This window comes from Nyctereutes procyonoides, unplaced genomic scaffold, assembly GCF_905146905.1.
Source record: "Nyctereutes procyonoides isolate TBG_1078 unplaced genomic scaffold, NYPRO_anot_genome, whole genome shotgun sequence".
In the NCBI taxonomy this organism is placed as follows: domain Eukaryota; kingdom Metazoa; phylum Chordata; class Mammalia; order Carnivora; family Canidae; genus Nyctereutes; species Nyctereutes procyonoides.
In genome coordinates, this window is record NW_026575133.1 from 47310630 (window position 1) to 47454808 (window position 144179).

Consider the following 144179-nt stretch of genomic DNA (forward strand, 5'->3'; position numbering starts at 1 on the left):
CAGAAGAGACAAATACCCACCATTTGCTTTTATGTGGATGGAACTGAAGGTTATTATGCTGAGTGAAATAAGTCAATCGGAGAAAGACAATTATCATATGGTTTCACTCATACGTGGAATATAAGAAATAGTGAAAGGGATGATAAGGGAAAGGAGAGGAACTGAGTGGGAAAAATTAGAAAGGGTGACAAACCACGAGAGACTCCCTAACTCTGGAAAACAAATAAGGGGTTGCGGAAGGGGAGGTGGGTAGGGAAATGGAGTAACTGGGTGACAGGCAATGAGGAGGCACTTGATGGGATGAGTATTGTGTGATATACTATATGTTAGCAAATTGAATTTAAATTTTTAAAAATGTAAAATAATAATAATAAATAAGTATTCCAAATTGATTCTTGTGATGACTTCAATATTCAAAATCAAATCACCAATTATATTTGCTATAATCTGTAACATGCATTGGAATGCCTTACAGAGAGCAATCTTACCTTCTAGGCGCCCTGAACCATAACAAGTTTCCCTTTGATGTGGGTGGGCATCACCCAATTGTTGAGGGCCAGAATAAGCAAAAAGATAGAGGAAGAATGAATTTATTCTCTTTTTCTGCTGGGAGGTTCATTTGCTTCTGTTCTTGGACATCAGCACTCCTGGTTCTTGGGCCTTTGGACTCAAAATGAATTATACCACTGGCTTTCCTGGTTCTCTAGCTTACAGATGGCACATCAAGGGACTTCTCGGCCTCCATTAATAATGACCCAATTGCTTATAATAAGTCTATCTACCTACCAACTAACCTACCTACTTCTCTCCTATTGGTCCTGTTTCTCTGGAGAACCCTGATTAATATCACCTCATTCCCAAGTTCTATTTATTTATGCATGCATGCATTCATTCATTCATTCATTCATTTTTATTAATGAGAGACACAGAGAGGCAGAGGGAGAAGCAGGCTCATCCCAGGACCCCAGGATCATGACCTGAGCCAAAGGCAGACACTCAGCCACTGGGCCATACAGATGGCCCAGGTTCTTGTCATTTAGAGTTTAATTGTATATTGTACCAAACTCATTAGCACACACTGAGAGCTTTTTCAAAGCAGAGGGTGGTCCAGCAGGTGGTCAGGAGCATGGGTAATGCAGCCACACACACTTCCCACCAGGGTTCTGTTGCCCATACATGACCCTGGGCAAACCACATTACACCCACCCCTACCCCACTCCCTGCCCCATGCACCAGAGTGTTGGGCCTAGATATGTGTTCATGTGTTGGTCTCTCCAAGTGCAGAGAACTCAGAGTAATACCAAAAAAGTACTACTTTTTAATTCTTCAACTTTTAGGAGCTTCTATCCCATGTGGAATAGAGTGTGTGAAATAGGCGATTCAACAGAAAAATAATAGAGTTGTGAAATGTGCAGACCCTAGAACTAGACAAACTTGGAACTAAGGGGCTTGAATCCCTCTCTCATGATTTACATATGTGGCACCCTTAGGCAAATTACTTAATTTTTTTCAGATATGACAAGTTACTTTGTCTCACTCAGATAGGACTCTGATCTGTAAGATGAGAAAAACAGTGAAATGAGAGCAGACATTTACTAAGTGCTTGTTATTTGCAAGGTGCTAAGGGCAAGTGATAATTTTTTTTTAAGATTGTATTTATTTATTAGACAGAGCACAAGCAGGGAGAGCCAGAGGGAGAAGCAGGCTCCCCCGCTGAGCAGAGAGTCTGTGGGATTCTGTTCTGGGACCCTGGGATCATGACCTGAGCCAAAGGCAGATACTAACCAACTGAGCCACCCAGGCGGCCAACAACTAAGGCTTCTTACTTCATTTAATTCTGCCAACAGTCTAATGAGGTAGGTACTGTTATTATACCCTCTTCGTATAGGAGTACCCAGATCATTCAGCTAATTAGTATGGAGCCTGGGGTCAAATCCAGAGCTCTTTGTCTCTGCATGGGACAGGATTGCCAGGAAAACAAAGTGAGAAAAATTGAGTAGTGAAACAGGCATACATGTAGTAAATGTTTAGCATTAGCCCTCCTTTCCTCTGCAAAAGTGTAACCAAATAAGAACTCCCAGAAACTGTACTTTAGAATTTTTTTTTACTTTTAGGAACTTAGTGAATGTAAAAAAAGCGGTGGAGGGTAATAAATTAAGAATAGATCTGACCTAAAGTATGAACTTCCGTTCCCAAAGAGAAGTCTCCTTGTTAAACCAGCTCTTTACATCTTTGGGAGACACATACACCTTTACTATCAATCAGTGAAGATGGGATCATGAGTTTGAAATATTCCAGAATGATCAACAAACATTTCCGCATCAAGTAGTAACATTTGAGCTAAAAATCCCAATACAAAGTTCACACATATCCACTCATTTCCTTGAGGAGGGGCTAAAATGAACCCAAGGTTATAGTTCATTCTTAAGAGATGTCTTTATTAACTTCCATTGGAATGTGGAGAGGAGCCAATCTCTTGTTCACAAACAGGCAGTGAAAAAAAGAATCTCAGGAGCCCCCTCACAAAGTAGACTAGCAGAAGAGGACCTCCCAGGAGGACACAGACTCCTCTCCTGAGAGTTTTAATTTGATGCCCATCAATTGGCTCAAATAGGGCCCGTATGTGATTCCATTGATCACATCTTCCCATGTGCTTTACATAGAAACCCATGTATTGCTGGGAATACAGGCAAAATGGTAAAGAAGTTGCTTTCCCCTTTTTAAAGATCCTGCCTATCTAGGGAATTTGCTTGTCTCCAGGTACTCTTAGTTTCTATGATGTAATAATGCTAAGGTGTTGGGGGCTTATTGCAGTCTTCTTCCCACAGCATTTACATCTGAAAAGACATAATGCTTTATCTGGAAGTGCAACTGTTGACTTTGGGCCTAAAAGTGGAGTGTTACTCGATTGAGACAGCACAGTGCTTCTCACAACCTATCTCATATCTTACTATCTTGCTCACTTAAGCAGATGGCTAGATTAATCTCTGTTTTTGTGCATTTGGCTTGTTTCATTTTGTTTTTAGAGGGGAGAATTTGGAGGGTCAAGGGGCCTCTTCATCACCTGTCAAATTGCCTTATATGAGCAACCACCTTGTCCTCATCTGCTATGGCTACCCTTGTCTTGAGATCTCATGAAAGCAGGGAGCAAAGAATAAGTTATCTCCAGCACCTCTGAAAGAGAAGCTAACACTACCAGAAAGGAGGGTGTAGGTGTCTATGTAAATGTGCATGTCTATGCTATCTTTTTGAAACAAACTGTACCTTTCTGTGGGTCCTTCATTCTTCTCTTTGATCTCCTTATTACGTTTAAGAAATATTCTTTCAGGGGATCCCTGGGTGGCGCAGCGGTTTGGTGCCTGCCTTTGGCCCAGGGCGCGATCCTGGAGACCCGGGATCGAATCCCACATCAGGCTCCCGGTGCATGGAGCCTGCTTCTCCCTCTGCCTGTGTCTCTGTCTCTCTCTCTTTCTCTCTGTGACTATCATAAATAAATAAATAAAAAATTTAAAAAAAAAAAAAAAAAAGAAATATTCTTTCAGTGTGTTTTGGGGACTGAGATCATGCTCCCTTCATTAACAAAACACCCTATTATTCACACAGACACACACACGCACACTTCCCACCATGCTTCTCAAACTCATTAAGTCCCATATAAAGTCTCTTCAGAGATAAATGAAAGTGCTCTGTACTAATAGGTGGTAGTAGTAGACTCTCAAGATCTATTCTACCCCAGTGATTAGTATAAACTCTGCCCATTTGCCCTTGCCACTGTGTGGGTTAAAAAAGACATATAACTTAGTCTTGGCCAGCGAGCCATGAGAGAGTCTCCTGAGTTGCTTCTGGGAATAGTTTCCTAGCTGGTAACACAAAGCCCTAAAGAAGAGATAGTCTCTCTTCTCTTCTAGTCTGGACTTTGCTGTGTCTGGTGAAGCAATACCCATAATGGGCTACCGCTGCTTTCCCCTGTCCTAGGGCAGGGCCGTGAGAATTGCCACAGAGCTGGGCCAGAGCCCTGGTGGACCATGCCTGGAACCCATACTAATTCTGGACTGCTTTCACATGAGATAATAGATTCGATTACTGCGTATGCCAATGAGTTAGGTTTTCTGTTACTGGAAGCAAAAAAATAATTTAGCTAATTCAGATGCACTATTTTTATGAATAATTTTAGTTGTTAATAGTCATCTAATTTCATAGATTTCCTCAGATGCTCATCTACTTGATTGCTTTGATATAACCACCTGATAACTGCTAATCTTCTTTGAGTTCAAACTACATGCCAGGTATTGATATAGAGGAGGGTCTGCTGGCTTGTTTTAAAAAGTGATGTTGTTATATTCAGTTAATGTGTAATCCTTCCCTATTCCTTCCCACAGTCACTTGCTGTCGTATATCACTGGTTAGTGTCATTTTAGGTGCTATTTGTGTTAATTCACCAAAAGCTGAGGGTGAATGAGTTGATCCAAGAAGAGACACGTGGACCATTTCTTTGGCTTCTCAAAGTCTGGATACGATTATGGAAAGAACTGCCTTCTTATCAGTAGACAAAAATTTTTCAGCTAATATAGAATCATACATTGATCAAAATCTTAATGATGAATTTAATTTGCCATGTGTTTATTTTTCAGTTACCGTCATGATGTAAGGCCCAACTTAGCTGTCCTCTTGTATATGACAAAAGCAACATGGCAGTGGGAAAGGGAATGCAGAGGCAAAATGAAAAATTGAACCATATGTTATTTATATATTCAAAGTTTATCATTTGTGTATTTTAGTAAGAAAGAAGGCAGTGTAAGAAAGATCATGAGAAATGATAGGATCCATTGCTTTGTGTGTTTATTTTTAAAGGTCCCTTATTAAACCTTAAAACAAGCATAATAGATTGAAAGTTTTCATCCTAGAGTTGTGGTGAAATCAAATACCAAAGTACAGAGAGGGTGTCTTAGTAATTTAAACCTTGTTGGAGATGTTGACCTAATTTGAAAGCCAAAGCAGAATTCCCATCATTGCTGCTTCATTTCATTTGTTTTTAGAGGGCTTGCTGCTCCTCAGTCTATGAGGATAGATGACTCAGGAACTTCCTCCACAGAGAAGAGAAATCTAGTGAATTGGCCCTATAGAAGCAAAAGTTGCAGGTAAGATGAATGCAGATTGGAAAATGACATAATTGAGAGGACGGAAGTACCTGTACCAGGTACAGATGATAGGGAAGTAGCCATGTAGGGGGCCATGGGTCTGGGCACTGGAAATTAGATGGAGCAAACTGAGTGTTGTGGTGACTGCATGAATGCAGAAACTAGTAAACACTTGTTTGACATTTATCAAACCTAAAGAGTCAAAAATGGTATTAGCGGGGTGCCTGAATGGCACAGTCAGCTGAGCGTCAACCCTTGGTTTGAGCTCAGGTCATGATCTAGGGGTCATGAGATCAAGCCCCATATCAGGATCCGTGCTCAGCCCTATGTCTGCTTGGTATTCTTTCTCCCTCTGCTCCTCCACTCATGCTCTATCTCAAATAAATAAATATTTTTTGAAAATGGTATTAGCAATTAACCATAAAATAATCACTAATATTTCTTGGATTCAAACTATGTGGCTGGAGTTATACAAAATACTTTATCTACATTATTTAATTTGATTCTCACACTAGCCTCATGAAGTTGGCACTACTATTCACCTAATTTTACTGATGAGAATAAATGATTCACTCTAGAACTCGAATTAGAATCCAGGTAGTTTGATTTCAGAGCTGGCACTGGAATCAGCTACCTATGGAGCTGTATTATTTCACAGTTTAAAATATTGGCAATGCACAGACACTGCTAGTGTATATGATGGTTTTCATGTGAATTAGAAAAGGCCAAAGAGCCTTGGCTACCACCCAGAGAAATCCAACCCCACTCCTTCACAACTTAGAGGGCAGTTGGCAACTTTGATCAAGGAAACAGGTGCGCTTTCCATCAGGTAATGACAGCACTTGCCAGGACACCTGCTTTGGATATCAGCCTCCATTTATTTCCTCAACAAGTAAACTTCCTACATTGCACAGATTCTACAACTATATGAGGGGATTTCAAAAAATTAATGTACAGGTCTACTTTACTTCATCAACCAAAAATCTGTTTGCAAGCACTCTACATGGACATTCCTTGTTTGTCTCTCCAGATCTATTCTCCACCCTTCTTTATTCAGTTTTGTGTCTGGGAAGATTGACCTTTATGGGCTCCATCAATGGGCTCCCTTGCCTTCTGGCTTCTGGTTAAGTTCATCCAATGGAAGCCAGAAGTCCAGGGGAAAGAGGGGAGTGAGGCTAGGGTATTTTCTCTCTTGGCTGTCTCCCTACTTTGCCTACCTTGGGTCCACCCCTAAGCCTCAGCTTGTTAGGCAGTCCCATACCACAACTACAGAGAGAATTCTCTCTCCAAATCTGATGGCCACTTCTCTTAGCCCTTTTAGCCTAGAAGTGCTGCAAGGTTCTTGACTGCTACTAGTCCTGAGGTGCTTCATCATCCCTTGATCACTCCCTAACTCTGCCCGCACTTCTGTAAATAGTCCCTGAATTAAACCCGCCTCAATTTCCCTGTTTGAGGGAGCCATCTGTTTCCTGTCAGGACCCTGACTGATACACAACGGAAACAAATTTTGACTATTTTAAGAAAAAATGGAATTTGGGGAAGGCATGTTTGCACAGAAATGAGGGAAGGTGGTAAAAAAAAAAAAAAGCAAATGAATAAACAAACAAAAAGCAGAAACAGACCCATGAATACAGAGAACAAACTGATGGTGGCCAGAGGGGAGGATGGTAAGGGATGGGCAAAGTGGGTGAAGGGGTGTGGGAAATACAGGCTTCCAGTTGAGGAATGAGTAAGTCATGGGGATAAAAGGTACAGCTTATGGAATATGGTCAATGATACTGAAATTGCATTGTATAGTGAACAGATGATAGCACACTTGTATGGAGCACAGCATAATGTGTAGACTTGTTGAATCACTACATTGTACACTTGGAACTAACATAATGTTGTGTGTCAACTATACTTACATTAAAAAAAATGCATAATAATGATAATAAAGAAATGAGGGAAGATGGGAAGACCAGGGTTGGAGAACAAACAGGAACCATGGGCCCGCTGGAAAGCTGAAGAGCAGGTCATGCTGAATGACAGCTAGTCATTCAGGAAGAAGAGACTACGCCACCCACTGCCATTGTCCACATGCTCACCAACTGTCCCTGTGTCCTAAGGTCACCTACTCAAGAGTTGCTGGGAGAGAGGGTCTCATTGCCTGGGGTCTACATTACACATTCACAGGCTAAGCTAGGAAGTAGGGAGGAGTGGCTACTGTAGTAGGAAGTGAACACCACCACCAGCCATCCCCATCCCCAATGGATGAATCCTTTAAAGCAAGAAATCAGGGTGGTAATAAAAGTGCATCCCCCCTCGAAAAAGGACAAATGCAATTAACAATAATTTATTTTAAAAATGTGAAAGTGTCTTAACAATCCAAGTGCCTAAAGCAACTTTTTCCCAAAAGATAAAGGTTCATGGAAAGACAGGCACTCCTCAACAAGGATTTCAGTAGTAGAGAAGTACTACTTCTAAAGGTCTCATAAATGAAAATGCTTTAAAAGATTTTCAACCAGGGATGCCTGGGTGGCTTTGAGCGTCTTCCTTCGGCTCAGGGCCTGATCCTAGGGTCCTGGGATCGAGTATGCTCATCAGGTTCCCTGCAGGGAGCCTGCTTCTCCCTCTGTGTCTCTCATGAATAAATACAATCTTAAAAAAAAAAAAAAGTTTTCAACTGGATTAGATTTAAGTTGCTGGTTTCATTTTAAAAAGGTGTCCATGTTGCCCCTTTCTCAAAACTACCCATTCAATGGGTCTTCTGCCCGATAACCAGCCATTCAAAAACTAGAAGATTCAGAAACCAATAGCTTCAAATCAACCTCTCTTTAGGACTTAATTAATTATATTAATATACAGCTAGAAATTGGCCCAAATAAATTTTTTCTTGTTTTTTAGTCTCTTAAAGTTTATTCTTCACCTCTGCCAGATTTTGATTTTTACTAGTTCAAGATACAGTAAAGAATACCATTTAACTATGAACTAAAGATAAATAGCTTATTGAACAAGTTTGAAGATAATGCTATTTTATTACATTTGCTGACTGTTGACTGTTGTATTTATAATTCACACAATTACTATATCTAGCATAAAATTTAAACTATTTACTTTCATAGCTTTTTGGAACCGTGCTTTATCTCAACTCCAAAATTAACTTACTTCACAAAGAAGAGCTGATGAGTTATAAAATTCAACATATACTTCATTCATCATGAAGGAAAGCAATACATATTCATAATTGTCCCCTAGAGGTTTCTTGACACAGTTACTGCTATCGGTAAGAGGAAATTCTTTTTCCTCAAAATAAATTCTTTTTCCTCAAAATAAAATTACAAAATTGCATGAAATACCTATAATTTTAAATAGAGAATTTATATTCTGTTAAATTCAGTTAGCTGTATAGATATTTTTATTCCAAAATATTAACTTTCGTGATAAATGTAGAAGACAGAACACTGACCGGGCTAACTACAAAGCTTCCAAAGCTGCCAGTGAGACGACTATTTAGCATGACAATGTGATGAAAAATGGAGATGAGTTTTTATGATATAACAGACATTTAAGATTTTTCTTTAGGGACGCCTGGGTGGCTCAGCGGTTTGGTGCCTGCCTTTGGCCCGGGGCATGATCCTGGAGTCCTGGGATCAAGTCCCACATCAGACTCCCTGCATGGAGCCTGCTTCTTCCTCTGCCTATGTCTCTGCCTCTCTCTGTGTGTGTCTCTCATGAATAAATAAATAAAATCTTAAAAAATTTTTCTTTAATACAAGACCTAACTTTTTTCATATGCTCTCACATCTTATATACTTCTTGCTTTGATAATGTATATATATGCGTGCATATATATGTATGGAAAATAGTAAGGACAAAGTAGAAAAAGCACATAGGTACATGAAAATCTAGTTTTCATATATGTAAGTGTCTGTGGTTATACTCTCAATGGGATAGTCCTATAACATGTCCTCTTATAAGACACATATGAATGCTACTAAACACATGCAAATCTAATGACCTACAATACTTACTGGTCGCCTACTGGAAACAAGAAAGAAAGTAGAAGATCTAGCCTTTATTTTCAAAGAAGTGATAATATCTATAAATCTTCTCCTTCCAATCTGAAAAACATACGTTTCCCTAACAAGTCTTTGTCCAGTCAAAACCATCGAACAGGTCTTTCTAATTGAATTGGTAGGCTGTCAGCTGTTTTAAAAACCAGTATCTACACAATCAAATCAGGTCTGAAACAGTGATTAAAGTGAGTTGGTATCCTGGATACCTAGAAACTCATGGTCAAGAAGAAGCTATTCTCTTTCGCTGGCTTCTCACAGCCTGTGCTGTCCATTTTAGATTGGGATGTAGAGAAGGCACTGGCCTACCCAGCCTCCTGGCTTCTCTGACTGCACGTGTTCCATACAAATAAATGGAAATGGGGCCACTGTTCTCCTGTGTCAGGACATGGTCAGCATAAGTAAGAATACCACCCGGCAGGCACGCAGCGTCTAGTGAGTTCCTATTTCAGCACTGCTTTCTTTGCTAGATCAGGTGGCAGTTGGCAGAAAAACTAGTATTTTGAAAATTCATTTGCTACTTTGCTTCCTTGCAAGTCAAGGAATACCACCCAGTACAGAAGGATAGCCCATGCTTTTGAGAATATTTCATATATGTTTTGAGATTGCTGATTTTCTAGGAAGGAAAATCTCTGATTTCTGGACTGCAGTGTATAGGAAGTTGTTGCCAAATCCAACTTGGGTCTGTGGTTTCCAAATTTTGAGATGTGAAAAGGACTATATACTCAGTGATGGCAGGTCTCGTCTGTCTTATTCACCCTAGTGAATGACATATAGCAGCCGTAAATAAACAGATCTTGAATACATGAATTCATAAACGAACAAATAAGTTAGTATATTTCTTAATGTCAGTGGCAAATTCATTTTGAAGAGTTTTTCTTGGTCTGTTGTGGTTAAAAGCCTAACAAAAGATGCAACTGACGGTGATTCTTTGAAGATGCAGCCAAATTTTGCTTGAACAAAACAGGCGTGTGAAAAAAGTCTGGGTTCACAAAACAAATACTGTAAATTTAAAAAGTTATTATATGACTCACAATTACGTGGAAATATGCTTTAATTCAGAAGGTTCCTAAATGCTGGCCCATGATATTTTCTCAGGTTCATGATGAAATAAGAAAAATAAGCTATTATTTTTAATATGTATTATTACATAAAAATAATAATAATAAAATTATTAATAATTTATTAATATTAATAATATTATTAATATTAATTAATATTAATAATAATAAAATTATTAAATAATAATTAAAAATATGTATTATTCTTCGTAAGGCAAAATTAATGAATTTAAAGAACTGGCCTTTATTCAACAATTACCGTCTCTTGTTTCTATAGTAAAAATATATATATAAGATAATGAGGCTAGTCTATGCTAGGTATTCCTTTCTAATGCCCTCTCTTGCCAAAATAAAGTCGCCAACCCTATATTAGTTCCCCAGCTTTTTGAGGAGTATTTTATTGGCTTGCGAAATCCAGGTGTTGGAGACCAGCTTAGCTTTAAAACAAGATTCATTTTAAAAGCATACAAGTATTTTTCAAAAAAAAAAAATTGAATGAAGGAAGATAGCACGCCCTTGGTCTTAATTACCCATGATAACAATAGCTAAGAGGTATTGAGTGGCTTACTCTGTGCTGAGCGCTGCTCTCAGGGCTTTTAAAAATCTGTTAATCATCTAAATTTCATAGTAGCCCAAGAAGGAAATACTACTTTTCCCCCCATTTTACAGATGAAGACTCTTTCCCACAAAGACGCAAAATACAGCTAGTAAACTGACAGAGCTGGCTCTAGAACTTATGGTCTTCTATCCAAAGAAATTGGGCCACAGGCAGTGCAACCAACAGAAAAACATCCGTTGTTATTATATCCTAATGATTATGGAAATGAAGGTCCAATCTGCATATAGATTATACCCTCTGATCCAAGACTCCTACCATCTTATATTAAATCAGAGCCCTTCCCAATCTTATCAACCCAGTTCTTGATGACCTATTTTTAGCTTCAGTATTTACAGGGGTATTGCTTCAAGCAATATCCTTATTTCTTAAACTCAAGTTTTCATTAGCAAATACCAGAAAACAAAGCAAGAAAACACATTTACAAAGGGGCATTCAACAAAATAGGGGATGAAAGCACAACACTCCTAAATTTAGTCATCACGATTAAGTTAACTTAGGGCAAATGACACAACAAGGTATATTTCTGTTGACTTAAAGAGTATAAAACCGCAGCTTTCAAATGCTACGAAAAAGTATTAACATCCTTGCTTTAAAAAAGGTATTGAAAAAAATCCAAAAAAAAAAAATTAAAAAGGTATTGAAAAGTATCACAATAAAAGTAAGTAAACTACCAAAACCTGAGTTTCCACATGTAGGTGCCCATCCCAACAATAGGTTCTCACCTAAAAGGAGGTTATAAATTTTAGTGGGAACTCCCATAATTCTTTGCAGTGTCAGAAGTCCAAACAGAATGCCAATTCGGCAAAGTTAGGCAAGTTAGGAAGTAAAATTCGCAATCAATAAAAAGATAAAGAGCAAAACGGATGAATCCAACTAGACCCTTTGACTACAAGGACGAAAACGACTCCCCAAATCACAACAACCTGGGATCAAAGACAGTAATTTCGGCTTCCAAAATCGACAATACTCTTGGTAACGGTAGGTCAAGGGCAGGTTCCTATCATCCTGCCGCTCTATTCTTCACCACTTGCCAAAATGCTACATGAAGGGAGTTGTCATTTTATTTCAAGGATGAGAAAGAGGTTTGAACGCTCTGGAGTCCCCCAGGAAGAGGCCCTGGGACCTCTGCGGGCTGGATGAACCGCCCCGCTCAGTCCCGAGAGCGGGGGGCGCGCACCCGGGTGGAGCCCCCGTAAGGCACACGGCACTCGGCCGCAGGGGACTCCTGCACAAACTCTTCCTTGAACTTTCTGGCTTCCACTCAAACACCCCCTGCCTAGCTCACGTGCCCTAGAAACTCGCACAGGAACCAGTTCTAAGACTGCAGTCAACCACCTGGCCCCCCTCCGCTCCCCCCGCGCGGCGCGGCGCGGCGCGGCCCAACCCCGCCCAGCCCACTACTGTCCCGCTCCGGCTCTCAGGACTCGCCCCGCCCCCTCCGTCCACGTGACCGGGGCCCCTCCCACCCCGCGCCGCGCTCCACCAATCAGCAACCACCTCCGCGGCTCCGACGCTCCCCTTTCAAACAGGCAGCTTTCTCCTCCCGCCTTCAGCCCCGCCCCTTACCCAACCTCCCCGCCCCGCTGGCCACGCCCACTTCCCCCCAACTCCGCGTTCCCCTCCTCCCCTCCCGTGGACCCCTCCCGCTCTCAGCGCGCTCGCCCTCGTCTCGCGAGATCTCGGCGTCCCCGCCCCGCCGCCGCGGCCGCCCGCCTCCCCCTCCCTCCCGTCCGCCCACCCCCTCCCCCCGATCTCTCCACTCTCCGGCTCTCCTCCCTCCCTCCTCCCCCCTCCACCCTCTGGGCCGGATCTCGTCTCGTCGAGGCGGAGGAGGAGAAGGAGGAGGAGGACGTTCGGCCTGCGCAGTGAGATGTTTGTCCGTCGCCGCCGCCGCCGCCATCGCGGAGGAGCGCGATAAAGGGAGCCGAGCCGGGCGTGAGGGGGACCCCGCGGAGGCGCCGCGCCAGCGCAGCCCCCCCAGCCCAGCCCAGCCCCAGCCCGAGCCCGAGCCGCCGGAGCCCGAGCCGCCGCGGCCGCCCAGGGGCCGGCCCGCTCCCCAGCCCAGCCCGGGGGCCGCGCCGCCGCCGCCGCCGCCGCCGCCCCCGCCCCCCAGCGCAGCCCCTCGCCGGCCCGCCCGCCTTAAATGTGACACCGGCGCCTCGGAGTGCGACCCGAAGCCGCCGCCGGGGAGGGGACGAGCACCATGTCGAATCTGAGCAAAGGCACGGGCAGCCGGAAGGACACCAAGATGCGGATCCGGGCCTTTCCGGTGAGTCTCTCCTCGGCGCCTGGGACCCCGGGGCCGGGGGGCCCGGCGGAGAGCCGCACGCGAGGCCCGGGCTGAACTCCCCCCAACAGGCCGCAGGCCCGGCCTCCCCTCCCCCACGCCGCCGGCCGCGGGGCGCGAGCCTTCGCGGCCACGGGGCGGGCGGCTCGGGGGCCCCGGCGCCTCAGGCCGGCGCCGCGCACCCGCCCGGGAGCCTCGGGCCGCCGGCGGGCGGGCCGGCGGGCGGGCGGGCGGGCGTCGGCTGCCGGCTGCCGGCTGCCGGCTGCGGCGGGGGCCCCTGGGCCGGCCCCTTCCCACGTCCCTGGGGTGTAGGCCCGGCCCCCGGTGCCCCCTCCCTGCCGGCTCCCGGGACCACCACACCCGCGGGGACGGGGACTGTGGAAGTCTTCCGCGCGTGGGGGGGCGTGTGTGTAACTTTCCACGTGCGGCCTCCAAAATAACCCGGCCTAAAACCCGGCCCGCCAGACCTTTCGGGGGGTGGAGGGGACTGTCCTCTGCCTCCTCAGGAAGGGGGCTGGCCGCCCCCCTCCCCGCCCCGCGACGCGGTGACCGCGGCTCCTTGCAATGCGCGGTGGTAACGCACCAACCTAACCTCATCAGCTGTATTTATAGCCTCTTCATCCACAGGCGTCCAAAAGCACTTTACAAACTCTTCTTGTGCAGGCATTGGCCTCGCCACTTGTAGGAGGGTCAAGGGGAAGCCAGAGAAAACGCGCTGGACAATGGCCTCTCCGGATCTTAGCCGTGGAAGCCCAACAGGAGGGGGTCGTCACTGCCCCGAGTTGCTCTACGCTGTGGGTTTCAGCGACAGCAAAGCCTGTTCTGTTTAGAAACTTTCTTTTTTGGCGTTACGTTGAGTCATACGCTGGCATTTTTTAGTGTAGAGAGTGTAACTTTGGATGCCATACCTGATTCAGATAGCCCATGGCAAGCAATTAAAGTGTACTGTTGTAACAGAAACTGGACGTTCTTGCCTCACGTCGCTACAGTAACAGGTATATGTCAAGATAGGCAAACCGGCAGTCGAACGGAAGGTTCGAACGGAAAAAAAAAACAACAACAGTAAAACTGGGGAAAGATCTTGAATGTCTTAGAATCCTACACACGTCGTATTTTGGGAAGGGGGGGAAGGATGGGGTGTGTATTCACTGTGGTAAGGCTTGCTTTTTTCTGAAGTGTGATTTGCAGTGAGGGAAGACACTGATCCAGAAGACAACTAATGAAGTCTGTCAGCATGTTTTCCCTTAACAGTGAAGTGAGCTGGGCTTACGAATCTTTGAGTAATGTTAGTTTTGCTCCTAAAGCAGTTGTGAGCATGTCTAGCAGGATTTCGAATTATTAAGAGCTTTAAATAGTTTTCTGTATAACAAGTTTTCTAGGAAAAATTTGCTATTCTTCAAGTCTGAGTTCTCCTAATTCAGACTTACTACTGTAATGCGGCATAGCTCACATTTGACGTGAACTCACTTTTGTTAATATTGCGATTAACCAGTTGTACCTTTAAGCGTGATTAGCTTTTTTCGTCCATTTAGGTTTACCTCTTCCTACCTGGTCTTCATTCCCTCATTCGTTTAATGAAGACTGAGTACTGTGTGCCAGGCACTGTTCTAGGAGCTTGGAGTAAGTCAATACAGCTTGAAAGACTAAAGATCTCTTCTTTCTGGATGTTGTATTTATTATTGGGAGAGGCAGGAAAGAATTTCATGATTTCTTTCGCAAAAGAGTATAGTATATGATAGGTTAGCACATAGTCCTGAAACTGATTTTTTTTTTTTTTTAGTTGTGTTAATGATTGTGAGCTAATTTGGATCTTTTCTGTCCACAACTTGTTGCCATCTAAGATTTTCTAATATTCTTTATTGAAGTGTATAAATGACTACTGTTTGATACTCAGTAGTTTAATACCTGCTATTTTTTAAAAGCATAGTTTTTCGTTTCATAATTTATAATATTCGTAACAAGTTTCTACTGAAAAGAACCATGATTTTTTTTTTTTTATTTATAAACTTCTAAGTTACAGTTTCTTGGATAAATGCCTCAGTGGTATGATGTTTCACTGACTTACCCTTTGGTAAATGAGTCCTTATAGACCTTCAAAATTTCTCTTTTCTTACAGGTTAGCAGTCTTCTAGTAGTAAATGCATACTGTTCCATAAAGAAAAAATAGCGTTTGTATGTGGTACAGATGTACAATATTTATAGCTATATAGTATTTTGTATTAATATTTGGACACACATAGTAGGTACTGTAGTTTAAGAAAATTATAGTTTAACCAAAGGTCTCAGGTGCTCATTGCAGGATTCTGTTTTATAAAACCGACGTGTAAAAAGTGTAAAAATATGTTTTGAGATTGTTTTGTTTTCATTGCAAAATAGAGTGGTAAGTGAACTCACAGGCTATTCTATAAGATGTGTAAGCCTATTCCAGATACAGACCCATCAGTGAAATCAGGTTCTTTTAGTGTTTTGAGTACATATTTTAAGTGTTCCTTCATTATTGTTCCCAAGAGTAAGTTATGCCATACCACAGTTTTATCTACAATTTGCGTTTTAAGTAGAACTTTTCGTAAGATTTTAAGAGAAATTAGTTCTTTTTAAGATGGAAAACAGTAAGGACTTTATGGATTCATAAATTGTTGATGGAGTTAAAGTTTATCCCAGCTTGAAAGCTTTCCTACACTGCACAAAATATGTCATTTCACTTTTTTTTTTTTTTTTTTTGGTACCCAAAATTAACAGCAAGGGGCAAAAAACTTTTTTTTTAAGGAAGAAAGCTGTATGGATTTGGATCAGAGTGCTGCCCCAAGAAGTTTCTGCTCTTCTTTCCTTGCTGTTGTTGAATGTCTCACTCCTGAGCTTTTCTTTTGTTCTGCTATGTAGAATTAGTTGCTGTCAGGTGAACCTTTTGTCCTTTATCTTCGAAAAGCCATTCCTCTCCATCTGTACTTTCCACATGGGTTTTGTCCACATGGGCTTGAAAAAACTTGATTGGATTGGAGGGGATATGTTTGAATGAAAATGCTCATCTCTCTTCTGATAGTCCCTTCTTGACTTAGCCTTCAGAGTTTAGAGGTCATATTATGAAAGTGATGGTCTTTAGAAGTGTGTGATCTGGAAGTGGTTTCAGTTATTATAGAGCTTAGTCATGATGAAGAATCTCTGGTTGTGATGTCCACTCCATAATCCTAGATTGGCTTCTTGGAGCTCTACCTGTGTAGCATGGACAGTGAGTCATGTAGAGGTTATTGTTAGATGGAAACCACAGAGTGAATGACAATAGAAGGAGATGAATTTTAAGATCATTTGTGATGTACTTAAGAACACAAGAGTTTAATGGTAATTGGGGACACTTAATTTTGTTTTTCCTAGCTGTGGTAAAATTTGCTAGATTTGGGAAAAAACAGCTTTGATCTTCATAATAGATTTCCTTAGAGAAAGTAACAGTTGCCTAGGATTACCTGGACTATATACAGGAAAGCTGAATAATTGTCCTGGAAATCAAACAGGGTGGCGAATTAACTATATTTACTTATCATTCTCTAGCATACAGAAACTATGGAGTAAGTTATAAAAGATTCATTAAAGGGGATCCCTGGGTGGCGCAGTGGTTTGGCGCTTGCCTTTGGCCCAGGGCGCGATCCTGGAGGCCCCGGGATCGAGTCCCACGTCGGGCTCCCGGTGCATGGAGCCTGCTTCTCCCTCTGCCTGTGTCTCTGCCTCTCTCTCTCTCTCTCTCTCTCTCTCTCTCTGTGACTATCATAAATAAATAAAAATTAAAAAAAAAAGATTCATTAAAGCGTTGCTTACACTTAGACTGATTTGTTTAGTAGTTTTAGGACATCCAGTTATGTTGTAGCTGTTAGTATGTTTTCAGCTTTAGAAGTTAAAAAACAAAAGCGTAAAGTAGTTACCTATAAGGCATTTGTATTTTGCATTATCTTCCTAGATACTTCAGAGGAGCCTGGAAAATGATTAGTAGCAGTATTGAATTTGAAACTATTTTAAAGTATAGGGTATATTGTAGAATTTGGCCTTTTAAATAAGATTAGTTCATTGAGACAAGATGGAGAAAGCTTTATTTGTTCATCATTCATTCATTAAATTTAGCTAAGTAATAACAGCATTTCTCTAGTTCATGAAGATAATATAATTAAGACTTTGTATTTTAAATTGCTCCCATCAGATAATTTTTTGCTGTTATTTTCATTGAAGAGTATCTGATATTTGTTAGCAATTTTGTTAAATTTTTGTAAAAGTTACTGGACAGTTGTTTCAAATGCAACTCTGAAAATAGATCTCGTTTATTCATCAAAAATACAGTAAAAAAGTAAAGGTGTTACTAGTAAGCACAAATCACTGAGATACCTAATGTCTGTCAGTGTATTGTGAAAACTATTAAGTTATAATCTGTCAAAGCAATGAATTCATTTTAGTAGATTTTCTGATTATAAAAGTGATGGATATTCATGATAAGAAACTTAAGTATCTAAATTTATAAATAAGGAAATAAAAATCACCTCTTAACCCTACTGCTTGGGAATAAGCAACATTTACATTTTGATGTGTTTTCTTTTAATCTTTGTGTTGTATACTTGTGAGCACCCAATAAAATTGAGGTACTACATCATTTTAAAAACTATTTTTTAAAAATATGGTATTCTCATGTTAAATGTATGAAGAATATGATTTGTAAAGACTAGTACTTTATGGTACCTCAGTTTGCTTAACCATTTCCCTGTTGCCAAGTGTTTTGGTTGATTCCAGTTAATTCATATTTATAGATAATAAAATTGTGATTATTTAGGCACATAAATATTTGAGTCTATCCATGATTATGGAGTTACTATGCCAAACAAAATTGATATATATTGCCAAACTGACCTTCAGAAACGTAGTAATAATAATAGCTAACACTCAGTGAATGCTTATCTTGTGCCACACACACTGTTCTTTGTGTTTTGCATGTATAAATTCAATTCATTTGCACAACTTTAGTACTGCCACTAACATCTGTTTTACAGAGGAAGCCTTGAGAACCTAAGAAATTTGCTTCAGGTCACTATTTGTAAGTGGCAGGACTAGGATCCTAATCTGGCTCTAAAGTGAATGTTCCTCAGAATTAATTATACCTGTCAAGGTTGTATCGCTGTATTTCTACTATATAGCAGTATTTTAGCCAACATTTTATATCTTTACTTTTCATAGGTGAAAAAAATAGTACTTTAATTTTCCTTTAGAGTATTCAACGTCTGTGTTAGGAGTATGACTAAAAAATAGACTGAGAGTGTAATAGAGTGTGGGCTTTGGACTGCCAGATTTTGAATGTCATTTCCACCTTTTTTTCGCTGCATCATCTTTAACAAGTTACTTAACCCCTTCTAGCTTCATTTTCATCCTCTGAAATGAAACTACTAGTAGGATGTACCTTTTAGGGTTGTTGTGAGATAAAGCATTAGAACACTACCTAGCACATGGCTATGGTTAATAACCACTATTTAGCCATGATTATGCCACAATGTAAATGTTAAAATTTAGTGTTATTTTTGCAGGTAGTTGTATTGTAATACTGTATGCTTGTTTTAGTGATGCTGCCATTTTTTGGTACTGTTTTTCATTTTGAAAAGCCTGCCGGTCCAATTTGAACCACACTAAGTCTCAAAGGATGCAGGTTTGGTGCCACTGGGGCACTTGAGAAGAATGCTGCTGGCTGTTGGGGGTAGATTTTAAAAAAGTTCCAAATAATGATTCTCACTTAATCGTTGGAGTAGGTATGTTACTTCTTGGGTAACTTTACTGAAGAAATAAGCCTTCATTTGATGTGTTCTTCACATCCTCCCTTTCTCATCCATTCCCTTTGTTTGTTTCACTTTTGGACTAGAATGTGGTCCCTGCCCAAAGCTTATAACAGACACCCTTTTGAACTACAAAACACCGTAGTGTCAGACACAGTGTGGGTGGTTAGTGAATGATTAAATGAGAAACTAGTCCCTTAAGCCAAACCATAGTAATTGATTAATTGGGTAAGTCAATGCAAGTACTAGTCTGAAATGTTTGAACTGTTGTAAGTAAAGTCTTAAGATGTAGTCAGTCATTAATGATTTGAAGTCGGCCTAGTCCCCTGAAACAATAACGACTTGACAGTAAAGATAGTATGATACATTGGCAATAATCTTGGCTTGAGTTTCAGAAGACTAAACCTGTGGCCCAGTCTTCTCTGTTAACTAGCTCTACTCCATGTTTTACTCCCTCCACCATAATTCGTTCTTCCTAGCCTATTCAACTGTTCATTCTGATCTACTTTCATTGTGGATCTACTCTTCTCTATCTTCAGCCTATTCTCAAAATTCTTTGCCTTTTCATCTGAAATCTGGCTGTGTCTGAGAATACAGGCTTATCTTCTTAAATTGAGGTGTCTATTTCCTTGTAATCTTGAATCATTGGGCCCAGCTACCATTTATTACCACATCCATCATCCTCTTTTGTGGCTCAGGCCCTTGCGAAGTACTCTTTTGTGCACTCCCTGTGATTGTTTCCTAACTTCTTGTACATGTTCCTTCGATCATTGAAGACTTTAATAACTTCCTCACAGACATTCTTTCCAGTTCATATCTTAATTTTATTCACTATGTGTGGCATAATCGTTCATTTATTCAATTTAAAATCCGTTTATTATGTGTTCTACTGGAGGTTAGGCACTAGATAAATGAGGATGATCAAACAGACCTGGCCTCTTCCTATTACAGTGGTCTTCACTGTCTTAGAACTTGTCATTCCATCGCTTCAGAAACCTTAAACTCCCAGTATTGCATTCTGTCGTAGCTTCTCCATTTATTAGATATAATAAGTGAGCAAATCATTTGACCTGTTTCTTTTGTAAGAAGGAGAAAACCATAGCACCTACTTCATAAAAATAGTTAATACCTGTAAAGGTCTTAGAATGGTGCCTGGTGGAAAGTAGGTGTCGTAAATAAATCGCAGTTACTATTTAATTATTCTATCCTACTTGTTGCTTGTTTCCTTCTAATATTAATGTGCTCTTAGATCTCAAGAAGACCCCTTTCATTCTTTTCCAGCCATGGTGCCTGTTACTAGTTGCCTCTTTTTTCTTACTACTTCCCCAGAGCAGGGCCAGAAATAGTACAAAGTGTCTTGGATCATTCCACCCATCTGCCTTCACTGCTTATATTTTTTAGGCTGTTGTGCACTCCTGGGGAAAATTGGAAGATAGTGGTTATCTAAGCTGGACTCCCGGGCCTCTGGGCAGTTTTTTGTGTGTGTGTCCCTGGTAAGCTCCCTCTCCCTTTTCCTGTGTGAGCTATTCCAAACTTTAATCATTGCCCTTAAGCTCTTTATTGAGAATTCTCTTATCTGTCTTCTTCCAGAAACTTAACTACTCCTTCACTGTGAAAACTAATGTTATCTTGTATAAGTTCCTTCAGCTTTCTTTCCTTTCAATTATAGCCTTTAACCTGTATCTTTACTCATTCTCACTGCCTTCCCTCAGGTCTCAGAGAAGGAAGACATTCTTTTCCTGGCTTCCTTGTCATAGTAACTACCATATTATATTTTTTCATATCCAAAAGTCTGCATCTCCTTTATTAAAATGTGATTTTCTTTAGAGGGAGCATCAAGTCTTTTTATATTTTTTTTTTCAGTGCAGCACAGTAGTATCCAACAATGTTGAATGAGTGGACTAATAAATTATTTTGTTTTCTCATCTTTAAGATGGGAACTGTAGCAATATTTCTCAAAGATTAGTTGTGGCAGTTAAAAGAAATTTCATAAAGTGCTTTCTAATGAACGGGCATCACAGATAATTGAAAAAATTTTCTAATCGTAAAGGCAGAATTTTCAACTAAAAACGTGATGCTTTTCATGTGGGCCAGTCCTTTTCAAACTCATAATCTCCAGGACCCAGGAGGCATAGGAGGAGTGGAGTAGGTGTATCTTCAAAAATCTCCTCTTGTTATTTAAAGCTGTCGGAAATTGCAATTTGTATAAGACTTCAATTTGGAAAAGTTCTATTAACCACTGCTTTAAAATCACTAATCATTAATCCAGTCCTTTTAAAGTCAAGGAGAGTCCTACTTGCCCAAGTTGAGATAATTAATATGAATGGAGACCGGATCCTTTAGCTGACTTAACCCGTAATTCAGAGCTTTTGCTACTAGAAAGCATTCCTTTATTTTTTAAGTCAGTTTGAGGTTGAAAATGTAGTGGAAGTAAAACTTCCTAATTTGACTTTTCATTCTTTCACTACTTGTAATCATTGAGGAAAGGGATGGACCTAAATTTACTCTTTAAATGAGAAAAGGTTACTGCTAAACAAAAGAATAAAGACCTCAAAGGAATATCTTTGCCTACTTAAGAAAATACAAGCTTCTTTAGAGTTGTTATTTTTTCTATAAAAGCAAGGCCTCATTGCTAGGAGGTATTCTTTAACATGATTGCATGTCATTCTTATCTGAAGCAACTCTTAACTGAGCAGCCCCTTAGCCTCATCTGTTTCCCCTATCCTCTTGAAAGTAATCATGATACATTCTTTTTCCTTTTTCCTTTACAATTTTTAGATAGTATGAGAAATTGCTTTATGAGATTAGTAACCTACAACTTGTTGAATGTCTACCTTATGTTAGGTTGTATTTTAGGTGCTTGGAAGTATAAGTATCTCAAATCCTTAGAACCTTTAGATGTTGTTACTGTTTTAAATCTAAGGCTCAGAGAGACCTAGTAAGGTGTGTATAATATTACATGTCTACCTAAGAAAGGGCAAAGCTGGAATTTAGATCCCAGGTGGTTTGATTCAAAAATTCATGTTCTTTCCACTACACCACACTACACTGCCTGGTTGTATTCTGTTAAGCATTTGCTAGATTCTGAAACATTTACTTTTTTAAGAGGAATATATTAGAAAATTAATTCTAAGATTGCTGTTCAAATTATTAGCCACAGGCAGATCCAGGCTTATATAATGCAGTACTCTATACAAAGAACTGAAAATTAGTTTTTGGCCCTTGGAAGAAGCTTTTGCAAGGTGCAAGCCTCGCTAGATTCAAGTAAATGCACCTCTCATAAGAAAAATAAAAGTAAGAACTTCGAATCAATAAAAGTATATATTCAGTGAAATTTGAGTATATAAATTGCTCTATGCTAGTGTGAATTGGCTTGAATAAAGCAAAGTCAAAACCTATGAGAAAGACAGTAGCTGACATATTTGTGAGTTAACGCTTTTCTTTTTAAGCTATAAGGCTGATAGCACATTTCTAACTTTTTCAGTTAATAGAAATTTATCTTTTTTTTTTTTTGATAGAGCACAACGGGAGGTGGGGGAGGGGCAGCTAGAGAAGTAGACTTCTACTGAACAGGATCCTCATTGTGAGGCTTCCATTCATCCCAGGACCCTGGGGATCAGGACATGAGCTGAAGGCAGATGCTTAACCCCCTGAGCCACCAAGGTGCCCCAGAAGTTTATTTTTTTAAGTATATGTTTTTAAAGTATGTGAAGTTAACATGTTAAAATACTTTAATCTTTAATTTTTGCCTTTGAGAACATATTAAGAAATACATTAAACAGTAAAACAAATTTTGAAGCACAAAGATCAGATACTTTAATTCACTTTTCCTTATGGCATATGCAAATGAGACATGAAAGAAGTGGGTATTTTTTAACACTATCCCTAGCCAAATAAACAATTTATTTGCTCCTGTTTGTATTCATGTTTTAATTTTTAAAAGCTAAAAGGGATTTTAGAGAGAAGCTGTTCCAGTCTTAATAGATGAAGAAAGGGAGGACTAGAGAGGATGATTTACTCACGACTTGAATTTATGGAAGAACCATGACTAGAAACCTGATTTAAGTTAAAGGCTCTTTTCTCTAGACCGAACTGAAACAAGCATCTAGCCATAATAATTCAGTGTTAACATTGATCTATTCAATTATAAAAAGATGTCTTAATACTAAGCACCCAGGTGATTTGGGGTTAGTGGGAGGACTCATAGTTTAGGACACTTGGATTTCTTCATTGCTCTAATTAGCTGTATGATCCTGTTAAGCCACTTAGCCTCAGTTTCCTCATTAGTAAAATGAGATTTTAATTTTTATCTTAGGCTCATTCTAACTCTAAAAATTTCAGTTAAGTAGGTGTATGTATGTATACATAAGTCTAGGAATGGAATGTTGGTATGTTCTTTTGTGGCAAAATATTTTGTGTGGTGTTGCAAAAGTCACCTACCTCTCTTTTGGATTTAGGACTTTGTTTAAAATAAGAATGGTTGGTTTCAGTCATGATGGTCAAATAGTACGAAGTAGTGGGAAATTAGCTATGTTTTTGTATACTTCTTTTGTATGAGTTGGTAGTTTTAGAGAAATTTTGAGAAGATTTGATACCAGCTTTTTGCAATTTCGTATTCTGGGCTTTTGCTATCACATCACATTTGGTTACAGTTAGTCACTCAAAGACAAAGCTAACTGGTAGTTTATACTTTTTCACTTGTTTTTTTCCTCTTTGGATTGTGTGTAGCTGATTCCAGTGTAATTTACAATTTGTAGAGCTTTTTACACACATTACCATAGTTTTAGAAAAATAGGGCTTACCCATTTCACAAAAAAACACGTTACCTAAACTAAAGAGAAGAAAATACTGTCACTTTTCATTAAAATTAATAATTTTAGATTGTAGGATGGAAACCTGGAACTCAAACATGCACTTAGATATAAAGTATAAGCAATTTTCTTTATAGTGAATGTCTCTAATTATAATGTTTGAGGATTTCTGGTCAAGATGAATTTTGTATTCTCCAGATAAATGTGTTTCACGGTGCCTAGATGGTAGCCTCTCTTTATTCATTAGTGAAAACAACACCAGTAGTAGAACAGTGACAAACTTCTTGCTTCAGTGAGAACACTTAAAATTGCATCTTACGGTGATTATCAGACCATGAAATGTCACACATATCTTTTGTCATATACGCAAAAGTCATTCATAGAGGTATATTTGAAATACATTGTACTCAAGTCAGTTGTGACTTCCATGGACTTTAATAGGCTAATCTATAAGTTTGATCTTTGGTATTTGAAAAAATAAATTGTTCCAAATTTTCAAATTGATTTTCAGTCAGCCTACTCATGCGGAGAACTAAAATGCAGATTATAATTGAACCCTCCATTGATGATTTAGCTTTCTCATTATAAACATTTCTGATCCATAGTGATATTAAGAGCCCAAATAAACATAGATCAGACTTGGTTTGTGATTTCACAGAATTGTCTCAGGCTCTTGTGCTTTTCTAATTGATAATCTTTTTCTCTGCTCCCTTGACATCAGTTTTATTACTTTTGGCAGCACAGTTCTGTGCCCATCTGATGTCAACTGTAACCACAGAGTAACCATTTGAACAAACATCAGTCTTAACTTTACATTCCCGTTAAGTTATTAAGTAAGGCTCTATGTCAGTTTTGTATAGTAAAGAAACGAACTTACTGAACAAGTGCTGTGTGCCAGATGTTTTCACAAACTTTGTTAATTACCACACAGTACATCATCTTCCAATTCTACTGCCACGAGCATGTGAGGAAAATAAATTCTGGAAAATTAAATAACTTGTCCAAAGTTTGAATGTATCCCATTGTACTGTTTTCCTTAGCCTTGGGTCTTTGGTTATATTTTTGATGGTTGAGGTTGGTTAAAGATTAACTGATGGATAAATGGGATGCTTGCAGGTGTCATACGTCATTATGTAGTTGTTGGTCATCAAATAAGATTCATCATCATAATTAATTGTAACTGGACCACATTCAAATCATATTTTTTTGAAAGTTAGGCATTGTGCCATGTATTATAAAGGGTACAATAAAATAAAGGAAGAGAGACTTTATATTACTCTGAGGTGTGTGTAATCTGGGAGGGAGCTTCCTTACATAATTTATGATTTAGTGTGTCTGACTAGAAGACTGCCATTCCTCAGATATTTGTACCAGAGCAACTTTCTTTTGAGGCTAAAGCTCAAAATTAAGATCAAGCATTTTTCCTTGTTTATTTTTTTTCTAGCTGTGTCATTCTGAATTGCTTGGAATTTCAAATTCTCACCCTTTTTCCCCACCCACCCTGTTCTAAATTTCTTGTTGTGAAAATTATTCACAGGAGACTAAAGACTTCTTGTGCTTTGTATATAGTGAATGTGAAGAATACAGTTCTCTTCATTTTAGTTTTAGTTACTTCAACTCTTGATTATTACAGATCCTTCAAAATGTGTAAGTATAGACTGTCATCCTTTCAAATTCAGGCATTTTAAAGGTGGTTTTTATATCGTTTGAAATAGTGTAGATGAATAATCAAAGATGTTTGTGAAAGAAAATTAAGACTGTAGGGTTATTTTTGTTATTGATACTTACTAGTGAGGAAATTGTAACCCTGGATTAGGAAGAGGCAAGGGAGTGGAGGTCAGTTTTAAAAATAAAGTCTCGATTTGGTTTTTAAAAGTCTCATTAAAACATAAGCATTTAAGAATGTTTAATTACACCATTCCTTTAAAAAGAGTTTTTGTTTCTTTTCTTACTAAATGAGTTTACTGTCCTTGCTGATCAGTTTATAACTTGAACTTGGAGCAGAATACCTCATATGCCTAATAATTAGCAAACATTAAATGTTTGTATGTGTGCATTTTATTATGTTATTGTTCTGCAGCATTATAAACAAATTCCTTCCCGAGTGTATTTGCAATTAATGGAACCTAAGGAAATCTGTTTCATCAATGAGTTTAAAATTCTGCTTGAATAATTTAGAATATTACTTTTAAAGAATGTTTTTTTAAAAAAACAAAAAAAAAAAAACAAAAAGACACAGTCTTAAAGGCCTATAAGTTTTATGGTTCTAGAGAAGTATATAGACTGATGTTTTTGCGGTTAGCATACTGATGAGATTAGGGCTTAATATTTAGTTTTGTTTTTTTTACAGATTTTATTTATTTATTCATGAGAAACAGAGAGGCAGAGAGAGACAGACAGAAGGAGAAGCAGGCTCCATGCAGGAGCCTGACGTGGGACTTGATCCCGGATCCCGGGTCTCCAGGATCATACCCTGGGCTGAAGGTGGCGCTAAACCACTGAGCCACCGGGGCTGCCCATCTTTTAACTTTCATTGACAGTTAATGGTTATATTCTGTACCAAAGATGAGTGAGAAATTAAAGTTCATCAGTAACATAATTATTTTGCCACTGTTACTGACACGTTCACTTGATACCAAAACATGCATATGTAAGAATCTGCACTTGAAGCCCATTTCCTTTGGCATATTGTTTTTGGACTTGCTTGATTTAGGGAAAGATTGGAGCTTGTGAATCCTCTCCTGAAGGACCTTTTTTATTATGATTTTTCCTCCTAGTTAACATTTACTAATAAAATTAATGAATAAGCAGTTAAGTGAATGTGAAAAACTGAAAATACTCCATGATAAGTGAAATTTAGGAGTCTGTTGTTCGCACATTATATTTTATTTGAAAAGGACATTTGATTATTTTAAAATTATATTAATCACTGTGGATAATAAGCACATTGAAATATTTTTCCATATCTTTGTGCTTACTAATTCAAAGGTTTAAAATTGCATTAGTATAATATAGGTAAAACAGTATTCACCAGACATTTGTTTATGGCCATCTAAATAACATTGAAGGAAAATGCATAACCCCTTAAGTAGCTCATAATCTAGTGGAGGAAAAACATGCACAGATAATTATGAATCAACATGAAGTGTAGTGATAGATATGTTTTGAGTATTATCAAAGAACTAAGAAGGAGGGGGATCCCCGGGTGGCTTCGTGGTTTAGTGCCTGCCTCTGGCCCTGGTTAGTGCCTGCCTCTGGCCCAGGGCGTGATCTTGGAATCCCAGGATCGGGTCTCACGTCGGGCTCCCTGAATGGAGCCTGCTTCTCCCTCTGCCTGTGTCTCTGCCTCTCTGTGTGTCTCTCATGAATAAATAAAATAAAATCTCTTTAAAAAAAAAAAAAAACTAAGAAGGAGTCCACTTTGCTTGAGGAGGTCAGGGAAGGATTCCTGGGAGATAGGACATCTGAGTTGTGTTCAGATGTTATGTAAAGAATTGAATAAAGAAGAGCAGAGGCAGGGGGTGGGGAGGCTTTAAGAAGACGTGGGAGGGTGGTGAATGAGGGGGAGGTATGTCACTGGATTGAGAATAACCATTGATTTAATGTTATCAGGGAATAAATGTAAGGTAGTAGTGAGTAAAGTGAGAGAAGTAGGGATAGACTAGATTTTAAGCAGTATTAGAGTACACTTTTTTAAAGTATATCCTTCCACCTCTGTTCTTAATGAGAGCTAGATTTTAAACATGCCTGTGATGCATGAGTTTGTTTTTTAAATGGTGATTCTGAGAAAGATAGATTCATAGAGGTTATTGGAGTTCATGATAGTTGGAAGGCTGTCATGGTGATCTTGATGCAAGTTTTAGGACAAGAGTATGTAAGGTGAAAGAATGGGAGCATATTTGAGAACTATTTTGGGCCTACTGTTAGCACTTGATGATTGAATGAAAAGGGGACGAGAGATGAAAAGAAAAGTTAGAGCATATGCTTCTAGCATGTATAACTAGGTGGCTTGTGGATTAGAGAATACAGAAGCAAGTTATAAGTGTGTTTTGAGGATCACTTTAACAGGGATTTTGGACTTGATAAATTTGATCTGTATCTAGAGCATTTTGAGATGTATCCAGCAGGCAGTTGAATAAAATAGTTATAGACTTTGGGGGAATATCTGGGCAGGCCATACAGATTTGGGAGCAATTAGCATATAAGTCAATAATTTATTCTTAGAGATGTGGGCCAAAGTTTTTGGGAAATCTGATAAAAGCACAGGACTCCTCATCCAGGGAAAAAAAATGCCACATTATATTTGCAAAATTTTGTGTACAGTTTTAGAGACTCCAGAATCTCTTGCTAATCTGGTGTCTTGTAAATTTTAGAACTTCAGATGTGTGGGTAGTAATTGTAACCATGACAATGATGGAAATGCATAGTGACCCAGTGTAAAGTGAAAAGAGCCAAGGACGGGACTCTGGGGATTAAAATGTTTTAAATGGCAGTGGAAGAATACGAGATAGGAAGTAGGGAATTGTGTTTCTAAAAGAAGGCTACATTACTTGCATTTAGCCTACTTGTACTCTTTCGGTACTCTTGTTTTTATCTCGCATCCGTTTATTTATTAAGCTTGAAAAGTTATTTTTTTTTTCCTTCTGACAGTTGATGCCCATTGATGACAGTTGAAGAGAGCCTTTCATTGGACATGTTTCATTAGTCGGCATGTGAGGGATTGTACTGTGCCCTGGGCTGGGCTAAATTCTGACATTCTTACTTAATCTTCATGATAGTCCTTTGAGATAGATACTGTTATTAAACCTACTTTACAAGAGAGGAAATGAAGATTTTGAAGAGTTAAATTTGTCCAAGGTCACATGGCCTTTTAAATTAGCAAAACTATGACACAAACCCATGCCTTCTGGACAGCAAAACTTATATTCTCTACTCTACATGTATATACCACATGATAATCAGAGACTCACACTGTGATATTACTATACCGTATTAGCAGAATGTAATGTGAGTCCAGCAGTTTGGACTAGATTTGGGGATGTATAAATTCTAGTCTCAGCTCTGAGATTTGGGGTAAGTCATTTAATGTCTCTGGGTCTATTTTTTCATTTACTTGAAAATTTTTATACCTAAACATTGCTTACCTAAACATTGCTGTCCTGTGGCTCCATATCTGCCCTGCCATATATAGCATGAGTACTGAGGAAAATACTCCATAGAATCTTGGATTATAAAACAACTCTTGATTTATATATGTGAGAAATGATTTATTATAATGTTAAGGTTATTTCTACAGTATTTGAAGTCTCTTGGTTTATGTTTTTAAAATTCTTTAGTTTCTATTAAGTAATTCGTGATGGGTAGGGATCTTTTTGTACATTTTCCAGCTTTCATGGGATCTTATTTTATAGAGCCTGCAGAGATCATTTGAAGTTGTGCTCAACTATTAGTAATATAGTTACCTCTGGAGTTGATAGTCCACATTAACTTTGGTCTTTCTCTGGAATTGTTTTGAATGTTCTGCTTTATATGTTCATTGTTTAATGTCAAGAGAGGTGTCTTAGTCTGCTTTTTTATAACCCCTGTATGTGCTACCAGCAGACTAAAACCATATTGCACGTATATGAAATACTTGAGACCATCATTATCATATGGACTTGAATCTTTTATTTGTGAAAACTTAGGAACAGCTACATCTTATTTAAAATATCTTATATGAATGGCATCCTACATATCAGGGTATCTGATAAAAATAGATAGTAGTTTGGCCGTAGAGATAAATTCTCTTAAGGCCGTTTCAGAAAACTCTTTTAGTAGATTTGGGATTTGAGTAAGATGTAAGTAATAAAAAAGTTCTTTTATAGAATTCCTTCTAAGCACTACAGAAAAGATTAGAATAATAAGACTCTATTTGAGTCATCTGCTTAAGAATCTTCTATGACTGAAATTTGAGCTCATATATTATTGCTAGGGTAACTGAAAGAACTGTTTTGCCTATCTATATTCTATATTCCTTACTCTTTCACATTCATACCCATTGGACATTGCTTGGAAGGAGTGTGGTATTTTTCATAAACCACTTTATTGAGGCTAGAAGACATAAAAAAGCTGTATGTATTTAACATATGCAACTTGACAAATTTAGAGGTAAGTATTCACCTGTGAAGCCATCACCATCATCTATGCGATAAACGTATTCATCACCTCCAAAAGTTTCTCCTACTCTCTTTGGAGAGGATTCCACTAGCTTAGTAATTTATGTCCAGTCCAGGTCAGAAATATTTGTGAAGCTGATGAATAATTATTGCGATGTTTCCCAGGTTGTGAATGCAGATCATGTGGCAAAATAACAGCTCCTTAGTCATAAGGAATTAGCAGGAAATCATTCCATCAACAAGTATGACTGTCTGTTATATGCCGCGTGTTACTTCAGTAGCTGAGGGATTCTGCAGTGAAAAAAAATCCCTGCCTTCATGGAGCTGACATTTGGATGGGAGGAGAAAGGCCAGGAAATGAAGTAAGGGAGGGGAGAAAAAGCAATCTGAGATTGGAATTTGGGGGTGAATTTGTAGGAGGAGACTGCTATTTTAAATGGAGTAGGCAGTTAAAGCTTCATTTTATGGTGATGACTGAACAGTTTTGAGGTTGATAAGGTGAATGAGCCATGCAGATACCTGAGGGAAGAACATTTGAGAGACAGAATAGCAAATGAACAGACACCTTGAAACAAACCTGTTTGACATACTCCAAAGAATAGCAAGGAGGCTGGTGTGGCTGGACCAGAGTGAGCAAGGAGGAAGAATAGGCAAAGTCAGATTATCAGATCAAATAACGTTTTGTAGTTTATAGAAAGACTTTGACTTTAACTCCAAGAGAAATGAAAAGTCATTTGAGGGTTGAGAGAAGAAGAGTAACATGATTTATGTTTTTAGAAGGTCACTGGTTGCTCTATAATAGTGGGACAAAGGCAGTAATAGACCAGTTAGAGGCTGTTGGAATACTCTGAGAGATGATGGTAGTTTGGACGAGGCTAGTAGTAGTGGTAGAGGTGAATAGGAGTTGGATTCTGGGTACATTTAGGAGGTAGAGACAACAGAATTTCCTGTTGAATTAGAATCAAGGTGAGGGAAAAAGGAAATTACAAGCTTTTTGGCCTTAGCAACTGGAAGGATGGAGTTGACATTTGCTTACTTGGAGGACTGCAGGGGAAGCGGACTTAGGGGCAAAAGATAAAGATTTCTGTTTCGCACTTGGTAAGTTTGAGATGCCTAATAGGTATTCAAGTCAAAATATTGAAAACATGGCTGAATATAGGACTCTGTATCAAGGAGAGAGGACCAGAGTATATAAATTTTGAGGTTAACTTAAGCTATGAGCATAGATGAAATCGCCTTCACCTGAAAACTGAGTTGTGGCTACACAAAAAAGTTCAGGTTTGGAGGTTGCTGTGAGGAGAAAGAACTGGTAAGCAGACTGAAATAGGAACTAGAGGAATAATAATAAAAACAAGAGAATTGTAGTCCTTGGAAGGCAAGTGAGGAATCTGAAGGAGGAGCGATCAGCTCTTCAGTTGCTGCCAGATAGGTCGAGAGTGATAAGAACTAAGACTGACCGTATAGATTTAGCAGGGTGGAAGTCACTGGTGACCTTGAGTCATTTAAATGAAATGGTAGCGATGATAAAAGCTTTATTGGAGTAGATGCAAGAGATAATGCAAAAAATGAGGCTTGGAGACAGTGAATATAGAAATGTCTCAAGGCCTGTGATTTTTGCTGTAAGTGGAAAAAGACAAATTGGATAGTATTGGAGAAATAGTGGGTTTGTGAGGATTTGTTTTTAGGATGGGAAACTGATTATTTTGAATGTGGATGGAAATTGTCTAGCAGAGAGGAAAGAATGTGATGATGCTGAGAAGGGAAATTGATAGGAAGGTCCTTGAAAAGGCGAGTTGGGATGGAACTAAACATTCTGTATACATATCATCTGGAGTCACCGCAGATTATGATTCTGTAAGTTTGTGGTAGAGCCTGAAATTCTGCATTTTTAATAAATCCTTGGTGATGCGTATGTTTCTAGTCCCTGTCAAACTGGTTGAGTATAAGACCTTAGTACTTTGAGCACGAAAACAGTAGAGGTAGTATACTACGTAATAAAATTGGTCAACATGGTCGGGGTTTGTGTGTTTTCAGATTGTTTCTGTTTTCTGTAGAACAGGAAGCAAGTCATTATCCTAGAGTGAGGACAAAGGAGATGGTATAAAATCATCTAGGAAGGTAGAATCATTAGTCTGGTAGGATTATTGGGTTGTACTCAGGACCCATTGTGGTTACTGGTAATGAATTTAAACTGAGGTGTATTGAATATGAGTGTATATATGTTCATTTACTTTGGGCTACACATGTTGGTGCGTGTGATGAGTAGGTGTATAGATGGGGTTTAGAATGACATTTTTTGGAGGGGTGGGGGGCGTTTCATGGGTGTATGCGAGGTAGCTACAAATAATGAACTGTGGAATCTAAATTGGGAAAGGAAGAAAATAAGAATACTAGGTTAAACAGAAAATATGGGCTTTTTTTGTTTTGTTTTTAATGGCAGGTCTTCTTCCAATCTTTAATTTGCTAGGGAGCTCTATAAATCTTCAAGAGAGGAAAACAGTGTTCATGTCCTCATTTTTTTTTTTTTGTAAAGATTTATTTATTTTAGAAAGAGTGCTGGGGAGGGCAGGGAGAGAGGGGGCAGAGGGAGCTGGAGAGAGAAACCTAAGCAGACTCTGTGCTGAGTGTGGAGCCAACATGGGGCTCAGACTCCCTACCCTGAGATCATGACCTGAGCCGAAACCAAGAATCGGAGGCTTAACCCACTGTGACACCCAGCCACCCCCTAAATATTTTTTTAAATCAAGGAACTCTTTCTGTCTCAGCATCTCTCTGAGCTTGAAATCTACTAAATAAACTAAGGAAAAGATGTCTTACACTTTCGGCTAAAGCAAGTATTAACATCGGTGATTATTATTTCATTTAAGTTGGAGGGCATATGAGAAAGGAGGGAGGTCTTAAATGATTTCTTAAAAATTGCTCCGTCAGCTCTAAAAACTATTTTTATATGTATTCCTTTATTTTTGTTAAAATAGACTGTTAACATCCGTATAAGTCATGCAGATTTATAATCATAGCCATATAACAAAATAGTTACTATATGGACAAATACAAGAAAGATTTTCAACCATTGGTGTTTTTTTTTTTGTCTCTTTTTCTCTCGGATATTACAGATGACCATGGATGAAAAATATGTAAACAGCATATGGGACCTTCTGAAAAATGCAATTCAAGAAATCCAGCGTAAGAATAACAGTGGTCTTAGTTTTGAGGAGCTCTATAGAAATGCTTATACAATGGTTTTGCATAAACATGGAGAAAAGCTCTACACTGGACTAAGAGAAGTTGTTACCGAACATCTCATAAATAAGGTATCCAACTTTAAAGGACTATTGCTAATTATATGGAATCTAGGAAATCCTTTATATACTATGTTGTACTTTGACTAGAAGTATTAGTTTTAAAGGCTTCAAGAAGCCTATAGAAATAGTAATCAATTAATGGCTGTATTATAAAACCTACTTAAAACTTAAATCAGCTAAATCAGAATTTTTTGTAATTGAGGGAAAATGAAGTTTGTGATTTATGATAAATAATTATCTGTAATCATAATTAAGGAAACAAACTTTGACTAATTTACAAATAGTTGTTTATTAATATATGAATTAGAGATCATTTTTTCCTTAAAATGCTTGACCAGTCAGTCCATTTTATCTTTCTTTACTTTCTATGTATATACGAAAATAAAGTAAAACTACATTGTTTAAAAAATACCATCTTAAGACTTTTCGCCAGTTGAAATTGACTTACTTTAACTGAGTTCTATAGTAAATGTGAATTAAAAACAAGATTACTCTTGGGCTATTAAAATTATAAAATGTTTCTTAGGTTCTAAAGAGATGTTTTTGCTATTTTAAAATAAATGCTTAGCGCAAACTCTTCTCTTGCAAGTATGTCTTGCTTTAAGATTGTCAGATAAAATGTAAAATACCACAGATAGATAAAAACTTCTCAGAGTTTTTGTGTGGTATTAGGGTGCTTGCTTTTTAAAATTTTATTTTGAAAAAAAATGGAAAAGTTGTACCAGAATAGTACAATGATCTTTCATATTATAGATATACCACTTGTTAACATTTTGTCACATTTTTCCTAATGTTTCTATTGATACTTGTAATTATTACTATTATTGGTATTACAATTATTGCTGAAGAATTAGAGAATAAGTTTTAAATTCATTTTCCCTGAAACACTTAGGGATGTTTCCAAGAACAAGGAAATTCTGTGACCTAACCAAAGAATAATGTTCAAAATCAGGCAGTTTAACATTAGTATAATACCGTTATCTAATACAGTCCACATTCAAATTCATCAGTTGTCCTGTGTAGCAGTGATGTCCTTTATAGCAGTTTGTTTTCTGATCCAGGATCCAATCCAGGATCACACACTCAGCTCCTCAGCTTTTGGTCTTTCAGCACATTGACATTTTTGAAGAGTATAGGTCAGTTGTTTTGTAGATTGTCCCTCGGTTTTTGGTTTGTCTGATTGTTTCCTCATGACTAGTTTCAGGTTATGCATTTTTGGCAGGAATAATACATAAGTGATGTTGTGTCCTCAGTGCATCACATCAGGAGGCACATGATGTCAGTTTATCCCATTATTGGTGATGTTAACTTTGATCACTTGGTGTCCGCCAGATTTCTCCACTGTGAAGGTACCTTTTTTCCCTTTGTAATTCATAAGTAATTTGTTCAGATATATTTTGAGACTGTATAAATATCCTGTTCCCCAAGGATGTTTCATGTGATATTCTAGCATCCATTGATGATTCTTGCATGAATCATTATTATTAAGGTGGTTACAAAGTAGTTACTTTCTATTTCTACTATTCCTTCCGTAATTTCTTTCTCTTACATGGGATTACATAAGCAGGTAGCTAGTATCTCATGAAGCAAGGTGATTGTGTTGTCCTGCAATCAACAGTTTCTTTAGTACCTACTCTGCACAGCGTTATAGGAAAATGCAGTGGATGCAGAGATAAGATATCCCTTGTTTATACTGTGATGTGAAAGATGTTGTAGACATTTAGATAACAGTGTGAGGCATTATATAATTAAGTGGCAAATGAATCGAATAGGCAATAGATGGATTGTAATGAGGGAGAGATTACCCTGGGCTGTAAGATTTCATGGGAAAGTATCAAATTGAACTGAGCCATGAAAAATTTGGGATATAAGTGAACAATGTGGAAGGCATTCCAGGATGGCAGATGTCATGTGATTATACAGAAATATGTTGGGTACATTTAGGTGGTAAATAGAGTGTGATTGAGGTATATAGTAATTTATGGGGATTAGTGGATTCTAATATAAAGATGGCTTGGGAACAGATTGGGGAAAAACTTGAATGCCAAGCTAAGGAATTTGGACTTAACAGAGGAGGTTTTTAAGTGGATGATAATGTGATAGAATATTTTAAGAAGATTAAGATGAAAATGATACAAATGTAGAATTGGGGAGATGTTTGCTAGCAGCTGGAGAGGACCTGGAAACATTTGAGTAAAGTGATAGTCTATAAATGAATGGCTAGAGGAGATAACAAATTTTGTTTTAGGTAATATTGGAGATTTTTATAGTTGGAAGGTACCTTAGAAATCATTTTGTAGTGGGGGAAATTGAGTGTGAGATCATCATAAAATGCTCAGCTAGAAATATCCTGTGTTTAGAGATATACAGATTTAGAGCCTGAGCAGGAACTCAAACTGAAGATCAGGATTGGATGTGTGGTAGCATGTACTCTGAGGAAGAAGTATTGGAGTTCAGAGAACAAAAATCCTAGAGCCAAAGGATGAATCTTCAAAAGCAAACTATGGTATGTAGGTGGAAAATGAAGAAGACTAATTTAAGAAACATGGCATCAAAAGAAAGAGGAAATGTGGAGTGGGAGAGTTTTGCTTAAAGCTATTGAAGGGGTGAAGATTATAGCAGCTGTTTTCTTGGATATGGAGAGAGTATGGAATTGAGAACAGTAAAGTAAAAGTAGAATAGAAGCATTTGCCAGAGGTTCCATAGTGAATACGGTAGAGGTCACAACTAACTCTTACTTAGCATTTCTATGTGCTAGGTTCAGTTTCAGTGCTTTTACATGTGTTAATGGTCTCAACCAAGTGAGCTGGAGAGCATTATTCTGTTTTACAAGTGGAGAAACCAAGGCACAAAGAATTAGTGATTTGTCCAGATTGACATAGCTAGTAAGTGGCCTAACTGGAATAGTATTCGGGCAGCGTGGTTTCAGGCTGAGTCCCTGACTCCTCTTTAGATCTGCTCCTGAGGCATAATGAATGGATCAAGATGAAAAAAACATGCTGAAATTGAGGATGCAGGAGGGACTTCACGTCAGTTGGATCAGTGTTTGTAAAGTTGTAGTCTTTTAAATTCTAGTTCTTGGTTTACTTATAATTAAAATGAAGGAGCTAGCAGTAATATCTCCTGAGATTCTTTAGTTCTAAAACTATTACAAATCTAATAATTAAGCCATGCATCTTCTGAAAATGAGATGAAGAGATTTGGAGTAGCCTTTTTTGGGAATATACTAAGGAATTGGCAAGTGAGGAAAAAAGATAGCTCGGTAGGAATTGGCCTGAATGTGTGATTCGCCTTTTTTGTTTGTTTTGAAGCATTGCTTTGCACCTTGGGCACAGTTGCAGAAAAAACATCTGTACTTACACGCTGTGTTGAAAATTGGCTCATTCAAAAAGTAAGGAGAGGAGGGGAGACCAGAGTGGGAAGTCCGTGTTTAAGTGATTTTTGGACTCAGAAACATGGTTAGGTAGAAATTGACGTCATGTGAACAATAATTGTATGGTAACTGTAAGAGCTTCAGTATATTTGTGATTTGCTAAGGTGGTCCCATATCTAAGGTTAACTATAGGCAGTTCCTATAGTATGTTCCAAAGAACATGAATTCAAGTTAATGGTGCTGAAGAAATTATATACACTAAATTCTTTTTATTTTTCTTCTATAGGCATTAGTGATACATGAGCAGCATCTGAAAATGTTAATTTTTTTTTTCCACGAATGCTCATTTGACCAATTTTAACTAGGAAATATACCAGTATCAGTATATCTAATGATTGGTTTCTTTATTTCAGTTGAATTAAGTCTTTTAACCTCAGGTAGTGTCTATGCTTTCATTTTTGTGTCTTTCATTTATCTTCATTCTTACGAAAACTTTTAATAATTGTACAAATATAGTACTACCCCCCCAAAAAAAAATACAATACTACTCTATGAAGGGGACACAGCCCAAAGAAATTTGTTAACTGACAGGCAGAGCCATCATACAGTAGCCTAAATGTGCTCTGATGTAGGAAATCCCCCGTTTTTTCCTACCAGATGTACAGAAGTGTGGTTTGCATGAAAATTGATATTGGTATTGACTTGTTTGTATATTGTACTTTCTGATTAGAAGGTGAGAGAATGGGTTAGGGTTCTGGGGTATGAAAGTAGCCATCTTCAGTTCACAAAACATTTTCCTTTTTGTGGTTCTGAAAGCCTTACTGTGTGGTCTAGTCATCAGGCTTGTTTGTTGTTCACTGTGCTTTTAGCACTTTGCTGAACTATGTAAGCAATGAAACTTCTTTTAAATCAGTTATTTTCTACTAAAGTGTAGATTTTAGTGCTATGGTATATAGGTAGCCAGAACCTATTTTTTTCATATTGAGGATTCAAATGAAATACAATTTTTATGCAGAATCAGTTGATAGTACCCTGGTTGTAGTATGAGAATAGTAAACATCTGAGCAACACCTTTGGTAAAACAGAGTGGCACAGACTATCAGGGCAGATGAATGGAGGAACTTCTCTGAGATGAAAGTAATTGATTGTTGGCTTTATTTATTTATTTTTAAAGATTTTATTTATTTTATTCATGAAAGACACAGAGAGAGGCAGAGACACAGGCAGAGGGAGAAGCAGGCTCCATGTCCTGATGTAGGACTTGATCCCAGGACTCTGAGATCATGCCATGGGCCCGAGGCAGGCACTAAACTGCTGAGCCACCCAGGGATCCCCGGATTGTTGGCTTTAGAAGTGAGTTCACAAAATTGAAGAAGACCTAGAAAAGCCAAATGTTTTTCTCTTACTTGATGTAGTATATTCTTCCTACCTCTAGAAGAATGTTCCCTTTGAGGAAACAGACCCAAAGGAACTCAGTGAATTTCTCTAGACCACACAGCAAAACTTAGATAGTGATATGGGTAGCATTTGTGCCTTGCTATAGGAAAAAAAAAATCTCATTTTAGTAAATATGAAAACATTTCAGAATTCACAGGGATTACCTTTTCTTTAACATTTGTTCCTAAATAAAATAACTTTAAAAGTGTGGTTATACTACAGAAAAAAAAATTCTACTTTCTAGTTTTAAGGATTTTACATTTTTTAAAGGTATTATTTATTTGAGAGAGAGAGCGTAAGTGGGGTGAGGGATGGAGGGAGAAGCAGATTCCCCACTGATAAGGGAGCCAGATGCGGGGCTTGATCCCAGGACTCCGGGATCATGACCTGAGCTGAAAGCAGATGCTTAACCTACTGAGCCACCCAGGTGCCCTGAGGATTTTAATATTACAGATAATTTTCTCAAAACCATGTAAGACTTATTATTACCTTATTCCACATTCAGAAGTATGTATTATTTGCCAGCCTCTGACTTAAGTATAAAAAATATGTTGGAATTCATTTGATCCCTGTACTCTAGGGAACGGCTAAACAAGTAAACAAATGTTTAGTTATTATAAATCATGAACAGGACACAGTGATAGAGAAAAATGATGTGGGCAACTACATAGGGCAAGAAAGGGCTTTTTGAGTAAAAGGGGACTTGAAGAATAAGAAGGTGCTCATGAGAAAAGTGGGTTGCAGAGCATTCCAGGAAAGGGGGGATGGCTATAGAACATTTTTCTTTACAGGACCAGGTAGTCAATATTTTCAGCTTCCTAAGCCATACATTTTCAGTCATCAGTTCCTCAACTCTTCTATTGTAGCATCAGAGGAGCAATAGACCATATGTAATGAATGAATGTGGCAGTTTTCCAATACAACTTTATTTTAAAAAGACAGCAGGCCATCCTTTGCCCAGTCCCTGGAATAGAGAAATTGAAAACAAAGCCTGTTGTGAATGGGGAATTACATATTGACAGTGGGGAAGAATGGGACAAAGGTTTGGAGAGAGACATTGAAGCCATGGTATAAGGGTTTCATAATTATATGTACGTTAGGAAGCCATTCAAGAATTTTAAGCAAGACAGTGACATGATCTGATACAGATTTTTAAAATATTACTCCAGTTGTTGTGTGATAAATAAATTAGAGGGCCCAAGAATGGAAGTGAGGAGAGTAGGAAGGAATAATCCAGTAATTCAGGAGAGAGATAGTGATGATTTATACCAGTGTAGTGACAGTGGGAATAGAAGATTTCAGAGTCAGGATACTTTGAATGTAGAAAGATTGTTACTTCTGAATAGATTGATTGGGGAATGAGGAAGAGAAAATCCAAGAGGACTTCTAGGTTTTTGGCTCTCTGACAACAAGGTGTTTCCATTTTTTAAAATTAGGTTTGGGGTAGAAAAAGGAACTCTGTTTAAACAGGTTAATTTTAAGATGCCAATGAAATCGGATATGCAAATCTAGTTCTGAGAAATTTGGACTGGAAATGTAAATTTGGGGATTGTGAACATATAGATGGTGCTCAAAGCTTTGGAAGTAGTTGAAATCACACAGAAAAGAGAAATGAGGAATTTAATCGTGAGGAATTAAAACATTTCAGGTAGATTTGAGGATTGCAATGGAAACCAGAAAATGGCCAGATTCAGCTCTGACTTTGTTACAAAATACTTTAATGTCAGCATTTATTTAGCAGAGTTGTGGTTTTCATAACCATTTTGTTTATCTGTGTTTGTGTATGCGTTTAATGGCTCTCTAAAGGCCATTTTAAACTTCAACATAGTAGTGCTAATCAGTTTTGTTTCTTGTGTGTAGGGTTAGGTAAGGATGGAGCTTTTTTTTTTTTTTTTTCCTCCTTAAGCTTTATTGAGGTTTACCTGACAAAATTATAAGATATTTAAAGTGTCTTTTCCATTTTTTGGAGTCTTTACAAAGATTCCTTTTTGGGATTTAAACTTGACAAAATGTTTAAGTTCATAGTAAGGTAACTGAGGACTTGCTTTTGCATTTTCTGTCTACTACTGAATACTTCATATTTAATGAAAATATCTCTTTGGGAGGAAGGCAGAATAAGGGAGCTTGATCTGCTCACTTTTCATTGATTTAGAGAACTTCCTATCGAGGACTTCTTATGTGGTAGGCACTGGTCTAATAATTTAGAAGTTACTGCAGTAGAAAAAATACTGGGTAAAAAGTAGGGAGAACTGGGCTTAAGACCTAATTCTGCCACTAACAGTCTTGAACAAATTACTAGACTTTTCTGGATTTAAGATTATTAATTTATAAAATGAGATTGGGATTGGTTTTGTTCACTTAAATCAACTTTAAAATTATATAATGATTATGTGTCTTGATAATTTTGGTTTTTTAAGACTGAGGAAGATTATAGTTTTCAAGTTTACTGTTGTCCTTTCCTGTACCACAATACATATTTAGAATAAAAACAATTTTTATTGGTTTCTTAAAATCAGAGGAGAAACTTTCTTTGGTTTTAATGTGGCAGGAACTTTATTCCAATTTTGCGATGCTTAACAAGTTTCTTAGATTTGCCTTGTGCTTAATTTCGTCTTCTCTCTCAAATTATGACTCTATAGTAATAATTGAATAATAACATGGTAGCCTCATAAAGGAGCTAAATCTTGTGCTTTGAAAGTTTAAACAGAAAAGATGTTGACTTTCAGCTCTACTAGAAACAACTTCTTACTGCTAGGAAAGGACATTTATTTCAGTGGTTTTAAAAGTCTTTTTCTGAGCACTGGGTATTACATGTAAGTGATGAATCACTAAATTCTACTCCTGAAACAAATATTACACTATACTGTTAACTCACTGGAATTTAAATACAAACTTGAGATTAAAAGAAAAAAGAGAATTCATCCTATAGATATATTTAAATATAAATACATAAAGAGTATTTACACTAATATTTATTGTAGCATTGTTATTTAAATGCTAAAAATGCTGAAAACTATTTAAATGTTCACTAATAGACTATTGAATAAGTGGAATTATATCTGCACAATGAAAAAAAATGAAATCATCCATATATTCTCTTCTTCAAATAATCTCTTTGGGCGGAAAGCAGAATAAGGGAGCTTGATCCTGCTCACTTTTCATTGATTTAGAGAACTTCCTATCGAGGACTTCTTATGTGGTAGGCACTGGTCTAATAAGCATTCGCATTATATCAAATGTCTTTGCCTTTGGGGAGCTTATGTTTTGGACTTAAGCATTTGAATCTGTGCCTAGTAATCTGATCAGTTCTAAGCACTTTGTTTTACGGGTAGAGAAACTGAAGTTTTGAGGGAGAATAGTTTGAATTTTTAAATGGCTTTCTTGTTTTAGGGTGTGTGTGTGTTAAACTGAAAAATCTTTTTTGTGAAATAACACCCTATTTTTTTGTGTGTAGGCTTTCATTTGCTGAAAATGATGTCTCTGTACAAGCTGTTTTTTCAACATGTTGATTTTTCTCCATTTTTGAAGGGAGAATGAGAAGAGCCAGAATTTTAAATATTATATTTATTCACCAGTAAATTAAAGTGTTTTTATGAAGGTACTAATTGCATGTGGAAATGAAGATGGTATTTCTTGGTGAGCTTTGGACTATTTTGTAAGCCAGTTACTTAATAGACAGCTTTTTTTTTTTTTTTAATATTTATTCATGAGAGACACAGAGAGAGGCAGGGACATAGGCAGAAGGAGGAGAAGCAGGCTCCATGCAGGGAGCCTGATGCGGGACTTGATCCCGGAACTCCGGGATCACACCCTGAGCTGAAGGCAGATGCTCAACCACTGAGCCATCCAGGCGTCCCAAGACTTAGCTTTTTTTAATAAAGTTTTTTTTTTTTTATTGCTTTTCCTTTCTTTTTAGGCAAATGTGAATGAACGTAGAGGGTTTTTTTTATGGCATTTATGTACAGAATATATTATAATGTTTGCAGTGAATTACAAAAGGATATTGATAGAAACAGGATAAGATTTTTGTTAGCAAAGACAGATTCGGTTCAGAGGCCCACAAATATTGAATCTCCTGTGTTTCATCTACCAAAAAATAATTAAGACACTATGCTTGTCAGCAAGAATCTCCCAATTTTAGTGAGGTAATCAGTTTTGAAGGGGAATTACTTTGCTGGAGGAATTCAGGGCAAAGTAGAAAGAGGAGGTCACTTTTTTTTTTGTATATTTTTTTATTGGAGTTCGATTTGTCATCATATGGCATAACACCCAGTGCTCATCCTATCAAGTGCCCCCCTCAGTTCCCGTCACCCAGTCACCCCAACCCCCTGCCCACCTCCTTTTCCACCACCCCTTGTTCATTTCCCAGAGTTAGGAGTCTCTACTGTTCTGTCACCCTCACTGATATTTCCCACTCACTTTGTCGAGGAGGTCACTTTTGATGACCCTTAAAGAATTATTAAAGATTCATCATGTGATCAAAGACAAAAGATAGTCAAGAAAATCGCATGAATAAAAAAGGCAGGTAGGTAAGAGCATTGCCAGGTAAGATCAGTGTAGATGGAATATAAAAGGCCTTAGATATGCTTGTTGGGAATGAGAGTGGTAAATTTGGTTGGACTAGGTTTTGAAAAACATTGTAGGGGATTTGGGTTTTATTCTGTGGTTGATGGAAGCCATTGGTTTTTAGTCTCCCAAAAGAGACTAGTGAAGATGGAATGAAAGATTTGGTAAGTATGCCATCCTCAGTGCTTCGTTGTTGCATATCTTTTGTTCTCCTGACGTCTTGTCCCTTTTTTCTAACTTAAGTTGTTGAAGGAAACAGGACCTATTACGAACCTATTAACATTGAATATTGGAGTTGTTGAGGGTGATGACAGGAAGAAGGCTGTCTGAGCTAGCAGTACAAGCCTTTTAATGAATATGATTTGGAAGAGTGACTTGAATATGAATAGAGTAATCCCAAAGAGGAAGAAAGATTGGGGATAAATGTAGGGAATAGAGTTTATTAGAGAGTTAGGAAGATAGCATCCATAAGACAGGAGGGGCATAAGAAGTTGAAAGGATTCTACTTTGAAAGGACTGGTAAGAGAAATGATGTTGGAGAGAGCCAAGCGTAAGGTGTTAACTTTATTTGGTAAATTCACTCGTGTTAAATATCAGCTATTCCCACTTAAATTGTTGCCTAAGACTATAAGCACTGTAAGGGCAAGTACCCCTTTCTGTCTCGTTTTCTGTTGTATTTTCTAGTGATGTTCTTTTAATATTTATTTTTTAAAAATATTGTGCAACCTAGGACCTGTTTTATTCATCTTTTTGTCTCCTTCATATAGTTGGCACTCAGTAATTATCTATTGAAATGAATCTCTGAGAGTACTACTAGTCAAATGGGAACCATGGTTTATATCTACCAGCTGCCAGATTCTATTAATTGCTGAATAGTTTAAGCAGAGTGTATATCACCATTTAAAAGCACAGTAAAATTTAAAAGCACAGTAAAAATATTTCTCATTTTTTGAGATGAGTGGGCTGGGAGCCAGATCATGTGATCCTGTGGAACCATGGGGTTTTTCTTCCTCCATGTTACTCAAGAGAACAAAAAGACTAGTTGCTGAATCGCTATGCTGTGTTTATGTTTTACTACTTATTCTGTCAGTGGCTTTGTTTAAAGTTTAATTACGGTACTAACACTATAGTGGTTTTTAAAGTATATCTTTTGTCTTAACCATTGTGAATGTAATATTTTACAAGTGGTAGATAATTCCTGTCCTTCCTTGGTATATTACTTTATCTTTCAGTATTCCTTTCCAGCCATTACGGTTTTCATGGCACTACTTTATACTCATCAGGAAATCCTGATTTTTCTGATGTTTATTTTTTTAAAGTTAATATTTGAACTAAGAACGTATTTTTGTAAAATGATGCCAAATCTAGGTGATTTCTTATTTCAACATGTAGCAAATATTCTTTATGTATGAAATTATAAAAATATGTTGTCCTAATTCCCACTGAGTGCCCCTGCTTTCAGCCTTATGATTCTACAGTGCTATTCATTGTACTCTACTTTGTATTAAGGTTGTATGACTGTGGGGATCCCTGAGTGGCTCAGCGGTTTAGCTCCTGCCTTTGGCCCAGGATGTGATCCTGGGGTCCTGGGGTCGAGTCCCACGTCGGGCTCCCTGCATGGAGCCTGCTTCTCCCTCTGCCTGTGTCCCTGCCTCTCTGCCCACTCCCCCCCACCCCCCGTGTCTCTCATGAATAAATAAATAAAATCTTTAAAAAAAATATGAATGCTGATATTAGGCTCCTTTTCTCCCTTCCCCCATAAAGATTGTAAAGTGGCTGAATACATTTTGTATCCCCCCCCATAGTGGCTAGCACCCTGCTTTGCTTTTTAGAAATAATCATTAAATATCTGAATTGACAGTTTGAAGATTTTTATGTATTCTTTGGAATTGAGAGCTTCGTTTTGGTTGCTTAAAGAGTGAGTGGGGAAATACTGCCACTAGAAATTAATTTTATGTTGAGATTACAAGTAGTGTGCTTTTTGTAACATTCTTAAACTTGTATTACTAACTATATAACTCAATGTGTTAGTAAAATTACAGAAGAATCTTCTGACAGCAATCAAGAAACAAGCTTTCCCTGTAATAGCTATATTACTGTTTTGTCAGTGGTACTTGTAGGATTCCTCTCATCAAGACTGCCACCTTTATTCTGAAAGTTAGTGAAAATAATGGGAACCAATACTGTCTGTCTAGAAAATATCAAGAGGGCAGTGAATTTTTTTTTAAAAGATTATTTATTGGGGATCCCTGGGTGGCGCAGCGGTTTGGCGCCTGTCTTTGGCCCGGGGTGCGATCCTGGAGACCCGGGATCGAATCCCACATCGGGCTCCCGGTGCATGGAGCCTGCTTCTCCCTCTGCCTGTGTCTCTGCCTCTCTCTCTCTATCTCTGTGACTATCATAAGTAAATAAAAAAAAAATTTAAAGATCATTTATTTATTTATTCATGAGAGACAGAGAGAGAGGCAGAGACACAGGCAGAGGGAGAAGCAGGCCCCATGCAGGGAGCCTGACATGGGACTTGATCCTGGGTCTCCAGGATCATGCCCTGGGCTGAAGGCGGCGCTAAACTGCTGAGCCACCTGGGCTGCCCAAGGACAGTGAATTTTTATCATTGAGGAATCTATTAGTGAATTCTTGGAAAGTTTAAGATTTCTACGAAAGTTAAGATTAATGCTCCTGAACCTAGCAGAATTTGTTTTGAAATACAGAAATCTTAAGGTGGTTATATCTTGAGAGAGAGCAACATCTATTTACCAGGCTTATATTAAATATACAAATAATAGGATATTAACTGCTTTACAAACTCTTCAACTTATAGAGTAAAAGGATTCCTTCCAATTAATGGAGAAATTTCTGTTTTTTAGCAGAAAGGAAAGCAAGAATCAAGTGGAAATTGGGAGTTTAGGAAATATACTGTATAAAGTATGCAACCACATGTGGTATATGTATGTATGTATGTTTTATGTCATATGTTTATTAAAATCTAAGACACTTAATGTAGATACCTAGGATCCAAGATTGTGCATTTCTAAAAAGCTTCAGGGTGGTGGTGATAATGATGATAATGATGGTGGCAACAGTTTTGACCAGGATCCTGTTCTATGGACCACACTTTGTATAGTAGCAAGATCAGATATTTATGTGATAAGATTATGGTTGTAGCAAATGCTTATATGGCATTTACTGTGGGCTGGGCCCTTTTGTGAGCATTAAACAGCTCCTTAAAATAGGTGCTCTTACTATTCCTCTTTCATAAAAACTTGAGGCACAAAAAAACTAAGTTACTAGTGCTTACATATCTACTAAATGTTGGGTCTGTGATTTGCATCAGGCAAGCAAACTTTCAGCATCTGTACTCCTTTCTTTGCTGCCACTATTCACTCTATGAGACTATTACATAAAAATAGCAAAATGTTACACTGTTTCTTTTTATAATCTTTGAAATCAGAGCTTTCAGGAGAAAGGGAAGAGCTATAAAGCTTTTAAAAAACTGGGATCCCTGGGTGGCGCAGCAGTTTGGCGCCTGCCTTTGGCCCAGGGCGCGATCCTGGAGACCCGGGATCGAATCCCACATCGGGCTTCCGGTACATGGAGCCTGCTTCTCCCTCTGCCTGTGTCTCTGCTTCTCTCTCTTTCTCTCTCTCTATCATAAATAAATAAAAATTAAAAAAAAAGATTTAAAAAACTATTTGTGTCAGATTAGGAGAGATACCTTCTATGCTCCATGGTTCCTAGGACTGTAGAGATTGACTTCTGTAGATAGCCACTTTTATTGATAGCTTTATGTCACATCATTCTGGGGTGATGAAAGGTTTTTGAGATCTTCAAGAATGACTCTTCAATGGTATTCCTTGGAAGAATAAAGTTTATGTAACTGGTAAAATTTGTGAAGTGACAAGCCCCCAGATCATATGTACAGGACCCTGAAAAAATTCTGATGTAAGTGGGAACTTAAATGCTATTTTTGATCATGTAATGTTGCATATTTATGTAAATAGTTTACTCAGGTGAAGTAATCAATATTTGCTTTAGAATTCAGAGCCAGATAGGTACTTAGCAGACATCCTGTGGCTCTCAATTTTTTTTTTCAAACAGTGGAAAATACCACTTTTAAAATCAAACAAAACCAATATAAGTCACGTTTACTCAGGGAAAATGGAGCCTCCCCTGCAGTGGTAGTAAGACATCCTTGTGGCTGTAGTCCACCCCAGTGATACTATGAGTGAGAGGAGTTACAGACCAGCTAGGTTAAGTAACTTACTCAAAGTCCTAATTAGTAGCTGCCCTGGAAAGTCTTCAGATACTAATTTGATTGTTTTAACTTGTGAGTGATTGTTAAATACTACTATTTCTAAGAGATAACATCTTTTAAAGTTTTAGTTTCTCTGTGATATTTTTAAAATGTTTTTTTTGTATAATTAGTGTGTGCTCCGTGTTATTCATGACCCACTTTGTGTTTTTAATACACGGTGTGTATTTCAATGCAAAATAATGCTATTTTCTGTACTTGAGAGATTTGTCTGTATTTGAATTAAATACTGTCCTGAGTTTTAAGACTTTTTAAGAAGGAAGGCCTTAATTTTCAGTAGTCCATATCATCAATAATTATATGGCTCATTTCTAGTTTCAGTGGACTTTAGAGCTAACATCTTTATAATTAGTTTTAGCTGATGAATTTCTTTGTATTACCTAAACATTTAATTAGGATTGGCTGGCTGGGATTTTGCCCAGGCATTGAAACTTACAGGGTGAAAAAAACCTTTTAATTAATGATTTAATTGTGTGTGTTGGGGGCAAGGGTGGGGCGGGGGAGACTGTGCAGATTATTAATGTCTTTTGACTCTCCAACCAGCCAAGAGCTCCTGGCCCAGGGTTGGCCTCCTTGTCAATCCATGAAGATACTTCGATAAGAAGACTCAAGGGCAGAGCCTGGGAGCTTGTAGGTCTTAGGCCTGCTTATGGCTCTACTGTCATCCTCCTTTCCATCCTCCTCTTCCTTTGCCAGTATTTTGATTGATTTGAGGATGTGTTTCTTGCAACTTCGACATTATCAGTGAATAGATTTTATCACAATGTTGAAAAATAAACATTTTTTTGACTTAGTAATTCCACTTTAATCTTTGCCTGGACATAATTAAAAGGACAGGAAAAGCTATGTTACAGAAATGAAAAATGTAGTATTCTGCTAATTTGAATTATTCCAGAGTCATTCAGAAGTTGACACTCTTGAAGTAATTAACAATTCTTTCGTTGTTTGGCTTTCAGGTTGCTTTAAAAAAATTTAAAAAGATTTTATTTATTTATTTGAGAGAGAGAGAAAACATGTGAGCGGAGAGAGCACAAGCTGGGAGGTGGCGCAGAGGGAGAGGGAGAAGCAGAATCACTGCTGAGCAGGGAGCCTGATGCTGTACTCTATCCCAGGACCCCAGGATCATGACTTGAGTGGAAGGCAGAAGATTGACTGAGCCCCAGGGCACCCCTCAGGTTGCTTTTAAGAATTAAACATTATGGCATCCTAGTTTATGCTTATGATATATAATAATAATGAAATGGCCCAACCTGAGAATCATAATTGTTGCAAGTTTTAAAAAGTCAGTATCCATAAAATTAGCCTTTTATTTTCATGTACAGTTCAATGAATTTTAGCCCATGCGTATAGATTGATATAACTGCTGTCATGATCAATACAGAACATGTCTTCACCCCAGAACATTCCTTGTTTTTCCTTTATAGTCATATCCTCCTTCTACCCCCCCTATACCTGGCAGCCACTGATCTGTCACTATAGTTTTGTTTTCTCAAGAATGTCATGTAAATGGAATAATACAGTCTGTAACCTTTTGAGACAAATATCTTTCATTCATCATAATTGAGGTTGAACCAAAATGCTGTATGTGTCTGTAGTTTGTTCCTTTTTATTGCTGAATGATAAATTCTGTTGTATGAATGTACCACAGTTTACATATCCATTTACCTATTTACTTGTTGAATGACTTTTGGCTTGTATGTAGTTTTTGTGATTATGAAGAGAGCTACTGTGAACATTCATGTGTAGGTTTTGTGTGAATATAAGTTTTCATTTCTCTAGGATAAATACCTAGGAGTGGGATTTCTGGGTCATATGCCAAACTTTTTCTACAGGTCTGCAATATTTTGCATTCCTATTAGCAATGTATAAGAAGAGTTCTAGTTGCTTGGCCCTTGGTATTGTCAGTATATTTTATTTTAGCTTCTAAAGTGGATTTGTAATTGTATCTCATTTTTTAAATTTTTCGTTTCCTTAATGGCCAGTGCTGAGAATCTTTTTATGTGCAGAATTGCCTTTATATAACCTCTTTGGTTGGTGAAGTGTCTGTTCAAGTTTTTTGCCCCTTTTTTAAATACTTTCTTTACTGAGTTGTAAGAGTTTTTATGTCTCTATATATGGCGATATATTTAGAGATTCTGGATACAGATCATGTGATATTTTCTCCCAGTCTGTAGCTTATTTATTGTTTTAGCAGTGTCTGTAAAACAGTTTTTAATTTTGATGAGGTCCAGTTTATCATTTTTTTCTTCTACAGATCTTGCTTTATGGTGTTTTGTTGGCAGTTGCTTAAAATCTCAGATGAAACCTTTTTATTTGAATTACTATCATGCTTTGAAAATGATATAACTAGACATTTTTCTCCTAAAGCAAAGGTTAATGTTGAATGTTAATTGTTCTTTAAAAAATCAGGACTCCAAATTGTATCAATATTATTACAACTATACAAAAACATACTTGTGTTGAAGAAATCCTGCAAAGGCAAGGAACAGAAATGGCTAGTGTGTGGCTCTTAAATCAGTGGTTTCCTAATCCTGACTGTTGTATGAGAATCACCTGGGTAGCTTTAAAAAAGAGAGATTGTCTTTTCTTGGTCTTGGGTTTTTTAAGTCAGTTTTAGATTGATAGCAGAATTGAGGAGAAGGTACAGACATTTCCCATATTTTCACTGCTTCCCCCACTATCAGCATCCCATGCCAGAGTGGTACATTTGTTACAGTGACATATCATTATCCCCCAAAGTTCATAGCTTATATTACATTCTTGGTGTGTTGTACATAATGTGTTGTACATTCTGTGGATTTTAATGAATGTATAATGAAATGTATCTACCATATGCAATAGTTTCACTACCCTAAAAATCCTCTCTGCTCTGCCTATTCATCTCTCCTTTCACCCTAATGCCTGCAACCTGATCTTTTTCTTCTTTTAATTTTTTTATAATCTCTTTAGTTTTGACTTTTCCAGAATGTCAGGAGTTGGAATGATATGGTATGTAGTAGCATTTTCAGATTGTGTTCTTTTACTTGGTAATATGTGCTTAAGGTGCCTTTATCTATTTTCATGGCTTAATGGATCATTTCTTTTTAGTGCTGAATAATATTCTCTTGTCAAAATATACCACTTTATTGTTTCACCTACTGAAGGACATTTTGGTTGCTTCCACAGGTCGGCAATTATAAATTAAGCTGCTGTAAACATCTGAGTTGTGTCAACTCCTTTGGTATTTATAGCAAGGAGCATAATTGCTGGATTGTACAGTAGGTGTACAGGTAGTTTTGTAAGAAACTGCCAAACTGTCTTCCGAAGTGGCTGTGTACCATTTTGCATTCCTACCAGAAATGAGCAAAAGTGCTTGTTCCCTATATCCTCAGCAGTATTTGGTGGAGTCTGTGCTTTGGATTTTGGCCATTCTAATAAATGTGTAAGGGTATCCATTGTTGTTTTAAACTGCAGTTTACTTTTCTTTTTAGATTTTAAGTAATCTCTACACCCAATATAGGGCTCAAACACACAACCCTAAGATCAAGAATCACACACTCCACCAGGCATCCTTCAGTTTGCAATTTCTTGATCAGATATTGAACATCTTTCATTATACAAATTTGCCACCTGGTTATCTTTTTGGTGAGGTGGCCATATCTCTTGCCAATATTTTAGGTTGGGTTTTCTTTTATTAATTCTTTGTATATATTGGGTAGCAGTCCTTTACCAGGTATCCCTTTTGCAAATATTTTCTCCCAATCTGTGTCTTGTCATCTCATTCTCTTGAGCAAAATCTGTTGCTTTTCAAGTGATTCTGCTTTTCTGCCAGGTTCGTGATCTACTTCTTTCCACTACTGTCTGTGTCTTGCTTTTTGCAAGGCTAGGTGTCCTCAACAGTCATCAGTTTTCCACTACTCATTTCTTCAGCCTCCTTGTCACAGCTGGTCCCATCCTACTGTCAGTTTCCATGACTTTGTTGATTGTTTTTACTTGTCTCATGAGCCCTTCAAACTCTGACTCTTCACCTGGATAACCTTCATGTAGCTTTTCTTATAAAATAATGCTGGACATACCTGATCTGCAGGCCCCGTTTGATACTGGTACCACTTCCATAGCAGGGTTCCTTCCTGTTTGCCTTTGTAGATGCAAAAACTAATGGTAGTTGTTAGGGTGTGAGATTAACAATGTTATTCACACACACAAACTGACCCCACTTCCTATCTTGCAAATTTTCTGTATTCTGTCAACAACTTGTAAAGGTTAAATCCTTTTATTCATCACTTAATGTGTTTTTTAGTTTATATGCAAACTTACCTTCTTTTAAAAAGCCCATTTTAATCTTCATAAAGGTTGAATTTTCATCTCATTCCTACAATTTATTATGTATATTTAAACGAATATTTGTTCACTTTTTGTGTATTCGAATAGAAGAACATTTTTCTGAGGCAGCATGAGAGGAAGAATTTTTTTTGTTCACAGAGTGATCAGGATAATTAGAATGCAAGTGTATCTAAAGCATTTTTTATGTCTTATAGTTGTATATCTATGTGTGTGTGCCTAATCATTCAAAAATAAATACAACAGAGTATGTCTGAGATCTTCTGGAGCACCTCTTAGAATTCCCATGTCCTGTGATAGAAATTAATTGTTGTGAGTGTATTTTAATACCATTGAATTTTACACTTAAAAATTAGTAAGATGGTAAAGTTTACATTATGTAAAAATGATGCGTCATTTCTTTGTGTCATTGGCCAAAGCAGATCCATCTAACTTCAGCAGTAAAATACAAACTAACTAAATTTAACAAAATTAATAGCAGTTATTTTCTGCTAAGTAAAATTCATTGTTATTGATTTGTCAGGATAAGTTTTTGAAATTTGTAAATAAAGCAGTTTTATCTTTTATGACACATTGCACTAGTTAATCACATTTTTATTTTGTGAAAAGCAACTGTAAGTACAAATACTACATAAATACTTGACATGTTTTATTTTAAAGTGTATATAAATATAATCAGTGATTTTAGGACACGTGTCTTATTTTATAACTTTTAAAAATTTAAGTGGTCAGTTTTTCATTCATTTCACAGATATACCAAGCACATATTTGCTTTCCAAAATTAGGGTGACTTTAATAGTTACCATGTAATTTGATTTTATAACAAAGGGTTACACAGAAGTACACTTAAGTCCTTAAGAATAATTAATTGCTAGATATCTGATGTTCAGAATATATACATTTTTTGTCATATAGTACAGTTTCTCTAGTATTGTCATTATCTTAATTGCTACTCAAAATTTACTGGTTCACTGAATATGAAGATTGGTGAAGAATTCTGTAAATAGGCGTATTTTCAGTTTGTAGGTTTTCTTAGTGTTAGCAGTCATGGGAATCTGCATCTGACAAGTGCTAGACTTAACGAGTTGAAATAAGTGATTTATTGTTTAACACAGTACCATATACAAACCTACATGTTTATCAGTTTTGATACAGTTGCCCTATTTATGTATTTATGGGTGATGTATTTTGGAGCCAAGGAGCTTAGTCTCTCTCTCTCTTTTTTTTTTTTTTAGGAGCTTAGTCTCTTAGAACAAAATATATATAATAAAATTCTAATTTATGTGTATGTATAGGCTAGTGATTTTCATACTGGATGTTAGAACAGACATTTGTTTCATCACTAAAATCTCTTAGTGGCCATTTTTTCTCTGATATAAAAAAATTAGGTACAGTTTTCTTAATTTGAATTTATTCTCATTTGTTGGGAATAGTGTGTTAGGTATATTTTGTTTTCAGTCTTTGGCACTTGCAACCACTTATTTAGACTCATTTATACTGATGCTAATATGTAGTAACATCTACTGTTTATAATTCAAGTTTATAGATATCTATATATCTCAACACATATTAATGTGTTTCTCACCAAACACCATGACTTCAGATTCTCACCAACTTAAAAATGTTTAACCACTGCACTAGAACATGTCTGCTTAGGTAGGCTGGAGTTACAAGTTGAGCTAGACAATAGTGGATTAGGTGGGTTGGAATAATTAAAGAGATTGGCAGTATTGTCCTAAAGTGTTACAGGAACTTAGAGGACAAACTGCTTCTTTGTGATAGAACTGGTTCTAGCTTTAAATTCTGTTTTCTCGTCGATAATCTTACATTGGACTACTGATAGCATAGCAGGAAGTAGTAGTAGTCAGGAACTTCTTACTGGAGAAGGTGGCAGTATCCTCATAGACTATGGAAAGGAATTCTTAAAGTCTGAGTAGTCTTAACAGGATTGCATTAGGAAGGCATTTCAGGCTCAGGCCAACTTGATGTGCAAAAACAGGTATCACCCACCGTGTTGGTGGTGGATCATAGTATTGCAGGGTAGGATGAATGAAGTAAAAGGTCTTAGAGATGCCAGGCACTGTTCTAGGTGTGGGAAGCACACATGGAAAAGACCGAATCCCTGCTGCCATGGATCTTGTATTTTAGTGAGAGGAAGAGCAAATGGATAAATTTGTAATACAGTAGGTAGTGACAAGCAAGTACTGTGAGGAAAATTTAGTGTAGGTTAAAGAGTGGATATAGTCATTGTTTGAGATAGGGTGGTCAGGAAGACCCTGAGCAGAAGTGAAACTTGAGCAGAAAACAAATGAGGGGGTAGTAGGCTGTGTGAAACTTGGAGAAAAGGGTAGAACCCAGTTGCAATAGTTAGCTCCATTGTAGCGGAGCACACTGAATTAATAGTTTATGCTCCTTAAGTGTTTACTGAGTGCCAGCCACTGTTCTGAGTGTGTCACTAGTGTTAATTTAGTCCTTAGAACAGTTCTACAAAATGGTTACTATTTCATATGTAAGGAAACTGAGGCGCAGAGATGAAAATAATTAGCCGAGGTAACACAGCTAGTCAGGGAGCTGGATTTGAGCCCAGTAGTTTAACTCTAAAATCAACATTTTCAACCATTCTATGAAGATGGGAAACAGGAGGTGTAGTAGGAAATTTGATTGGAGCAGTATCCTGGGACCGCCAGTTCTATGGGGCACTGTAGTTCCTTATAAGTATTAAGAATTTTATTTTGGCTGTCATGTTAGGTTGTTGGAGGGTTGAGAAATGCCCAGGAGGTTGCTTTATGATTCTGAAGATCAGGAGATGGGTCTGGACTATACAACACGTTTGTTACATTTGTTAGTAATCTGTATTTAGGTTATATTATAGCTTAAAATATTTCTACTGGCCTATATTTCTTTGATGTAAAATTGAAGATTCCACACCATTAGTTTATTAAACAGATATGTGCATGTATACATATAAGAGAGTGTGTGGGTGTAAACAAACTAACGAACTCTTCTGTTAATAGGTGCGAGAAGATGTACTAAATTCATTGAATAACAACTTTCTTCAAACGCTAAATCAAGCTTGGAATGATCATCAAACAGCTATGGTGATGATTAGAGACATACTAATGTATATGGTAAGTAGAACTTTTCTGTTTATCCTTTAAGAAGTTAGACATTTCAAAATGTCTATGTCACATTTAGTTGGATGGTACAGGTCAGTGTGGAAAGTGTTATTTTTTAAAAAATAAAACAATATTTCCTTTGCAAGGACCAACCTTAGCTTATATGAAGTAAAATCTTCTTCATATATTTAATGATTAGAACGGAAGACTGAAAGAGAAAGGTCTAATATTTTTCTCAGTATTCAGCACTTCAAATTGGAAAATGATGAAAAACCTTACATCTCTGAGTAACAGTGGTTGAATGACAGCATGAGAGAGGAAAGCTTAGTATTCTCTCACAAGTTTTTAAAACCTAATGTCCTTATACCTTTAGTGATGGGGGTGTCATTTTATATAAATAGGCGTATAATAAGTACACTCTAACAGCTTCTGTCTAAATAGTAAGTCGTTGCAGTATGTATGTTATTCAGATACATATTGTTTTTTACCTGTTATTACTGTTCTTTGTTTTTGTCAGTCAAGAAAAATATCTTATTCAGCAAGACAATTTGGAATACATTGACATGAGCTAAGCTGTTCAATAACTTTTGAGAAGATTAAACTCTTGAGTTTTTTCTTACCTTTGTGTGATTGTAGAATGAAGCTAGGTTCATCAAACTTAATTATCGTGTCAGTGCAAAATTAATAGGTCTAATAACTTTCCTCGTTACTTCAGTGTTTATATTTGGGAATTGGACATATGATTTTCTTCTAAAGTTTTACTCTCTGCTTTTCAAATTTTTATTTTCAGTTTCTTTACTTTGATTTTAGCTATAGTGGTGAGAGCATGTTCTAGTTTCTTTCACTTGATTGAATAAAGCAATGGTTGGAAAGGATTTCCAATGAGAGCAAATAGCTGTGGAGCTTTTTGTTCTGCTCAGAGAATTCAGTCAGGCCTATTACCCCTGGTTTTATAGGGTCAGGGAGAGGCTACTTCATTTTTCAGGGATTGATAAAAGGTATAACAGTATTTAGCCTTTTTTGAGCCTTATTTTCCTCTTCAGGATATAGATTGATCCTGTGCTGACATTTTAAGGTAAATGAGATAGCACGTGAAAACATACAGTGCCTGAGATACAAATGTGAAATAAGTTAGCTTATACTCTTCTCATTAAGTTTTGGATTTGATGAGTCTTTAAATTTTAACACTAAGAAAACCATTTTTAATTTCATGATCTAGTACTCTATTGATAAAATAAGTATTTTTAAATTAGGCACACCCTCATTCTTTAATAATTTTTCTTTTATTTCAGTTTCATTTTGTCCACCAGGGTGGGGAGGAAGGGGAGGGAGAGGGTTCCCAAATGAAATGTCAAACCTTGAATCCTGTTATGTGACCATGGTTAAGAAACTAATTAGTTTATTCCTCAGCTTTCTCATTTATAAAATAAAAATAATATTGTACTGACTGGGTAAGGTAGCTATAAGGCTTGAGGGAGCCATTCATGTACAGCACTTAATAACACCTGGACCATAGCAGTGTGCTCAGTAAAAATTTACTAGGTTTAATATTTCTTGTCCCTTCATCCTTTCATCAAACCTGTCTAGTTGCACCACAGCCCCGGGTACACCCAGCAGCTTAGCTTTCCTGCGCCTCTGCTGGAGGAAGCTCCACACAGAGTATATCAGTGCCACTTTTTATCCTTTGTCACAAACTTCCAGTTGACCCATCACACTGTCCAGTGGTCTCGTTTTCCCTCCACTTGTAAACTTCGTACCTTCAGCTCTCCTGCTGTCCTCACTCTTAAATGATCTTGCCTTCCACCTCTCAGGAGAAAAGAGCAAGCATCAGCTATGTTTGTTTCTTACTACTATATCTACAGTTTTACCTGTATTTTCTCCCTTTTGTGTTTTTCCTTTTCCCTTTTGTTTTAATGGGACATTGTCTCCCCGTGTGTTAAATAAAGGCTAATTTTCCTTCCATGCTAAGGGGGATCACATCCCTTTCTGCCTTGTCAAAAACCTGAAATATTTTCAGGTTCTACCTTTTTACTGAGTCTTACTCATCAGCATGAGACATGTTCAGGCCAGTCAAATCCTCAAAATAAAATTGAACTAAATTTTCTGTTGAACTCCTGCACTGCCTCCCAGGGTCTCTCATTCCCATTCACAGGCAAATGTCTTGTGAGAAATACTGAACCTTGCTGGCTCCCTTTTCTCATCTTTCTTTCACTTTGACTATGTTCCAGTTAAGCTTCTTCCTCAGTTATGCTGTTCAGTCTTGCTCTTAGAGGGATCACTCTGTCTGTACATCTCTGAAGGCAGAGATCACTGTGAATCCTCAGACTCCTTGATTTTTTTTCTGCAGCATTGGGCACAGTTGACCACTCTTTTCTTCTCACTTGCTGGGTCCTCAGTTTCAATGACATAGCACTCCCTTGGGACACTTCATCCCTTTCCCACGGGTCCTTCCCAGTTACTCCTCCTTTGCCCTTTAAATAGAGGCATTCTTGGGCTTTAGTAACCTAGATTTCCTCCTCCTGGTTCACCTCAGTTACTACTATATCTGTAGCATTTATCACAATTGTTATTAACAACTGTCTCAGGCCTTGTTTCTCAGGCTGAACTTCTTGAGGAGAGGCCAGTGTCTTGTCACCACTGTGTCCCCAACACCTGGCACAACTCCTTGCACAAACTATGTAATTGAATAAATAAATGCACACGGAATCTTTTTCTTAAATAGATTATAGATTAAGCTTTTGCAAAATGCATTTTAAAAATATGCTATTGTTGGGGGAATCCCTGGGTGGCTCAGCGGTTTAGCACCTGCCTTCGGCCCATGGGTGTGATCCTCAGGTCCCAGGATCAAGTCCCACATCAGGCTCCCTGCACAGAGCCTGCTTCTCCCTCTGCCTGTCTCTCTCTCTCTCTCTCTCTCTCTCTCTTTCTATGTCTCTCATGAATAAATATAAAATCTTTTTTAAAAAATGCTTTTGTTGGGGCACCTTGGTTGCTCAGTCAATTGTCCAACTCTTGATTTCGGCTCACATCATGAGGGTCCTGGGATCTTGACCACAATGGGACCACCACCACACCTGGCTCCGTGCTCAGCAGGCAGTCTCCCTGTCCCTCTGCCCCTCCTCATTTGTGCGTGTGCTCTCTCTCTCAGATAAATAAATAAAATCTTTGAAAATATATATATATACTATTGAGGATTTGGAGGGAAATTAAAGTGTTGATATCTTCACATTCCACAAGATAGAATTCTTTCATTTTCATAGTCTTTGTTCCTTTTGCCTTTTTATATTTAGTATTCTGGGCTCAATTAAATAAGTGCTTTTTAAAATAAGTAAAGTTGAAATATGCAGAACTAGTTTTGACAAACTAGTTAAGAAAAATACAGTCTTTGGTCAAGAAATATAAATGCTTTTAATTTTTCAGAAATCAAAAGACTTTTCCTGTTGACATCTTCGTTTCCTTTGAAGAGTATTAACCTCATTTTAGACTTCTCAGGTGACGTAACCTGCTAGATAGGGGAAATACCTGAAGAATACTGATTGTACCATCATGGATCCTAGACAAATATCTTCTTATGAATATAGGCTCTATTGGAATTCTAGATCTCAGACTCAGAGAGGGAGGAGAGAAGATGCTTCACTGTCTACCCACCTGCCACCTACTCAGCTAGCTGACTTTGGCTCTTAACAAGGAGGTGTCTGCATATAAAATGTCATGTATCAGCCTCAATATATAGATACTGTGGGGCACACTGACTTTTGGAAATGAAAATAGGATCATTGGTTACATGGAGGCAGCCATGGTCACACCACTGTTTCGTTGTTTGGCATGTGCCAAAAAGAAATGTGTTTCAAAAAGAAAAGTGTACATGTCTCTAGATGGAACATGTGACCTCTAGTTTCTGCCACTACACCCCTTCCTAATGTTCGAAACTTGGATGTTGAATTTTTAAGATTGGTTTGGGGCTACTTAGTAAAAGTTTTGTTTTCAATTTTAATTGCTTAAAAGATTAATGATTGGGAAAGAGTTGAGCATTTTACAAGAATCTTTGTCCTAGTTCTATAATATGTTTAATTGTCAATATAACTCATATAAGTATATGTTACTATTCAGTTAATTTTTCTTTTAAAACTATAAAAATGAATATGAGAGGAAATTAAGTTTATGGATGGTATTCTATAAGCTACTTTTGAACAGCTTAGAATTAATGGCAAAGGAAATAGAAAAGCATTTCCTACTGTGATATATAAGGTTACCTGAAGGTTTGTAGAGAAATTTTCTGCATAAAACTACAGCGAATTTATTTTTATGCTTTTACTTGAATTTGTCCATATTTTCAGTCATTTTAACAAATAGCAGAGCTTTAGTGGTATTGAAGGTTTTCCTTAAAGGTTGGAGGCTGTCAATTCATAGGGACAGGTAGAGAGGGTGAACCCAGGAAAGGAGGACCACTGCTTCTTTGAGCTCTTTATTTGTAAAGTCATTAAGGATGAGAAAAGAGGTCAAGCAGAATGGCAACAGCTTTATGAAGAGGAGAGAAGCTGAGGAACTTTAATGTGGCAGGCTGAATAATGACCCCCCACCACCACCACCACCAATGACTATCTAGAAACTCAGGATTGTTACCTTATGGGTCAAAGGGAACTGTGCAGGTGTGATTGGGTCAAGGATGTTGAGAAGAGGAGATTGTCCTAGATTATCCTAGTTCAGGGTCAGTCCTAAAGGAGGGGCAGTAGGAGATGGCGATGATGTGACGACAGAGGCAAAGATTGAACGATAGACTCTGCAGGTAGAGGAAGGGCTACAGCTAAGGAATACAGGTAACCACCAGAGGCTGAAAAAGGCAAGAAAGTGGGCTTCCCCTCAGATCCTCTAAAAGGAATCAGCCCTACTGACATCTTGACTTGAGTCCAGGAAAACTTGATTTTAATCTTCCAAATTGTGGAACTGTGAAAAAGTAAGCAAGTTACCGAATTTGTGGTCATGTATTCAGTAACACAAGGAAAAAGTTTGGAATATCCCCTGTCCTGGGGTCAGCTATCTGTAAATAAATGGATCATCTATAGTTGTGAAGAGATCATTTAAGTGAGTTGGCACAAAGTTTATATAGTAGAGGTGATCAGAGTTTGTACTTTTTCCAGGTGTATTAGGCAGTCTCAGACAAGAATGTTCAGATAGAATTAGTCTTACTGGTTATGGGGAGAATTCTAAGGTGGTAGCATTATTGAAATGGTTGATTGTGGGTCTGTGCTCTTCAATAAGTAGGCAGCTGAGTCCTAAAATCCCAGGAAATAGAGGTATTAGGGATCAGTAAACCTGGAGACCCCAGTGAGAGTGCGAAGAGGTTCATTTCAGTGTAAGAAAAAAGGGAAAGGTAGGAGGAAAGAAGATCCCTAGTGCCAGAGATACTTGCTGTCTTCTAATGATGAGGTTCAAGGTTTACCCATATCAATATGTGGGTGAAGGGAATCCTGATAAAGATGGGAATCCTGATAAAAATGTAGGCACCTGTAAACAGTGTGTCAGATTAGTCATTCTTCTCATTGTTAAATTTCCAATGAGAATAGGTGGCATAAAGCAGAGTTGACAGAAATAAAACTATATGCTGAAGCTACCAAGGATTTGTGTGTTTGGGGAGGTCAGAAGATAGGATGAGAACATGGAGATGGTGGAATTCGTGTCCAAGTTTTCTCCTGTAGATTTTGAGGCTTTAGGTCCAAAAAACATTTCTTCTTTATGATATTCTAGATTAGATTGCTCATTTAGAGAAGTTTGCTCTGTATTCTGGAAGAGCACAGATAAGTTGTTTAAGAGTCTTTTTGGCACTTTCTCTGCTTTTAAAATGACATCTTAAATACAAAATAATAGAAAATAGGATCCAGTGGCTTTGAGATTATTAAGATTCACACCTGTTCAGTGTTTTTCCTGACTCTGGAAAGACATGCTTTCCCCATCTGTGCTGTAGTTTTTGTATTGTGACTGACAATATAAATACCTTGGCATCTTTTTGTGGCTAGATCGCAGGCCAAGTACCAGGACTTTATGTAAAATAAAACTAGGGCATCCTCATAAATACTGTAAAGGTCAAGAGTGTTGAGCTTGATAATTAGGATTTCTTCCTTGCCTTCCATCTCAGTTCCTGTTTCTAACAAATTGATAGACCCATAAACCCCTTGATTACCATGCCCTAGTAACTGTTTTTGTGTGTGTGCAGTGATGATGTAGCAGTCTGTGACATTGACTTTAGGGAGGCAAGTATTTATTCAGCATGAAGTAGGCCCTGTGGTGCAGTCAGAAATAGAGCACATATTTCCTGAGGTAGTAAAAGAAATGAAACTTCTGTTTATAAAGAGGACTGTTCCCATATTTTGTGTGTGTGTGTGTGTGTGTGTGTGTGTGTGTGTGTGTTTCCTGGAAATTTGGGGTGGTGGAGAAAAAATACATGATGGAATTAAGAGACACTTTAATTCCTACATTGTCATTAATTTGCTTGTTATTGAACTTCTAGGTAAAACTTATGTGTTTCCTTTTTAATAAGGGAAATATATTTATTGGATAAGAGCTCTGGTTTTTATCTTTTTGGGGTTTTAGACCCTTGGAAGAATGGTCAAAATTCATGGACCCTCTACTAAAAGTAGACATATGTGCATCTACATACCACAGAGCATATACTTAAATATGCAATTTCAAGTGGTTTATGGGATCTTGTTGGGTCTATGGGATGTGTGGGTTAGATCATTTTAAATTTTCAAGTTCTAAAAAAAAAAAAACTTCAAGTTCTTTCAACTCTGAAGTTTTACACCAATTTAAAATTGAAAGTGAACAGCTACCTGTGTTGTTTATAATGGAAAAAAAAACAGGTGAGAATAGATAAGTATTAAGTTGATGGCAGTTTCTTTAAAAACATTTAAAGTGGGTTGGTAGAGCCTTGGCTAGAGTCTACCTAATACTATTTCGATTAATAGCACATAACACTTTCAAAGTCCTTAGCATGTGCCTGGCATTGTTTTAAGCATACTTAAGGATATTTTGTTTAATCCTTAATATCTTTTTACTGTTGTTATTTTTAAGCAGTAGTTTGGGAAAGCAATAAAATTTTTATTTTTTATTAATAAAATTTATTATTTTATTCTCTAAAAAAATCCTGAATACATGACAACAGTTACTGTTTATTACATGGCTATCTATCCCTGTGCTAAATGTTTTAAGAATCTGATCTTCCGGATTGGTATTGTACTGTTTCACAAATGAATAAATTGAGGTTAGAGAGATGAACTAACCTGTGCGAGAGATCACACAGTTACTATATTACTGGAGTATGAATCCAAGCCTTTTTTGAATCCAGAACCCATGGTCTTCACCACTTTGCCTGTAACCACCTCGGTACAGAAGAATTATGTATATTGACTGCTTAACAGAATGTGTGATAATTTTTTTAAGATTTTATTTATCTTAAAAAAAAGATTTTACTTATTTTAGAGAAAGAGAAAGAGGGAGCACACTCAGAATTAAGGGAGAGGGAGAGGGAGATCATTTCCAGCAGACTCCACACTTAAGAATAGAGCCAATGTGGCGCGCTCATGTGATCCCATGACCCTCAGAGTTCATGACCTGAGCCACAACTGACTGAGCTACCCAGGTGCTCCCAGAATTTATTATAATTTACCTAGAGTTGAGCTAACATTAATTTACCTTTTTGCTTATGAGAATAAATTCACTCATTCAGTAATTATACACAATGAGTGTGTATATGTATCAAACTTGCTCTAAACAACTATGGTTACCTTTTCCAAGTTCTGTCATTGGGTGGTTTTATGATGTAAATAACTATTTGGGCAGATAATCCTGGTTCCCCAAGTGTAATTGAAGAACAGTGACTTTTCTATGGTCCCAAGTGTAAGCTGTTGAAGCATATTAGAATAATATTCTTTGTTTCTTTTCTTATTATTTCTTATTCTGTTTGAATCTAATATTGAATTCTCCTTAAAGAAGTGACTTGGTAAGACTTCAGACTCCTAATTGTCATCCCAAGTAACTTAACATCATCATTACTGGAGTATTTAGAAATTCAAAAATATTAGATACCTTAGTGGTTATTCTACCCATTCTTCTGGTTCTTTTTGACATTTTTGCTGATGTGTAACATAAAAATGGACAGGTCTTTTTTTGTCCTTTTTAAAGTCTGGGTTTTCTAGGATTTTTTTGTTGTTAGTGATTTGTGGGAGTTTTTTATGTATCCTATGTAAAAGTCCTTTGTAGATGCATGATTTTTTTGTCTGTTTTTTTAACTAGGCTCCGTGCCCTGTGTGGAGCCCAATTTCAGGGCTTAAACTCAAAACCCAAGATAAAGACCTGAGCTGAAATCAAGGGTTGAATGTTTAACTGACTGAGCACCCAGACGCCCCTGTAGATAATGTTTTAAGAGATACTGTCTTCCATTCTGTGCTTGCCTTTTCTCTCTTTTAATAGTGTCTCTGAAGAGTTTTATATTAATTAGTTTTTCAATCTGCAATTATTGAATAAAGTGTTATATACATATCTGGCCAAATTTATTAACCATGTTCAGGTTGTCCACATCTTTACTAAATATTTTTGTCTGCTTGTCCTGTCAGCTCCTGAGAAACATTAAAATCTTTAGATTTAATTATTGATTTATCTTTTTCTCCTTTTAGTTGATATATTTTGAGGTTTTGTTACAAAATGAACATATATAAATTTAGGGCTGTTTGATCTTCTGTTGAATTGACTCTTATTTTTATGAAATATCCTTCTTTATTTCCTGTATATTGCCTTAAAGTCTACTTTGTGTGGTATTACTATATGAGTTTCCTTTTGGTTAATGTTTGTATGGCAGATTTCTCCCCATCCTTTCCTTTCCACCTTTTTGTGTCCTTATCACTTATAAGCACCATACAGTAACACGCTTTTTAATCCCATCTGATAATCTTTGGTTTTAAATTGGAGCATATGGCTTATTTCTGTTTATTTATAATTATTGATACATTTGAGTTTAAGTTTACCATTATATTGGGTCTTTTTTCTGTTTGTCTCACCTATTCTTTATTGATTATCCCAGCTTTCTTGCCTTTTTTAGGTGAATGGAGTATGTTTTATTATCCATTCCCTTGCCCCGTTACGTTATTTATATACTTACCTATTCTTTTATTATTTTTATTATTTTAGTGGTTACCTTGGAGATTACAACATAGATCCTTGACTTAAAGTTTATCATATATGTGTGTGTATTTTTAACTACTTTCTGGGAGGCCCTGGATGGTAGTATCTTCCTTCAAAGCAAATATAATTTTCTTCTGGCAGGCAGGCACAGTATGGGTAGATCACCATGATCTCGTTGAAGCTGGCTTTTAGGCTCTCTTAAGGTTGATCTGTTTTCATTTTGCCATTATTTCTGGGACATATCTTTACTCACGGAGAATAGCCATCTGGGGTCTAGAAGCCTGAAGTATTTACCAATTTGCTTTCCATGTTACTGTGCTATAATTCTAGCTTTTGCCTCCTCACCACCGTAAGTCTACCACTGGTCTATGTTTGGCTCTTTAGCCTTCCAGTGAGGCTTTGTCTTTGGTGTTTTGGTGTCTTGACCACACTTAGGTGGGGTGTCAGTAAGGATCTTGATGAAAATTGCTTGCAGAATTTCTGGCTCTTCTTCTCATTGCTTTCCTTTTCAGACATTGCCTTCATAAGTCCTAGCTCCTTCATACCCACATACCTGTGACTTTCTGCTGACTCTCCCATTTCCAGTCCTCCAAATAAAACGAATGACCCAAGGCAACCGAGTGAAGGTGAATGTCAGGCTCCTGTCAGTGTACTTCCTTGAATTTTCTCCAGAATCTTGGCCCCACAAGTCCTTGGTGCTTTTAAACAGTTGGTTACTCCTTGGTGCTTATAAACAGTTGGTATTTGTTTGCTTATATTGTTGTAAAATGCACTTAGCATACAATTTATTATCTTAACCAATTTTAAGTGTACAGTTCAGTGATAATTAATACATTCATACTGTTGTATAACCATCACCTCCATCCACCTCCAGAACTTTTCATCTTGTAAAACTAAAACTCTGTCCATTAAACAGCAACTTCCCATTCCCCTCTCCCTTGAGCCCATGGTCACCATCATTGTACTTTCTGTTTATATGAATTGGACCACTCTAGATACCTTATACAAATGGAATCACAGAGTATTTGTCCTTTTATGACTCAGGGTTCTTCTGTGTTGTAGCATGTTCCTTTTTTATTTTACGGCTGAATATAATATCCTGCTGTATGTGTGTATCTCGTTTTGCTTATCCATTCATCTGTCAGTGAACACTTGAGTTATTTCCACCTTTTGGCTATTTTGAATAATGCTGCTATAAACATGGGTATACAAATGTTTCATTAAGACTCTGTTTCCAATTATTTTGAGTGTATAGCCGGATGGTAGAATTGCTAGGTCATATGGCAATTCCGTTTTTAATTTTTGAGAACCACCATGCTATTTTCCGTAGCGATGACACCATTTTGCATTTCCATCAGCAATGCTCAAGAGTTCCAGTTTCTTCATATCCTTGCCTGTCAGCACTTGTTATTTTCTGGGTTTTTGTTTTACTTTATTTTCTGATAGTAGCTATTTTGATGGGTGTGAAGAGATGGTAGCTTTTTATTTTCATCCAGCTAATATAGTTGTTCTTGCTGAAAAATTGGTCTTGTAAAAGCTATTCTTTCAGTATTAGGAGTGGAAGTGAGTAGCATAGCATTTTAAGGTAGGTTACTTTGAAAATGAGAAAACAGGCACAGATGTTAAAGTCACACCTAGTAAATGGCACAGATAGGATTGAAATAACCTTTCTGGCTCTTAAATCTGAGTTCTTCACCCCTGAATTATATTGCCTCTCTAATACAGGTCTCCTTTCTAAAGTCTTAGAATATCATTGTTCCAACACTTTGCTTTCTGTTACTTGAATATTACTCCTATGGTTCTAATAGGTACTGTTTTCTAGCGTTGATGGTCCTGTCGTCGTCGTCCCACACCCCCCACCCCCGTTAGATCCTTGAATTTTAGTGTAGGGAACAGTGCTTTTATTTTAGTATTTGGTTCGATTTAAACAGCTTTAGAGAAATACGACTAGGGTTTTGATTTGTCAGATATCCTAGGATACAATTCTTAAAACAAATGAAAGTTATTTTTAAATAGAATTTCTTACAACTACATTGTTTTAAAAACTTTGACAGCCTTGAGAGATTTGGGACCCATTTTACAGTGGTGGAAACTATGACTTTGAGCTTTAGTCATGGAGCTTTCAAGCCAACTGTATTCTGTGCTTTTCCATGTACTTTACCCAGTAACATTGTTAAGTCCCGAAATGTTATTCTGTCTGGCAGTTTACTATTAAATCTCTTACTGGTGCCCTTTTTATAGTGTAGTCAGTCACTGGCATTTTGGAAAATACTGGGATAGTTTTTTTTAATTTTGCTCTAAAGAGACTTTTTTTTTTTTTAATATAACTGCACTAGAAACTTCTTGTTACTTTTCCCAGGGTTTTGTTTTTTTTTTTAATTTTCTATTTCTATCTTCATAGTGTTAAGCCTTCTTAACTTGTATATATTTCATGGCTTGAAAGTGAACCTGTCTTAAAACACTTATATTTATTACTTGTTGATAGAAGATTGCCTAGTGATTAAGCTTGGGAAAGCAGGTTCAAACATGTTCTAACAGACGGTAGCTACTTACAGCGTTATTTGCTTTGTTTTTTCTTTTAAAAAACGAGCTAAACTTTTCAGGATGTATCTCTAGTTTATGAGCAGGACAAATATTTACTATTTGTAAAAGATTTTAACCCTTGTTTATATTCATCTTTTATCCTCTTTTTAAAAAATAAAACTTGGTTAAAAAATTTGCTGAACTATTTCTTGCAAATAAATTAAGTAGTAAGAGTTAATGTTATTTTTTGAATTTCATTATCATTTCTTTCTTTTATTTTGATTTTTTAAATATCAATTCCTGAGAAACGAAGTTCTTAAACTCATAAAGTTACTTCTTGACTTTGCGTAGGTTTGGCTTTCATAAGCTCTGTGTGTCTGCATTGCATGCTAAGTTTGATCTCATTGTTAAAATATTTAGTATCTTGGTAAAGCCATCAGTTAAGGGGGAAAGCAGAAATTTCCCGAGTTGGTGGGAGTTGTAATATCTGTGGCCTTATAGGACCAAGTACCATGTAGGCTGATGTCCTCTTGTCGACAGGTAATGTGAAGAGCCGTAGGCCACGAGTAGGCATTTGCTGAAGGAGTTTTACATGGATATCAGTTGATTGAGGTCGCCTTTTGTGTGTGTGTGTGTGTGTGTGTGTGTGTGTGTGTGTGTGTGGCAGGGGAAGAGGGACTCCAGTCTGTCTCTATCTCAAGTCCTAGAGACCTGCCTGCCCTAGCTGATGCTTTTAAATAGGTGGCACTTTTAAATTTCTTATCTAGCTTTTATAGTTGTTCTTGGCAGGGAAGTTGGCCTTTCAAAAGCTATTCTTTCAAGACTAGAAGTGGAAATAAGTGGGATAGCATTGTGAGGTAGGGTGTTGGGGCAGTCTGGCTTTTCCTCATGTCTATGAAAGCAGATGGCAATGAGATGGCCCCATCATTAGTTACTCCTCCTCACTCCTGGGTTCATCTAGTTTGTGAAGAGGCATGCTTGTTGTAGTTTTGCTTGGCCTAGGAATAGCAATCCCTAAGAGAGAACCATAAATAGAGATTGAGAATATAGCTTATCTCTGTAGCGATGAAACTCCCATCTCTTTAGTTGATCTAATGTTTGACTCCGACATTAAGCTTTCAAACATGTTTTTCAGAACATTTTATATTTAAAATGCTGTATTTTGGCTTAAAAAGGCATATAGAAGCAGCCACCAACTTTCTGTCTCTGCTTAGCTTTCTTCAATAGATAAATGACTAATGGGCTCATACAAACTATATTTTGATCATAAAGCCTGAGATTTAAATACTATTTTAGATTATTTTTTAATATTTTTTCTTTCTTTTGGGGTGAGTTCATCATCTTGTCCTTACTTTGAAGCTGTATTCTTTTAGCTAGTTAGAGGTTAACTAGATGTGAGATTTTAGATTTTTTTAAATTAAATATTCACAGAGACATATACAAAATAAAAGTCCTCCAGTGATACAATTAGAACCTCATTAATATTCTATTACATAAATTCAGCTGTTAATTTTTTTAAAAATGTTTTTTAAGTAATCTGTACACCCAATGTGAGGCTCAAACCTATAACCCCAAGATCAAGAGTTGCATATTCCACTGCCTGAGCCAACTAGGTGCTCCCCAGCCACTTATTTTTTTAACAAAGAGATTCCTGTTAGAATCCATTAGTAAAATGCTGTTGTGTACCCACAGGCTGTATTCCTTCTGATAGTGCTAGTAGGCAGGAAACAGAAGGTTAAGCATGCTTAGTTAGCAAATATTTTAATATATATTGTGCAGATCACAAGTTTATTGTGAACGTGTGCATGCATTTCTGTTTAACATATACACCTATAAACACTTGAGTATATGCAGGTAGATGTTTTATTGTGCTTGATGGTAATCAATCATATATACCAAATGTGTAATATAAGTAACTTGTATTATTAATTTAAACAGCCACACTCAATTCTGTGTTTTCTCTTGTACATTTATTAGCACTTTCTTATGTATAATCAAATTTCAGGGTTAACAGATTTTCCTAATATTATAGTTCATTTAATTGCAATCATTATACACACCTTGTAAGTCATATATTAAAAGACAAAAGTTTAGGTCTTATACTAAATATGATGTTTGTATTTCGTCTCCAGTCATCTTCATGGACTTGAATGTTCTGTTCCCTACTCATTCTAACCATGTATTCCCATCACACCTAAATTCCTTTACTAAACCATTGTTTCTCCCCATACAGAATATACCTGAAGAATTCATCAGTTGTACCTGACCCTTTTTCTGCCTTTTTGCTGGGCAACATTATTGGCCAAAACCCAGGTTATAGATTGACCCACATCATTGTGCTTAGGGTTGGGAGAAGGGAAACCCAGCCAGGGAGACTGGTAACAAATAGAAGGGGAAGAAATAATAGTGAAGTATATCTTGATCCTTCTTATACATTAATTTTTTATCAGAGTTAAGCTTCATAGGAAATCATACTAGAATTTTAGAGATTACCTTTACATTGCCCAGGACCAGAGAGGATAATGACTTACTCAGAGTCACACAGACAGCTAATGGTACAGCCATTGTTCATACGAAGAATTACTTACTCCACATCTAGTATTTTTGCATTTAGAAATTCACTGTTGGCATGCCTGGGTGGCTTAGTGGTTAAGCGTTTGCCTTAGGCTAAGAGCGTGATCCTGGAGTCCTGAGATCCAGTCCCACATCAGTCTTCCTGTGTGGAGCCTGCTTCCCCCTCTGCCTGTGTCTCTCCCTCTCTCTCTCTGTCTCCCATGAATAAATAAATAAAATCTTTAAAAAACAAAAAAACAAAACAAAAATCCACTGTAAGTGGTAAATTCACTTGAAAAAAACAGTTTAGCAGTTTCCATATGATCTAGTACTTTCATTTCTAGAAATATGTTCCAAGAAAAATGAAAGCATATATCTACCTGAACATTCATAGCATTACTCATAGTATTCAAAAACTGGAAAAAGCCCCAAATATCCATCAGCTAATGAACTAAACGTGACATATCCATATAGTGGAGTACTATTCAGCCCTGCAAAGGAATGAAATAATGATAAATGTTAACACCATTAATGAATCTTAGCAACTTTATGCTTGGTAAAAAAATCAGATATGAAAGATTACATTTGATTTAATTATATTAAATGGCAGAAAAGGGAACTTATAGAGAGAGAGAGCAGGAGTGCTGGAAGTGGGATTGACTACAAACAAGCTTGTGGGGTTTTTTGTGGTGACGGAAATAGTCTAGAACTGAATTGTGGCCATGGTTAGACAACCATAGAAATAAATGTACTGTTAATTACTGGATTGTACTCTTAAAATGAGTGTATTTTATGGCATATAAATTATACTGCAGGAAAGCTAAAAAAGGAGAATATTAAAAATTTTTTCACTCTAAAATTCATAATTTACTTTGAAGATTACATTATATGTGTCTTTTGTTCTGTAATTCTTAGAGGTAGTGCACTTTCACCAAAATCAATAAAGTCTGATTCATTCTTTTGGCATTTCTTTTAATTAAGAACATTTGGTTTCTTAAGAAGTTAAACTTGCTAGTGTCATATAGACATCATGTATGATAGGTATCTGACCCCCATACACCCTGCAAGTCCCATAGGTATGTAGAGTTGGAACTTGTAGTGCTTGCCAGAATTACCGGTATTTTCTAGTCTAGCTATAAAACAGCCTGATGCAAAATTCTCTTGCTGCTTTCACTACTTTCAGTATCTCTTTTCTATTTTGCTTGTACCAGTTGAGCTTTATGTTTACTTTATGCTTTATGTTTACTGAGAGTATTTATTTTCAATCCTGTTTATGCCACTTGTCCTTGTTATTAATACATCATTTAATACCATGTAAATCAATAAAATGGTGTTAAAAACAATAGAATTTGTTCTTTGGTAAACTAGATTGTTTTAGACTTGACAAAGGCAACACAAACACTGGTTCGAATTAGGTGTGGATAATTTAAAAGAAAGGAACAGAATTGTAAAAATCTAGAAGGACTTTTTTACATTCAGATTGCTTCACAAATGTCTCTAGTTCATGTTCCATCTTAATGAAACAGAGTATGTGAGAGTGGATGTAAGAAAGAACACTGAACTCCAATCACAAGATTCATGTTCAAAGACAAAAGTCTTCATATCTCATTGAACATGTATTATATTGTAATATACAGACAAGTTGGTCTGGGTGTTAAGTGGTATGAGGGGGTAGCCACTGCCATCCAGGAAGGAGGCCATCACCCTGGCTCAACCTTTCCAAAGTCCCCATGTGGTAAGGCTGCTGGGGGGAACAAGATCGACAAGCCCCACACTGTCCCATGCAAGGTGACCGATCACTGTGGCTCTCTGCTGGTGTGCCTCATCCCTGCCCCCCCACCCCCGCCCAAGACACTGGCACTGTCTCAATCTCTGTGCCAAGAAGTTACTGAAAATGGCTGGTATTGATGATTGCTACATCTCCGCTAGGGCCTGCACTGCCACCCTGGGCAGCTTCTCCAAGGCCACTTTTGATGCCATTTCCAAGACCTACAGCTATATTGCCCTCGACCTTTGGAAAGACTGTGTTCATCAAGTCTCCCTATCAGGAACTCACCGGTATCTTGTAAAGACCCAACACCAGAGTCTCTGTGCAGGGTACCCAGGCTCCAGCTGTGGCCACCACATAGTTTTGTACAAGGGGAAAAAAGTTAAAGCCTATTTAAAAAAGAAGAAAAAATAATTTTAAAAAATTTACAGGAGAGTCATCGGTGAAAATTTTGAATTTACCTAAGGGTAATGCACGATTTTAAAAATGTGAGCTTGTGCCAAGATTATATAGAATGTAGAAATGTGAGCAGCGAAGATACTAATCAAAGAGCGGCTTTCTTTGTAGCCATTAAGGTTATGCCCTGGATGAACTGAATGGAGGAAGGTTGCAGGAGTGACGTCACATGAAGAGAATGCTACTCGTGGAGAATTTAGTCAGCAATTGTTCAGAGGGTTGGTCGGTGCCATTTTAGTTGCATCACTGATGTGGTTGAGCTTCTGTCTATGTTCACCTGGTAGTTTTGCTTGGTTTTGCTTGTAATGACAGTGTTCCTTTTAAAAGTTCCAGGATCACAGTGTGCAGTGGTTCTTAACTGGTTTGGGATTATAAATGCCTTTAAGAATCTGATGAAAGCTATGGGCTTTGTTTCCAAAGTACTTACATACTAGCAAACACATAATAATTCTATAATTTTTGGAAGTTCACAGACCCACTGAGGCCCACAGAGATCCTGGTTAAGAACAGAAAGGAATTCTGTTGTTAATTCTTTTGTGAATTAAAAACTTGGTAGTTTTATTCCAGTGTATTTTGCTATAAATGTGGATTTTCAAGTAATACACAAAATAGGGCTTGTATAGCCAATAATTCTGGATTATATGTGCTCTGTAAAGTGAGACACACCTGTAATCAAGTTGGCAGGAACTTGAAAATAAGATGACAAGTAATCTGTTTGAAATGACAAGAGGTATTTTATTAATGCTGCTATATTCTAGGCATTAAAGCCTTTTAATATTTACTAGTAAGCAATTGGCTTAAGTTACATGGATCTGTATTGCATTTGGCTCTTAATTTTACTTCAAAGAATATGATCTTCAAGTATAATATTTGAGAAAGTAAGAACAATGGTCAGACATGATATGGCTCTAGAGAGAAAGGAGGATGTGTCTACCTTGCTATCTACCTTTCTCCTCTGCTCTTTACTCACCTGCCTTACCCTGGGAATGGTGCTTGTGTCCCCACCCCCTTTTTTCTTCAGGTTAAATGGGTGACCACATATATTCAATTGTTTGTAAATTGTACATTTGTATATTGTAAAGACTAACTTTAATATAACTTGGGAGGTGCTAGAAAATTCCATGGTGCTTAAGATAGTTTGAAGTGGAAAAAAAAAAAAGATAGTTTGAAGTGTTTCTCATCTGAAAAATTGCTTTTGGATTTTATTTCCTTTATTATTGTAGCTCACAGTGATTATATTTGCAGGAGTTGTGCTCACGTTTTATGGTATTGTTTCACTGCAGGACCGTGTATATGTACAACAAAATAATGTGGAGAATGTCTACAATTTGGGATTAATTATTTTTCGAGATCAAGTTGTACGTTATGGGTGTATTAGGGATCATCTACGACAAACGCTATTGGACATGATTGCAAGAGAGCGAAAAGGAGAAGTTGTAGATCGGTATAATCATCTTTTTTATATTTCAGTGTTCGGTTTTTTAATGGTTTTTTTAATATCCTGAGAACCAATTTAGTGTCATAATCTTATTAAAATAGATAAAAGTTTTATTGCCTGGCACATTATGAAAATCCTCAAAAACAATTAAGAAAGTTACCTGGGTTTTAACTTAAAAGCACACATGTGTTGTTAGAAGAGACCATTCTGAGCTTCTATTTAATGTACTTTTTGAAAACAAATCAGCCATTAGTCTTCCCTTTTGGTTTCTCATGTATTTTTTACGCTGGCATTTTGATCCTTTTTTGCTGTGTGATAACATTTTTTGGTTCTCTTTGTCTCTTTAAAAGGCTCTGGGCTAGCCTTCATTCTTAACATATTTGAAGAAAACTGTTGAACATAGTCTCCGATGACTAAGAACTACTCTACCCATTCTGTTAAGTCACGTTGCCTCCCCTTACATGACTGCAGTACCATTTTTGTGACACGCAGCTAAAGAGGCTTAAAGCACGAAAGACTGCTTTCTCTGTGTGTCTGTACACAGAGCAGCTAATAGAAGACTACTTGTAAAGTTTTTGTTTCAGCTTTGGTGCTTGGTCTGGGTTGCCCCAAAGCCATTCGATACCCGAAAAAAAAAAAAAAAAAGATAAAAATAATATCTAGGAGTAGCTGTGTGTTGTACTCATTTCAAGCAATATAGCCTCCCTCTCTCCTTACTGCTTTCTCATATTTTTATATTCTGTGTTTTTATATACACAGAGATATTTAGACAAGCATATTTTCTTTCAAATTTTAAAGTTTGAGAACAACTTGACAAATAGCATTATAGTCAAGATATGTCATCCATTTAAAATTACTCTAAATACTTATTTTATAAGTGAGTTGCTTATGGGAGATGGATCACTCTGATTTAAAAAAAATGTTCTAAAAAATGTTCTAAAAGTCTTTCTAAAGCTACTTCTGTTGCATTTTTTAAAGTGAGACTTTAACGTAATTTGATTATCAAGTGGTTTAACTTCTTTTGACAGAGGCGCAATAAGAAATGCTTGCCAGATGTTAATGATTTTAGGTCTCGAAGGACGATCTGTCTATGAAGAAGATTTTGAGGCTCCTTTTTTGGAAATGTCTGCAGAATTTTTTCAGGTAATCAGTGAAAGATATAAATAAATCCTCTCAAGATATTCTGAAAGTTACTAAATGTAGTTACTGATTGAACACTTGGCCTTTTTCTGTTGAGGCCCTTTGGGAAGGAGGGCACAAAAAATACCCGTTAGATACCTACTCCCTCTTCTCACATTCCAGGGAAGGAACCCATTAAAAAAAAAAAAATAGAGTTTGGACTTTTTACACACATGATTTTTTTAAACTGTGTGTTATAAAACATACAAACCCAGAAATAACTTTAATATTTTGTTATATTCACATGTTAGAAATTATTTACCATAAATTCACAGGCAGTGCATCACTAATGAAGTCTCACTATTCAGGCTTATGGTAATATAAATTACTAGTAAAGTAAGTATAGAAATAAACATGATCTTATAGCATGTGTATATACTTTAAAGACTGTTGGTGAGGAAATTAGAGGTCAATAAGTATAGTTGGTAGAATTTTGCAACAGTATAACAAACCCAGAACCAACTAAATTGCTAAAAGTAAAGTTAAACTAGTCCTAATTTGTAATGAAGTTACAAAATATAAGACAGTATTTATAAGATATGATAATGAGACATATTCCTGAAAACATCAATTATAGTAGGAGCTTTGTAGTGTTATCAAAATAGATTGAATTGAATCGTAAAAGTTTTTACTCCAATAATAGGGCTTTTAAAAAAATAAATGAATACAAAGTTCTAGTAATTTGTAACAGTTCAGTAAGTCATTAATAAGACTGATTGGATGTATATAGGGATGGATCTCTGCATTTCGAATCATTTACACAAAGAAACAAAGAATGAACTTGCCTTTTTATTTATTTTTTTTAATTTATTTATTTACTTATTTTTTAGTTTGTAACCAACCAGTCAGGAAGACCTTTGTGGCTTGCACTGGTGAACCTAGATCATGTTTTATGAGCTATTAATTTTATAATGTAGGAGGCAGACTCCATTTTCCAGTAATAAAGCAACTAATACTAGATATTTTTGCAACATTTTTGACCTTCACATTCATTTAATTTTCCTTCATTTCGCTGTAGATAAACCAATGGAAGATTAATTGTCAGGATTCCAAAGTGTAGGGTGCCTAGGTGGCTCGTCAGTTAAGCAGCTGCCTTCAGCTCAGGTCATGATCTCAGGGTCCTGGGATCAAGCTCTGTACCTGGCTCCCTGCTTGGTGAGGAGTCTGCTTCTCCCTCTCCCTCTCTCCCCCCTCCATACACACCCTGTTCTCTATCAAATAAAAAAATTTAAAAAAAAATAAATTATAAAAAAGATTCCAAAATGTGCTATAGTGACATGTGCATGCATGTTATATATACATAATACATACTGTTTTTAACAGGAGTGAGAGATGGTCTCACCAAGAGTTTTGTTTGGTGTGTTAATGTCTGTTCTTAGAAACTTGATTATTTTCAGGGACTAAAACTACTTTTTGTTAAAGTAGGAAATGTTATTAAATTTTGTACATAGTTTATATCAACATGTCTTCCTTTTTGTAACTCTTAGATATATATTCATTAATCCTATCAAATAGGTTAAAATCATTTGGATTAACATAGTTTAGTGGAATTTCTGTAAGGCTGGTGTTAGACAAGATTAAGAGTTATTTAAAGTTCTATTTCTAAAACTTCTGTGTGTGTGTGTGTGTGTGTATACACATGCATACATACTCTTTTGAGACTGGGAGTGGGGTGGCAGTTGGACTTCAGTAACTGGCAGTATGTCAGCAAAACTATGATAAGCATGATGAGTCTTTCTAGACATCATCACACATTAAATCAAAAAAGAATTTCCGACTCTGAGTTGGGTCAGATGTTTCATTTTATACTTTTGACCCTTACGGGCAAGTGCTTATTTTTTCTACTATTTGAAGTACATTGGCAAAGTTTGAAAAACACTGCTTAAGGATAATGTATTGATAACTTCTTATGTAATCAGTGCTTTAAAGGATATAATTAAGACTATGTAGATATGTGTGATAAACTATATAAAATGTTAACAGTACTTATGATATTTAGTTTGGCTTATGATGAACATTATAGATACTCAGTTAAAAGCAGAAACACATTTTGCTTCTATGTTTTAAAAAAAAAAAAAATCATGCTTTTTTATTTGCAGATGGAAAGCCAGAAATTTTTAGCAGAAAACAGTGCTTCAGTATATATAAAGAAAGTAGAAGCTAGAATTAATGAAGAAATAGAACGGGTGATGCACTGCCTTGACAAATCAACCGAAGAGCCAATAGTAAAAGTGGTCGAGAGGGAACTCATTTCCAAGCACATGAAAACCATAGTAGAAATGGAGAATTCGGGCCTAGTACATATGTTGAAAAATGGAAAGACAGAAGGTAAGTGTCAGCAATTGAAATATAATTGAATCTTTATAATTCTAGCAGGTTCTTAGTTAATTTTTTTATTTTCCTATAATTAAAATACATTATAAATATGAGTCTTAGTAATATGTGTCATTAATTTATTAACCTTGATAGAATTTAAGAGTATTACATTTTTATTAATGAGGATTTTTGGTATTTCTTGTTAATTGAGTGGCTCTTTTTATCTGTCTTTCATTTTAGTCTCCTCACTTTTTGTGTTTTTCTTAGTCCAGAAGACTAATATTTCTGTCCTTTTTGTGTACAAGAGAGTTAGACTCTCCATTTCCACATACTATGTGATTTTTTTGTGATTCTTTTAAAATCTGACATACCAATCATAAAATTTCTATAGGCTTTTTTTGGGAATTAGTTGTGATAAGGGTGTTAAAAATGCAAAAATAGTATCTTTCATGTAACATTTTAGATAAATTAGTAGATTGATTCTGGGAACTGTGAAGTTACAGATTTCAGAAAAGGAGAATTGCTTTATAAAAGTACCCAGTTTTGAGATAATGGTAGCATTTATTCTTGTTAGCTGTTTACCCTTTTCTCTCCTGAAAACAATACTTTGTGATTTCCCTATGAGAAGTTATAAATAAAAGAGTAAACAGTTAGGTTGTCCTTATTTTTAATTTCTGAAGTTTTACTTTAAAACTATGACTTTTGAAATCACTGATACACTATTAAAAAAACAAACATGGTACTCTTGCTGTTTTCTTGGTTCTTAGATGATGTCTTAGTGTTTTAGCTTCTTGCTTCTTATAAAAGAAACATATTGCCTGTTAAGAGCTTGTTGGGGAACGAAAAACAATTTTTAAGTGAATAACAAAGGAGAGGAGGGATGTAAGAGGAGATACAAAGTAAGATGGTTGGAAAAGAGGTTTTCTGTGCTTCCTCTTGTGTAATCCTTGCTATGTGTTTTGAAATAGCTTGTATTTCTATATATTTCTTCCTTGAAAGTTGTATGTAAATTTGTTTTTATTAAACCAGAGAAAGTTACTTTTTAAAAAAGACTCTTCTTGGAGCATCTGAGTGGCTCAGTCAAACATCTGACTTGGTATTGGCTCAGGTAGTGTGATCTTAGGATCCTGGGATCAAGCTAGCTTCGGCTCAGGGTGGAGTTTGCTTGAGGTTCTCTCCCTCTGCCCCCCTCACTTCATTCACTCACTCTCTCAAAATAAATAAATGTTTAAAAAAAATTTTTTTGTTATAATTTATGCCAAATGTGAGAAACTGTAAGATTTGCTGTAACATTGATTACTTTGGACACATATTATTGGTGAAAACTTACTTTTTAATACAATTTGATTTTGAAAGTCACTAAAACTAATTTTAGAAGCTCTTTTGTAAAACTTCTAAGTATTTTTAAAACACAACTTTAGTTTTAGGATCTAAATAGTTGTTAAAATGAAGACTGAGGTGGGTAAATTATAGCCTATCTGTGAAATCTGGACCACCAGCAGTTTGGTTGGGGGAAAAAAATCGAAAGAAGAATATTTCATTGCATATGAAAATTATATAAATTTTTAGTGTCCATAAATAGAGTTTTATGGGAACACAGTCATGCCCATTCATTTATGTGTTATCTGTGGCTTCTTTCTTATTACAATGGCAAAACTGAAGTAGTTGCAACAGAGACCATATGGCCTATAAGCTCATAAAATACTTACTATGCATTTTAGAGAAAAAAATTTCCCAGCCTCCCATCTAGAAACTGCTGTTCTAATTCCATTGTCAAAAGTTCTTGATTATAAAGCTTTTTTTATATCATTGTACAGTTCTGACACTTAGAGTCTCCCAGTAAGTTCTTATTTCAAAGAAATACTAGACATATGGGAAAGCAGTGTTCTGTTACCACATTTTAATCTTGTGAAAAATGATATAAAAAATGGACAGAATCCAGGATTTTCATTCTAAGTAAGAACAGTATAGTGTGGTAAAACAATTTTTAAAATATACGTATTGGCCTAGGACATCACCTGGGAAGTATTAGGGATTCCTCCAAGGAAAATACTAAGGACTGGGAATACATGCTATGAATTTCATATAAACTTTGTCACAGCATGTCTTGGATTTTAATTTCATATAAAACTTTATTTAAAATAAAATAAATCCTAGTATATTTTATTTTTACTTACTGTCATGTTGTTTGAACTTTGTGATAGACATACCTAAAAATACCTGTAAGACTTTTAATTGATTTTTATATTTTCCTTATTATTATGTTGACTACTAATTATACAATAATTCAAGTTATCCTTTTGATAGACATTTTGTAGTATTACTGGGTTTTAGATTAGAATCGTGTAGGAACTCAAAGCTGCAGTTTCCTTTTTTTCTGTGGGTTTTTTATGCTGTATGGGTATCTTCCATGTAAACTAAAATCTACTGAGAGATTTTATTGGTGGTGTTATCTGAAAGCTGTATTTCATAAGTTGCAATAATAACCATTAAGTAGCCTAATTTTTTTTTCTTTTGTTTGTTTTGTTAAGTGTTTTTTTAGTCATTTTTCACGTGATCAACAAGTGGCAGTGATGGAAAAATAAGCTTTGAGTTCACAAATTAGAATAAACAGATTCACATTTTTTCTCTTAATTTTTAATGTAGTCGATTTGTATGTTCTTTCTGATTGCAGACCTTGCTTGCATGTACAAGTTATTTAGTCGTGTGCCAAATGGCTTGAAAACAATGTGTGAGTGTATGAGTTCCTATTTGAGGGAGCAAGGGAAAGCCCTTGTTTCTGAGGAAGGAGAAGGAAAGAATCCTGTTGACTATATCCAGGTAAGTGAATACAGAAAATTCTCTTTAAGTTTGCGATAAAGTAATTTTGACACATGCTGGTAAAAAGAACACTTTTACTAAGCTGTATGTATTTTGTATTTTTCACTTTAATTTTCCCAAAGGAAAGATAATATGTGTGATTATCCTAGGTATTTTAGAATTTTCCAAAGTATGTGTATTTATATTGGAACCACACTCAGCTTCTTCTTTGCATTTATTAACCTGATGAAGACCTTGTTTAAATGGTTTTCAAGAATGAAAGTAACTACTTTTTTTATGCTTTAGTGTTCATATACTTTGAGGTATTAGAAAAAATAACTTTTCAGCTAAATATTTTTGTTCTAAAATGCTGCTCTTTCAGGCAATTTTATAAATAAATAAATTATGCCCCAAGTTTTTCATGTTTCAGTATAAATACTTTTGGGGTGCATTTTTAAAAGCTGATTTTCTGGGCAGCCCCAGTGGCACAGCAGTTTAGTGCCACCCGCAACCCAGGGTGTGATCCTGGAGATATGGGATCGAGTCCCGTGTCAGGCTCCCTGCATGGAGCCTGCTTCTCCCTCTGCCTGTGTCTGCCTCTCTCTCTCTGTCTCTCATGAATAAATAAATAAAATCTTTAAAAAAAAAAAAATAATAAAAGCTGCTTTTCTGGGGCTTTACTTTCAGTCAAGATAGAGAAGGGTGTGGAGACATAGTGCAAATGTTCTTTAGTTCGTCTTCAATCCCTCATTGCTGACATGTTTTAATACAGACTTATATAAAGACTTGAAAATAATAATAGAGAACCTGTAAGTTTAACACCAAATGCAGCCATTTATTACCAGCAAAGTTAAGATAAACATAACTGCTTGTAAGTGTATTGTTTATAGAAAAAAAATTATTATAATGTACCCTAAATTTCTTTATTTCTATTTGGAAGGGCTTATTGGATCTGAAGAGTAGGTTCGATCGCTTCCTCCAGGAATCATTCAATAATGACCGGCTCTTTAAACAAACTATTGCGGGTGACTTTGAGTATTTTCTCAACCTCAACTCCAGGTCCCCTGAATACCTCTCATTATTTATTGACGATAAGCTGAAAAAAGGAGTCAAAGGGGTAAGTATTAACACATTGGAGAAACACATTCATTACACTTTATTTGTAGATTTAAAGTTTTATATAAAATTAGAAATATAAAAATAAGGAATTTTGTTGATATAAAATTAAGCCTATTTCTTTGCTGTGCTTAAATGTGTGCTGTGATCTCTGAAAAGGATTGTTGAATATCTGAAATGGTCAAAAAGTACTTTGACATTTCATTTAATATATAATTTATATCAGAACCAAACAACTACACAGCCACAATGTTTGACAGTCTTTATGGACTTTGGGGTTTTGATATGCTATGTAGATAATAGGGATCTAGAAGACAACTGTCTGTGGCCTGGAATTTTGCTTGCTGTCATCTGGTTATGGGAGTTCGGTATCAAACAATACTTGGATGCCAAGAACTTGAAGGAGTAGATTAGAATTGCTATGAGAAAGTAGTTTGAAAGCCTTTGATATGTATCTGGGATGTTGGAGCTTACTACAGTGTAGAAAATCAAATATTGTGATCATACATACAGTGGTCTTTTTAACTTATCTTGGAATTTGAGAGAAAAGGGAAAAACAGCAAATGCCACAGGTTTTCCAGGCAGCTATAACAATGAAGAAACAAACAAGAGAAAGATCACGATAAAAAGACAACATCCATTTAGTCTTCATAGTTTTAAATATATGCTTAGTAAAAATTGCTACAGTATCATCTTGCCCTTATTTAAAAGATGAGGACAGGGGGCCCTTTTAGTCTTGGAATTAAAACCAATTATTACTCTTCTATTTGCACAACATAGATTTTGAATGAGCTTGCGTGAAAATATCTATCTTTTGCTTATATAAGTGTCTGCCTAAATACTATGGAAAAGCATTGGAAGATTCTTTTTTGTGATTAAAATTTCATTTCATTTGTTCTCAGTCATCCTTTAATCGAGCCATTATCCCCTCATTTCCTCCATTCACTTGGTAGCCCTCTAGGGAAGGGAGGAACATCACTACAGCCCCTGATCCCTGCTGTGCTAGATGGGAATAGAAGAATGAGAGTGTGCTACTCTGTGAAGTAGAAGATGTGTTCTCAGACTAGATCCCGCCTGCTGATACCTCTCGACCAGACTTTTTATGTTTATTGTCCAAGTCTTATTTTCTATTTTTTGAGGGGGTAGGGGGCAGAGGAAGAGGGAGGAGGAGAATCCCAAACAGGCTCCGAGACCAGCACGGAGCCCCACGCAGAGCTTGATCTCACAACCATGAGACCATGACCTGAGAAATCAAAGAGTCAGATGCTCCATTCACTGAGCCACCCAGGAGCCCCAGTCTTATTCTTAAACAGTAGATGAGGGATCCCTGGGTGGCGCAGCGGTTTGGCGCCTGCCTTTGGCCCAGGGCGCGATCCTGGAGACCCGGGATCGAATCCCACGTCGGGCTCCCGTTGCATGGAGCCTGCTTCTCCCTCTGCCTGTGTCTCTGCCTCTCTCTCTCTCCCTCTGTGACTATTATAAATAAATAAAAAAAAATTAAAAAAAAAAAAACAGTAGATGAACTGTGGTGTTATTTTTTGTAGAACTAAAGTTTTATAATTCTTAAATTGTCTTCTACTTGATTTTGCAGCTAACAGAACAAGAAGTAGAAACAATATTGGATAAGGCAATGGTCCTTTTTAGGTTTATGCAAGAAAAAGATGTATTTGAACGTTACTATAAACAACACTTGGCAAGGAGACTTCTCACAAATAAAAGTGTTTCTGATGACTCTGAAAAAAATATGATATCTAAGTTAAAGGTAAGGTGTATATGAGCTGGAGTGACGTACCTAACCAGTGTTTATCAAATGATTGAACACCAAAATGTGATTAGGAAATATGTAGTTGATTTTAAATACTTATTTTTATAAGTTAATAAAACTAGATTTTTTGAGCAGGTTGCACTTAGATTTGTTTAGGTCCTGGAACATTCAGAGTTTGCTGGAGTTTCTCATGGTGTGGCAAGATACATTCATGGAGATCTGGGGGAGGATTAGTGCAAGAGAAATGGTGAAGGGAGTATCACCATTTAGTTTTATTTCACAAAATGTGGTCTATAGACTACTATACTCCTATCACCTGAGTTGCCTATTAAAAACCTAGAGCATTGGTCTATACCTTTAGTGAGGTGTATTAGAATTTCCAAAAGAGTCTGAGAACCTGCATTTTAAAATAAAATCCTTGGAGTATTCTTAAACACACTGAAGTTTGGTAGCTACAGCCATAGGACAACTAACTATTCGAAAGATTTAGGATGTCCATTACATGGAAGCGTATTTCTTTGTACATTTGCTCATAGAAAAATACATACACAATTGTTTGTGTATGTATGCATTTTTCTTCCACAGACTGAATGTGGATGTCAGTTTACATCAAAACTGGAAGGAATGTTTAGGGATATGAGCATCTCAAACACAACTATGGATGAATTCAGGCAGCACCTACAGGCAACTGGGGTAAGATTCTCCCATTAATTTGTACTTAATATGTATGTATCTATGTGAAGTCTTTTGTAATGGGCATTTTTATCCATGTTAAACTAAACTGCTGGTGTCATTCCTTTAAATGTTATTAGGGGCAACATTTTTATTATCTGTATGTACTTGAAAAATTATTCTCCCTCATGTAAGCCCTTTTCTTTAACTATTAATGTTAAAATATTTTTTTCTTATTCTCCTAAAACTTAGTTTATCCTCTCCACTTGAGGGAATATGCTGAAAAGTTAATAGAATGATTCCACTGTTAAAACCATTATAGATTGTGGAAGGAAGACAGGGCTTAGGCAAGCTTGCTGAGTCTTAGTACTCTTGCTCTCACTTTACCCCCCAGGATTGTGCTATCTTAGAATCATTACCTGACCTTCCTCTATATAACCTCAGTATTCTCATCAATAAGCAGAGAAGCATAAAGGGAGCTGACATTTTCAGAGCCTGTGGGAGCTGACATTAGTGTGTTATAAATAGGATTTTGTATTGTGATTCCCAGAAGACAGTAAAGCTATAGCTTGCACAGCTTTGGAGTTTGATGAGGTTTTTGGGAGGGTTTAATGAAGTTCAGAAAGTTTTGCTTCTCAAGTGACCATATACAACTTCATAATTAAGACATGTAACAGCCACTTAAAAAATTTGGAAGTTAAATCCTCTGATTTTTTTTTTCCTCCTCCTCCTCCCCCCCACCCCCCCCCCTTTTTTTTTTTTTTTTGAGAGAGAGAGAGAGAAAGCATAGGGGTGGGAAGGGCTGAGGGACAGAAAGAATCTTAAGCAGGCTCTGTGCCCAGTGTGGAGTTGGACGGGGGGGCTGGATCTCAGCAACCATGAGATCATGACCTGAGCTTAAACCAAGAGTCAGACACTTTAACCAACTGAGCCATCATTCCTCTGATATTTAGATATAAGACTATCACTTAAACTGTTCTCAGTCTCATTTCACAAACAAATTATATGAAAACACCTAATTCTATAGAAATGGACATTTATCTATATCAAGGCATTCTGACTCAGAGGGACTTCCAAGTCTCTCCCCATTGTAAATAGTTAATATGATTTGCCTCCTAAAGCTTATTGTGGAGAAGGGCTGAGAGCAGGAAAGATACAGCAACAAGTCTGTGACAAATAGAAATCTGGTTGGGCAGGAACTGAATAATGTGAATATCCAGGATACTTTTTTTCTTTTTTAGATTGTTTAGAAATTTATACTTGATTCTATTTAATACATTAATATATTTTAATGTGATACAATTATTTTTCCTGTTTATTTTTTTTTCCACTAATCTTACACATATTGAATGCAATAGGTAAATAACCTGGTATGGGTAAATATTCTGTTGAAAGAAACCATCTGTAAGAGAAATGTTCCTGGATGGGTTCAACACTGTGTCTAATTACCTTGCCTATGATCGGTGAAGGTCTTGTGATAAGAAAATTATGATCTTTATTCTTGACCACTTTGTTGCCATTGTTTCATTTTTAAAAAGGGGCTAGAGCTAGTTCAACCGAATTTTATCAAATCCTGTTTGCCTTTATTATTTTCTGTTACAAAGTTTGTGAGTCTTTCATCTATATTAATATATCAAGTATATCTTGCACTCTGGTAGAATATTTGTTTAATAATTAATTACAGTAAGTAGAGTACTTATAATCACGATGCTCAGAGTTACATATCTGCTAATTTGTTGTGGTTTCCACTTATTCTAAGGCCATTATTTGCCTACAGTTACTGGTTTATGCTAAGGATCTTAAGCTTTAAGTCTTCTAATTTGAAGTCTTAATATACATTAGAAAGAATTGATGAAAAGTGGCAAAATCAGAAGAAATACTGAGCTTTCTGAAATCTTTGAGCCCTTTTAAAATATCTCCCAATTGTCAACAGACCTTTCTCTGTAACTTTATTAAGTTCTCCTGGCCTGTTGAAATGCAGAGTGGCTCTTGCATTTACTTTCAGAAGTTATATAACAGGTGCTTTCTTAAAATTCAAATAATACTTGTGGTATATTTTATTTAGATAAATTTTAATTTTTATGCTGAAGGAAATTTTAAGTATTTGTCCATTGTTTCCTGTGTTTTTATTTTAAAAACTGTGACGGGCAGGAAAACTAAGCTTGCTATTATAGTTTTCTTTATTTATATCAGCAAGCCATATCATATCCCGACTGACTTTTCTGGTACCCCAGACTCTATATACTTCACCCTGTCATGTGCTATCTTTGAATATAAGCTGAATGTCTTCAAAATATTACTAAGAAAGCTAGAAAGAAGAGATAGAAACCACTAAAGCAATAGTTGTCTGAGATTCTTCTTTTTTTTCCCCTCCATTTAACAAATAATTCAGTAAGTGCTTTCTGTGCCAACCATTGTTTGGGCACTGGATATACAAGAGAGAATGGAACAGATAAAATTCCCTTCCATGATGGAAAGGCAACAGATGAGAAGTAAGATAAGCAAGCCCATAGCATCATAGCTGGTGATAGATGATAGGAAATCTGTATCAGCAGAGTGAACAGGGAAGGCTTCCTTTAAAAAATGACATTTTGAGGAAAGATTTAAAGATTAGGGAGCAAGATATGTGGGTACATGGGAGAAAGAAGAAAGGACTTCATTGTTTTGGGTGGATTAAACAAAGTCCTGATGCCATTAACTACCACTTGCAAATGCACCATTCTGTAGCACTGCCAACCTCTGTTCATCATCTAAGAGTCTTTCTGTGGCCATCTCTCCTCTTTGTCATCTAAGATTACTAGTTCAACTTCTTTAGAATTGAGTAGTCATTTAGTAGATACTTGTGAGGAAATCTGAGCATGGTATACTACTTGATATTTATGAAGTTTCTTCCTTTAAAAAATATCTATATCACTAATCATCCAGGTTAGATACAGAATAATGGTTTACAACAAGCTGTGAATATCAATAACAATATAGATAATATTTCACTCTTAAGAATTCTTATTAATATACCCTCTTGTTTTCTTTAAAAATATACTTATAAGGAAGAAAATATCTGACTATGACCATAATGCTAGCATATGTTTTGTAGAGGTAGTTACCTATTAAACAGTATTTGTAAAGCGTACTGTGTAGAATTGGATCTACAGTAACCTGTGCAAAGGTTGTTAAAATAAGAACTTAATGTGAAAACAAGGTTTTGATCAATGTAGTTGAAATGCGAATGGGATATTAGAAATAGGTTTTTTGTTAAGATGGTAAAAATACTTAAAAACTGAGATGAAAGATTAATATCCTTAAGATGAAAGATTTAGAATGCTTTCTAATATGATACTGATATGGCCCCTTGTCTTCTTCTAAAATGATACTGATATGGCCCCTTGTCTTCTCAGTGACACCAGTAAGACGTCGTTCATATACTAAGAACTCTCCCATGGTCATTATTTTAAAGTAGATATCTTAAGCAATAAAAATATTTGCCAGGTTAGTTAAAATTTAGAAAACACTGATCTAATCTTTAAGAAGATGCATTTCATTTGCTTGATATTGGACACAGTTAACTACTTGGATAATTCTAATGGAGTGTCTATATGGAATGGAAAACAATTCCTGGTTCATTTGAGGGGGGCATCTTTTTGTCTTTACACAGGTGTCTCTAGGTGGTGTTGATCTCACGGTCCGGGTGCTCACAACAGGATATTGGCCCACGCAGTCAGCCACACCAAAGTGCAACATCCCACCAGCACCAAGACATGCTTTTGAGATATTCAGAAGGTAAACCTAGATGAGACTTTGCAAGTACGGATAACTGTCCACAGTTGAAATAAACTTGAGCATTAGTGCTGTCACTGATTGAGGATGAATTTACTTCATTTTTTACCTCATGGTCAAAAGGAGAATTTGTCCTTTATGCTTTTTAATATGTAAAAATGAGTTGCGGAAACTCTGGAGAGGACTGTTTTACTAGTGTCCTTTCTTCAGCATGAGTGTGTGGTTAGAAGTGTAGTTTGCGTTGTTGATGTCTGCCCCTGGCTTGGAGCAAATTGATGACTGTTACTTTGGAGAAAAGTGATCTTAGGAATAGTAGTAGCAGGTGAGCAGTGGGCAAAGCGACATGGTATACTAATAGAAATTAACATTGTCCTTATTACATAGATGCTTATTAAGTGTTGTTATCCTGTAGTTTATAATTCCAAATATGTAAATCATATGATTCTCTAAAACTTGATTTGATTTGCTTAAAGGTTTTACTTAGCCAAACACAGTGGTCGACAGCTCACACTCCAGCATCACATGGGTTCTGCAGATCTCAATGCCACATTTTATGGACCAGTTAAAAAGGTAAATATTGTATGTTTGAACATACTTACATTAAGTAATTTAAAAATAAGATTAAATTGGAGACAATATTGCATAAGATAATAAGATGTAAATTGATTTGAGAGTGTACAAAGCTTTGAGTCCCTTTTCAAAATTCTGTCTCCTAAAATCCTTATTTCCAATAAATCAAAATGAGGAAAATTAACACAAGATTTGTGAGATGTACAAAATACTACTAAAGTGATTATTATAAAAATTAGCAAGACACTAGTGAATTGCCTTCACGTAAAAAATGTAACTGCTTTTTTATATAAAAAATTATGAGGTTTAGATGAGCAATTTACTTTCATTGCTTTGGGTGTACATCAAATCAGAATCAGTTGCCTTCAAATAGAAAAATAATAAAAAATGTTTTTAGAAAAATATTAAGAAAAAATATCCAAGTTGCCATTTAGGCAGCAAATAACAGTTTTATTCTAAATTCTGATAGTAGTGCTACTGGTTTCATATGTCACAGTAACACTTTTTTTAATGTTGTCAGTGTCTACACATTGTAATTTTTGTATTTAATTGAAATGGGAAGTATTCTTTACAATTTATTTACTTGAATAATATTTGACACTATTATGTATTTGTGTGTAAATTGGAAAGTTAAGGATACTAAAAGAACTCAACTTTTACAATTATTGCTTGCTTTTGTTTTAAAGGAGAGGGTTTTTTCCCTAAATAATCATGTTTTCTTTTGAAGTTTTGTTAAACGGATAAGGGTTTTTTTTAAAACAGTTCATATGTTAATTACTGAAGACTTAAAATTTCTATTTTTGTACTTAAATCATAGAGCAGGAAAAGGCTTAAGGATGGCAGAGACACCCCCCCCATCCTGTGCTGTTACATGATCTCTTAACTGTGATCAGACCACACTGAAGAAAACCCCCACTACTTTTGATAGCAGTATAATGGCAGTGTTGTCTTTTAAGTCCATTATGATCCCATCGTGTTGTATTAAAATAATTTTAGCTATAATTTTAAGGATTTGTTAACTCATTACTTGCTCAGATACATTAAAATGTTCATTAAGGGGGGGAAAAGGACAGTACTTGAAGACTTAGTATGTGTCAACACATATCTATGCATTCACCCACATTTACCCATTTTTTGAAGTAACATTTCCTTTTTATGTAGGAATAAGTTATGTAGTTTTGCTAAGGGGAGAGTTGGATATTACAGTGTTTGTGTTTGAAATGTACAGTTAGAGTTATCAGGAGATAATTATATCTTGTTTATATTTTTTAAAAAACAAAACAGGAAGATGGATCCGAAGTTGGTGTTGGAGGGGCACAAGTGACTGGCTCTAATACACGGAAGCACATATTGCAGGTCTCCACTTTCCAGATGACCATATTAATGCTCTTTAATAATAGAGAAAAATACACGTTTGAGGTATGGGTTGGTTATGTAAATTTTAAGCATCTGTATTGTTTCTGTTACTGGAATCTTTCTTATTTGAGTAACCTTTAAAGTTATTGAGTATTATTGTTACTATTAAGTAATGTTTGAGTACCATTAAAGAAAACAGCATAAAACTGGGCTATGGAATTATATGAACATCATACACTTATTGGGTCCCATTTCATTTAGTTTGCTAAATGAAAATCAACTTTATTGAAGTATAAGTTTCAGATGACAACTTTATTGAAGTGTAAGTTTCAGATGACAAAACATATCCCATCTAAATGTGTAATTTGATGAGTTTTAACAGATGTCTTACCTGTGTAAGTGCCATCACAATCAAGATACAGAATATATACCCCTTACATTTTTAGATTTCTTTGCAATCAGTTCCCTCCCCCTGTCCTCAGACTGCTGGCAGTCTGCTTTATCTTGTAGATTAGTTTTGCCTTCCTAGAATTTCATATAAATGGAATAATAGAATGTGTGTTACTGTTGTCCAGTTTCTCTCACATCACATGTTTTTGAGATTCACCTATGTTAGTGTGTTCATTCCTTTTTTATTGTTGAGTGATATTCTAATATACGAATTTACTACATTTTCTTTACTCATTCACCTATTGATGGACTTTTGGGTTTTTCCCAGATTTAGACTATTAGGAATAGAGAGAGATGTTGAACTTTTTAGGAGACCCAAACTGTGTCCCAAAATGTTGTGGTGCTATTTTAAATTCCTGCTAGCAGTATAGGAGGGTTCCAGTTGCCCTACATCCTCTACAAAATTTAATAGTCTTTCAATTTTAACTGTTTAACTTGGTTTGTAATTGTATCTCGTGGACTTAATTTGCCTTTCATTGATGATTATAAAAAAGTTGAGCATCCTTTGTGTATTCCTGTGCTACTTCCATGTCTTGTTTGATGAAGTGTCTATTCCTGTTTTTATTGGGTTGTTTAAAAGCTGTTTATAAATTTGGATACAAATCCTTTGTCAGATCTACGTACTGAGAATATTTTCAGTCTGTCACATTTTCATTTTCTTTAAATGATACTTTTTGAAGAGCAGAGTTTTTAATATGAAAAAGTCCAGTTGCCACTTCTTTCCTTTTGTAGTTCACACTTTTGATATCCCAGCTAAGAAATATTGGCTATCCTGAGGTTGTAAAGATTTTCTTCTGTATTTTTTTCTGAGTGACTTTAGTTTTAACTTTGTCATTTAGGTCTATGATCAGTTTCAAGTTAATTTTTTTATATAGTTAAGATTAAGGATTAAGAATTCTTCCCCCCTTGGTGTGGCTGGCTGGCTCAGTCAGAACATACAGCTGGATCTCAGAATTGAGAGTTCGAGCCCCATGCTGAGAGTAGAGATACCTTAAAAATACATATAAAAATAAAGAATTGTTTCCCTTCACACACAGATACTCAGTTGTTCATTCCATCATCATTTGCCGAAAGCGTTGTTTTTCCTTTTAATTACCTTGGCATCTCTATGAAAAAATTAGTTGACTATATATGTGTGGGTCGGTTTCTGCACTCTGATCTGTTTCATTGATTTCTGTGTCTATCCCTAGGCTATTTTTACATTACCTTGATAATGTAAATTTCTTTTTTATACCCATCTTTTTTTTGTTTTTTCCTCCATTAAGTAACTTGATTACATTAAATTCAGTTGGTCTTTTCCCATACCTTTAATGAGTATGTTGAAATAAAGATCATGTGAATCTTAAGTTTAAATTTAAAATGAAGAATAAATATTTGGAAAAGCTGTAAAATTACTGCCCTATTTATACTTAATTGAAAGCCAATTTGCAAATTCGGATGAACATAGACATGTTAGAGTCTGAAATTTAGAGCAAAATTAAATTGTAGGCCTATTTTAAAGCCTACCTCCGTACTTCCATTTATGTAATAGATATACATAAGAGATGATTTTTATGTGGTAGACCTCAAGGAAGTGTTTTGCAACCCAAATATTTTAGGTCAGTGGCAAAGTCAGGAGGTTTTGTTCTTATGTATTTCTGGATGTGTCTTACCTAGGGAGTAACCTTAAATGTCAAGCACAAGTTACATGTGATTTAGTACCAAGGATATTGATTAAGCAAGTATTGAGTACCTTACTCAAGTCATAAGCCTCTTCAGAGGTGGAGTTAGATTATCTCTAACAGCTTGAATGTTTTAATCTGCAGCTGCCCTGGGTCATATATTTTAAGCAAAATAAACTGGTTGGTAATGCTAATATTGGTTTTCAGAGTCCTAGTTTGTAAAGAGTTGGGGAAAATAATGAGAAAAACAAGCATATAAACTCATTTTCTAAAGGCATTATTAGAATTACTAGTAATTTTAGTGGTTCAGACTTACTCTTCCTTTTCCCAAACTGGCTTGGGATCACTGATGCTGATAAGCATCATTAAATAGAAGGTAAAATTAAGCAGAAAATTCCTCTAATGTTTCACAGTTTAGCCATGTCACAAACCCAGATGCCTGAGCATAAATGGCATATGTAGAATGCCATTCCTGTGGCTCCCAAAGCCTTCTGGCTGCTTGCATCTTGAACAGGAGGCATTGTGAGAAGGCACTTAAAGTTTGTACTCTTACTGTATGTTTCATTAAAGTGTGCTGGATAAGTTATTATTAGCCGGCTCTTTGACAAATTTCCACAAATTAGAGAAGATAGTTACAAAAGTATTTAATACTTTTTTAGTAGTACATCTTAAAACTTAGTGGTTTAAAACAACTACTGACCATTATCTTTCCTGGTTTCTGTGGGTTAAAAATTTAGGAGGGGCTTGGTAGTGTATTTTTGGCTCAGAGTTTCTCATGAGGTTGTGAAGATGTCAGGTGGGGCATCAGGCATCTGATGTTTGGGGCTGGAAAATACACTTCCAAGCTATTAGTATACTCTTCCTTCCACAAGGCTGGCAAATTCATTTCAGCTGTTGATAAAGAGGACTTAGCTTCTCTCCACATGGGTCTTACCAAGGACATGACTCACCTTGCATCCTGGTGGCTAACTCTACTCCCTAAGCTATCCAAGAGACCCAGGCAGAACCTAAAGTGACATATTGTCGCTTTCGGATTTTCTGGATCACCCAAGTCAGCCCTGATACAGGGAGGAGATCACACAGGGTTAAAATATATCAGGATCATTACAGACCTTTTTGGAAGCTGCCTGTAAAACTTGGCATTTATTCATAGTGTCACATTTAATCCACAGTAGTCAAGCTGCTGAGACTTTTTTCTCTTTTTCTGTATTTCTTTAATGAATAGAAGTTGTATTATGATTTAAAACAACTGAAATCAGGAAATACATAAAGCAGTAGTCTATACCTTGAATTACAGTAACTAGCATTTGGTTTTTGAAAGAGATAGGAGGAGTATTAGTACATATTTTTCTGAATGTTCTTTAATACACGTTTTAAATTTTTCTAAGAATGAGTCTGAAATGTAAAAACTAATTATAGATAATAGCGAAATTAATTTCAGGCAGTAGAATATAAATAGAAAACAAACTACAGTGACAATTGATACTTCATTAAGAATTTGTAATAATCACTAATGATACAATTTCACCTCATATAAAAGAAAATGGTTGAAAGTACAAGGTGAAATATTTCACAGAGAAGTCCTTCACAAATGTACTGAATGACCAGACAATAAAAAAGAAGATGCAGATTTCATAATTAGCATATTAAAATTGAAAGCTTCACAGAGAACTTTAAACTCAGAAACAGAATACACATACTGCTCTTGGGAAATATCTAAGGCTAGCATAACCTTATTACTAAAAGTGAACAAAGAAAATGCAAAAACAGCGCTATAGGCTATTCAACTTTAAATGTACAAATCTTAAAAAAAATACTAGCAAGTCATATTCAGTGTATTGAAAGAATGATTCATTGTGTACAAATAGGATGTATTGCTAGAATATAAAAAAGGAATTTGTAAAAAAAGGGGGGGGGTTTGTTAGTATAGTTAAGGTTTTATTATAATAATGATTAAGTTAACTGAGTACTTGCTGTATTGCCAGACATTTCAAGGAGAAAATCAATGATTTCTACAGATGTACAAAAAACATTTGTGGAAGTCCATCTCCATTTCATACTTTCTAGACATGGGGGACTCTTAGCCACCTAAGAACAGAATGACATGCCTTTAATATCATAAGGATATATCTAATGAGAGATCTAAGCAAGCAGTAGTTAGTGGTAAAATATTAGACCCCTTCCCATTAAAGTTAGGAATAAGTTTTAGATACCTGCTTTTATTATTGTTACTCAGCATTGTTCTACAGGTCCTAACACACCAAGAAAAGAAAAAAGGAGTTTTATAAAATACCTGTAGGTGACAAAATTTGTAGACAATGTGATTGTCAATTATGATTATCAACTGAGAACATTTCTCTGAAAAGAGTTCAGTTGAAAAATTAACTTTACTATAAATCAGAGTTAATAAGAAAATGACATGAGGAAAGTTATATTTTAGTAAGAACCATAATCTTCCTAGGAATCATTCTAACAAGAAATTTAGAAGACTTCTACCAAAAGGGCAATAAAAGCAAAAGAATATGAAAGGGTAGAAATGCCCAAATGGGAAAAAATCACATGTATCCCATTGATGTTTAACATTTATGCCATTATAAATGGGCATGTTCACGTCCATACGTGGGTGTTTGTCTTCCTGTGTGTGTGTATATAGATGTATAGGAAATGTCATGAAGGATGCACACTGAATTGCAATAGTCACTTCTGGGAATGCTCTGTAATTGTAAAATATCATCTGAGAAGGTATTTCTATTTCTTGGAGTATGATTAAATAATAGAATAAAAAACAATAGAATATGTAAATAAGTCACTTTTAGCATGTACATAATAATTATGATCAACATTCTGATAACAGCACCTATTTAATTTGCTGGAATTAACATTTATAGCATTTGAAATGGCTAACATAGGTAGACATAGATCATTTGAGGCCTCATCATCACTAAATTGACATTTCTCTCAATCCTCCCTCACCTGACAGTCCTTTAGAGCAACCTGAGCTGTTGTTCAGACTTGTAAAAGAGAGAGTGACTGCAGGTGAGTTACATACTCAGTGTCTCCATCTTCATGTCCATTCTTCCTGAACTGCTTTTGAGAAAGAAATAACTCTATACAGTAAATTAGAGCTGTATATCCTAATGGGAAAACTTGGTCTCCTCACCTACCAAGTGTAGGAACTAAGTCCTATATGTGTACAGTTCTCTTACTGTCTGTCCCCTGGATCTAAGAGGAGTATAATGAACCAAAAAACTACACATTCATTCTTTCCCATGCTGGTTTTTTCCCACTATTTACACTTTGTTCATACATAATATGTTGCAAAAATTATCACTTGCACCTCAAAACAGATTTCATACTATTTTTCATGTTTAGAATTAATTACCAGGTATTTTTTTAATGTGGTCATACAGACATAAATATGGTCAACTTAGATTATAAATTTTGATTTTATAGTAGAAGGCCTTAGCTCAGGCTCAGTTTGCTGCTTTCTATGAAGGAAGTTGCTGAGCAGAATCAACTTGGAAGGAAGAGTGTAGAGTATTTTTAAAATTTGCTGTTGTAAGTTGGTTAACACTTTATTTTTACCTAAATATTAAAGCATGTCAGTAATAATCTCTGCTGGATATGACATTTTTAGACCAGGCCTTGTATTTCCTGAAACAAAGTACATATTGTTTTAGTATCTTATGATTTGAATCACCTTTTTCTCTAGTTTCTTCAAATAAGTGAGATTTTTTAGCCACGTGTCCTGATTCTTTGTCGTAAACTCTTTATTGTGAATTATCTCTTTAATGGAATTACCTCTAACTACTACTGCTTGGTCAATTTTACTTACTAATTTAACTAATCTATAACCTTTCAAAAAGTCTAATTATGTCAATCTGATGAAATTTCAGGAAATTCAACAAGAAACAGATATCCCTGAAAGAGAACTTGTTAGAGCCCTGCAGTCCCTCGCCTGTGGTAAACCAACACAGCGGGTTCTTACAAAAGAACCCAAGTCCAAGGAAATAGAAAATGGCCACATATTCACAGTTAATGATCAGTTCACATCCAAACTACACAGAGTCAAGATTCAAACAGGTATCTAGAATTATATTTTCCTCTTACAAACATGATACTTTTTCCTTTAAAGAACTTATCATCTGTTCAATTTCTGTCTTTTAGAAAAGTGATGCTTTTCTGGCGCTGCGTGACACATAGGCTTAAGAAATAAAGTAGTTTTTATGCATATGTGTTTCTGTCAAAATACAGTTGAATCCAAGTATAGTAAGCATTTTCAAAAGTAATTGGTAGTATGAACAAGGTACTTCTTTCCATATGATTTTCAACAAGGAAATATAGTTTTCCTAATATATTAGTACTTAAAAAATAATTGTTCTTAACTGGCTGAGTTAACTAATAAAAGACATCTATTTTTAAAACTGTTTACAGATTTTTCAAAGTTGGGGATTATCTAGTGTGATTCTTAGAAGCAGCTATTTATGTTTTGATAGATAATTGTTGAAGTTTCAAAACCTTAAAACCTGTATTATCTCTCTAATTTAAAACCAGAAATGATCCTATTATGAACAATTTTTAGTATGTTTTTATTTTTAGTTAATAATGAACATCCTATTTATTATATATTTAATATAATGTAAGATATGTGTTTTCTATGTATTTAAGGGGGGAAAAGGCACTTTACCTTTGCTAATGTTTAAAATTCTAACATAGTTTGCTCCCTGATTTCAAATTTAGTGTTAGATATGCTTCCCAGGGCTGACTTCACCCATTGCAGCTATGTATGTAGTCTATGTAGTAAAACAGTACTTCAAAATAAGTTTTTAAAATGACTTCTTTTGATTTTAAAAAATTGTATTTACATTATACATTAATAAAAAGATAAAGTCTTTAAAAATTATGTCAGATATGTAATTGATTGCCAGATTACACTCATTCAGAAGCATTTTGTACACACTTTGACTCTGATTGGATTTGTATGCCTTCTGGAGCAGAGTGGTATATCTCTTCTACAGCATTGCTTAGTTTGCCCTATAGTTGCAGACCTTATCATAGTCTTTCGTCACCAAAATGGCCCCATGTTTGGACACAGATATAAATTGAAAATAAAGTAAAACTATACTAGAGAGTCCTGTAATAAAATAACCTTGTTTTCCCCAGTTCAAGACATAGACTTTATAGTTTGGAGCAGATACAGGTTTTACATTTCAAGACTTATTTGTGGGCAGCCCCAGTGGCCCAGCGGTTTAGCGCCGTCTTCAGCCCGGGGTGTGATCCTGGAGACCCAGGATCAAATCCCACATCAGGCTCCCTGCATGGAGCCTGCTTCTTCCGTCTCTGCCCCCCCCCCCCTCACTCTCTTGCTCTCTGTCATGAATAAAACCTTAAAAAAAATTTTTTTTTTAATTATTTGTATCCTGGATTTAGTGGAAGATGTGTGGTGATCTACATATATCTGAATTACCAGACCTCACCCTGCTTTACCCTAAATAAGTATCTCTTTGTAATTCCAGATTCCATTAGCAAACATCACATTTCTGCCCACCTCAAATACATCAGCATATATTTATTTCCTTAGACTAAGTTATTTTCCAAAATAATTTTAATACCATATCACACCCAAGAAAAATAATAACTCTATGCATGTTTATGTGTCCATAGTTGTTTCAGAAATGCCTTTCAGGGGTGCCTGGGCAGCTCAGTTGGTAAAGCATCTGACTCGATCTCTCCCTCTTTTTCTCCCCCTCCTTCTTTCTCTCCCCCTCCCCCTTCCTCCCCCCTTCCTCCCCCCCCATCTCCTCCCTCTGCCCTTTCCCCATACCCTCCACTTGCTCACACTTTCTCTTTAAAATAAATAAATCAAGGGATGCCCGGGTGGCTCAGTGGTTGAGCATCTATCTTTGGCTCAGGGTGTGATCCTGGGATTCCAGGATCGAGTCCTGCATCAGGCTCCCTGTGAGGATCCTACTTCTCCCTCTGCCTGTGTCTCTGCCTCTTTATCTCTCATGAATAAATAAATAAAATCTTTAAATAAATAAAATAAAATAAAATCTTTTAAAAATGCCTTTCATATCTTACTTTTTAGATCCAGGATTCAATCATGGATTCCCTGTTACATTGACTTTTTTCTTTTTTAAGATTTTTTTTTATTTATTCATGAGAGATACAGAGAGAGAGGCAGAGACATAGGCAGAGGGAAAAACAGGCTCCCTGCAAGAAGCCTGATGTGGGACTCTATCCCAGGACCCCAGGATCACGCTGCAAGCCGCAAGCAGATGCTTGACCACTGAGCCACTCCAGCATCCCCCCGTTACATTGATTTTTATGTCTTTTTAGTTTCTATTTATTTTAAACTAGTACCTTTGTTATATATATATAAACATTGACTTTTTTGAGGAAAAGCATTTTTTCTTAGTAAGTCATCTTAATATCTAATATTACTCTTTTTGTTAAGGTGTTGGTTGTCTTTTTAACTTGGGGAAAACTACTGAATGTCAAATTCTTAACTACGGGGATCTAATTAGACACAGCTGAATGTATATACACACCAGAATGATCCTGTAAATTATACAGAGCATTGCCCATGCCTAGGTCAGCAATGTCTTATGTGCCTCTTTGTAATTTTTTGATTTCTGCCTGAAGAAACTTCATATCTCTCTCCCCTTGATGATCAAATAAATGAAAAAGTGAGTTGCCACTCCTCTTTCTCTGTTACTTCAATTAGAGCAGAGTTGTAAGAGAAAAGGGCTCCTATTGCATTGAAGACAGTAGGGAATAAAAGAGTAAGACTTCTCTTCACCAGAAGATTGGAATAGAGTATGCATTAGTGATAATGAGATTGTGACATAAAAGTTAATGATATAGGAAATTGTTAGGTAATCTGTGAGAGGTACAAATAAATTACTTGTTATGGAGTTCCGTTAACTGACATCCAGTGATACTTCTATTTCTTGAGGAAACTACATCTTGGCAACATATAACTCTTTCCTCCTCTTACAATATCTTCTCATCATGTTGGTAAAATACTAGTTGGCCTTCAATGAAAATTATCGATGATTTTTCTACTAAATATATCCAACTACCACTTTTCTTCTAGGAGAGGAATCATTATATTTTATAAAAATAAAATTGTTTTTATTAGCTCTATAAAATTAAATTCCTAATAATATTTAATAAAAAGTAAAAGTTAAAATTGCAAGATTTCTATATCAGTGATTGTTATTTAAATATTTGTTAAAATGTTTGAATTAAATCTTTTGAATGTATACTTGAATTAGTGTGTATACTCAGGTTGCAATTGGTTTTTCTACGTAGATACTACTAAATTATATTCTTTGTTTATAAAACTGCATTTTTCATTACATAGTAATTACATGGTGTCTTTTTCTTTCAGTTGCTGCCAAACAAGGTGAATCTGACCCAGAAAGGAAAGAAACGAGGCAGAAAGTAGATGACGACAGAAAACATGAGATAGAAGCTGCTATCGTGCGGATAATGAAATCCAGAAAGAAGATGCAGCACAACGTGTTAGTAGCAGAGGTGAGAGTGCTTCAACACTAGATTAATATAGGAAAAACAATAATATAAACAGTACAAATTTAGCAAAGTACTATATTCAAGTTGTTAAAAATACAATTTTAAAATTAGGAAGCCAGAGTCAGGTAACATTTATCATTAAAAGTATGGCACTTACTTGATAATTAAACACACTAAATGCACACTTTAAAAACTAATATATTTGTAATAAAAATCATAGAATATTATCACACAATAAAAAAATTTTCACTGCTACTTAATACTTTTGTGTTAAGCTATACCTTTATTGCTAAAAATAATTGTTACCATTTGTAAGCATATAATATGCTTACATATTATAAATTCCAAAACTAAGGAGGGAAAGCCCCACTGACAAGCCATGGAAATAGGTAAGAAATGATTAGGGCAGAAGAAAGTATTGGTGGAGAATAGAGAGCTGAGTGAAGATGAATGGGAAATAGAATTGACAGGACTTCTTGACTGGCCATGGGAAATGAGGGGAGTCAAGGATGTGTAGGTTTCTGGCTTAAACGCTAAATAGAGGGGGAGGCATTGTGCTGCTTTTTGTACAAGCTAACTTTATATCACATGGAAGAGGAAGAGAATTACATGAGTGATTGGTCAGTAATTTCAAAAATCATGACATGTCGGTAATTAGGCAACTCATTTCATTTTCCCCAGCCATTTTCATTCCTCTGGTAGAGTGACATTTCTGGTAGTGTGACATCAATGGTAGTGCTTCGAGAAGGACATGGAGCTGAAAGCACCAAGTAAGGGCCTCATCCCTTGAGATGCTGGCTTGTGGGAAGGGGCAGAGAGCAATAAAAGAGGACTCAGTGTTAAGTTGAGGTGTCCTGGATTTTGTTTTTCTGATGGGAAGATACTTAGCATGTTTATATCCTAAGAATAAAACAGGAATACTTGAAAGAAAATGGGCTTGCAGGACAGTTGATGATTCCAAGTCTAGGGAAGGAAAGATGAGAGGACTGTGTAGGGAACACAGGTGTGTGGTGGATGTGTTGAGAGAGAGATTGCTGACCATGCCTCTGGAGAACCCAGGGCAGGGTGCAGGGAATGTGCTGACCAAGGGTGGATACAAGTGTGAATAAATGTGTATGTGGAAGGTGGTGGGAGTTTGAGGAATTGCAAGCTGAAACTGGATGTGAAGTGATAGTGCTCAGAAACTGGCTGAACATGAATACATTAAGTATGTGTTATCAGTGTCTACCAGAGAAGTGGCAGCCTTTTTTTCTAATGGCCAGTTGTGCGAAACCAGCCACTGATAACAAATGAGTGTGGCTGTGTTCCAGTAAGGATTTACAAAAATAGGCAGCGGGGCTGTGTTTGACCTGTAGGCTGCATCTTTTTTTTTTTTTTTAATTTATTTATTTATGATAGTCACAGAGAGAGAGAGAGGCAGAGACACAGGCAGAGGGAGAAGCAGGCTCCATGCACCGGGAACCCGATATGGGATTCGATCCCAGGTCTCCAGGATCGCGCCCTGAGCCAAAGGCAGGCGCCAAACCGCTGCGCCACCCAGGGATCCCCTAGGCTGCATCTTTTAGGCTCCCGATCTACGCCACAGTTGTAAAAACAATGACCTTACTCCGCAACGACCCCACTAGTAGATTTTGAATGATGTAGTAACTATGGAGTGGGTGTTTAATGGGAAAGAACCAAAGGAATACAAGAGTTGGAGTGTGCTGTTGACAGTATAGCTGAAGGGATCTTGCAAGCAGGCTAGACCCTGTCAAGGAGGTGAGGTCAAAGAAGTTGTTAGTAGCTTTAGAAGAAAGGATTAGAGAATGAGGGATCTCACTGGGGTTGAGAACAAGTTTGTTGATACTGGAGTGATAAAGGAGATAGATTTTAGTTGGAGACGGAAGTTCTGAAGTTTGGACTTCAGAGAATTGTCATCCCTTATGGCCTTGGGAAATGAACTCTCCAACTGGAGTAAAAGGAAAGAGCTGGCTTGTGGATGGATGAGTGCTCTGTAAGAAAGGCAGGCAGGGTAGGTCATTAGGGAAAGCGTGAACATTGGGGGCAGAAAGGTTTAGAATCTCATCTCTAACAATTGGTTCTTCTAGTGTCTGTCAGTCTTCCTATCTATTTTCCTCATTTGTAAAAGGATACAGCCTACTTTGCTCCAGGGTTAAGAGCATTAAATAAGTTAATATATACAGTGATTGATTGGTAGAACACAGTGAGACTTCAGCTGCTGCTGTAGCTACTTTGTTGTTATTATCAATGTCACAGTACCTGGAATCCCAACAGCAGCTGGAGAAAAGAATGACAACAGTAGCAGTTACAGTGGACCAGGTGGCACTGTTAACTCTTTAGCATATGCAACGACTTCATGACCTTCAGTTACTTTTTGCAGGGTCCCAGCATCCCAGTACCCGTAAGTGGGAGAGCTAGGATTTGAATTTAGGAGTCCAGTCTGCTTCCCAAATCTATGAATTGGGAGAATAACCCAGAAGTTAGTAGATGATAGCACCAAAATGGTAAACCATGGTGTGCTATTCATTTCATGCTAATACATTCCAACTAACTCCACTACTAACCCATTTCTGTGTTCACCTTCTAATGTTCTAATCCATATGTTAACATTTTCGAATAAAACCGTTTTTAATTTTAGATTAAATTTTTTACTTTGGTAATCAAATTACTAAAGTTTGATCTGAATTTTAAAATGAAAAATGACATGTCAGTTGTATTCAGAGATAGGAATTTGGATGTGTTTAAATGGAAATGTTATACATTTTTAAATTTTTCTGGTAGGAATTAGTTTTTTTTTTTTTACTTTCTCTTTTAGGTAACTCAGCAGTTGAAGGCTCGATTCTTACCAAGTCCAGTTGTTATTAAGAAACGTATTGAAGGACTTATTGAAAGAGAATATTTGGCACGAACACCTGAGGATCGCAAAGTATACACATATGTAGCATAAAATGCGTTCAGAAATTTGATTTATCCTTGGACTGTACTCTTCGCATGGACTGAGAAGTTCTTTTAAATCATTAAATATTAAGACGACCATCTCTTCTATTAAATTACAGTACATGTTCTAGACCATTCAGATCAAGCCTTTACTCCCTTTGAGAGTTTTCAACATCAATTGATTGAGCTTCAGGCTTTACAGCGTTTATCCCTGTAGAGATCATCTTTACAGTTCCTCGGGAAAATGTGAATGTGCCGCGTTTTGTTTTCAATACTGTATGGAAACAGGAAAAAATAAAACAAAAATTTAGAAAATACAGCTCATTAAAATAAAATTGTTGGATTTCATTTCCCCAGGTCTTCAGTGTTGATGTAAATGTGTTTTTGTAGTGTTGCTTAGCACTTTGCGCATTGTATAAGTTGGGTAACAAAAATGGTAAAAGAAATGACACAGTTCCCAGTTATCTTGCTCTGCTTAAGACACTTCTTTAGCTAGTCTTGTTTAATTTAAAGGTTTGATAAATATACAAAGACCCAAGCATACATTTGAGCATGCTTTATTCTACCACTTGCACTTACTAATCTTCTAGCCTTATGACCAGGAACCTTTATTTTGGGCTTTATACACTCCCTGATTTGGTTTTCCCCTATTGTATTTTGAGATTTCCCAAATGAAGTCATAACATTTAGGTTTTGTTCTACATTATCTCTAGAGAGAGAAAATATTTTAGTATGTATAAATTGTACAATAATTTTTTGCTGTTGTACTCACTGCTAATAGTGGATTGTATAGGGCAGTGTTTTTATTTCATTTATTGTAGACAAAAAGAAATGATTTAGTATACACACACCCACTAATTCAAGTATGTCAGAGCACAAAGTTGGCAGCTGGTTGTATTTAATTCAGATCCTTTGAAAAGCACATACAGCTGATACTTTGTTTATAAATATCTTAGGTTGCCCCTCTCTTAAATATATATTTTGGTGAAGCTGGGGTGCACTGTTACTTTTCTGTTTGAAATGCATTCTAAAGATGCAATAAATATGATTACCTTGATATTTTTTAACGAGATCTTCAGTTCTTGCAGCTAACTGTGTTTTGGGAAGTGATTAAGCAATATTTTTCAAACCTGATGATTCTTGGGTATTTAGCTATTGTCCTCCAAAGAGTCATCGTTTCATGTTTTCAAAGATGTACTTTGTGCTGAAAATTCATGTCAGTTATCCTGTGCTTCCAACTCTCACCAATGTTTTTTACCTGATTGATCCGCCAAGGATTGTAGTTTGCTTTAACTTCAGAGTATTTTTATCTTCAATTTTATTTAATTTTGTTTCATTTTGTTTTCATAAGACAGTGTTTCAGCTATGTAATTGGGGCAAACCACTATAGGCTTATGTTGGATAGAAAAGTGAAATGTTACTAATGAGTTGGAAAATAACCGACTTTTGGTTGCCTATCAGTACTGTTGATACATATATTAGAATGTATGTCTCAGAAGATGGTTTCTGTTTAAATTTATGGTCAAGTTACAACAACTGAATTCTAATATGGATTAAAAGCTCCACATAAATATTTTTTCCCATGCGTCTCTTGGGTTATAATTTTCCTTTTAGACTTGGCAAATATGCTCTCGCATTTAATTTTGTCTCCATTTGTACTGTAGAATTATAAGCCTTATGCTCTTAATCTCTACATTTTCCACTTTTACATGATGCAATTAAGATGCAGATGAAAACTATCATGAACATTATTCTCAGGATATTTTTACCATACTTGAGCGATAATAGGGCAGGTGTAGAATGGAAAGCTGAAGGGTTCCACTTTCTGATTTTTACATAATTGGATTTCTGTAACGGGAAGGTGTTTGTCTACAGGAAGATACTGGTAGTTTAGGTGGCACAGTTTTTTTGTTGCTCTCAATGCCCAATTAAATAATGATGATACCTTGGGAAATAGAACAACTCAGATTGTCAAGTTAATAAATATGAAAGGTGTAAAAGCTTCATAGGAAAGCTCAGTAAACACAAATTTAAGTGCTATTTTAAGCCACTAAAAATCCGTAAAGTTAAATTTGTCTCGAGTGTGGATGTACAAATCATATCTCGAGCTTAGAGATGCTTGTTTGGGAGCACAGGTTTGATATTTATGCTTCTAAATATATTAAAACATATTTCTGAACTGCAGTTGAGTTGAATGGCCAGAGAATAATACTGCGTTAAAAAACAAAATTGGGTCACCTAACACAATTACATGTCTTAGCTCTTAAGTATTGTTTTAGCTCATAAAGCTCATAATGGTACACGTCGACATTGCTTTTTTTTTTTCAGCTTAGAGATCATTCATGCTGTCTCAGTTTTTTAATGTCTTAATTTCAAAGAATAATACATCCTAATCATTTAATCCTGTTGATGTGAATAAATTTTGATGACTTACTTGAAGAATTTTGAGGGTGGATACATAGTTTTCTAACTGCAAAAATGATGTAATCTTTGTTCACTTGTTAAGTTGTAATTCTCTGCTATCATTTTCAAATCCAGGACAGTGTTTATTTTGAATTGTTATATAGTTATATTATTTAAAGATTGAAAATTCATTGCAATTAGGGAACACAGCCTCACAAAATAAAATGTGGTTGTGAATACAAGGATTCTTTATGTCAGTGAATTTTAAAAGGGGATGGGGGAAGGGCTGCATGTCTCTCTAAAGGATGTATTAGAATCACCTGTGTAGCATTGTACACATAGACATGTACCACTCCCAAACCCCATGATGCTGATAGACCTCGGTAAGAATCCTTGTCATAGTAAAGCATTGTTGATGTTCCCTTCCCCACTGTGTTATGTTAGGTAACAAAGGCTTGGGGACAACCAGTGATTTTAAGATTATGCCTACATCCCTAGAAAACTAGTACATTGGCATCATTTCAGGCTTCTAAGTGTTATTTAGTTCCTCAGTTTGGAAAATAATTTTAAAATGTTAAATCCAGATAATGCTTTTGTTACCGTTTTAGATACTTCTTTTGATTGACTAGCATTCAAGGCTTTATTTTTGCCTGTCTACTATAACTTTATAGCCAATTTTATGTAAGCTATCTGACATTTACTATTAGATTGTCTCCGTTTGGGGAGGAAAACTTAGATAACAAAATTGAAGGTCATATAATTTTACTATATGATGCATATAGTCATTCAATACGTATTTCGTACTCTATGAATGTTAAAACGTTCAGGTTAGCAAAATTATGAATAATTTCTATTCCCCAAAGCAGGGACAATTAGATGTGTGAAGTAAACAGTTAATAACATTTAAGTCCTCATTGCCACTTGCCAGACACTGTTGTGAGTGCTTTATGTGCATTATTTAGCTTAGTTGTCAATGAGATGGGAATTGTTCGTTGTGTCATTGTTGCCCAAGGGTACTGCTACGAAATGGCAGAGTCTAGAAGTTAGACCTGGGTTTGATCCTGTGTTCTGACTCCTGAGCCTATGTTCCATGGTGTTGTTTGACATGACTTCCTGTTTATATAAATTATTTTACTCCATACTTCACAGGAAGGAAAGTTAAGGATATAGCAAAACAATTCTTACTTACAAACTAAACTTCATACATGAAGCATCTCAGTATTGAATTGGGATATTTCATCATCATATTTGGTGTTCATCAGTTTTGGGAAGGAAGGGAAATGGAAGGTAATGCTTGCTATTCCAGAACCTTAAAGTTTTACATGTTTTAGTGGGTCGCATGGATAGATGTTTAACTTAAATTCAAATCTTGAATTCTAAAAGACATTTTCTCCATTGCGTGCCTTCCTTGTACCAAAGCCATCCAGAGGTAAAAGGACACATAAGAAGACAGTGACTGCAGAGATTGATCATGAAGCTAGCTCAGGAGAAGGTGAACAGCTAGAAAGTCTTGGAAAGTCCTTGACAAATTTTAGAATATTAGAAGTAGCACATTTGTGGTTGTGTCATTGTTTAATCTTCGTGTGAGACTCTAAGTTGAACATCCAGTGAGCCATGCAAAAGTGGCCTCGGAATTCTATGGGAGGAGCTCAAAATAATCTTGCATACTTTTTAGTAACTTAAACTGTCAAATTTGAATAGTTGGATAACAAAGTACAGTTCAAATACATAAAACTATATAAGAATTCTTGCAGTGTTGGAAAATTAAAATTCTAAGTCTTCAAAACCCTTTGTGCAGTTGTGCTTCTTTAATGCCTCAGCACAATGTCTGGCATGTGGTGGGTGTAGGCACTAAGTCAGATGAATGCGCTTAATGATCATCAAGTGTCTTAGAAGAAAGTTTTAAAAGAATTCATATTTAATTCATAAATTTAAAAATGTACTGCTTTATTGGAGGTATGACATGGTATAAGCATTATGTTTTTTACTTTTATAAATGGAAACGATTTGGTCTTTGGTTTTCAATTAGGTAAAAAGTGGAAAATGTAGACCAACTGCTGGGTTGTTCAGATGGTATTTAATGCTGATTTTAAAGCCCTCTTGACTCTCACAACATCCTATGAAAAAACTGACTGGATGTAAAACCTCATTCAGGATCCTACTAATGGTTAATGGGGTGTAGGGATTTGGGCCCAAAGCTGTCTGATTCCAAAACCTACACTTGTAATGAGTGTTAATGTGTCCCCAGTAGCTGGTTGATAAACTGTGAACAGAACTTTATAAATTGAATTTGAATCTGAAAGTAGGTTTTTTTGTGTATTTTGGTGGAAGTTTGCCTTGATTTATTAGAAAGTGTTCCTTGGAAAATTTAATATCGTGAAACAAGAGAAAAATTGGTAATACTAGCTGTGTGTTTCGGTGTATATGGTATATGCAAATTATTGTGTTACAGTAAGTTTACATAACTGATGACAGATACCAATATCTGTAGAATTCTAACTTTTATTCCCTATATGATGGTGTCCTCTGTATTAAAAAAAAAATAACCACTAGACTAATTTTTAAATGGAATGGGTTTATAGGCCAAAAGAGACAAAATCTACCAAAAAGGCAGGGAATCCAGTGGGAAAAGGACAGAATCTACATTTTGTCCCCATGCGTGTAGCTGTAGCAATAGGCAACCAGTGTATGTAACCATAAAATTGTCGAAAACCTATTATAACTTAAACATCTAAATGAAGAAGGAAAACAGAGAGGAATGGCCTTCAAAGTAAGACAATCTATGCACACTATGGTCATCACATTTTCATGTTTGCCCGCGAACCCATTTCGCAACATTCCTAAGAAAAGTATTAATGATTTTAACAAAAATTGGTATTATCCAAATTTGTAATAAGGCATCCATATTCACCAAGCAGACTTGGGCTAGTTTAAAAATAATGCAGTTCACTCTCAAAGAAGTGAAGAGTTGTAGTCCTTAAGGTTATACATGTGTACTACAGAATTTAAAAAACTATTCCAAAAGTGGAGCAGTAAGTACACTGATGTTTTAAAACCTAACTACACCAGGATTTTCTAGAGAAGCTTTAAAACAAAACTAATGCCTCTTGTAGATTTTGACTTAGTAGGTCTGAGGGTGATTTCTTTTTGTTCGGCTAAATTTGGGAAGCATTGCTTTTGATTATAGGTATTAAAGATTATAAATTACCGATTTGACTAAGAAGAGAATGTTCATTTGATATGCAATTTGTGAGATTTTCTTTTAACATTGTACATGTACTTATTACATCTCATCTGGTTAAGCCAACATGTTGTGTTGAGAGGTTTGATTACAAAGTGAGCCAGTTAATTTCAAGTTCATCGTGGCCACAGATAATAGGTATTAGTCACAACCCACTAGTGGATCCTCTTAAATAGGGGGAGGGGGAAGAATGACTCAGTAATCATGCCCTCATAAGTCAAAGAGCAACCTGTGGTCTTAAAATTTTAATCAGGCATTCCCACTGGGAGAAACTGATCCAGAAACTCAATTATTCAAAGTTCAGTTACCTTCATGCCACTAGACTTAACCATTGGTTGTGAAGCAGTTAACTGAGATCCAGGTAACAAGAATGGGTATGTTTATGCTGCCAGCTTTGTGAAATCATAGAGTATAAGCCATAGTCTTGGCTATTATCAGTGTGATCCAAATGATGAGAAGTGTTTCCAGTGAAATTTAGTCTGGTTTAATGGTATTCCACTTAACCTGACATGAGGTGACTCCCTTCGGAGTGTGATACTCCCAATTCCCTAAAACCCATATCTGGGATTATTTCTCAGTAATGAGCTTTATAGAATCATCCATATTCCCTTCCCATACCAGTAATTTAGCAAAATACATGTTTTTAATTGTTTTTCTCATTCTGGAAAACAAAATTGAGACTACTAAAAATCGTTCCATCAGCTTGGTGTGTAGATGAAGTAAGATTTAAGTGTATAAGGACACCCACAAGCTCCTCGACAGGCAAATCCCATTCTCAAGGTTGGTAAGACAGGGAGGGCCCCCTTCCAGCCTTGTGCTTTGGTCCATTAGTGTACTTTGGAGATTCCTCACTATTGCTACTGTGCTCCTGACCCTGGCCACAATTACTGCTGCTACAACCCGAGTGTGGATACACAGCCTATCAATGTTCACTTGTCTTTATAACTTTTACTTCTCCATAGGCCTCAACTCTAAATCCAGTGGTAGATCTGGATGACAAACAGCATTACTGCTCCTGAGGGAGATTTGCCTCTGTAGCTTCTCTTTAGAAGATTTGGAGCTTGAATTTGCCAAAGGAGCAGCTGGTAGCATGCTCTCACTCAAGCAGTTCTTTCCTCCCAGTTACATAGTTCTCAATAAATGAACTTCATTCCAACCCACTAGTAACAGCATACCCCCTTCTGTATAGCTAATAGCCCTGCATTTTAACCCAAGCTGTTGCATTAGTCTTATTAAATACATCATGTTCTAATCAACTGGGTTTATGGCCTAGAAACTTGCATTTATAAATGAAACTAGTTCATACTATTCCCCCCTCTCCTTTGAGCTAGTGTAACTTCTTGAAATATGCTTATCTACTATGAACTTCCTGCAGCCCTTCCTTAAAAGGCCCATTTTTCCTACTTATTTTTTGCAACCAATATGACCAAAACAGCTACAATCCAATCACATTGTTGAAATCCCATTTTGTGCAAATGATCTGCACATGTATGTGTGCATATGGATACGGGTGTACATGTGCACATGGGTGTACACATTTGTGTATGCATGAGTGACGTTAGATCTTAGAAGTAGTATATAGCTGATACATAGATTGATGATTTCTGTTATAAATTACTAGATACATAATTTATCAGATGGGAAACCACTTAAATAATAAAATGAGTCAAACTTGTTTTATTTCACTCTTTGTGAATAAACGGTGTATTATTAAATATTAATAAAATTCTATATTAGGCAAAAATGTACAGGTACATGCAAGCCTACATAGATGGAACTCTTTAGGAAATTTGTTGACTAAGAAATAAAGTTGTATTTATAAGTTAATTTCCTATGGTTAAGTGTGTCATTGTCAGGTATAATGATGTAAATAACTCCCCTCTTTGGTAAAAAGTACAAGAAATATAAATATCTAATGATGTCTACATTTATACAAAAGTGTGATATTTAGTGCAACCAGAGATGTACATAATTTACATTCTTTTTTATAATTTCAGATGTCAGCTTTCTGCAACTGTTACACATCTATAGCTTTTCTTTTTTTTTTTTTTCTTTTTTCATCTACAGCTTTTTAAAAGGAGGTGGGTGTATGCATAAACTGATCTGTCTCTAAGGACTCTGAGTCCATTGCATCAACTGAAGTGGTTCAAGGTCTGTGCCTTTTGGATCATCTATCTGGCCTCCCTCCCAGTCTGGCTGTAAGTTGCCTCCTTTTTCAGGGTACCTGATTTTAATAGCCCCTTAGCTCCCCCTGTATTAGAGAAGAAACAAAACCACTGTAGAGCACAATCACTATCTATGAGTGAATGAGGCAAAGACAAGAGGCAAGGAGGAGGAGAGGGCCTGCCTGGCTTTGTGAGAATTTGCCTAAATACTGAGCAGAATTTGGGTTTGGGTTCTGAAGTTAGGGGAAATCCAACATCCAGAATAACAACATGTAATGGTATAGTGTGAAATTGCCTCTCTATCCTGAATTTCAGTCATTCCAGGTTTACTAAGAAAAGAAACAGAAAACGAAAAAGAAGTGAAGACATTGAAAAGGAACCATGGAGGATAGGGTAACAAGACTAAATCCCACAAAAAAGTCTAATTCATTCCTTAATTCACTCAAGACAGAGTGTATGCAAACAATTTCTAAGATACACATCTTTTCAGAAGCTACCAATATTATTTTTTTTAAAGATTTTATTCATGAGAAACACAGAAAGAGGCAGAGACAGAGGCAGAGGGAGAAGCAGGCTCCATGCAGGGAGCCTGATGTGGGACTTGATCCCGGGAGTGTGGATCACGCCGTGGGCGGAAGGCAGACGCCCAACCACTGAGCCACCCAGGCGTCCCAAGAGGCTACCAATATTAGTGATGAGATGTCCCATTCATCCCCAGGTGGAATTGGGATGCCATTGCTAAGTGAACATTCCCCATCTGTTACATGTATATCATGCGTAAGCTACTGCATTTAAAGAATGTGAATGTCATGAAATATGTTTAAACTATATTTAATGACATGTTTTCATAGAATTCATTTGTGTAACTGTTTATTATGTATCTTTAAATATTTAACCATATTTGATATATATTTTCATATGTATTTATCTATCTACATCTTCTATGTGCCAGATAGAGTTTTAGGCACTAGAGACTCAGCAGTGAACAAAACAGACCAAAGCCTTTGCCCTAAAAAAGAGTACATCGGGGGGAATTTCCAAATATGATAAATTATATAATGTGTGAAATGTAAGGACTATGAGAAAAAGTAAAGCAGCTCAAGGACATGAGGAGTGGCATGGTGGAAGGGAGATCACACTGTAATTGTAATTCAGCTCAGGCCTTCTTTAGAAAGTTATATCTGAGCTAAATAGGCCCAGAAGGAAGTAGAGGAACAAGCAAGCCATGCCACTGTCAGGGAAGAAAGTTCCAGGCAGGGAAGTAGGACAGTTGAAAGACCTGCCTAGAGTGTTCAAGCAACAGGGAAGAGGCTGACATCAGTGGTGCAGGGTGAAGGAGGGAGAGAGAAGTAGGAGTTGCTGGGGACACAAAGGGGAGGAACCTGGGGGTTTTGCAGGCCTTTGAAGACTGGCATTAACTGGAGAGGATTGGAGAACTGTTGCAGGGGCATCAGCAGGGCCATGACAGAAATCTCGCTCAGGCTTTAGAAAAATCACTCTAGCCACTATTTTATAGCTATTGTAACAGTCATAAGATAAAGACAATGAAAGCCTGGATCCGGTTGGTGGGCATGGCTGTGCTGACAGGTGATCAGATCTTGCATGTATTACATACATAAAATCTGAGGAATGGGATGTGGGCTCTGAGAGAGATGTCACCAAGGCTCTTAGTCTGAGGAACTAAGGACATAGTTTTGCCATTACCTAGCTGTGGAATAGAGAGTAATGATGAATGGGGTAGTTGGGGTAGTTTTATTTCATTTCATTTTTTTTTTTTTTGCTTTTTTTTTTTTGAATAGTTATTTTTAGGGCAGTTTTAAATTCACAGAAAAATTGATCATTTCACCCTGAAAAGGGGGAATAGGTAAGCTGAGGTCAGTTTAGAGCCTGTTAAGTTTCAGTGTCTGATAGATAACCAAGTGTAGACATCAAATGGAAGCTGGATCTACTATCAGGGGTTTAGAGCAGATGTGTGGGGCTGGAAATATAAATTCCAGAGTCATCAATATGTAGATGGTATTTACAGCCATGAAACTAGAGAAACTCACCAAGGATGTGGTCTGTTATCACCCTCCCATCTGTGCCAGTGGATCCAAGTCCTTTAATGGTTTTCCTTTGCCAGGTGACACACTGTTAAGCTTTGCAGTAGAAGGTAAGGAGACATCACAAGAGGAATGGTTTCCTGTCCTGAGTCTGGTGTTCACCAACCAGGTTTTGGGAGGGCACTCTTTCTTTTCTTCATCCACTGCCCCACTTGTGTGGTTTCTCCAGCACTCAGTGTCCCAGGGCCTAGCTCTCTCTAGCATTTGACTGCCCTGCCCCTGTCCCAGTGCTTTCTTAAGCTCTTAACCCAGTCATGGCAGTTTGACTGTGACCACCAGGCAGTGTGGGTCTGCTCCCTCGCCCCCTCCTCAGCCTACCATCCCCAAGCACACATGCTGGGAGGCATGAACACCCTCCCATACAACTCTGGGGCACCTCACTGTTAAAAGACTGGGAAGAGAGACCAGGGTGAGAAAGAGTAAGCAAGTGGCTGAGGAAGGAGGAAACTCAAAAGAACATGGCATTGTAACAATGGAGCCGAGCAAAAAACATGTTTACAAAGAAGGAAGTTATCAACTGTGTCAAAAACTACTAGTTTCTCATGTATGATGAGAACTGAGCATGAAACTCAGGATGTAACAACATGAAGACCACCAGCAGTCTTCACAAGAGTAAAAACATTAGAAGGCACCTAAAGAGTCATCTACCAACCTGCTACCCAAGGCAAGACTGCTTTTCAGATGCTCTTGACAGATCTTCCATCCAAATATACACATCTGAATTTGCTTACAATGTTACTATTGAGATAATTCATTCTATTTATGAACTTTTGGGCTTTATATGGTTTTCAAATGATCAGAGGCAGCAGCTACTGTATAAAAGGCCATAGAATGATGAGATGTCCTCAATATTGTATATATTAATTTAACAAATATCTATTGAGCATCTATTGCATTGCAGGCGTTGGCCTAGGAACTAGGATATGATAATGAAATAGGAAAGTAAAGAGCTTGCCATCATGAAGCTTCTATTTTGGTGGGAGACACAAGTACTAAACTACTGAACAAATAGATAACCTAGGTGTTTTCACCTAGTTTATTTCAGAGTGACACGTACAATGAAGGAAATAGAGTGAATGCCAGGAATAGTAGAGAGTTACACTGTAATTGTATATGGTTAGAAGTCCTGTCCAAAGAAGTAGCACTTGAGCTAAGACCTAAATATGGAGAGTGGTTAACTAAAATCCACGCAAAAAGCATTCTAGATAGAGTGTGTGACAAATGGAGAGAATGAGTTTTGTGGATTCAGGGAGCAAGAAGACAGCAAGACCTCTCTTGACCTCAAGGCCTCTAATTCCTCAATTCCACAGTGTGGAATCTGGGAAAGAAGTAGAAGATAAGGTAAAAAGATACACAAGGGGAATTATAGTTTCTGTCATGATAGAGCGACAGGGGTGAGACTTACACTCCAGCCCTAAGCAATTAGAGAACTCAATAAATTATATATTAAACAGTGGTTTTTCAGATTTTGGACAACCTGCAGATTTTGGACAACTAGGATCCTTGAAAAAAGTAGAAAAGGAAGGTGATCCCTACAGTTGTACTAGGTTATGACGGGGAGACCACTTCCAGGCTTGAGTGCAGGAAGGGAGGAACCTGGACCCTGGAAGTTTCTCTACCTTGAGGAGTATGAGATCAGTGTTTAGGGTGGTCAAAGAGTGGATGGAATCTGTGGGTCATAGTTCAGAGAAGAGAGGGCTGCACCTGGAGAGAGCCCAGGACACCTACAGAGGTGAAGGAAAGATCCACCAGAAAGGAGAAGACAGAAGAGTCTTAGAGCTTAAACAGGACTGGGAATCACTTGTGCCCCTATCAGCCGAGTGGAAAACTCTTACAAAACACAAGGCATTGGATAGAATCCTCAGAAGCGTGTCAACTTGGTAGTGAAGCAAAACTAGCAGCAGACTAAAGGCTGCTCTAGACCTACAGCAAAAAGGATCAAAGCAAACCTCAAAAGAATCCAACTGAGTCCAAGTACTTTAACTGTGAACCAACAGGTAAAGGAATACAACAAAATCCTGTAATCAATCAATACATAAAGTTCACAATATCTACCAGTCAATAAAAAAAGCTACTGGAAGACCACCTGGCTGGCTAATTGGGTGGACCATGTGACTCTTGATCTCAGGGTTGTAAATCCAAGCCCCACATTGGGTGTAGAGATTACTTGAAAATAAAATCTTTACAAAAATTTACTAGACATGCAAATAAATGAAATATGACCCATAATCAGTAGAAAAATAAAAGAAATAGACCCCTAAAGTGGAGATGATGCAACTAGCAGATAAGCACTTTAAAACAGCTCTTATAAATACAGTCCACATATTCAGAAAGGAGAGAAACACAAGATAATAAAGAGGAGAGAAATACATGATGTAAAACAGACTAATGGAATTTTGAGAGACGAAAAATACAGCATTTGAAATGGAAAACATATTGGATGACATTAAAGCAGAAAAGCTCAACTTTGAAGATATTGCAGTAGAAGCTATCCAGGCAGTACAGAGATATCAAAAACAAAACAAAACAAGACAAAAAAGAATAGGGCATCAATGACTTTCAGGATAATATTAAATGATCTAAAATATGTGTAATTGAAGTCCCAGTAGGAGGACCAGGGAGACAGGGACTGGAAACATATCTAAGAAATAATCAAAAACATTTTTTTAAATCTCATGACTACAAGTCATTGGTTGAAAAACTATCACTTATGGGCCAAATTGGCCTGATGCCTATTTTGTAAATAAAATTTTATTGGAGGGGTGCCTGGGTGGGTCAGTCTGTTAAGCATCTAACTGTTATTTTGTCTTAGGTCATCACCTCAGGGTCCTGGGACCCAGCCCCTAGTCAGGCTCCCCATTCAGTGGGGATTCTGCTTGGGATTCTCTCTCTTCCTTGCTCTCTGCCCTTCCCCAACATGCGCTTTTTCTTTCTCTCTCAAATAAATAAATCTTTAAAGAATTTTTATTGGAACACAGCTGTGCTCATTTATGTATTGCCATTTACCTATTATGGCTGCCTTTGGTAGTTGTAGAAACTGTATGGGGTGCAAAACCTAAATTATTTGCTATCTAGCCATTTCCAGAAAACATTTGCCAGGGGACTGAGGGAGGAGATTAACTGTAAGGGACTAGGAGGGAATTTTGGGGATTGCCGGTATTGTTTTCTATCATGAGCATATTTGTCAAAGCTCATTGAACTGTACCCTTAGGACTGGTAAATTTTATCATATGTAAATTATGCTTCAATAAAGCTAATATCTCAAAATACAGTAAGTAAATGGCTAATTCAACATCTTGTGGCCTTTGATAGATCTTGGCTTATATTTTTTATGTAATCAGTGGGAAGCCAATGAAGAATTTTAATCAGAGGAGGGACAATTTGAACCTTTATTTATTTTTTTTAAATATTTTATTTATTATGAATGAGAGACAGAGAGAAGCAGAGACACGGGCAGAGGGAGAAGCAGGCTCCATGCAAGGAGACCGACGTGGGACTTGATCCTAGATCCCGGGGATCATGCCTTGGACTGAAGGCGGCACTAAACCGCTGAGCCACCCAGGCTGCCCGACAATTTGAACCTTTAAATGGCCATTTAAACAATAGTATGGTGGGATCCCTGGGTGGCGCAGTGGTTTGGCGCCTGCCTTTGGCCCAGAGCGCGATCCTGGAGACCCGGGATCGAATCCCACGTCGGGCTCCCGGTGCATGGAGCCTGCTTCTCCCTCTGCCTGTGTCTCTGCCTCTCTCTCTTTCTCTCTCTGTGACTATCATAAATAAAAAAAAATAAAAAAAAAAAACAATAGTATGGTGAATGAGGGACAAGAGCCTGATTTCAAGGGTTTTGTAGGATTCTCCTAAAAAGATGATAGTGGCTTTGAATTCTCACAATGAGGTGGATTGGTGATGTGATTTTGAGGTAGATCCAGCCATCTCGCTGATTGAATGTGGAAGCCAAGCCTAGAACCAGACAAACTTTAAGGGCTTGGACGTGGAGGTGGGTGGTGGTGCTCCTTACTGGGATGGGAAACATGGCGGGGGGGTTTGGGGTGGGGGAGGTTGGGGGTCAGGCAAAGTCCAGAGTGTGAAAGTTAAGTCTTGTCTGACTCATCTTATGTATGCCAGATAAGTTATAATGTTCAACCACCTGATCCTTTTGTTATTGCAGTTGAATTTAGGCATTCCTAATTTGGCAGTAAGTTCACTTCCACTATGATCTAATGCTTTTAGAGAGAAACCAGCAGTTTGACAACCGACAGTTGTATAAAAAATGAAAGATTCCTGTTTTAGATCTAGTATAGATCTACATCATTGTGAACTCTTGCATAATTCCTCTTCCCAGAAGATATTTAAAATTATGTTGAAGCAAAATTAAAACAAAATCAGCGAGGAAGCATTTTGAATAGCAATTCCCCTCACTATAAAAGTAATCACTAAGGAGATTAAGATAATTTTATATGATTAATCTTCAGCAAAGTCACTCTCCTTTCACACCTTGAGTTTTCATTTCCCAAACACCTTATTCCTCCCAAGATTCTGACATTCAGACTCTATCATTTGCATGCTCATTGTCTTTAATGGTGTGTTAAACAATTAACCCATGTGTTTCCTTTTAATTTTTATCATAAAAAGAATTTTCTGATGAACTTAACATACAGTATTGTGTCTATTAATTAATTATGTGTTTAACTTTATTTTGTGAAAATCAATACCAGAAAATCAAATTCTTAATGTTTAGAGGGATCTCTCCTTTTTATATTTGCTCTTTGAAAATGAATCCTGCTTTTCTCTCCAACCTCCTCCCACCACTCCACTGCAGCAAAACCCTTGACCAATTATGTGTCCCTTCTCAGGGTGTGGCCAACAACATACCTGAAGCAAAGCAGAACCAAGAAAATTAGTTCCAAGTCTGCTGGTATCTGGAAGCACCTTGTCACCTGGAGGTAGGGCCCTAACTGAATGAATGTGTTGGGTTCACCCATCCTGGCTCCAGCTTGGATCCTTCAATTCCTTTTCTGGATCAGATGTATCCCTTCATCTTATGAGTTCCCTGATTGCTCCTGCTACTCATCTGGTTTACCCCTCCCAGTATATTTCCACACCTAAACTTACCCTTGCTGTTCCTCTCTTTCTCTTACCTGTTGAACTTGAGGTAATATATATATTTCTTTTGTCTCCAACTAGAAGAAGAAATTGGTGCTTCTTAAGGGAGTGAGCTCCCTACAAAAGCATCTTCTGCAGGCTGGGATTGTCACTATTCAGAAATGAAATTGAGACTTTACTGTGATACAAAGGGGAAAAACTGCCAAATTTAATCTAGTCTCCAGCTCATGGGACTTGACATCCCAGTCACACTTAATGCTCATGGGACTTGACATCCCAGTCACACTTAATTCTTCCACTAATTGGCATTTTCCTTTAAAAATTGTGATCTACAAAAAGTCACAATTTGCATTTTTTCTTCATCTGAGCTCTCTGTTCTGTTCCCTTGATCTATTTGTCCATCCTTTCACCAATAGCAGGCTGTCTTGGTTATTACAGCTTTCTAGTAAGTCTCAAAGGCAGATAGTGTCAGGTCTTTAGCTAGAACATACAGTTTTTGATACAGCCCACACATGCTTCCATGAAATATGACCATTTAGATGAAGTTCCTTCCTTGCAATTTTAAATCTTTTCTTTGTTCATGAACACCATCCTATTACATTTCACTATAGCTCCAAATTCTAGGAGACTTTACTTTCCAGCCTCTTTCATTTGCAGAACATTTTGCAGGTATTGATGGACTTGGAGTAGGAAATTATTATTGCCTTGTAAGGGTATCAAGGATTTCCTCTTTCTAAACTATGAGTGTGCAAAATGGATTATATAATAATATCATACTACATACGACACTGGGGTTGATATGCCTCAGTCCCTCCCAACCCCAGTTGTTAATGATCAGGCCCTTGTGAGCAAGAGTGCAGCCTGGACACATGTTGTCTCAATCTTCATCCCTCTCCTATCTCTTTACCCAGGAATCTCAGGTAACATGGAAAGAGAATACTCTCTCACCACTAAAACCAGAGATGGGTGCCATCTACAGCTCTGGTACCCCAGACGTCAACCAAGATGATACCAGTGAGACGGACACGTTTGCCATGTCTCTTGCGGAGGAAGCTTATGCACCCAGGAAATTCCCTGTGACACTGTGAGAAGAAAATAATCCCCATAGGGTTACCAAAGCTCAGGAAGATCACCTTTAGCTTCCTTCGTGTACCTGAGCTAGGGCCTCCTGTAGTCAGACCCACATGGATATTAACTATGTCGGAGATACAGGCTTTCCGACAGAACAACAGGGCTGCAGCATCATAGGAGAAAATGGAGACAGAACAATAATAGGACTTGAGCAGGATCAGCCACCTGAAAATATGATGCCACACTGAATAGTGGATAATGGCTCTAAGAAGACAAAATTACTGCAGAAAGTGGAAAACATTTTAACAGCATTTAAACATATATCTTCTTGCTGATGTCAGGAGTATTCCAGTAATAAATCAATCTTGTCATAAGAAAGGACTGTTTACAAAAATAAGGAAGATGTCTTAAAAGGAAAAAAAAACATAATTGGCAACAATTTTTTAACTTATTAGAAGCGCTGATGGGGAAAACATTCCCCAAAATGGAAATAACCATTTAAAAGGGTAAATAATTCTTCCAGGTACAAAGGAAAAAGACCAAGGAAGAGACTTTCTCAAAGAGACCAAAGAAACCCCATGTTCATGAATAGGAGTGCTAAGAAACCAGCAAGCAGATGGAGGATAAGCAAAAACAAACAAATCGCAAAAGAAAATTTCCCCAGTTTAAGAATTCTGTGAAATTTGACTCAGAATGGCTCACAAATGTTTGGCAGGATTATTGAAAAAGTGGAAACAAATTGAAAAACATATATTTGATTTCTAAGGATAAAATAAGCATTTTCCAAAATAGACACAAAATACACTTTGCCTGCAAAGGAAAGAGAATCAGACTCACATCAGAATTCTCACTTGCAATACCAAATGCCAAATGCAGTGTAGAGCAATGTTGGCAAATTTCTGAAGGAGGGTTTTCTGAGAATTCCATATCTGACAACCAGTAGACCCTTGTCCATTCCAGCTTAGCTCAGCAATCTACCCCACAGCCTACCTCTTGCCTGCTGCTTCTCAGCTCTGTATCCCCCACACCAACAAGGGTGAAGGCCACAGACTTAGATCCTCCTCTTGTGTAACTACATGGTCCTCCTTCCTTAGAGCAGAGCCATCCTGCTCCTCGGGCTCCTTCCATGGCCCTCCGGGGAAGAGAGGCCCCATCACCATCCTAGCATGTTTTCCTCACCAAGCCAAGGCTCCGAGCAAAATGGGGAAATACATTTGACTCACTTCTCCTATGACACAATCTCTCCTGAGCCCACCTAGGCCTCTTCATCTTACTCTTCCAACTGTCCCTCCAAGACCAGAATAGACAATCTGTCTCTTTTGCTTCCTCTGCGTAACATCTGCCACCTTGCTGGTTCCAATTTCTTGGCTAATCCCTCCTGGTGGACAAAACTATTTTCTATGAACTTTGGGAGAATTACTGCTATGTGGTCTGGGCCTAGCATTTGATATTAAGTACAAGCAAAGGAATTTAGACAAGTCTTTGTTTTCAACAGACTTTCAAGCATATTTGCCTATTGTCTTCCTGCAAAATGCCATCTAAATGTCAGAAACTGAAAACTCTTTGTTCATCCTTACATTTCTTCTCCACAAATGAATCTTAATGGTTCTCATTTTCCAACATCTGTTGGTAGCAGATGAACACCTTACTTAGGCTTATATGTGTGGAAAGGCAGAAGAGAAAAGCACGTAAATATTTTTTAAAACATTGTCTCATTAGCTACACAAATTTTACAGTTAAACCCAAAGAGTTTTCTTAAGGGAATTATGAAGGTTAAAGGCAAAAAACAATTTTTTAAATAGGAGAGGCATAATATAAAAAATAATTTTAGTAAAATGCTATAGTTCTACTTTATCTTCCGTTCAGTGAAGCAAGGTCAAACACTGATAAATAAAAAGATAACAAAAATTAATCCCATTTGGGAATTTAAGACTGTTCATTTAAATAACTCCCGTCAGGGCAGCCTCAGTGGCCCAGTAGTTAGGGCTGCCTGCAGCCCACAGCATGATACTGGAGACCCAGGATCAAGTCCCATGTCCGGCTCCCTGCATGGAGCCTGCTTCTCCCTCTGCCTGTGTCTCTGCCTCTCTCTCTCGCTCTGTATCTCTGATGAGTAAATAAAATAAAGTCTTAAAAAAAAATAATAACTCCTGTCAGCTAGAACTTCTGTCCTAAAAACTTAGCTCCTACTCCCTCCCAAGAAAAGGCCCCACACATACACATTTCACATTCTAAAGAAGCGAAGAACACTTCCTCCCTTGTTCCCAATCTCCTGTGTCAAGACCATTCCTTGATGTGATTCATTCTGATACACTTTTATTTGGATGGAACAAACCTACTTTAATCTCTCCAGGCTGAGGGTAGAGGGAAGCAGAAGCAACAAGGGGGGCCTTGAATGTAGAAAGTAGGGTCAGGAGACCAAGAAAGGAAGATGAATGTATATCCAAGACACTCAGGAACTTCTATGCAGGTGCAAGAAACTTCTGTCAAAGTGGCCACAAGATTGTTTAATAGGAGACAGACGAATGTAACTCCATGTTTACTGCTAGAAACCAAAGCTTTGTGAAATCTTGAATTTATTGGGGCGGGGAGGGGGGTGGTGGTAGGAAAGTGGTACCTATCTGTTCTTAACCTGATCCCTTCCCCTCATTTCTGAACTACAGGAGACTGAGCCCTCTTGGGGTTTAGTGACTCCATCTCTGGGGAGTGTTTATTTGATGGTTGATGTTGCTGTGCCGGGTACTTTCTTTCCCACTTGCTATTGTCTTGTAACACACATGCTGACCCTTTTCCCTTCTCTCTTTACCTTGGGAAAATGCAATGAATAAAAACTTCTTGGTACTGAAAAAAAATAAAAATTAAAAAAAATAATAACTCCTGTCAGCAAGAAAATAAAAATTAAAGTTACAAGCTCCTTAAAACCAAACAGCAATGGGAATATTAGGTATTAACAGTGACAGAATTTGGCCACAGTAATACACTGAAGAAGATTCGGGGTTAAATGCTTCTATTATTTAATAAGAGACAAAGCACTTAATTCAAACACATAATAAAAATAATCACAATACAAAGCAAAAGGAAGGAAAAGAAAATAATAAATATAAATCTAGAAATAATTGATAAGCAAACTGAAGTAGAAGTAATGGATAAAACGAAGACTTCAACCTTTGGTGGAAGTGAGTAGATTAATGACAGATACATTTTTACAAAACAAAAAGGTTCTCAAGGTCATCTGAGAGAATAATTGAAGACCACCATTGAAGATAACCAGGTTGGACACATATTTAACCTTCAGTCCCTCCTGAAATCCTACAAAAATGAGAGTAAAGGTGTATTTCTGTTTGATATTTGCAGAATTCCTCAAGATTAAAGGGGAGAAAAAGCAATAGCCAGTGCTAGGATCTATAAAGCAGGTGGATAATGGCAGCTGACTTAGCAGCTCCTCAAAATCCTAACCTAGCAGAGGAGAAATCAAGAAGTAATCCGATTTACAGTACAGACCTTTCAAAGTCTCAGGAACTGGACATATCGGGAACTTATAAAAGTAGATGAAAACGTGATGCTAAAAGCCAGAGAGGATTGGTTCCTAGTCTAAGAAATTAGAATTTCAACATGCCCTCCAGTCTACATGGAGCTTTTTTACTGGCTCTCTCCCACTCCCCAAATTGAACTGGAGTTGTTTGTTTTCCTGCAGAGAATAATACAGAAGGTACCAGATCAAGTTAGATGTGGGCATATTTTGCTGAGAAAAAGGGAGGTAAACACAAAGTTCGATGTGGGGATATTTTGCTGAGAACAGGGAGGGAAATACAAGTTGACACAATGGATATGAGACTTTCAGCTTTCTTCCCCAAAGAAGCCCCCACAATACTGGCAGCCAGAAAGACATCCTGAAGGCAGGATAGACTGGACTCCTTCAGGGAGGGAAATGTAGACTAAAGATGTTGATGTGTTAGGGGTTTTCCTAAGGAAACAGTCCAGCCAGAGTTTCTTAAAGTGAAGATCACAGTCAACAAGTCTCACACGGGCATTCAAAGCTTCCAATCTGCTTTTTGGTTTCATATTGTAACAGCCAAAGAGCAAAGCATATAATATGAAGAAACCAAGACAAACAGGGAAAAGCTACTTGGAAGGCACAGGGAAAAGTTAATTTCAAAACAGCCATCAGGATCTCTAGAGGGCTAAGAGAAGATGCAGTGTTAACAGAGTGAGAACATGTTGCTCTAAGAAAAAGAGCATTTAGACAGTAAAGATATCTTATAAATTAAAAATACCATCACAGATCTGAAAGACCCAGTGGAAGAAGGATTAGAAGACACAGCTAAGATAAGAAATTTACCAGGAAATAGGGAGAAAACAGGAGAGAAAGATGATGAGTAGAATGATCCAGGTCAGGGATCTCAACAAAAGGAATTCCAGAATGACAGGCAGGAAGGAACAAAGATAAGGGAAGACTATCAAAGAAATAATTCAGAAAAACTTTCCTACAACTGACTGATACAAGTTTGCAGCTGGGATGGCCTTACCAATTGCTCAAAATAGAGCCTATGCAAAATACATAATAATAAAATGATATTTCAGAATGCTTGGCAATGAAGAAAAAAGCATACAAGTTTCCAAAGATAGAAAGACTTCACACAAAGATCAAACATTAGAATGAATAGAATTTCTTAATAGCAACACTGAAAGATCATAATAAAGAAGTACATTCTGAATTCACAGAGGAAAGACTGTTCCCTAATAAATATGAGAAAGTTGCTCAATATCAGTTATTAAAAAAGAAAAATCAAAACATCAATGCCTTTTGTCCATTTTTATAATGGAAGGAGTAAAAAATACTGATCTTGTTCAGTGTTGCTAAAGACCATAGGAAAATAGAGGCAGTGTGCATTTACTTGGAACAACTAAAATATCCCATGAGTCCACGCTTACCTGTCAGAAGGACCAGAGATCATTCTCGTGTCAAATTCTTATTCTGGGTCTGATATTGGATATGGGAGCTAGAAAATCCAACAGCCATTTAATTCATCGATCATTCACCCCAACAAACTTGATGCATTTAATATTTTTCATGTCTCAAGACTTCTTTCCAGGCCTGTAATGATAAAACTCAATCCTACCCTCAAGGTAATCTCGAGGTTCCTGTGCATTTGGGTTTCACTTACCTGATCTCTAAGATGAAGGCATTGGGCTGTAGAGAATTAGATGGTTTCTAAAGTGTCTTACAGCCCTGCAGTATGACATTCTTCTCTTCAATAGCTAATGTATGTTTTGTGAGCACTATGACACCGAACAAACTTTGCATTGCTCTAGCATGAGGACATCATGTTTATAGTAGTCGTACTCCTAGTCAATAGGCTCCAGGTAGTACAGTGGAGTCCAAGTGATTCACGATATCCCATCTCTCTTTACTTTTCCAACAGAAGGTTGACCTTGTTAGCCTTCTGTGATTGGGAGATACTCTAAGGAGAGAAAGTTTGTTTCAAAATTCTGGTATCTGTTGTTTGAAGAAAAAGTCTTCCCTAACGTTCATAAAATACTGACCTCCAAAATATTATAGAATATATCCAATGAGAATTCCAGAATCAGGTGATTTCTGTATTTGATTATCTATCTTAAAACCAATAGAAATATACCCAGGAGGGTCCCTGGGTGGCTCAGTTAAGCATCTGCCTTTGGTTCAGGTCATGGTGTCAGGGATCTGGCCTAGTACAGCTCCTCACTCAGCAGGGGGGTCTGCTTGTTCCTATCCTTGCCCCACTTGCACTCTCTCCTGAGTGTGGTCTCAAATGAATGAATGAATGAATGAATAAATAAATATTTTTAAAATAAGCATATAATAAATAAAATCTAAAAAAAATAAAGTCTTAAACAAAAACCAATAAAAATCTTACAAATAAAAAATAAAATCTTAAATAAATACAATCTTTTTTTTTAAAAAAAGAAACATACCAAGGAAAATGAATAGTAAACTTTTTTCAAAAGTTCATAAATGTTACTTGTTGGTATATTTTTTAAAAGATTTCTAGCATGCAGACTAAAATATTTCTGGTAATTCAATAAATGAAAAAAATCTGCCAGTTCTTTTAATAAATGAGAAGGCTGTAAATGAAAACCTATTTAAGAGAATTTTAAGTGGCATTTAAAAAAATGCAAACATTAAAAAATCCAAAACTTGATAAGACTGAAGTTTTTAAAATTTATGTTTTAGATTTTCATAATTTAGGTTATGAAATAAGCACATTATTTTAAAAATATAGAAACAAGAAAGGTGTTGCTTTATTTAGGGAAAAATATTCCTTCAGCAGTGTTTCTCAAAGTTTCTCAGAATTACCTTCGATGCTTGCTAAGAAGCTCTGTCCTCTGGACTTCTTCCCATCCCACTGAATCAGAGTCTCTGTAGGATGGGCCTGGGAATTTTCACGTTTAACAGTAGCCACAAAAATGTCTTCTACTATACACAAAAATATAAAGACACCTTCTTAAAACACTGTTACAGTCTGTATGGAGGTGCCCTAGGTGTCTGGCATTTGTACATATTAGAGTTTGTATGTATGTGTCATTTTTTTTAAGTCGAGTCATCTCCATTTAAAATCTTTAGAATCACTGTATAAAATTTGCATATTTTATTTTACATTTAATAATTTCTCTTAGGCAATTATTTTAAGCCATCAAAAATATATGCATGTATTTGTATATATGTGTGCATGTGTGTATTTATGGCTGCACACATGTGTATACAAGTATGCACTATACAAATACACACACACACACACACACATACAGAAACTATTGGTGAAATTTCTCACGCTGCCCTAATGTTTTGTCAGGAGCTTGAGTGGCTGTGAGTAGAGTAATGACATTTCGAGGGAGGAGTGTGTGAAGCAAGGATCTGAACCAAGAGCCCCATCTTGGCTGGCACTGAAGACTGGATTGGAGATTTGCCCCGGAGAGACTGTGTTCCCTTTCTTTACACTCATGTGAAGCATGTGGAAGGCTCAGGTTGAGAACATGAAACCCTGCATGAGAGCAGCAGGAAGATTTTCTTGAATGACACAGTAAATATCAGAAATATGGTGGTTAAAACAGATCCTGGTGGGGCCTCTTAGGCTGAAAATGTGTCATTTTGCATGGTAGATAGTAAGATACCACTGAAGTTTTAAAGTGGGACATGATAGAGGTCCTGGAAAAGAATTGGATAAGTAAGTTTAAATCAATTAGAAAAAAAAACAATTAGAATTAAAATTAATCAAAGTATAGAAATGTAATTAATTAATCCTTTATAGAAATGTCATTTGGATTTTTCCAAAGTATTTGGTTCTAGAACATCACTACTCTTACCACTCTTATATGATTCACTCTTACTCTCTCTAATTATGCTCTCCAGTTAAAAATGTGGCAACTGGAGACTAGTTTCTGATTTCAAATTCTTAAGCTTCAAGTTGACTGCATAAATAAAGCAGATAGAAAAATTTAAATTTGTAAAACATTTAATGTTATAAAATAACAAGTTTCTCTGTACAGTGTCTTAAATAGTATATAGCACACATGGTTTTTTTTTTTTTTTTTTTTTTGCTTAAAACAAAGAAATGATACAGGAAATTCACAAAAGATGAATATTTTTCTCCTTTGGGTCTTATCAACAAATGCCTAACTTGATTTAACAAAAATTGCCCATTAACACATTGTTGACTATTTGTTACATTTATGAGAAGTAAGAGTGGATAATGGGAAGAGCATTCATTAATATTTTACAAACCAAGTTTTAATATGATTTCCTCCAAGACAGAGGCTTAACCTGTGTTAAATATGGAAAGTTGGGCCAACCTGGCCAATCAGGCTCTCACTGTGGGTTTCTTTTGTGAGTGTGTGTGTGTGTGTGTGTGTACATGTGTTGCGGATATTTTTTTTTTATTGAGTTTATATGCCTTTGGTGGAGTCTGCATTTTCCAATTTTACTGTACTTGGCACCATGATCTACTATCATATACAGGGTTACTTAATACATTTATATAAAAGGTCTGACCACTGAAGGTGTTTGAGTCTGTGACTAGAATAAGATCTATTCCAACTCCAAAAATTGTAGTAAATAGGCACTTGCTGAATCCACCAGGGGTCAGCACACAGCATTATGACTCTAATATCAGTGAGTTAAACCAAAAAAAAAAAAAAAAAGTTGGAAAAGCCAAATACCTTTCGAAACTTGCATATGCCTGTAAGAAAAAACAAGAAACATTCTTTTGAGACATTTCTTCATTGAGAACATTGAGAATGTCATTTGAGACATTTCATCATTTTGAAACATTTCTTTTGAGGTAATTTGCCATAAATGCTTTTTTTGAGCTGCTTTGATCCTTCCCTCTGGGGACAAGGAACTCAGTAACCATTAACTCTGATCTCTAGTCAAGATGACTCCATAAATTAACCTCTTAACTCATCCCCCTTGCTCCAAACCTATAGCAAAGACAGGTTATAAAAAAAGAAAAACCATTAAGATGGATCAAAAACAAAATAATTTCATAAACCAGAAATGGAAAATGGAATAGAAATGCAATGCTATGAATGGAGTGAAAGCCACAGAAAGACCTTCACTGAAATAATTATTAAAGAATATACTTCATTCATTAGGAAGAAAAAAGAACCTAAAAGGAAGGAATAGAATACAAAAAAAAAAAAAAATCAAAAACAGGGGAAGCAGGGAAATTGATAAAGTGTAAGCAAATGTTTATTAACTATTAAAAAAAAACTTTTGTTTGTTTTGTTTCAAAAATGCCAAACTAAAATTCTGGATAACTGTAAATTGAAGAGAAAATGTCCACAACAGTTTAAATGTCCTAAAGGCTTTTTCGCTGTTGCTTTTCAGAAAAAAAAAATTACTGAGCATTTTGGATTATTAGGAAAAATGTATGGTCTAAATTGTATGTTTTAAAAAAAAAAAAAGATAAGCAGTCAAAAAATGAAAACACTGTCACTAGTTTCCTAACCATGAAGGGGAGAGTATGGAAAGTGTTCCTGGTTCAAGGGAATGCAAGAAAGGGGGATGAAAAGAAACAAAGACAAAGGAAAGTGAACAGAAAATCAAAAACCAAGAGAGTAGAATTTTAAATAAACCAGCAATCCAAAAATTTGAACATGGAATGAACTCACTGTAAAAAAATAAGAAAGTACATGATGAAATTAAAATGTAAAAATCTAGTCATAGTCTCATAGAATAAACACACAAAATTAACTACCCAGATAAGCTGAAACTAAGAAGGTGGAAAAACATGAGCCATATATATAATAAAAATAATAACCTTGGGGGGCCTGGCTGGCTCAGTCGATGGAGCATGAGATATTGGTCTTGAGGTTGTAGTTCGAGCCTCACATTGAGTGTAGAGATTAGTTAAAAATCAAATTTTTAAAAGAAATAATCCACATGGCCAACAAGCACATGAGAAAATGCTCCGCATCACTTGCCATCAGGGAAATACCGATCAAAACCATAATGAAATATCACCTCACACCAGTGAGAATGGGGAAAATTAACAAGACAGGAAACAACAAATGTTGGAGAGGATGTGGAGAACGGGGAACCCTCTTACACTGTTGGTGGGAATGTGAACTGGTGCGGCCACTCTGGAAAACTGTGTGGAGGTTCCTCAAAGAGTTAAAAATAGACCTGCCCTACGACCCAGCAATTGCACTGTTGGGGATTTACCCCAAAGATTCAGATGCAATGAAATGCCGGGACAACTGCACCCCGATGTTTCTAGCAGCCATGTCCACAATAGCCAAACTGTGGAAGGAGCCTCGGTGTCCACTGAAAGATGAATGGATAAAGAAGATGTGGTTTATGTATACACTGGAATATTACTCAGCCATTAGAAAGGACGAATATCCTCCATTTACTTCGACGTGGATGGATGGAACTGGAGGGTATTATGCTGAGTGAAGGAAGTCAATTGGAGAAGGACAATCATATGGTTTCATTCATATGAGGAATATAAGAAATAGTGAAAGGGATTATAAGGGAAAGGAGGGAAAATGAGTGGGAAAAAGTAGGGTGACAAAACATGAGAGACTCCTAACTCTGGGAAATAAACAAAGGGTAGTGGAAGGGGAGGCAGGCAGGAGGATAGGGTGACTGGGTGATGGGCAATGAGGAGGGCACTTGATGGGATGAGCACTGGGTGTTATATACTGTATGTTGGCAGATCAAGCCTCAATAATAAAAAAAAAAATCCTAGGGATGGAAATAATCAATTTCATACAAAATGTAATTCATGTCAAAACATTATATGGATGAAGAAGAAAAGAACTCAGTAATAAGTGGAATAGATAGTACTTATGGGCTTATATGTACCTAAAAAAAATAGCCTAGAAATCCAAGAGGCAAAAATTAACTGACATAAGGAACATGGACAAACTTATCATATTGGAGGATTTTAGCACATCCCTCTAAGATACTGATTGGTTATTTTGTTTTAAAGTGTCAGTATGTAGAAATAAAGAATAAAATTAATTAGTTTGATAGATTCTTTTCAAAAATGTCTTCAATAATCGACAATACAATAGATAGTCAAGTCTAAATAAATAAAAAAATATATATGTATAACACACACCACATTCAGTCTCTGGCTACACTGAAATTAGACAAGAACTCACATATAAAAATAGCAAAAATAACTAATAAATGGAAGTACAAATAATCTGCACACACATTTGGGAACTCTCCTGAATAATGTGTGGATTAATTTAAAAATAGATCATAATGAAAATTGCAGCATATTTAAAACCAGAATGATAATAAATTTGTTATGTATCAAAATTGGGGGGATGCCTCAAAAACCGTTTGGAAACACATTTTGTAGATGTATGTTAAATGTATCTTTTGGAGAAGAAGTTTTGAAAACACATGAGTAAAGCACTCAGTTCAAGAAGTTGGCAAAAGAACAGTAAATATAAAGAGAGTAGAGGCAGGAATTTTAAAGGACAGGAGCAGAAAGTAATAAAGTATAAATGAAAAAATGATTTCACCAAAAGTAAAGTCCAGTATTTTCACTGAATTAAGACAATAGTAAATGATGAAAGAAAGTAAAAGCTTACACACATGTAGACGCAAGGATTGTTAGGAATTAAAAGAAAAGACAGAGCTGTACTTTAACTGGGAATTTCGAAAACCACACGTGAACATTTACAACTTTGATAAAATATTATCTTTTTAAAAAATATAAAGAAGGAATGAACCAATAGCTGAACCGGAGATTAGCAATCAAAAGTTCCTCCTGGCATTCTCCTTTACCCTTTCAAAAGACCCCCACCAGGTCAGATGATTTTCCAAAGGTGGGAGGAGTCTTACCTAACTTTCAAGGGGTATTTATTGTATCATAAACTATTTCAGAAAAAAAATTCAGAGAGAGAATGAAGTTAACCAACTAATTTTATAAGGCTACGTAAACTTGGTTGCCAGACAGGATAAGGATAGTGGAAGAAAGAAAGTGAGGCAAATTGCATGTATGATTTAGATGCGAAAATCCTAATTAAAATACTAGCAAACCTAATTGAGAATTATGTATTTCTAAGAGGCCAAAGTAGAAACTGGAGAGGTTTGTTTTTTTTTTTTTTAACCTGGTGGCCTCAGAAGTCACACAGGGCAGTTTTCTCTTGGTTTTGTACACCAGCCGTGATTTAGTGCAGGAGATGCTTGCACCAGGGTGTACCTTCTCCATTACCACCCAGGAAGCAGGACCCCTGGGGGTCACTTGGGGGACCCACTGCCTCAACCAGGTCCCCTCCCTCCTGTTAGACATTAAGGAACTGCATAGTGTATTAGCTTCTCTAAGAAGTGCCACTGTGCAGTGTCTGATTTTTTTTAAGTCCAGTATTTGTTTAATCCACATCTGTTTGACCAAGGGATTCTTTTATTCACCTGACGCCTACTAATCCTGCACAGTGCACTTTGGAAAAGGCTGCTTTCGGCTGTGTAGTTAAAGGGAGTGTCATGGAAGATGCTTTGCAAAAACTTGTGAACTTTTTGAGTGTTCCACATGTAATAGATCATCTGACTTGTTTCTTGAGGCTCATTAGTGAAAGGCCAACAGTAATGACATGGCTTCTCTTTCTGTTCGGGTTGTAGGTGGTTCATCTCTGTTAAAGTCAAGGTTGGGTATGATTCTCTAGCTTCCGGGTCTGGAGGGATTGGTTGGGGGTTTTCTTCTGGAACTAGGTGGGAAGTAGAGTCAGAACTGGGTGGGAAGTAGAGTCAGTAGAGCTAGGATTCCAGGATTCCAACCTAACTAATGCCTTTGGGTTCTTCCTTTGCATCCTCCTGTCTTGCATCTGCTTTGAAATGAATCAGCACTTTGAAGGACAAGCTGGGTGGTCCTCCCGTTACCACATGATGTCACTCTAAGAGAATTAATAACCCCCAGTGAGGCTGGCAATGCCTTTCATATGTGTAAGATACCCGAGACTCCTCCTCCTGAAACAAGTAACCCCTAAAGTTAGCTGGCACCATTTTGCTGCACATTGGACTTGAGATCATCTCAGAGACCACACACCTCCCAGGCTCTGACAAGACCTCCCAGGGGAGATCCCCGGCAGGAGGGCGAGAAGAGCCTAAGGTTTAGGGCATATCTCTGGGTCACACCTGCAAGACAGCAAATGGAACCCGAAACTTCAAAAATGGATTTTTAAAAATCAAGTTTCATGATTTTAAAAAATAAAATAATATTTTATTTTTTAAAAAATTTTTATTCATTTATGATAGTCACACACACACAGAGAGAGGCAGAGACACGCAGAAGGAGAAGCAGGCTCCATGCACCGGGAGCCCGACGTGGGACTCGATCCCGGGTCTCCAGGATCGCGCCCTGGGCCAAAGGCAGGCGCTAAACCGCTGCGCCACCCAGGGATCCCCTAATATTTTATTTTAAATAAATATTTTAAATAAATAATATGTTATTATTATTAAAATAATTGGAATATTTTGTGTGTTGGACAACCCTAGCCTGCCTCAACTGCCAAGGGAAGACAGTGGGAATGCTGGCGTCGGACCAGACCCGGTGGGAAGGAAGGGCCGCAGGGGCCTGACGCGATGGTGTCTGCGGGACGGACTCTCACGGAGGGAAGCAGGGGAGAGAGCAGCCCAACCAGAGCAAGTCTGCAACTTGGGGGGCTCCCTGCCGCGTGCTCGGTTCGTGCTGCGTGCGGAGAGCTGGAAGGCGGCAAGGACCTTACAGGCTGTGGATGCCCGGGGAGGGAGGGGAAATCCCGAAACTGGAGCAGTCTCTCTCTTTTTTTAAGATTGATTGATTGATTGATTGATTGATTCATGAGAGACACACAGAGAGAGGCAGAGACACAGCGGAGAAGCAGGCTCCCTGCAGGGAGCCCGACGCGGGACTCGATCCCAGGTCTCCAGGATCACGCCCTGCGCTGCAGGCCGCGCTAACCCGCTGCGCCGCCGGGCAGCCCAAGGAGCTCTTTCACACCGCAGTGGCTTCCGCTTTTTCAGGGAGGGGGAGGCGCTGTGAACTGCGGGGAGCTGGGGGGGGGGTCCCGCGCCCCTGGCCGGGTGCAGGTGGCGCAGGACCCCGCGGTGCCCGCGCTCGCTGCGGGCGGAGGCAGGCGCCGGGCGGGCCCCGAGGGCTGGGGGAGCAGGGCGCGGGCTCCGGGAGCCCCGGGCTGCTCTGCAGGGGAGGAGGGTCACGGAGCGGCCCGGCCAGGGGAGGGGGACCCTGCGACCAGTAGGCGGCTCGAGGAGGGCGGCCGGTCCGAGGCGCTTCGGGCCCCGCGCCTGCAGGAAGCCTTGGCGACGGAGCCCTGCGCGCGGGCGGGGCGGGTCCCGGGGCGGCCCCGGCTCTCGGTCTTGCCCGGGGCGGCGGGCGAGCTCGGCAGCCGCGGGAGGCCCCGCGGGGGCGCGGGGACCAGGGCGTGGGGACGGCGGGGCGCAGGGCCCGCAGCGCGGCCGGGGGAGCCGGGCGGGGGCGGGGGCGGGGGGAGCTGGCCCGGGGCGGGCGGCCCAAGCCGGGTCCCTCTGGCCGCGACCCCGGTCCGCGTGGGGGCGCTGGGGACGCGCGTCCGCGGGGGGCGGGCTGGGGGCGGGCTGGGGGCACCCGGACCTCCGCTCCTTCCTTCCGCTCTGTCGCGGGTGCTGCGTCCAGGGTCTCGGGCTTTGCCTCCGGGCCCCTGTTACCCGGTTCCTGAATCCCGACACCTTCTCTTTGGCCTCGTGTTGAATCCCCCTGAGATCCATCCCCCCCCCCAACCCTCGCCCATCTTTCGCTGCGCATAATGGTCACCTGGGCCTTTGGCAAACACTGACCCCTGCCCAGCCGCTGCCCAGGCCCCTCGCCACGTCCCTCTGGATGGATCCAGTAGCAGAGCCAGTTTCTCAAACTGGGTCCCATGGTCAACCGAGCCCCATCTTCTTCTTTGGACTGGAGTTGGTGCAAAGCCACTCGGGGGCATCCTTATTTTTTCCCTCTTGCACTTAGGGCTTTTCTCATGGATATGAAAAGGTTTCCTTTCTTTGCTCTCTTTGTACTGAAAGGTGAGTGATGATAGCAGCGCTATTGTAGAGTAAAAGTTAGACCGTGAGAGTGGGTGACTGGGGTGCATCTGAACAGAGGGCCCGTGGCAGCAGGTGTACCACCTGGGCTGGACCTGACCCTGCCACTGGAGTAACTGCAGTATCCAGGGTGGCACTTCTCTTCCCTTCCTAACTGGGGTTGATCCCGGTTTGCTTTATAGAGGCCACGTTGTTACAGGTCCCTCCTGTGATGCCGAGGCAATGAAAAGCCGAAATCCAATGGTGACTTGGCCATTTGCTGCCCGAGGGGCCCTCGGAGAATCCAGGCCCAATTAGAGGCCAATGGCCCCTAGATGCCCATCATGGCTTTTGGGATAGGAAGGAAACTGTAGGAATGAGTAAGAGCTTATCTTTTGACTCCTGGCACTAATCAACAACGATTAAGTTCAAATGAGTGGATTAAGTAGCTGGGGAATGTCAAGTGCAGTAGGCCCTCGACGAGCAAACGTGCAGAAGAGTCCTGTCACAGCCTGAAGCTGGAGATTATTGGGCAAAAGAAAAAGAGAAATGGTGGTGGTGGACGGAAGGCTCAAAAGCATCATGAGTTGAACAGAGAAGTGAAGAAAGGTAACTTGGGGGTAAACCTAATTCAAGAACTATCACTTCAGTGGATTGGGTAGTTATGGGTAAGCTAAAGATGGAAAATGTTTATGGCTTTAATACTGATCCATACAAAAATATTTTCTAGACTGAGGATATTGATTCTCCTCTCTTCTGTGGGATACAGCCTTCAGGAGAACATGATGGTTGGGGTAAAAAAAACAAAAATCTCTTTGAATCCTAATCTCGCCTTTCCAAGCTGCAAGGAAGGGAGGGAAAACTACTGACCACGCAGGCTGTTTCTCTTAAAAATAGGATTGTAGGGCAGCCCGGGTGGCTCAGCGGTTTAGCACTGCCTTTGGCCCGGGGCATGATCAAGGGATCAAGTCCCACATCGGGCTCCCTGCATAGAGTCTGCTTCTCCCTTTGCCTGTGTCTCTTCTTCTCTCTCTCTCTCTCTCTCTCTCTCTCTCTCTCTCTCTCTGTCTCTCATGAATAAATAAATAAAATCTTTAAAAAAATAGGATTGTAGAATTAAATGAGTCACAGTGCGTTGTACACCTGATGGGTGCTATTAATAAATAGAATTGTCATTACTCAAACTACCATTCATCACAAACTGTCTTTGTAGAAATCATGCTATGGTTTTAATAGGCACTCTATAAATAATAATAAAAAAATAAATGACCCTAATTTGTAAGTAATACCATATCTTATAGCGAGTCCCAGACTTCTTGTATTATCCTAAAGACAATATTACACAGACTAAAATACAGGCATTTTCTTTGTTTTGACTTGTTCCACTGAAGAATAACAGAAAAGTGTATAGACCATGGCATACGTGAACTGGTACGACTGCCGTCAAACGTATAATCAACTAAACCAAACCAAAGAATGAGAAGGGGGCATAGTCAGGGCTATGAAGAGCCACCACTTCTGGGGCAAGTCTGTTTGATTTTGGGTGCTTCCTAATTTTTCCTGTCGTTCTCAAGGTCAGCATGGAGCCTTCCCAGGATACAAAAGTGCTCTGGAATGTTAGCAAGAGTGGAAGACACTCTTCCTGTCCCTGGAAAGCCTACCTCCCAGGGGTGTTGGGAGAAGAGAGAATAATTAAATAGTAAGTAAATTAATATTGCTCTCATTCTGCTTGCAGGGGCCAGACGGTGGGATTTACATTGCAAAGGTTGAATTTACATTATAAAGAAGCCCTTCAGGTATTTTATACCTAAATTCTCTTAGTCAAAGACTTGTAGAAACTTGCCTTGACTAAATGTTCTTTATAAAGGCAACCCAGTTCCACATAAAATGACGTGAACAGTAATATGATGAATGCTGTTTTGGAGTGAATCTCCAAGGGTTTGGTAGAAGAAGGGGAGGCATGTGGAGAGGGTTGTGCTGTAGCAGCAGTGACTTCTATATCTGTGTGACTGCTCCTGTAGAGGTGGACGATGGGAGGGTCTGCACTGGGGATCAGAATTAGCTCACAGATCAAAAGAGGGCAGGGGGAAAGGGGAAGGCTGCTGTGAATGAAACTTCAAGTCCTGGATAGGATTTTAGCATAATGCAAGGAGCAAAAGCCAAGGAAGAATGACCAGGTTCAAAAGAGAGTCAGTGTCTCTCCTGGGACAGCCTCAGAATTTCCAGTGTGGGAGGCGATTAGGGGCAGACACCTCCTTCTACACCTAAGAGTATTTGTCTGGATGATCTCTGCAGGTCAGATGCTGCAGAGTTGGAGTTGGTTGGTCTAGATCGGAGAGATGGGAGTACCTAACCACTCTCTCTCTCAGCCACTGCTTGTACCCTTTATATTGTTTTCATGCCCAACACATTGTTGTTGGGCAAAAATGGAGTCTTATTGTAAAGATATTAGGGAAATGAGAGCCCTGGTTGCCTCACACAGAAACCCAGCAGCCTTCACAGGGACCATAAGAGAATCAAGGGCACTGGCAGAGAACGAAAAGACCTAGGGACCAGGTTTCTGCAGTCTTGTCTTATCTTGCGTTGTGGTGACTTGGTGTCTTATTACTCTATTCCCCAGACTGCTGCTTACCAAGACCATCCAGCTCTTTCTGGGGTCTCTTTGACATCAACTGTCCCTCCATTGGCCATTTACACCTCCCTAGAGGGAATACTCAACTGCCCCAACTTAGTCTCCATGAGTCCAGGAGAGGAGCTTTGTTCCTCAAAACTTGCAGAAGAGGGAGACATTCTGGAAGAACTGTCTGGGGCTGCTTCTCTATAGGTGGGTGTCTCTAGAAGACACCTCCATGGAAGGGGCTGTGACTTCCCAGGAAATGTGCTGTTTTCTACTCTAGGTGCACTCAGATCCAGAGCACAAAGCCCAGGGAATGTGCTCGGGTTACCTTGGTCTCAGTACTCACTGAATATGTGGACAGGAAAAGCCCCTCAAAGGGGGTGTGAAACAAGCTTTTCCTTAAGAACAATCTCCCCTTACAACATTATTGGCGGGTTGTACAGTGTCTCTTTGTCAATAGCAATGACATCCACTCTGATGGAGTGTTCAGTACCCGGCAGGTTCAGGGACAGCACCACGCACTTTCCCTGCTCACGGAATCACGCGTATTCACTACACCTCACCAGTGTGAGCAGGTACGTGCCCTTGATAGAACTGGCCATGTGGTACGGATGAATCATCTATTTCTAGGTTACAGGCTACTCCAAAGCTTACTGGACTTAATCATCATTGTATTTATTCAGGTCTTGTGAGTCAGATTCAGGTTTGGTTCAGTAGCCAACACCTCTCTGCTCTGTGATGTTAGGGCCCTCAGCTGAGTGGCTGCTAGGGCTGTGACTAGCTGGGAATCTCTCTTCTTATCACGATGAGGCCACTCACCTGTTGCTGGGAAACCCAAGATGGTTTCACTCACTGGTCTAGGGCCTTGGTGTGGGCTGTTGGCCTGGGGGATTTGGGTTCTCCTTTGGGTGATCTTCCTCTGTTTCTCTCTCTCTGTCTCTCTCTCTACTTACTTTCTTTCTTCCTTCCTTCCTTCCTTCCTCTCTCTCTCTCTCTCACTGTCTCTTTAACTCTGTCTCTCTCTGTCTCTCTCCATGGCCTCATCATTCAGTAGCCCAGCCTGACCTTCTATGCATGGTGTCTGGCCTCCAAAAGGGCAAAGATGCAAGCTGCAAAGCCTCCTAAGGGACAGGCTTGAAACTCACATAGCGTCGCCTGTTCAGCATCCATTGGGCAAAACAAATCACGGAGACCCCCCAGATGCAAGAAGAGGGAGATGAGGCCACCTATGCATGCAGGGAGGGGACGGATGTTCATGGCCATCTTTGCAGATCATTATTTTTCCTTTTCAATGATTAGCTGATGATGGTTCAGACAGGAGAGCTCAGGGGTAAAGGACTTAGACACGTTTCTACTGAAAAGTGGTTCAGGCTGGGGTGGTCACAGGACAGAAGAGAATGTCACAAAGATTCTCAGTGAAAGCCCTTAGAATGCCTTGTCTCCATGGATCCATCTCACATAAAATGGCAATGCTCACAACACCAATTATTTTTCTTTCAAATAGGCCCCATTCCAACTATTTACCTTTTTCCTATCTGGTTTCAGTTGATGATGTATCACCCCAAAAAATAATTTTACAGAGTTAATGCTTTTCTCATTTTTGTAGAATATAAGCTGTGTACTGAGAAGCATCTGGAGAGTCTTGGGCCATTGGAATGCTTAGTTGTGGGCTCCTGGAGCTTTTGATTTTCTGGTTAACTGAATATTTAGCTTTAGTAAGCTCTTGTTGGAAGATCTTAGAAAATGTACTAATTCACTTTACTGCCTTTAAAACTAGTATATGAAATACTATTGAATTTTTGGTTCACAAGCAAATACCTCTAGGCTCAGAGTCAGCTTCCTGAATCTTGTTTTCTGAGCTGCTATAGCAGGATCAAGTGGCTGAGCTGGATATGGAGTTTCCGTGAAGTGAATGGTGACCAAGTTGGATCGTTTTATTAGTATAACTTTATGCTTTCTGAAAAAAAATGAAAGGCCACCCCTCTTTTCAAAAAATGCCATTTATGTGGAGATTTTACCATAAACTTAAACACTTTTTCAGCTGGATGAAGGGGAGCTATTTTGTTATTTAATCATGGAAAGTGTTACTCTTGATTCGTAGGACTCTTTAAGAGGAAATCAGTAATTAGTATGGGATCGGCGGACGTCAGTGTGGGACCCAGTTCTTCCCCAGAGGAAGGCCTGAACAATAGGGGATGTGATGTTTCATTGGATTATCATTATAGAAATCAGGCATGTCTGTCTGGACATATTCTCTTTTGGGCTTTTGTTTCTATCAGACCTTTGGTCCCTCACACAGTTCCTAGTCACACTCTTGATGGCCTCTGCGGGGTAAGATTGGGCATTTAAACTCTGAAAGTGGTTCTAGGGCAGGGTGATATTTGTATTTGATCGAATAAAATTTAACTTTGAAAAGGAGTTACTTGATTTTGTTTTTAGAAAGGAACCCCTCCCAATGACATCATTTGCCCAATCAAAGATGATTGAGAGAAGAAAGGCTCCATGTACATATTCCAGCTTCAATATGTAATCAGGAAGTGTGATGAGCAGAGATGTTCTGTAGTTAAAAAGGTTAGAATTCATTCTTTGTTAAAAAAAAAAAATGTGTATATATAATGGATGTTACATCACATCGCTGCCCACAGCCATCTCTGTCGTTTCCTTTGTACTTGTCCTGTGCAAATTCCTTTATCTGATTTTCACTTATTTATGTATTCAGCAACTTTTGATAAACCATGCAGGTATCAGGCGCCAGGGTCCTAAAGGATGATGGAGCTGTGGCCCTTCACCCAGGAGACAGACACGTAAGGGGATGGTAGCAGCGCACCAGGGGCTGAGGTATGGACATGGGCCTGGACAAGCCTAGGGAGGTCAGCGAAGGCTTCTTGGAGGAAGAGAGGCTTATGCTGAAACTCTGAGAGCGGGAATTCATCAGGAACAATGTGGGGGTGAGGACTGGAGGTTATTTAAGATGGGGTTAGAGGTGAAGGGGCAGAAGAAGCTTCTAGCAGCCCTGCAGAGCTGGGGGCCCTTCCATTTGGAAAGAGTCACAGCCTCAGTGCAGAGGCTGTCAGGATTGGGTCCTGGAGACCCTAGCTGTCAAGGCCGGGAGTTGGGGCTCCATCCTGCAGGGTAGACACCGGGAACTGGGAAGAAGTTAAAGTCTGTCAGGAAAAGTGAAGAGGGGGTAATGGTGGGAGAAGGTGGAAGCGACGCAGAGGCCAATAATGCAGGGGCCCGAGGCTCGTTAATACTCTCTAGGTTCTTCCTGGCCGAGTGTACCTGCAACATGTCACTTATCCTCTGTATTTCCATTTGCTCATCTTAAAGTGAGGATCATTACAGAGCAAATTATCAAAGTATTGGGACGTTTAAGTGATTTAGTATTTATAGAGCACTTAGAACAATGACCAGACCGTCATAATAATCAGTAGCTGTTATTCATAGTGGTCAGTGATGTCATCAAATGTGGATGCAGAGGGATGCCTGGGTGGCTCAGTGGTTGAGCGCCTGCGTTTGGCTCAGGCCAAAGGATGGGGTCCTGGGATTGAGTCCTGCATCGGACTCCCCACAGGGAGCCTGCTTCTCCCCTCTGCCTGTGTCTCTGCCTCTCTCTCTCTGTGTCTCTCATGAATAAATAAATAAAATCTTTAAAAAAAAAATGGATGCAGAAAGCTTATAATGGCGGCCCAGTAGAGGAGGTTGTTTGAGATTCACCAGAGGAGAAATCACGGGGCCAGCAGAGAAATAGGTTAGAAGACTGATTCACAAGACAATGCAAGATAAATTCTTCAGGACTTGGCACCTGGTAGGACGTGCAGGGCAGAGGGATGAGTCGTGGGTGACCCTCAGGGTGGCTGGCCTGGGAGTCTGACTGAGGGGTGAGGTGCTCATAATAGGAATAGGAATCAGAGAGGTGGAGCCTGGGGACAGTTTTGACATGTTCTGTTTGAGGTGCTTGTGTGACATCAGAGTTGGGGGCTTGACTGAAGACATGGATCAGGCCTAGGAACCTGGATTTGGGACTTATCATGATATAGGCAGTGGGAGCAGTCATGGTATGGGCGAGCTGGCACAGGCCACGTGTTCAGAGAGAGAAAGGGACGCAGAATAGAGATCTGAGCAGGACCCGTGGAGGCCTAGGTCCAGACCACTCTAGACATTTCTCTTTCAGGGTGTGGGTAATGTCTTAATGAGTTCAACTTGTGCTGGAATGACCCATTAGGAGGCCAGCATGTCTGAGGGACAGTGGCTCCTGGGGTCAGCGAGGAAGGAAGGAAGGAAGGAAGGAAGGAAGGAAGGAAGGAAGGAAGGAAGGAAGGAAGGAAGACCCTAGGAGTGACTGGAAGAGGTGGTTAAGGATGAAAATCAGTTTTGAGAAGTTAGCAGAGGAACCTGCATGTCAACATCTCAAAGGCGGCCAATGGCAGGATGGTCATTGGCTGGCAGGGTCGGACAGATGAGGATGAGTAACCGGTGAGGTCTAGGTCCAGGCTGGAGGGCTGCTGTGTCTAAAGAGAACTGCTCTTCGTTGAGCTGGCGCTGCGTGCTACCCCGCGCGGAGCCTCTCAGATGGCTGTATCTATCCCCACAGCAACCTTCAGTAGTGGGTACTAGTGTCCTCTTTATTTTACCAAGTAAGAAACTGTTTGTTTGTTTGTTTGTTTTTAAGATTTTATTTATTTATTCATGAGAGACACGCACAGAGAGAGAGAGAGAGAGAGAGAGAGAGAGGTGGAGACATAGGCAGAGGGAGAAGCAGGCTCCCTGCAGGGAGCCCGATGGGGGATGTGATTCCAGGACCTCGGGATCATGACCTGAGCCAAAGGCAGATGCTCAACCACTGAGCCACCCAGGTGCCCCCCAAGAAACAGTTTTAAAGAGACTAAATCACTTGTCCAAGGTCCCCCTGTAGTAAATGACGGTGACAGTCTGTGAAGACCCCAGCGTGTCTGCCTCCTGAGGCAGCCGATGGGCCAGGGCCTTCCACATGGGTGCCCTTCCAAGCAAACAGAAGGCAAACAGATGGCCTTCCAAGTGGGTGACTTGCAGTGAAATTAATAAAGGGACTATTTTATAGGTGTGAGCAGGGCTTCAGGAGACCACGGGGATCGTGCAGGACCTCAGGGTAAGGAAGAAGGAGGCTTGGAGGGGTGAGGGCAGAGCGCAGCGGTGGGCTCTGGGAAGGGGCCGTGAGTAGGAGCCAGCCCGAGGGGACCCTGCGGGGAGGAGCCCGGGCAATACCACCCAGCTCTCACGGCCCCGCGTGCTCAGTCCCCCTCACTGGCCAATCACCCAGATGCCACAGGGCAAGAGGTCAGTCTCAGCACACAGAGCAGAGAGATCTGGAGAAACAAGTACAAGCTTCCGGTACAGTCAGGCCATGGGAGCTGGAGAGAAGTGGAGGAGCAAGTCCAGCAAGCCTCGCTGTACCGCCAGGGCCAGCCACCTGGAATTGGTGACAGGAGGACCACCCCAGGAGATCCAGCAGGAGGCATCTTTGTGGCTCCTTTGGTATCACAGACCCCTTAGGCTTCTCCCCTGAATTCCAGGACTCAGGGGACTGACAGTGAAACAAAACCCACCCTTGGTGGATCCATGGGGTTCCCCTCTCCAAGAATCTCAGCCACCATTCCACCCTCCTTCCCCCTCCACACCCCTTCCCGGGATCCTCTTCCCCCTACTTACCCCGCAGGACACTTCTTGACACTTGTTAGAGAAGTGCTGCCAGATTTCCCAGCTGCTCCCAGCAGTCAGGTGCACGCTGAGGAGGTGAACCTGGGTTATGACCTGTAGACCATTTAGAAAGGCCCCTGTCTTCTAACTTCAAAGTTAAGAGAGATGTGTATGTGCCTGTGTCTGAGTGTGTGTATGCAGGATGGGTGCATGGGTGCATGGATGCACGGATGCACGGATGGATGGATGCATGGGCTGGAAGTGAGATAGGATAAACTGAGTCCAGAGGCAGACTGCACTCCTAAGCAAAGTGCCTGCACTGTGTGTTTTCTCAGCATCCCTGGCTCCTACACTGTGACCTGGTCCTAGATCCTTGGCTGAGGGCTGGACCGTTTGGTGGACATGCTGTGGAATAAAGTGGAGACAGTAGTGGGGATTCCAGATTCATCATGAGGGTCTCATGATAGTGACAGTAGCAGTCTTTGGATACTGCAGATTTTGGGAGCCAGGTGAGATCTGTGGTGAAGAGTTTTCATTTGCTGACCGGCAGCCATGACCTTGCTGACTCACACGGAGCATAACTGGCATGTGGCATCTATGCTCCCACATTGGTTCTGGGATGGTAAACCGGGTTTTCAATTTCCTTGAGTTTTGCCCTGGACGCCAAGAGACTCAACACCAATTTCTATGTTAGTTCTTCCTCCTGGAATATATTTCTTTTTTTTTTTTCATGATTTTGGCTTCTCTCTCTCTCTTTTCTTTTTTTCTTTTCTTTTCTTTCTTTCTTTCTTTTTTTTTTTTTTTTTTTTTTTTTTTTTTAGAGAAAGAATACCTGCAAGGAGTGGTGCAGGGGGAGAGAGAGAGAGAATCAGAGAATCTCAAGCAAGCTCCACGCCCAGCATGAACCTGAGGCTTCATCTCATGATCCTAAGATCATGACCTGAGCCGAAATCCAGAGTGGCAGCCCAACTAAACCAACTGAGCCAGCCAGATGCCCCAGGTGGTTTCTCCTTTGACTCCAATGTCATCATTTCAGTTTAGGCCTTTTATACTAAGGACATTCAAACGTGTGTGGTTGGAGGTGGAGGATAAACAAATATAATTGGAACAGGAAGAAGAATGGAATCTGAGATGCAAATAACATATAGAGTTTTTTTCTCCCCCAAATTAGGCTTGGTTGGTCTAATATTACCTGTCAAATAAAATTATAAAATGAAATCATCAGAGATTACTTCTCAAGGATCCTTACAGCAGGGTGTGGTTTCAGCTTTGTCTGGCTTGCTGGATGTGTTGGATCCCAGACCATGGAATGTGATTTGAGCCTGGTCGGTAGGACATCACAGCTATTGAACCCTTTTCTGCAGTCAGATTTCATTTTTGAATTCCTTCACGAGATGCATTCTGCTTATTTTCTGAGGACCTCCCTAGAATGGGCGAGTGACAAGAATTTTTATCTGTTTCATTCACAACCTATATTTTCATCACCTAGAACAATACCTGGCACACAGTAGGAGCCCAATAAATAATCAAAGAATGAATGAATGATGGTATGGATTTTTAAGTGAAAAGGGGGAAATAGGGATCCCTGGGTGGCGCAGCGGTTTGGCGCCTGCCTTTGGCCCAGGGCGTGATTCTGGAGACCCGGATCGAATCCCACGTCGGGCTCCCGGTGCATGGAGCCTGCTTCTCCCTCTGCCTATGTCTCTGCCTCTCTCTCTCTCTCTCTCTCTCTCTCTCTCTCTCTGTGACTATCATAAAATAAATAAAAATTAAAAAAAAAGAAAAGGGGAAAATATTCTGAAATTTCTGGAGTGAGAATTTTCTGCAAAAGTGATTTTTCAGGTTCATAGCAAATAGCCATTCACGCCACCCTCAAACTGCCTTACTGTGTATTCAGTTTCAAGCTACCCATCCAGCTGCGCACAAAGCCAATAAAATCAGATGAAAGAGTCAAAGGGCGTTCTTTGGAATAGAAAATACGTTTTTCTTATTCTTGATATATCAGATGACTTCTCACTGTGGTGATGCTCGAGGCTCCCATAATAGCAATAGTTTCTATGACACTTGAAATAATCTATTAATTTACTACCTGTCCCTCCATTACCATTCAGGAATTTGTATAGCTTTGACAACCTGTTTTTAGTAGTTTCTAAAATTTCTCAGTATCTCATAACCAGTAGTTATTTTGGCATACGATAATTCAAGGATAATATTCTTTTCGTGTGTGTTTGTTGGTGCTGGTATTGAGAAGAAAAACATGAAGCCTTGGTTCTAAATTAGCATCTTTTTTTTTTTTTTTTTTACAGTCAGATCCACATCATCATACTGATACAGGTGGAAGTGGACAGTGGCCACCAAGCCAATGAAGCTGTGTTCTTTGTCTCCCTGGTGCTTGTCCAAATACCGGCAAAAAAGTCATGATGACTAAATGTTTACTGAACAGAACCAAATTCATTGAGCGTTCCTAGTGTTCCTGCCACCACACCAGGTACTGTGAGGAGTAGAGCAAGATTTTAAGACAGCGTCTTCTCCTGGGAGGAGAATGGGGGATGAGGGAAACAGGTGAAGGGGTTGAGGACTACACTTACCTTGATTACTACACTGAGTAATGTATGGAAGTGTGGAGCCACTATATTATACACCTGAAACTAATAGAACACAGCATGTTAAGTACGCTGGAATTAAAATTTCAAAAAAAGACAGCATCTCTGCCACCTGCGCGTTTGCAGTCTCTCTAAGGAGACATTACTCTGAACGAAATGACCAGGAAATGGAGTAGAGTTGAGTGCGAGTGGAGTAGACTGAGTGCGGACTAACTGGGGTATTGAGTAGTTAGAGCTCTGCTCCGGGCCACCTCGTTACACTCACTCTCTTGGTGATGTCATTCGGGGCTACTTTTCTTAAAATGATTTTATTTTATTATAATAATTAGTTATATTGTATATTTTTGTAACTGAAAAAACATCAAATTTCATGCAGGGCTTTGAATGGCTTTTGATGCTGTGTAAGTGCTGCTGACTCTCAAATGTGTGTCCTCTACCCAAAGCAGAGGTGGAATTCAGATGCTCAGAGCGGCTGTGACCCAACCTGCTCCTTGACTAAGCATCTTCCAATCCTGGTAAATGACATTGCTGACTGCCTGGCTGTTCGAGCCAGAAGTCTGGAGTATTTTTTTCTCCCTTCCCTCCAGTTTACCCCAAGCCGGGTTGACACCCCCCCCCACCCACCCCCCCGCTTCTAGCTCCCAGGAATTTCATTGTCATGTCACTATCTCTGCTGTTTCCACACTGGTTGGAAACACCACTGGGCTCTCCCCTGAGTAGCAGACTCCTAACTGCGTGTGACCCAACTCATTTTTCTCCCAGCCACTGATGTCAAAAACAGAAATCAGATTAGATCGCTCATTTAAAATCCTTCACTAGGGGCAGCCCCTGTGGCGCAGCGGTTTAGAGCCGCCTGCAGCCTGGGGTGTGATCCTGGAGGCCCGGAATCGAGTCCCACGTCAGGCTCCCTGCATGGAGCCTGCTTCTCCCTCTACCTGTGTTCTGCCTCTCTCTCTCTCTGTGTGTGTGTCTCTATCAATAAATAAATAAAAAATCTTAAAAAATCTTTCACTAGAATCTATACATAGGATAAAATTGCACAGAACTATACACACATACAGATGAAGCTATATACACACAAAATCTATGAAGCTGAATAAGATCTATGGTCTAGTGAACAGTGTTGTACCAAAGTCAATCACCTGATTTTGATTTAGTACTGCGCTCATATAAGATGCCACCACTGGAGGAAGCTGGGTGAGGTACAGGGAAATCGATGGGCTATTTTTGCAACTTCCTGTGAGTCTATTATTAGTTAAGAATGAGGTTAAAAGAGACCTGAGTAAGAATGCAGAAAATTACTGGCTTTCCACTGTAACCAATCCAACTCTTTACCACAGCCTGTGGAAATCATTGACTGTTGTCATTCTTGCCAACCCCCTTTCCAATCCTACCCAATGTCATGCTTCCCTTAGTTACTCTTCCTCAGCCACACTGGATTCCTGGTAGTTGCTTAAACATGCTAAACACCTTTCTGCCCCAGGACATTTGCTGTCCCATATGCCGAGAATGCTCTGTCAATGGTTCATTTTCCGTCATCAATAAGAGAAGTCTTTCCTGACACCTGACGCCTATATTGGATTCCCCCCTCCCCACTTGGCTCTTTGTTTTAAGAGAACTAGTTATCATCTGTTATGAATGTTTGCCTACTACTCAACAGAATGTAGAGCCTAGGGAGAGAACATGAACAGAACAATAAAACATGTCTGTTTTATTTACTTCGTCTCTTGTGTCCCTAGCATGGTGCCTGGCCTATAAGTGGTGGTTAGGTTCCCCCAAAATGAGGAGGCCAGTCTCAAAAGAAGCTTGAAGAAAAAGTTTCATAGAAGAACTCATTAAAATTTGAATTAACAGAGAGTATCTGGTTTGATACATGTTGGTGTGTGTGTGCACAATTAAGATTCGGTCCTCAAAATATAGATGTGCATCATGGATATGTACAATTCCATTTATTTACTTTGAACTTTTGCATTCTATTTTAAAACCAACTGCAGAAACTACTCTAAGGTCTAATATTTTAAGCCTCCCCGAATAACTTTAAATTTATTTTAACTCATTTTACCTGATATTTTTATGCAGGGTAATAAAGAAGGGAGATGCTGCATTTAAGTTGCTATATTGAAAAATACATGTATTTATTGTTTTCTTCTTATTGAAGTTCTAAATGCACATTTCAGATAATTTGGAAAGTACAGAAAGATAAAGACAAAAAGAAATATCACAGTTAACCCATTATCTGGAGATCACCATTATTCACACTTGTACTTTCTTACTG

General features: G+C 37.9%; 1 protein-coding gene across 2 annotated transcripts; it reads left to right on the forward strand.

Moving 5' to 3' along the window:
* Positions 1–12952: 12952 nt before the first annotated feature.
* Positions 12953–100742, forward strand: CUL3 (cullin 3). 2 transcript variants are annotated; one of them, XM_055346262.1, is made up of 16 exons: positions 12953–13142; positions 33032–33229; positions 54243–54356; positions 72102–72262; positions 73285–73399; positions 75535–75763; positions 78426–78571; positions 79491–79667; positions 81258–81428; positions 82017–82124; positions 85756–85880; positions 86351–86447; positions 87732–87866; positions 93811–93997; positions 97311–97456; positions 100269–100742. In XM_055346262.1, the coding sequence occupies exons 1-16, from the start codon at positions 13077–13079 to the stop codon at positions 100398–100400; spliced, it is 2307 nt and encodes a 768-aa protein (XP_055202237.1). In that variant the 5' UTR covers positions 12953–13076; the 3' UTR covers positions 100401–100742. The 2 variants fall into 2 exon arrangements, with proteins under 2 accessions (XP_055202237.1, XP_055202238.1); XM_055346263.1 differs by lacking the exon at positions 33032–33229.
* Positions 100743–144179: the final 43437 nt, after the last annotated feature.

Excerpts from the sequence above, each read along its gene's own strand:
- CUL3 (XM_055346262.1), top strand. The coding sequence starts at position 13,077 with ATGTCGAATCTGAGCAAAGGCACGGGCAGCCGGAAGGACACCAAGATG. Across the intron at positions 78,572-79,490 it reads ATCCTGTTGACTATATCCAG|GGCTTATTGGATCTGAAGAG; the intron begins GTAAGTGAATAC and ends TCTATTTGGAAG. Across the intron at positions 93,998-97,310 it reads CAGAGTCAAGATTCAAACAG|TTGCTGCCAAACAAGGTGAA; the intron begins GTATCTAGAATT and ends TTTTTCTTTCAG.